This window comes from Eublepharis macularius, chromosome 16 (genome assembly GCF_028583425.1).
Source record: "Eublepharis macularius isolate TG4126 chromosome 16, MPM_Emac_v1.0, whole genome shotgun sequence".
NCBI classification, from domain to species: Eukaryota; Metazoa; Chordata; class Lepidosauria; order Squamata; family Eublepharidae; genus Eublepharis; species Eublepharis macularius.
Window position 1 is genome coordinate 44,658,986 of NC_072805.1, and position 144,179 is coordinate 44,803,164.

At 44.9% G+C, this 144,179-nt stretch overlaps 2 protein-coding genes across 3 annotated transcripts; one reads left to right on the forward strand and one right to left on the reverse strand.

Annotated features, from left to right (window-relative positions):
* Positions 1-2,272: 2,272 nt before the first annotated feature.
* On the forward strand, positions 2,273-23,831 carry LOC129343983 (hepatocyte nuclear factor 4-beta-like). The gene is made up of 10 exons (XM_055000431.1): positions 2,273-2,514; positions 7,348-7,513; positions 10,547-10,641; positions 15,947-16,053; positions 16,943-17,098; positions 17,786-17,873; positions 19,279-19,431; positions 20,147-20,383; positions 20,690-20,809; positions 22,600-23,831. Exons 1-10 carry the CDS (start codon positions 2,397-2,399, stop codon positions 22,734-22,736), a joined length of 1,377 nt encoding a protein of 458 aa, XP_054856406.1. The 5' UTR covers positions 2,273-2,396; the 3' UTR covers positions 22,737-23,831.
* A 1,073-nt stretch (positions 23,832-24,904) lies between these two features.
* ZDHHC7 (zinc finger DHHC-type palmitoyltransferase 7) lies at positions 24,905-55,040 on the reverse strand. 2 transcript variants are annotated; one of them, XM_055000738.1, is made up of 9 exons: positions 54,840-55,040; positions 45,821-45,902; positions 44,848-44,950; positions 37,095-37,417; positions 34,746-34,870; positions 32,038-32,134; positions 30,801-30,882; positions 29,776-29,906; positions 24,905-28,487 (listed from the first exon to the last, which is right to left on the reverse strand). In XM_055000738.1, the coding sequence occupies exons 4-9, from the start codon at positions 37,398-37,400 to the stop codon at positions 28,311-28,313; spliced, it is 918 nt and encodes a 305-aa protein (XP_054856713.1). In that variant the 5' UTR covers positions 37,401-37,417; positions 44,848-44,950; positions 45,821-45,902; positions 54,840-55,040; the 3' UTR covers positions 24,905-28,310. The 2 variants fall into 2 exon arrangements, with proteins under 2 accessions (XP_054856713.1, XP_054856712.1); XM_055000737.1 differs by lacking the exon at positions 44,848-44,950.
* Positions 55,041-144,179: the final 89,139 nt, after the last annotated feature.

Below are 144,179 nucleotides of genomic sequence, written 5' to 3' on the forward strand. Positions count from 1 at the left end.
GTGATTTATTCTTGCAAGAATCCTGTAAAGTGGGTTAGACTTGTAGGTTAGGTGGAGAGAAAGTGACTGTCGGTCATCCACTGAGTTTTGAGACTGAGTGGCCATTGGAAACCAAGTCTCAGGGATCCTGGTTCAATACTCAAACCATTACCCCACCCAGAGCATAACAACAGTCCAGTGCATCAGACCAGAAGGAGAGGGAGAGCAGAGGGCAACATCTAGTCCAACATGCTGTTTTCTACAGTAGCCGACCAGATGTTCATGAGAAGATCGCCAGAGGTGGGCTGGCCCTTTAACTTATTCAGAAAATTCCTGATGGGCCATTGCCCTGGAGAGCCCTTGACAGCTAAGGCTGAACCATGCGGCCTCACTGCACTGGGGGTTCTGCCAAAGGAGCACCATTTGCCCAGGGACCAACAAGGGCAATATTTCCAAGATGCAGAGGCATGCTCCAGGTCTTCAGTCCTGCTAGAATTGCCAGGTCCCCTTACCCTCCTGGCAGGAACGGGGGACTCAGCACTCACCTTTTTTTCTCCTCTTCACAATGTGCTTTACATGCACTTGCTCCCAGGCCTGTGAAATGATGTCACTTCCTGGAAGTGATGTCATTGCAGAAACCCAGGAGCGCTCATGCACTTTGCACAGGGCCGATTTGAGCCCCAAACAGGCCTGATTCAGCCCCCAGGTGAAGTGCAGGAGTGCTCCCGGGGCTGTGTGATGATGTCACTTCCAGGAGTCACATCATCATGCTGCCCAGGAGCATGCCCTGGAGGCCTGTTCCCCCGCCCCCACCGGGGGAACTGCAACCCTAAGTCCTGCAATTCTTCTGTAAGAAACCCATCTGCATCTTTGTCACAGCCCATGTCAGAGATGAGTGGGCCTTGAAGAGCTGCTAGTACTGCAGAGACTCCTTAGTTGAGCTTTCCCCAGGGCTGTTCTAACATCCTGCCTGCCCCTGCAGCACACAAACCTGATACAGGAAATAGCCATTTTCTGCTGTTCCCTTCCAGGAACAGGGATTCAGTGTGACAGATGTAATTGATGGGCCTCTCCTAAATGAATTCATCTAATCCTTTCTTAAACTATCTAAGCCAGTGTCCACTGCCATATCGTGGAGCGGCAAATACCACAAGTTATGGATTGCACGATGCTAGAATAATGCAACGGAATGCTGCCTGTTGCCCACCGATTTCCTGTTTATTTTTGTCCTGGTACCCAGAAAGTTTAGCAAGCTTGAGTGATTCTGATTTCCAGTATTATGGGAGAAGGGGAAGGTTTTGGGGGACCTTTCCAAGACCAGCCATATAAGCATATAAAGCAGTTAAGTTATGGAACACGACCAGCAATGGCCAAGGTATTCGCATAACTTGAGAACTTTCCCACAACAGTTTCAAAACCAGGCTTTTCAATGAAAATAGAAGTTGGCTTGCCAGCCTCCAGGTAATGGCGAGAGATCTCCTGGAATTACAACTGATCTTGAGGATCCACAGAGATTAGTTCCCCTGGAGAAAATTGCTGCTTTGAAGACTGGACTCTCTCCCCAACCCAAAACCTGCGCTCTCCAGGCTTCTCGCAAATCTCCAAGAATTTCCCAACTTAGACTTGGCAATCCTAAAGCCATGTTGTCCAAGCAGAAACCCATCCTTTGTGGGGTATTAAATTCTGAAGAATCAATGATGGCCTTTATACCGGCTGATACAGAGCTGGATTTATAAGCAAACTACACTTAAGAGCCTCACATTATAAGGGTTTTCTATATACAAAACAAATTACTAAACTTTACTAAATTACCATTTTCTCGGTAATGCTATTGGGCCTTTTGACATAGTGTAGAGATTTAGTACATCTTAATCCAGCCCTTTGCAAGCCCCAGATGTTGTCGTTTCATTCATATAGCTGAAAAATGTCATTTTTGAGCTCAAAATGATGTCATCCTCAACCACGCGTGATTTATTTTAGACGTGGTCATGAAAAATGCAGCAGAGAAAGAGATGTGGTGAGGATATGATGCCGTTAAATGCTTTGTGCCTGGTGAAAACAGCCAGCTTGGAACATCTCTGGGCCTGCCCTTTTCAAAATGTTTACTCAAGGATTGCCATAAAGCATACACTATTGAACTGTGGATGCAACCCAAGTTGATTTAGACCAGGCCTTATCTGCATCAATATAATCATGAGCCCGGGCATAAGACTCAGAAGGGACAAGAGAGAGAGTAATAAAGACTGGGCCATTCCTACCTCCCAACCTTCCGTTAGTGTTGGGAGGGGAGTAGCAGAGGGGGGGGGGATTAGGTAATGATTTGTCATCCTGAAAGCTTGGGTTAGTTGAACGGGAAACCCAGCCTGTGATTGACAGCAAGGTTGTGGGGGCCTTGCCTCTCTCTGTTGACAGTAATAATGAAGCTTTGTCAATCTCTAATGGACATGGAAATGCCAGATTACGCCGAGTCTCTCGACTCTTCGTACACCATGCTGGAGTTCGAAAACCTCCGGGTGCTGCCCACAAACTCATCAGGTGAGGAGGTTTCTGTGTTCCCTCTCCAGTCAACCTCTGTTACCTTTGTTCGAAAGTTGCCCTTTTGGGTGGACAAGGAGGAGTTGGGTCGAAGGGTGGAAAGGTGTCATGATTTGTGCCGGTGAACTCTCGGACTTCTTTGGAAACTGAAATTTATTGGGGTTTTTAATATGATAGCTGAGGGCTATTGGAGATAAGGTGCTTCTGTTGAAGAGCTTACTGTCTTATGGCTCCAAATCTGACAAATGGAATTTGCTCAGAAAGTCTGTGTATCTCTCTCCCGACGTCGCCATTATTGTTTTGACATCTCAACGCAACCAATTATTTATCTACATTAACAACTATTTTATATCACGCTGGGAGGGGTCTATATGAAATATTTTGCATTCTGTACTGTTGTCAATTCACGGTTCTTCATGACCGGTGATTAGAATGGGATAGATATTTCAGTTCTTTGAAACCTACTCCTTATGGGGAATCAAATCAGCAGCTTGGACTTAAAATCTCCTCCACTCTTTCCCATCTCCTTTCCTTTCCCCCATTCTTAAAGCTTCTTTCCCTGGAACAAGTGGCTGGTCGGATTTTCTTATTCTTGTTCACCTGTGACGTAACGAAAAATTGGAAACCTTGAAAAATAAAGAGATGCTGTTTTTGTGAAGACGACAAGTAAGACTGGCTGGAGGTCAAGGAAGATGAGATACCTTCACCATAAGGGTTCTTTTGAGGAACAATTTAATTTTAGAGTGTATATTTTGATCCTCTGCATTGCTACTATTTCTGGGCAGGAAAAAAAAAGATGGCCACCTGCTTTCAGTCAGCAGTTCACCTGTTGCTCTGATTTTCCCCCAATGCAAAATTTTGAAGCGGATTTGCTAGGTTGCCGCTTTAGTGAAATACACCACAAACTGAGGAACAAAGGCAAAAAAGAATTTTGATAAGATAAATGATTTTCTCAGAATGCTTCTTTCGTCTCCTTTTCCTGTGAACATGTGAAGCAAGTAGGAGGATAATATTTTTTTTTAAAAAAATGGCTTCTTTCATGATTTTAAAATAACCTGGTCAAATTTTATTTATTTAAAAATTTCATACTGCAGAAAGAACATGCTCCATTTTCCAAAAGGTGAAGGCTATCTCAGGTTGGCGTTGATCTATTTGCTGACTCGTTAATAAGTAAACCAGCTTGCTCAGGAACGAGCTGTTTTGAAATGAGCTTGTTTGTCTTGGGTAAGCAGCATCCTCTTCAAAAAATCGCCAAAACAGCTTCGAACAACCCTCCCATCAAAACTCAACCAAAGCTTCCAAACCTGGACATGGTCCCTTAGCAAAGAGCTTTACAGAACATTACAATAGAGAAGCGGCCACCATTTTATAGCATCTAAGGGTAGGACGGAAGAGGAATTGGCTCAGACTAAGGGATGAGCGAGGAAATTGAGAAGGACGTCAGATCTTTGGGTTGGGAGCTAAGCAGGGTCGGCCTTGGTTAGTAATTGAATGGAAGACGTCAAAACAAGACCAGGATTGCAGAGGCAGGCAATGGCAAACCACCTGTTAGTCTCTTGCCGTGAAAACCCTACCAGGGGCCAGCGTAAGTCACCTATGACTTGATGGCATGCTCAGCCACCAGTAACTCCACTAGATATAGCCTCGCTCTTCCAAGGATGAAGTCTTCCATCTCTTCCACAAGGCAGCCCTTCAGGCAGTTCCTTCAGCTTTTTCTTCATAGACCTCATATGTCCAGCCATCTTTGCTGTCTAAATCCCCTCAAAGTGATACCTTCCTCGCCTTCTTTAGCATTTATTGAATATTTAAGGTGTTCGTTAGGGTTTTTTTAACGGAAAATGGAACCACAGAAGAGTAAAATCTTACTCAAAAGATTCATATTCTGCCTTTTTGTCATGTGACAGTTTTACTTTTAGAGGTTTTTGTATTTTCTGATTTTTATTCTGTTTGGCATTCCAACTGGTTTCCCCTCAGAGAAGTGCTATACAAATGTCTTTCATAAATAAAATTAAATGATAGTTTGGTTTAAGCTGGGGGGGGGCGTTAAAAATCCAAAACATCAGACAAAAGTGGGTCAGACAATAAGAAATACCTATCAGGGGAGAAAAATGCAGCCTCACAAATATATATTTTTTTAAATCCTGCCATCTGTAACAGTAGGGTTGCCAGCTACAACTTGGGAAATTCCTGGAGATCGGGGGGGGGGGGGGAGTGAAACCTGGAGAAACCTGGAAAAAGTGGGGTTTGGGGAGGGAAAATACCTTGGCATGGCATAATTCCATAGAGTCCACCCCCCAAAGTAGCCATTTTCTCCAGGTGAACTGATCTCTGTGGCCTGGAGACCAGTTGTAATTCCGGGAGATCTCCAGCCACGACCTGGAGGCTGGAAACCCTATGTATCAGTCATCAATCAACAATAAAATTCACAGATTCAGGCAGGGAGGAAAAACATCATATTCTTTTTGGAATAGAATTGTTTCTACAAGTTTTTAGAAGGCCAGTTGGGAGTGGAAGTGTTGAAGTGATGAGACACGTGTACATTCTTCGAAGGAAGTTCACTTTGATATAAAGTTAAGAAACACCCAGCCATCTCCAACTGTGGCGCACTGCCGAGGGAATGAGGAAAATTGCCTTTATATATTTCTCAAAGGCCTACACAAAGCATTTCTGAGGTATAGTTGGGAAGCATACGACAGACTTTATGAAAGGAACATAAACTACATACAAGTGTTTTCAATTGCTAAGAAGAGGGTATTGACAAAAGGAGTGGGATACTTGCATTGCTAACCATCGGCCATGTCACAGTCCTATAGCAGTCGATGACATTTTCACCCTCTCCAAATTTCTGGCTGAAGGAACCAGCTCTTCTTCCTCAGCCACCAATACTGTAGTTTGAAGGCTAGGAAAACGCGATAGGCAAGGAAACAACGAAGGCAGACTTTTGGATTTCATCTCGCACAAGGAATAAGCAACCTGTGCATTTGTTTCTTGATAAGGATATGCACAATTAAGATAAAATCCTGTAACGATCTTACTTACACAACCAACAAAGGTATTGTTTTGCACAACATTGAACAGACAAAACTCACTGCCTCGGAATGTTGTGACAACGTCTAGCTAAGGCAGCTATCAGCAGGGCTTTTTTTCTGGGAAAAGAGGTGGTGGAACTCAGTGGGTTGCCCTCGGAGAAAATGGTCACATGGCTGGTGGCCCCACCCCCTGATCTCCGCCCCTCTGTCTGGAGATCAGGGGGTGGAGCCACCAGCCATGTGACCATTTTCAAGAGGTTCTGGAACTCCGTTCCACCGCGTTCCCGCTGAAAAAAAGCCGTGGCTATTAGACTGACCATGGAAGAGAGATTGCAAAAAGTGCTCTATCTCTGTCCTTTCCTTTCCAAAACAACCCTGGTTAACCTGAAGAATACTCTCAAACAGCCTGGGCATGTTTATTTTCCCCTCTGGCACAATCTCAGTTGCCGTCTTGGGCTTCTTCTGCATCATGTGCCCTGAGCTTAACACCTGCCTTGTTCCTTATTTCTTCATATTTGCCTTTTTACAGTATTGGCTGAAGGGTTGCATTAATTGGTTTTGCTTTGCCAAATGGCTCATCAACAGACTTTCACTGATGAGAACATTCAGAATATTTCCCCCGACCCTAAAAGTTCACTGTGACCCTTTGCAAAGCTTCAGTCGTGTCCCCAGCTGCAGTGGTTGCCTGATTGAGCAAGTTGAACAATTAGACCTTATTTTAAAAGCTGAACAGCAAGTAAATCTAGATGTCGAAGCAGGGGCAGTAAAAATAGTTCTGCCCCCTCTCCTTCGTCTCTTCCTCCATGCTTTGGGCACATGGCAAGAATTGGGACCCGGGATTTTCCATATGCAAAAATTCTCCTCTACTACTGAGCCACACCCTGTCCTTGTTCTCTGATGGCACTGTGTACCCCTTAAACAATAACAACAACAACAGTAGGACATCTGCGTTTAAAATAATTGTGCAACCTTCCATAAGAAGCAGCAAAGCCCATGGTGTGTTAACTATCAATTACACGTTTTCACATTGCAATGCGAGGCATTGTATATATTAAAGAACAACAATAGACGCACTTCCTCAAAGCATGATGGAGTTGGAAGGATAAATTTATATCCCCTGAAGTCAGGTTGTAAATTCTGAAGCTACACATGGTGCATTCATTCCAGCCAAAACACATGCAGATTTTGGGCCAAGAGGGTAATATTTCTGCCAGAGGATTCTGGTCACATATATCTCAGAGATGCTCCCAGTGAGAAAATCTAGGAAACCCTACACAAAGCCCATGCTGCAACAAACACCCAGGCACTGCTGTATTACACTGAGCAAAATACAAAAGTGAAATCTATCAATAATAACAACAACACTCGATTTATATACCACCCTTCAGGACAACTTAAAGCCCGCTCAGAGCGGTTTACAAAGGATGTTGTTATCCCCACAACAATCACCCTGTGAGGTGGGTGGGGCTGAGAGAGCTCTGAGAGAGCTGTGACTGACCCAAGATCACCCAGCTGGCCTCAAGAGGAGGAGTGGGGAATCAAACCAGATTCTCCAGATTAGAGTCCTTCCGCTCTTAACCATTACACCAAACTGGCTGTCCAGTTAACTTGAGAGGTCAATTGAAGAGATCAAGAGAATGTCTTAAATTAGGGAAAACATTCTTAATCATGTAGAGTGTAAGAGCTTTCTCACATGCATGGTGGAAGTCCCACCACCCGTTACTTTAGCTGGCTTTGTTCCCTGCCATCTTTCCAATATCCTTGCACTCTCACGAGCCTGACCAACTCCATATTGTTTTTGCAGAAGGCATTGCTTCCGAGTCACCTAGCTTGCTCGGGAATGGGATTAGCTCGCTGTGTGCCATCTGTGGAGACCGTGCCACCGGGAAACATTACGGCGCTTCCAGCTGTGACGGTTGCAAAGGATTCTTCCGAAGGAGTGTCCGTAAGAATCACGTCTATTCATGCAGGTGACTGGCACTTGAATGGGATTCTGGAGATTTCCCAGCTTGGTCAGGCATAGACATTAAATTAATTTATTTTATGTATGTCATTTATAGCCCTCCTTTCTCATTGAGGCTCAAGGTGAGCACAGTCAATTTCAAGGACTTTTCAAAACACAATGCAATAGGCAACAGACTTGCATTTTCTGTTAGGGTGGTTTAATTGTGACTTAACAAAGATTGAAAATGCACGAAAGAGTTTCTTGGTCTTTCTTCCCCATGCAGGGCTCATTTTGAGGGGGGACGTGCAGGAACGCAGTTCCAGCAGTTCCCCAAAGAGGTCACATGTCAGGTGGCCCTACCCATCTGACTCTTGGCCATTTTGGGCTCGTTTCAGCTTGGATTGGGGCCGAAACGGCCTGGATTGGTCCTCTGATGGGTGGTGGATCACTGTCCCACTCAGCAGCAGCCTGAACCTGACCATTTTGGGCCCCTTTTCAGCCATTTTCAGCCCCTTTTTGCCATTTTGGGCCCAATTTTGGCCTTGAATGGCCAGGATTGGGTCCAAAACAGCCAGGATAGATGATGTCAGGGGGTGCAGCATATGCAAATCAGTTATGCTAATGAACCACTTCCAGTGATGGCAAGGGCTGTGGCATATGCTAATGAGTTATGCTAATGAATTATGCTAATGAGTTCCTCTTGCACTTTTCTACGAAATGACCCCTGCCCCCATGTAATTGCGTCCATCTGGGGCTGTGACAGTGGAAGACTCTCTATATAATCAATCATGTTAAACACCATCCTTCGGGTTGCGGAAGTTACTGGAGGTTGGAAAACGGAGGTAGGCGGGCTGTGATCCTAAGACAATCCTATGACTTCAGTCATGAGCTAAAATGACTTCGCTTGATTTGTGCTTCTCTCTATTCAGGGATGGATTTACACCCAAGCTATGTAAGTTACCGATGATGAAACCTTTGGATACGGTAGTGATAAAAAATGCAATCAAGTCATAGCTGACTGATGGCGAACCCTGCTGGGGTTTTCAAGCCAAGAGATAACAGAAGTAGTTTGCCATTGCCTGCCTCTGTATATGTGGTCTTCCTTGGAAGGTCTCCCATCCAATTGCTAACCAAGGTCAGCCCTAGCTTAGCTTCCAAGCTCTTACAAGACCAGGCTTGCCTGGGCTATCCAGGCCAGATTATGAGTGGTGTCTAAATTTTTTTAAAAATAACTGAAGTACCAATGAGGTGCATGTGAAATGTTACGAGGGCCTCTTAAATCTGACACAAAGAACCACAGTATGTCTTAATCTGTACCTGTTTATACTGCCATAGAGAAATCCCTCCCATTTTTGCAATTTTTCAATATGTGCTGAGAACAAACTTCTGTTTTTCCAAATGACAACACAACTCAGGATAACAGCATAGCCCCTCATAAAAAAAAGGATCATATTGGTAGGATGCTGCTGAATTTCACACATACTCCTTTTTAACTTGAAAATCCCTGCTTCAACCACATTCCCCCTTGTGCAAATCAAACTCATGGATCTTTATTTTTGCACTGTTTTCTGTTCGCTCGTGTTGATCTTTTCATGCAAAAATTTACACAATGTTGGTTTTCTTGTCTCGTTCAGTGTACCTGCTGTATAATGCCAAAATCATGCAAAAGAAAAAAGAAACAAATATGAAATACTAGCAATGAAAACAGGCAAAATGAAATTGTTCACAATGTACAAAAACGAAGACACAAAATAGGACATATTTGTACCTCCACCCTGCCCAGCCAAGCGTATCCCGCAATAGCATAGACAAAAGAGGCCTAGGGCTGTGAAGAAAAGGTAAAGAAGAATAAGAGCCAAGCTACAAGTGACGCCTTACACAGGTTGGACACTTGTCAGCTTCCCTCAAGTTTTGATGGGAAATGTAGGCGCCCTGGTTTTACAGCTTGGCTCTCCATTACAGCTACAAGACCAGGATGCCTACGTTTCCCATCAAAACTTGAGGGAAGCTGACAAGTGTCCAACCTGTGTAAGACGTCACTTGTAGTTTGGCTCGATAGCAGGAACAGGCAGGAAACTGAAAGGGGGTGGAGTGCAGCAAATGAATATGAATATTCAGCCAGATATTTATTTGGCAACCTGTTTATGGTACTTTTGAAATAAATGAGATGTCAGTGCTATCCTAATTTAATGAGGACAGTGGTTCTCAAATTTTGGATCCGGACCCAAAAGGGTATATGACTCTCTCACAAATTGGTTGTGATGCAAGAAGGGAGAAGGTAGAATCAGGGGAGGTGGGAAAGAGAGCTCTCTCTCGGGGGCCTGATGGCACAGCTGGATTTGCCGCTACGAGATACTGATGAAGTCCAGCCTGCTCCTCAGACTCATGCGATATATTTATAAACGTTAAACTTGGAAATTATACGATATCCTTGTTCAGGGTTAACTAGAGTTGCCAACTCCATCTTGGGAAATTCCTAGAGATGTTGTGGGTGGACTCTGGTGAGGGTGGGTTTTGGAGAGGAGGGGCTTCAGAGGAGATAATGCCCTAGAGTCCACCTTTCAAAGCAGCCATTTCCTCCAGAGGAACTGATCTATGTTATCTGGAGATCAGCTGTAATTCTGGGAGATCTCCAGGTTCCACCTGGAGCGTGGCAACCCTAGGGTTAATGGATGTGAGATTCCTTCATTTTTCTGTTGGAGAGGAGAGGGGAAAGTAGCAAGGAATCGCCTTGCAAGCACTATGACAAGCTGAGAAGTGAAGGTCGAGCTACAAGGGACGAATGACACTTGCCTGGCAAGTGAACAGACTCACGTGTATTCCTCCCTGTTCACTCACCCTCCACTTGATCGTGATCAAATATAGCGCAAGTGAATGGCAAGTGAACAGAGAGGAACACACGTGAGTCTGTTCACTTGCCAGGCAAGTGTCATTCGTCACTTCTAGCTCGACCCTCAGTCTTGCTTCAGGAAAGTTAAGGAGCGCTGTGTCAAGACGAATAAGGAAGCCTGGAATAATTTGGGGAAGTTTCTAAAGCTTCACCTCTGTCCTTTTCCAGGTTCAGCAGGCAGTGTGTGATAGACAAGGACAAAAGGAATCAGTGTAGATACTGTCGGCTAAAGAAATGCTTCCGGGCAGGAATGAAGAAAGAAGGTAGGCGACGTCTCCCCATTATCTATCTCCCTGCACCAGAATTCCCCTGCGTGTACTCTGATATCGGCCTTGTAACTGGGAGCGGGCCAGTGGCACTGGGTGAGCCTGCGAATGAGTCATGTTGAAATGCCACATCGGCAGATTCCTTGGCAGCTCCTTTTATGAGGGCAGTGCTGAATCACGGCTAGGCAGAGCAGCCTCATTTCTGCTCAGGAATTTTAGGCCAGGGAAAGGGATTCAACAATCAGACCCGGCAGAAGACTGGGATGGGGATGGCGACGTGCAACTAACATCCAAAAAAAGATGATGCACTTGGGAACACAAACATTGATTCTTCCCCACTCTCATGTTGAACAAACGTCTTAGGACTGTGGCCCTTGTCATACTCATCACTTATGAACTGTTAACAGTTTATCTAGGGATGTCACGGAATCGAGTGCTGAAAGGGTCAGCTTAGGAGCAGAAAGACCCGGGTTCCAGTCTTACGCCTTAGAGCCAAGCTACAAGTGATGAATGACACAGGTTGGACACTTGTCAGCTTCCCTCAAGTTTTGATGGGAAGTGTAGGCATCCTGGTCTTGCAGCTTGGCTCTCCGACTGCTGTCCAATGGACTTTTCAACAGTCACTTGTCCAACATTCCGTCAAGCTGCCTACATTTCCCATCAAAACTTGAGGGAAGCTGGCAAGTGTCCAATCTGTGTCAGGCATCACTTGTAGCTTGGCTCTCAGTTACAAAGCTCAGAAGGAGCTAAGGCACAAAAGAAGATAGATCCACTTTCACCATCTAGGCTGCATTTCGGTTGAGAAACATCACCTCAGAGATGCCACCACACAGTGGGAAACATCACCACAGTGTGGCATCATGATTTGGGTGTGGGACTAAAAAGACTTGGGTTCGAATCCTCATTCAAACGTTTATTTATCTATTTACAATATTTGTAGTTCACCTTTCTCACTGAGGGCCAAGCTACAAGTGACGAATGACACTTGAACGGCAAGTGGATTGAGTGGAGTGCAAGTGAACAGGGAGAAATACACTTGCCATTCAAGTGTCATTCGTCACTTGTAGCTTCGCCCTTCAACTCAAGGCAGATTACACAGTTTGAATTACTACAGTCACTTTCAAGGACATTTCAATAGACAGTATAACAGGTTCTATAAATGCAAAGATTTAAAACCAGCAGAAATCTACTACAGAGTTGAAGAAATGCTGAAACAGCATAACCAGTGTTAAGATTGACACACTGAACAACATTAAACAACATAGGACTACCCAGTACGATCATTAGGGTGTAGAATTACCAGTCCCCAACCCCAATTTCCCACCTGAGGAATTAAGAGGGAAAAAATGGCTCCTGTACAGTGACACTCTAGGAATTTCCCCTAGTCTCTATGGTAAAGATCATAGAGGCTAGGGAATGCTGCTTAGAGCAGGATCCAGGGGTGCCACTATATCCTCCTCAAACTCCATCCTTCCCATACACCACCCTTCAAATCTCCTTCCACCTGCCAAGTCAATGTTGGAACCCTTCACGGATCTCACTGGTGACCTTGGTTCACTTACACAGTTTCAGCTTAACCTAACTCAGGATAAAATGGAAGCAAGGAGAACCCATGAATGCCACTTAGAGCTCCCAGGAGAAAATAAAAATGTGATTGATTTTGGTTCTGTCCTGCTTACGGATATGACTCCAGACCACACATAGTCAAGAACCTCTGAGCCAGAAGAAGATGAAAGATTGTCAAAACTCTGAAAATCGCCATGGTTGGAAGAGACATGTTGCTGAAGTCAGGCTGGTCTGAATATGAGAAGTACCCAGATATGGGGATTTCCTAGGGACCCCAGGTATCTTCCCTTCTGCTCCACAATTGGAGAAAGCTGGGACATGAATAAAAAATGAAAGCCCTGATCTGACCCCAACAGATCTGTTCACAGGAGCCAAGCCACACCACACAAAGCACCCACCCCTGCCTCCACTGGCCAGTCAGAACGAAGGGACGATTTCTTCCCCCTGTAAAATATTGCTTGTAAATGACTGTTGACAAAAGACTGGATGCATGCGACTAACCAACGTTTGGGGAAGTTACTGATTTGCTGCCGATGACGCAGATGTAGCATCTACTGCAGCCCTTATTGATTTTTCTCTCCATCCCCCACCACTTGGGCCAGAAAAAGGACACGCATTTTGGGGAAATGAAATCGTTGGTTGCTTTCTTGCTGTTGCACTACCCAGCGGGACAGCAAACACAGGCCTGTTTATCCAAGAGTTTTGAGACGGATGGTGCTTTGAGGTCTTCCCGGATTGTACCGTGGGTGCTTGACACTTTCAAACAGACCCTGGACCTGCCTCAAGTTTCTTTCCCCACCCATAGCAACACGACTGCTCTCATTTTCCATGTGCTTGTAATAACTGGGTCTCAAAAGCAGAAGAAGTCAAGTCCATTTCTCTCCCAGAAACCTCAATGGAAAAGAGCAAGAGTCCAGTAGCACCTATAAGACTTAACAAAATTAGTGTAAGGGTAGGAGTTTTCATGAGCCCCCACAACTCACTTCTTCAGTATCTGAATTTTTAGAAGAAGTGAGCTATAACTCACAAAATCTTACACCCTACCACAAATTTAAGCTATTTGCTTAACTTCAGTGCTGTGGAAAGACAGCCTCGCTTGTTCTTTGCCTCCTCTTCCCAGTCTAAATCACTTGCAGATATGGGCCCAAAAGTTCTAGGACAGCGTTCTTGTCTATAGTTGTAGGTTGTCATTGAGTGTGTCATTTCTCCCTTTGCTGCTAGCTCTTTCCACACTCCACCAACCTCAACCACCTAATTTGAGAAAAGTTCTGCCAGTCATTAGCTAATTGGCAATGAGCATGTGGGACAATGGAAAGAAGTTCTGCTCGCTCCTTCCTTCCTTCCCCAGTCTTGCTTTCATTCATTTTCCTTCCTTCCTTCTTTCCCCTGCTTTAATTCATTTTCCTTCCTTCTCTCCCTCCCTTCTTCCTTTCTTCCCCACTCCTGCTTTCATTCATTTCCCTTCCTTCCTTCCACACTCCTACGTTCATTCATTTTCCTTCCTTCTCTCTCTCCCTTCTTCCTTCCTTCCTTCCTTCCTTCCCCACTCCTGCTTTCATTCGTTTTCCTTTCTTCCTTCCCTCCCCACATTTCTATCCCACCCCTTTCTCTACAATGGTTAAAAAGTTGCCTCAACCCTGCAAGGTGGATTAGGCTGTAAAGAAAGTAAATGGCATCTTATGAGCCGAGTGTGAATTTGAACCCAAGACTCCTCTAGTCCAAGCACACCACTCCAGACTGGTGCTCTGATTGTTCCTAACTTCTAAGAAATAATATATCCAATCAATATAGTTTACAAGAAATTGCCCAGGTGGAAAGGGGGGAGAGCAAGTGCAATTCACTACCTATTTATAACTTAATTTCAGTGCAGGTAAAATATTAACTCTCGTGGGTGTGTGAGGGCATTTTTCCAAGGTATCTTCGGTGATAATGCTGAAATCATCCAGAGAATGCCACACTGTGCTATCCAGTCACACTTGAGAGCTGTTATCAGCAGAAATGAGAAAACGCTGAAATACATGCTATAAAATTTGTTGGGAGAAATTCACACAAGATAAACCAGGAACCGTTTTTTTTCCCCTTCTCACTCAGAAGTGTGTTAATCTGATGGCAGGATTAAGAAAACCGAAACTTATGGGCTGGTATTCATTTGGGCTCTGTGGAGCAGGGGTGGATGGTAGGACGTTTTGGAGATCTTCCGTTCATGGGGTCGCTGTAGTTAGGAGGTGACTTGACAGCACATAACACACTTTGTAGGGATAAAAAAATCAACTTTTTCTTGATTTGCTTGAACTTCTGGGCTCATTTCAGTTTTTAAAACTAGCTCATTAAACATTTTCTTTTCTGTGGGCCAAGCTACAAGTGACGAATGACACTTGAATGGCAAGTGGATTGAGTGGAAGGCAAGTGAACAGGGAGAAATACACTTGCCGTTCAAGTGTCATTCGTCACTTGTAGCTTGGCCCTGAGTCTTCCAGTGTATACACAATTATTTAAATTGCTACCTCTCTTTGACGAGGCATCCTCCAGCCTACAAACACTTATGCCCCTGTTTACTGTATATTTTCACATGTGGCCATGTTGGTCTGTAGTAGAACAACACAATTTGAGTCCAGTGGCACCTTAGAAACCAACAAGATTTTCAGAGGATGAACTTTCGAGAGTCACAGCTTCCTTCTTCCTGCCTTTTGTTTATTATATATGTATTTGAAGTGGCATGAAGACTGGGCCATGAACAAAAATCTTCTTCTCTAACAGCAAAACAACAACAACAACAACAACAACAACAACAACAACAACAACAACATTCGATTTATATACTGCCCTTCAGAACAACTTAATGCCCACTCAGAGTGGTTTACAAACTATGTCATTGTTATCCCCACAACAAAACACCCTGTGAAGTGACTGGGGCTGAGAGAGCGCCGAGAAGCTGTGACTGACCCAAGGTCACCCAGTTGGCTTCAAGCGGAAGAGTGGGGAATCAAACCCGGCTCTCCAGATTAGAGTCCCGCACTCTTAACCACTACAACAAATTGCCTCTCCTACACCAAACTGAAGTTTAGCGCTTGAGTCTCACGATGCCAGTGCAGCCAAGAGCAACTAGCAAACTTTATTCAGAAAAGAAGTTCCACTAGGCATGCTTTAAAAATTGTGTGAGCATCTGAGTGTGTATGGGAGACCCAGATGCACACAAGGAGATACTAATCGGAAGGCCCCGAGTTCAGTCTACGGCATTTCCACTTCAGGTCTTTGGAAGCATGTGTTGAAGGACCCGTCAAAGTCTGTGGTGAGCCACAGCCTGTTCAGATAAACAATACTGAAGTCGCTGAACCATGTTTGTGGGTATAGAGATGACACAGGAACAATCCCCTCATGGTTCCATTTCTTGGACAGGGAAGTTCAGATGACGCTTTGGAGAAGGGGATTCCCAATGTGGTGGCGCCTAGAAATGTTTTAAATAATAATAATAAAATATGCCTCCCTAAAGCTTTGTTTGAACCCTAATTAGGGCTTCCAGGTCTACAAAATTACGCTTTGTGAACCCAGCAGTTTTGCTTAACTCGATCCGCTTCAGGTTTCCAGCTTCTCAGAGTTCTTAGCATTTGACCTGGGAGAACGAAAGCTCAGTAGAAACTTATCTAAACCTTGGAAATGGGGGTGAAAGTTAGCCTTGCCCGGCCACCTGAGCCAGCACCTGTTCAACCCATAACTGTCTTCCTGTCTCCCTCACAAGCTGTGCAAAATGAACGTGACAGGATCAGCATCCGCCGAAGCAGTTATGAAGATAATGGGGCTTTGTCCATCGCAGTGTTGACCCAAGCGGAGGCAATGGCTCAGCAGGTGAGAAAATGCTTCACTCTTGCTCTTCTTGAATTACTTAGGATCTACTGTAAACTACGGAGGGCTGCAAAGGTCATTTTCTCATCAAGGGCCTATCCGGTAAGTCCTCAATGTGATGAAGCGCTCCCCCTCCCACACAAAAAAAATTCCCATATATAGAAAGCTAGTGCGTCAGGGAGAAGACAAGGACACAACTTTTCTCCCTCACATGCTAGTTTTCTGTGTACAGGGGACTGAATGGAGAAGCGTTCAAACATGTGAGTCCCCACTTAAACTGTGAGATGGTTCAGCCTAGATACGGATTCCTCTTTCCCCTTCCTGTTTGTGAGAACTAAGCCTAAATGTCTTTTCTGCGCCAGCTAAAATTAACATTCCGAGTAATAACAGAGGGAGGGAAATTCTGTTGTCTTCGGTTTCCAGTTCATCGTGTATGTGTTTTACTGTTGCATACTACTGTGTTATTTTATTGGTTGGCACTATATACTTAACCTTTGGGGTTTTAAGCACAAGTTTGAGTTTCTGGATGAGTGATTAATATTAGGAATTAGTGCTTTGGTTTGAATTGGGTCCAGTAGCCCCTTAAAGACCAACTAGATTTCCAGGGTATGAGCTTTCGAGAGTCAGAGCTCCCCTTATCAGATACTTTGGTTTGTGTTCTGATAGAGAAGAAGTTTTAGTTTACCGTCGATAAAAGAGTTGTGGTCTATTGCCACCTCCTGGTCAAAGGAAACATTTGCTGTTTTGTGAATACCTGTCTTGGGCAGCAAGACAGCTAATTTCAGAAGGAACAGGAGAGAGAGTGAGAAGGTTAGAGGAGGAGAAAAGGGAGATATGTGATGTATTGAGAGAACCGTCTCACTGAAGCACACTCAACTGTTTTTGCTTACAGTATTCGGCTCTCCGCCCGGTGCACAATGCTGATATTGCCCTGAAAAAGATTGCGACGATCAACGATGTGTGTGAGTCAATGAAACAGCAGCTCTTGATCCTTGTCGAATGGGCGAAATACATCCCAGCATTCTGTGAGCTTCCGCTGGATGACCAGGTAAAAAAGGAGACCTTTGTGGAGGCAGGTTTGCAGTTGTCCTCTGGAAGTCAGTGGCGAAAAACGCTAATGTGATTTTATGCTGCATTCATAGGAGCGTGGCACCCCTGTCCAGACTCCTCTCTATTCTGTGCCAGTTGACAGAAGTTTGTCTAGCTCTGGTTGCCTCCCTTTAAAAAGGGCGCAGACAATGTGCAATGGGTTCCGGCTAAACATACCCAGCTGCTAGGACGTGTCTTCCAGATGCATTACCATCTTTACTTCCCTCCTCTGAACTTATTCCAGCGTGTCTACATAATTCTTAAAGTGTGACATCCAGAACTGAGCACAAGGAGTCCAGTTGATCACCCGTCCACCCACCTCTCCAGTCCCCAAAACCGAACAGGAAAGCCTGAATTTCAAAATTCAAGATTTCGGTCACATTTCAAAAATTCAGCAACTTTTTATGATGATGATTTTGAGAACATGTTGAGTTCCAGCATGAGGAGGGAAATAATCTGGTGGAGTCACAAAAGACAATGATAGCAGAACAGTCCAGAAGAAAGTTCTAAATGTCAGTGGGTCATTTCCAAATTCATAACAGAACGGCTGTGAGTCAAACTTAAGGCCTTTTGTGAGTTGCGGGAAAACGGACTGCCGCATCTGATATATAAAACAATTGTTTCTTCTCTCTTTTGTGATGTACAGGTTGCCTTACTAAGAGCCCATGCCGGAGAGCATTTGCTGCTAGGAGTGGCGAAACGTTCTATACCATACACCGATTTTCTTTTATTAGGTAATGTCGTTCATTCCCGTAGCTTGGAGTTCTGCAATAGATTACAGCCACCTATGCCACCTTTCCACCCAAACAGGGCTCCTCATTTTAAAATTATTCTTATTTGCTTTTATAACAGGATCACAGGTCTTGAGTGATCCCCAAAGCTACTTAATCCAACAATGGCAGAATTCAGACATTGCAAACTGCAGTTTGTTTGCAATAAACCTGTTGATCTCAGGTTGGCATTCTTTTTCCCTCCTGAGTTTTTTGAAGAAAATTGTCAACATGAATGTAAACAATGACATAAATACATTGAAACAGATTCATTGGAAAGTATTAAAGCCGTAACGAGAAGCACACAATTAAATACGAAGACACACTAACTCGCTTCCCGAATAGACCCCAAACCATTCCTCTCCTTTACTTCCATTTTTGGAGACCAGCCAGAAAGATTATTTTAACTGGCCTAGGAAGAACTTGGGAGAGTCAGCAGGGGACATAAAGACTAGAGATGGGCATGAACCAAAATTAAGCATGAACCAGGCCGGTTCATGGTTCGTGAACCATGGTTCATCAGATCCCATTTCTGACGAACCACCATGAACTTTAGGATGGTTCATTTGGTTTGTTTTTTCGTTCGTCACTACAGACAGCCTGGTGCCAATCAATCAGTTTCCTAGGCAACAGGGGATGAACTTCCTGCAGACCTTCTGCTGACCCGGAAGTAACCTTCCGCTGACCTGGAAGTGACGATTTTCTGACCTGGGTGTGACATTTTCATGAACCAAATGAACCGGTTTGTGAACTAGGGGCAGGATTGTGAACGTTCGTGGTTCGTGAAATTTGACAAACCACGAACCACATGGTTCCATTTTTTTCTTGTTCATGCCCATTTCTAGTAAAGCCCCCTTCTGCTGATTTTCCACCTGCATTTATTAGAGAATCGGCCACAGTTTAGATATAAAGACAATTCATGTTCTTATAATTCCATAACCAAGCCTAGTGAATGTTGAGCTTATGTAATGGCTCTCTCTGTTTTCCACTGGCGATCCAGTTATGGATTTCTACTTTTGTAGGAAACTGTAAATTTTCACTATGTCCACAATCATGGACTATGGTTTACTCTTTCTCCTGCAAACTGGGATTCTGTGGTTTAATCCTGTTTAGAATCCTGGCTTGTAATGGAGAGCACAAATCATTCATGGTTCAGTAATAATGTCAAACTATATCTTGGCTCAAAATATGGAGGGGTAAAAGGAGTGTATGAATGCAAGCAGGGAGTCCAAACAAAGACAGCTTCCCATATTGTCTGCTGTCCAATGTAACCCTAAAAGCTCAAGCAGAAGTCAGCCCAATGTTTTTTGTTTTAAAAAAGGGCCAAATTCCTGGTGCCACACTGAATGTTTGACTTCCTGTTCTCCAGGAAATGACTTCATCATCCCAATGCAGTGCCCGGAGCTAGAAATTGCTCGAGTGGCCATTCGAATCCTGGATGAGCTGGTGAAACCCTTGCGAGAAATTCAGATTGATGAGAATGAATATGCATGCCTCAAAGCTATTATATTCTTTGACCCAGGTATGGTTCCTTGATGGATCTTGGCAGAACTATCATTGGTGATAATTGGCAGAACTACCTCTGGTGATGGGAAATTTAAATGCTTAGGGTCGACAGCTGCTTTTTGGACCTCGTATATCTGAAACTCCCTCTTAGGAGTTGCCTGTTGTCTCTTCTCTTCTGTCAACTCCCTCTTCAAAACCAAACCAGTTCTTTTGTCCAAAACTCTCATCCAAAAACATAACCAAGTTCAAGTACCTGCAAATTTGTGCATGTTTATATAGGAACATATTCATCAGCTTAATGTCAGGCCTGACCACTGGTATACTTTGCTCAATATTGTCTACTCCAACAGGCAGTGGTTTTAAGTAGAGATGCCAAAGTTTAGACCCTTCTTAGGCTCTACCACTGAGCCACAGCTTGTCTCATATTCACCTCTTCCTACCCTGGTCTCTCTCCCCCTTCTTTCTGTTGTCTGCTGTGCAGTGTAAGATCTTTGGAGGCAGGGACTTATATTCAACTGGCATGTACACTGATGGTACAGTATCTAAGAATGCATAATGGTAGAACATTAGGCCTGAATTTCTATGCAGTAAGTTCAAGTCCTTAGTACTGATCAAGTCTATGCAACTCTACCATGGCAGAATGCTTAGCAGCACTTCCACCAATAAATGGCTTGTGTGAATACATGGCGTGGAAGCAAAACTGACCATGGCACCTTGTCTTTTCCTCCCAGATTGCAAAGGCCTGAGTGAGCCTGGGAAGGTAAAGAACATGCGCTTTCAAGTGCAAGTGAACATGGAAGATTACATCAACGACCGGCAGTACGATTCGCGGGGGCGATTCAGCGACATCCTTCTCCTTCTGCCTCCGCTCCAAAGCATCACCTGGCAGATGATCGAACAGGTCCAGTTTGTCAAGTTGTTTGGAATGGCAAGGATCGACAGCTTGCTGCAAGAAATGCTTCTAGGAGGTACACGACTAGCGTGTGTGTATGTGTGTGTCTTTCTTCACTTGTCTGTCTTGGAAAAACATAAGCAATGATGCTCTGGGTTAAAGCCAGAAAACAAGATCAGTTTGTTCTAGTTTTGCACATACATCACACTGCAGACCAGGCAGTTGGCAGGGAGAGAGAGGAAAATGAATTCTGAAGGCTCGACTGTACTATCTCATTAAAAAGAATAAAATGTAAATATAGTGGGGGTCAAAGCAATGTTTGAGCTTGGATTTTGTGCATGAACGTTGGCCAAATGTCTTGGTTTTATCTCCTTTCTGGCAGGAACTACCATGGACGTGCCACAGTACCAATCGGGGCCTTCTAGCCTTAACGTCGAGCCACTTCCAGGTCATATCGTGTTGCCCAGCAACATCGGCTCTGTAATTCACACCATCTCAGTCTGTGGGTATCCAATCTCGCTCCACTTCACTCTGGGAATTAGTCAAAATGTGGTCCAATAGAGCGCTTAAGCTTGACTATGAATATTTGGGTTTCGAGTTTGCACTGGAAAATAACAGCCTCCCCCCACCCCAAGTTATAAAAATTGCAAAGTGCTGGGAAGATTTGAATTTTGAAATATACCAGAGGTTTGAAGGGGTATGTGTATTGAATGATGGTTCACTTCCGACACCTGAAAAGCAAATACATATTTTTTGACTATTATAATTGAACTATTAGAAATAGAAGGAGTATGACATTTCTTTTTATCATAGGGACACTGATAGTGCACCCATCCCACTTCTGCCCATACTATCTCAGGGGGAAAAGTATTTTTTGGATCTGATATAATTTTTTTTTAAAATCCAAAGTTACTAGGGAACAATTTATGCAAAAGCTTGAATGAATTACATACTCTGTACAATGTCATGGATGGGGGGCTGGTGGGGGAGCCAATCATTAAGGGCTTTAAAGGTCAACACCTTGAATTGGAAGTAAAGTCAATGTAAGTGCAGCGGACGTGCCTTCCCACTCCACTTATGAGTTGGGTACAGTATTCTGTACCAACTACCATTTTGCAGTGGTGTGCAGTGGTAGAGTTACCCAACTAGGGGTGGTCTCCTTGTGAGTTGGGGGGATTAGCATGCAAGGAGAGGGGGTAACTAGCAAGATCTCCACCAATGTATACCAGGATTGTTCCCTTAGAGGACTCTCTGAATACCCAAGCAGGTGTGAACCAGAAAAGGTTGTTATTAAAGGTTTCAAGGCATGGATCCTCACAGATCCTCTGGATTTTTACTTGGGGTCACCCAAAACTCACCATACAATCCCAACTCCAACACGGGGCTTTCAAGGCAAGAGAGGAGAAGGTGGTTTGCCAGTTTGGTGTAGCGGTTCAGAGTGGCAGGACTCTAATCTGGAGAGCCAGGTTTGATTCCCCACTCCTCTGCTTGAAGCCAGCTGGGTGACCTTGGGGCAGTCACAGCTCTTTCAGAGCTCTCTCAGCCCCACCCACCTCACAGGGTGATTGTCGTGAGGATAATAACGACACACTTTGAAAGCCAGTCTGAGTGGGCATTAAGTTAACCCGAAGGGTGGTATAGACGTAGAATGTTATTTCCTTTCCCATCTGTACTACACCAAAGGAGAAAATGTGGGACTTGGCTGTTGCCTGCCGAATTAACCATTTTGTTTCTTCACCAAAATTTGCGTAGGGAGGTGTAAAGTCCAAGTCCAGCCCAGAATCCTTTCAATGGGAACAGAAGTCATCTATCACAATCCTGATATAAAATCCTCTTTTCAACCGCTACAGACAAACACAGCTCCCCATCCACATATTAAAAAAGCCGCATTCTCCTTGTGACTTTGTAACGAGGAGTGTTTCTCCATTGGCCCTAGGGAAGGCCAAAATACCAGCCATTAAGTCATGAGCGCATAGCATGTGGGTAGGGCTTTTTTTCTGGGAAAAGAGGTGGTGGAACTCAGTGGGTTGCCCTTGGGGGAAAATGGTCACATGGCTGGTGGCCCCGCCCCCTGATCTCCAGACAGAGGGGAGCTGAGATTGCCCTCCGTGCTGTTCCAGAAGCTTCTCTGTTTGGCGATCAGGGGGCGGGGCCACCAGCCATGTGACCATTTTCAAGAGGTTCCGGAACTCCGTTCCACCATGTTCCAGCTGAAAAAAAGCCCTGCATCTGGGGAAGAAAACTGGTCCACAAACCACAGAATGTGTCTTATTTTTCCCTCTTCTTTCACAGCTTCTCCTGAAACATCACTTCCTTCTCCTTCCACCAGTACCGGAAGTGAAGATTACAAGCTAGGCCCAAGTCACAGCTCGGAGGTAGCTACACCACTTTTGCCACAGGCAGTTATACCCAAACAGGAGATTCTATAAAGCAGCAAGTCACAGAAATCAACCACAAAAATACAAGTTTCTGTCCTGGAAATCCAACTAACCTAGCTCCCCTCCATTGGCAACTCAACCATTGCCTACCACAACCAGATTTTGGCCTCCTTCTTTGCCATCCAAGAAAATGGTGGCATTCAGTGAATACCCGAGGACTTATCTGTCAGCCTTTTAAAAAGTGTTTTATGTTGTTAGTGGTTTCCCTCCATCACAATTGTGTGACGTATAGGGCAGGTTCTTCCTCTACCATCGTCTCGTTCAAGCTGCTCGATTCTCTATTCATGGAGCTTAAAAATGGAAGTGCCCTCTGCAACGAGAGTCAACTTTCCTTGTGATTTGTTCAAGTCTGCCAAACTTTGCCCTTGTACGGACAGGGCTTGGGACTCTCATAAGACCCAAGGAACTAAAAGCAACAACAACAACAGAAAGGAATAGATAGTGTGTTATAAATTGGCACCCTCCTGTCCACTGTATTGCTCAACCCCTCAGACAGAAATAGCCCAGGGAGAAACCACAGATATTCCAACAAATGAGAAAGTTGTATATACCTCTAGGCTGCACCTCACAAGAGCTTGATGCAACTATCAACACATCGTAAGACCGAGCTCTCAACGTTCGGGTGGGCTTCCTTTGTTGTACACTAAAACATTCTATGTACCTCCTGTTGCACATACAGAAAGAGACCCACTGACATTATTAGCATAACAGGCCTGTGCCATTTCTGAGCTATTTGTAGATAATTACCGAGAACGCTGTACATCAAAGATTGGCAGTATGCGGCCCATTTTCTGTTAAACGTTCAAGTACACTCCCATCTGCTGTGCAGTTGTCGAAACAGAATACAAGACTGCTTTGAAGATAACCCAAAACAGAGTAAAGGGGTGGTGGTGGTTCTGCACAGATTTAAAAGAACAGGATTTATATGCATCCACTGTTAATACTTGCAATTCATTGAATGGTTTCTCTCTCTTTTCAAATTACAGCTAGGACTGACCAAGGTTTGTATCACAATTTTTAAAGCAGTCAGTCTTTGGTACACAAGGTGTTTGCAGTGAATAAATTCATAAGGCATGTTAGACTAAATATTGGATTAATGTCTTAATATTTCCACCGCTTCCTAGTGGCTGGTTGCAACTGATCAGGATGGGGGAAATCAATTATGCATGGTGTGAATGCCACGTTATTAAACAGACTTGGAGTTACATGTTTTACACGCACGCATCATAAGCCCTGGCAACCACTGAGAGCTAAGCTACACGAGATGCCCGACACATGTTCTTTACATGTTGGGTTCCTGCAAGTTTACCTGGGAAGTGTGGTCGGGCCCTGCCCCCAAGCTCCTGGAGGAAAACCAGAGCAGAGTGGATTTTTGCAAGAGACAGAGTGCCCCTTGCAAAAATCCACTCTGCTCGGGTTTTCCTCTGGGAGCTGGGGGGCATATCAGAACAGATCCACCTGAAGTGGATCCCTGTCTCCTGCGCTGCATGCCTTTTGCACTCACAGCTGCCCAGCCCACTGTGGGTCTCTCAGGGGGTGCACACAGAGTGAGCTGCCCTCTCCAGCAGCCTCAGAAAGGAGAAAAGCGACTTGAGGTCCCTGAGCTTGGAGCTCTGTGGGAAAGGATGGTTGAGACTAGCAGTTGCAGTGGCAGCCTCAGCAGCTTCTTCGACCGCTGTTAGCTGCCATCTGCAGCCTCTGGCTCCCCTTGCTGACTCTTTCCCTCCTGTCATTTTGGCCCTGCTGCTCCTGCTCTGACACCCCCCTCCCCCTGAGTGTCTTACAAAACTCTGCTCTGCTTGGGTTTTCCTCCGGGAGTTAGGGGGCGGGGATCGACTACACTTCCCAGGTAAACTTACAGGAACCCAACACATGACGAGCACGTGCCGGCATCTCGTGTAGCCACTGCCTACCTAAGAACAGCCAACATTCAGGAGCCTTCCAACACCAGTTTGCTCTGCCTGCACAACAAACTGAAACGGGTCCTTGAAGTAAGGAGGATTCAAGCATACAGGTAGATGGACAAATGTCTTAAGGTTCTCCTTTGGTTTGCAAAGGGTGGTTGGAGCTGAGTCTGGGGGTCAGGATTTGGTGTCCCCCCACAACCTCATGCAACTATGCAGGCCAGGGAGAGAAAGTTAAGCATCCAACACAAAGACTTCAATTAGTCACTTTATTTTACATTTTAAAAAAAATTTACAACAGAACAAGGGATTCAAAAGCCAAGAAACTCCATGTTCATACAGACCATTCACACACACACGCGCATCAGCTAAGTCACGTACAGGTTGGAGAGCTTCCAAAGGGAATTTGCTGAATTCCAGCAGTATAGCCTGTCAAACAGCATATAAACAAATGATCCGGGCAGCTGTAATCAATTCCCAAAGGAGATGAAGGTGCCCAATAGGATATACAGCAGGGTCTTCTTGAGCGTTCTGCAGTTTTCACCCTTCTTTATAAACCATATAAAATTTCCTCCCTCCACCCGTGATGCCTGTTTAGAAGTTCCCTCAATAATATGTGCACAGACTTAAAACAAAAAAAATACATAAATAAGAAAAAAAAACCCCTGCAGCATCTTTGTTTCTGGGCTGAGAGGGTACTGACTGACAAGACCCATTTAAGCACTGTTTGGATCTTTTGTGGCATGTTCCATCTGCTTAGGTCATTTCTAGCTTGTTGGGAAAGACAGGCTATGGAGCTTTAACAGCAAGTATATTTGTGACCTGGTTCAGCCTCTATGCAACAGAGGTACAAGCCACTCCTCTCCACCATGCACATCACAGAAACAAATGCTCCCCCATCCAGGTCATATTCCTGCTTTCCGAAAATAGGAGAATTGCATAAATCTGTCCATACAGGCAACTGTGTTGAGGGTGCATGCCCTTTATACCCACATGACGTGCATACTGGAGAGGAGCAGTCCATGCCCATGTGTTTACCAAGCAAAGGAGACTGACGGCAGCATAAATCAAGACTCTTGCCTCATGTGGGACCGGTCTTGTCTCCTTCTCCCCCTATGCTATTCTGCACACTTCAGGTTTAATCCTAACGTGCCAAATTGGGAAGCTCCCCTGAGGACACATCTTGGGACACTGTGCCCATCCCAATTCAAGCCAATAGCACAGCAAGGTGGCCAGATCGCCAGCACTCCCTCCCCCGACTCGGAGTTGGCAACCCTCCATGCGAAACCTCAGCAGCCCCCCCCCCAAAGAACACAACAAATAGAATGGGCCAAGATGCTATGAAACGGGGTACAATGACGAGCAAATAAGCCACAAGGGATTTATGGTTAATACTGCAGGTGGACCACCAACTCATGGGCTGGAATCCAAACAAGCATGTACGGGCTGGGGCGGGGGGCTGCTGGGGCAGTGGTGGTGACTTTGCTTGCAACACTCAGGGCAGAAGAGGCAAGCCATATGCTGAAAAACTGCTTGACTCATCAGCGATGGGAAGCACTGGGGCAAAAAGTGGTAAACAATGCTTCAGCAATGCATGGCGTGCTGAGAAACACACACACACACACACAGAAACACACACCCATGCATGCACACAAACATCTTTTTTTGGACTCCAGCCATGGGACAGAAGATCCTTCAGCACTGTGGTGCCACTAGCAAAGCAAAAGACCAACCCTGATAGGTTTAAGGCAAGTTTTACAACAGGAAGGGGTTTTTTTTTCCTTTTAATCTTCCCCCCTCCCCTTACAAGCACTCAAACTCCAATTTCAAACTGAGTCTTCTATTTCGATCCTTGGGTGGCAGTCATTTAAAGAATGGGAACAGGGCCATTTTAGGACTCTTATCTAGCTTACGCTCTCCTCTGGCTCTGTTCCTTTCCTTGATGATTTAAGAACACATTCAAACTTAGTGCCTTTTTCCTCTCTGCAAAGGGCAGCCAAGGCTGTTTATATGCAACTCACCTTAGAATCAGCTTTCCTGTCATTCCTTTAGGGGTTTGGGGGGGGGTGTATGTATATGTGGAGGGTTTTAAAATCTTCCACACACAGATTTTTCCACCCTTGGAGTCAGGTTAGCATTGAACGCTTTGTTTCTAATGATGCCTCCTGCCTCTCTCAGTGGTAACATTAAGCAAATGCAGCGATACTAACTGCTACACAACACTATCAGGGGGCACCTTGCCACAAAGATCACACAGGAAATCACAATTCTAGACACACCACAAGCTCAACCCTTAAACATCCCCTTGCCTTTGTGGGAACTCTGATGTACACTGGATACTCTCTCATGTGCAAGGGCCCACCAGCACCCGCAAAAAGCTGAGAAGCGTCGCTCATGAATCCCCTTCCGCATGCAGAGGTGCTGGCGCTGCTGCTGAAGGGAACGTGAAATCTTGCACATGCGTGAGCTAGGCGCGCGTAGCAATGTGCACCTGTGAAGCTTAGAACGGGAGCCACACGAGGTGAGCAATTATGACTCTCCAGAACCAGAAAAGCTAGTTTCTAAACAGCACGTTTCACTCTGGGCAGCAGCCAACTTGTTTAAAGAGCTGTCCCACTTCAGAGTCTTGCAGGTCACACCGTAAAACTGAAATACGAAACCTATTTATTTTGTCTGGAGTGGCAACTTCACCAGTCCAACCCTGAAGTACGGGCAGCTTTTCATGCAAACACAGTAGAGGGATTTGTGAAAAAAAAAGGGTAACGAAATTGGAAGTGGTTGGTTTCACATCAAGAGCCTTTCAAATCAACAGAAAGACTCTGGCCACAGCAGCCCCCCATTTACTTTGCAAGCTGACAAAGCCCTCCTTCAGTGCACCCAAGGGGCAGAAATGGATCCTTTTCATTATCAGGATGTGCAAATCGGCACAAACGTTGGAGGGCAGACGACAGCCTTGCAGTGGGATTGCTGCGTGTTTTAAACATTTAAAATTAAATCCCCCAAACAATTCGACCCATGGTGAGCCTTGGGAAATTCTGAGGTGTTTGTGGCCCCTCAGACAGTCTGGCAAAGCAGCTGCAGATACAGGACTTTGGGGAGAGGTTTACGTACAGGAATATGGCTCGGTGGACTCAAAAAACAGAACAGAGAAGTTACATTATGGGACTGAGCTTTGCCTGAAAACTCTTGGGATGAAAAGAAGGACTGCGTTTGACCAATGGTTTCAGGCATTTATACCTTATACATCGTGACAGACACCTTCACCTCAGTGCACAGTCTTATAAAAACAGCAGAGGTAAACTCATAAAAAAATGCGTATCAAACTAAAAGGGGTTCAACAAAAAAAACGCATAATTAGTTCTGTAAAATAATAAGTTACAGTAGTAAGACGATATTTTGGCTTCTCCGGTGTGACCGTCCATCTTACTTGGGGTTTTTGTTTTTGCTTCCTGCTCAAAAGCCACACGGGGGAGCATCCGGCTGACGCTTCTGTGAGTTCATGAGATGTTGGTGATTATAAACGTATAAAATTCTGCTTGCTACAAGCAAAATGTCTCACTTGTGTGTTCAGTGACAGCAGCCTTCTTTTCCTGGCCCAGAATAAATACGATATACTACTCTTTTGTGCATTGTCAGTTCCAGCATGATTTTGAGGACAGGCTCAGACAGAAAATTCTGGACCTCCTTTCTTGGCTCTCAGTATCAGCCGCTTGATCCGAAATCCTGCAAAAGGGTTGATCCACAGCAGGGAAGGTTGGCCCCCAAAGACAGATTTCATCCCTTCCCAGCGTAGCCTCCGTTCCCATGTGGGCTTCTCGCTCTTCAGCCTTTCAATTTCCTACAAACAGATTATATATATATATATATTGATTAACTATAAATGACATTTACACACACACATCATTTATAGTATCAATCAAAGACCAGGCAAGTAACAGCATACAATCTAATTAAAACATACAGTCAGGGTAAACTGCATTGTTAACGGATCTATCCATCTAAAAAACATTGAATTTCCAGGATCCAAATTCTTAAACATTTAAAACTTTAAAATTAATAAAATATTTAAATATTTCCCCCTATAAAATCCTTCTGGAGCCGTATGGCCTGCACAGCAAATTTTGCCACCTTTAAGGTGGTTTCTTGGTCGCTATCGGCTAAAAGCTTATCTAAACAAAATCTATCATTTCTTCCCAGGAACTGATTGAGAGTCAGAGTTATATAGGCAGCTCTGATATTTTGGTAAAGTTTACACTCAAAAAGGACATGTCCCTTTGTTTCCATCTTCCCAGCCCCAAATACACACACTCGTTCCTCATATGGTTGCTTTGTGTATTTACCCTCTATGACCGCTGATGGTAACATATCCATTCTAAGAAGGGTAACTGCTCTCCTGTAGTCAGCTTTATCCAAATTTTGAAAATATGGCATCATTGTCACTTTGTTTAAATTTTCTATTCCCAAAAGATAACCTTTAACCTGACTCAGGTCATGTTGTCTTTCAATGTCCAAAATTCTTTGTTTAAGAAAAAGTTTAACAGAGCTGTGTTCCACATCCAGCAAAAACTGTTTAGAGAGACCATAGTAATCCAATTTAAGCTCCGTTTCCTTAATCCAATATGGTATACTAGAATCTCTCACTATCAGGCTAGCTAAATCAGAAAGTTTAGTCATTAATTTAAACCAATAAAGGATGACAGCGATCCAGACGAATGAACAGATAGATAGATAGATAGATAGATAGATAGATAGATAGATAGATAGATAGATAGATAGATAGATAGATAGATAGATAGATAGATAGATAGATAGATAGATAGATAGATAGATAATTTAAAAAGGGAAGTTGAGAGATGGCACTGGGTCCAACAGGTGCAGGGCGTGGGGAGCTGGAGATGGGAGTGCAAGAAACCCAGGGTTAAGTGCACAGACAAGTAACTTGCCAGATGTTGCCAAAACTAGGGCTGTATCCAGACCTCCTAGACAAACGAGAATTTATCTGTCATGGGCACCAACCTGGTTTGTTGCTGCACTTACGTGCTCTCTCCCACCCTACCTTGAGTTTGTGAAATCTCAACAGAACCAAAATTTGGAGCCCAATAGCAAGCACGGTATTCAGGCCTTACCGTTTCGTCGTTGCATATTGAGTGGATCTGGGTGCCAAACATCACTGCGGTGAATGTAAGAAACAGAAAACCCTCAAGGCACAAGAAAATCAGAAGTATCACAGTCACGGGTGGGGAGAAATCACTGCACTCTGGAAAAAAAAATTCAAAATACGTTGCAAGAACCACATTGTGAAGAGGACATGGACAATTCTAGAATTTAGGGACAATCTACACATTATCTATTTAAGTGGATTTTAACCTGCTACTCTCTAGTGGCAGAGTCAAGGCAAGCTTTGCTTTAAAACATTACCCAAATGATAAAAGAGGAATATCAAGGCCACCAATAAACATTAACAGTATACAATCATACTATCAAGTGTGTGCAAATCCCCCAAGCAATTTAGCCATCTCTTTGGGGGGCGGGGGGAGGGTAACCAATTCTGCTCTGCACAGCCTTCAGAATCTCAGCAGAATCAGTGCTTTTCTGACATGCTCAGGAAAATGTGGGAGCCACCACAGAAAAGGCCCACAAAACAGCAGCAGCTATTTTTAACATGCCTAGAGGAGTGATTGGTGTATAAAGTTGGGTTGCCACAGGAGAAGCAAAGTTGCAGCCCAGCTGCATACTGTGAGAGGTGGTTTTTGGAGGTGTGGGGGCCCTTGGCCATGAAAGGTTTTAAAAGGTAAAGAGAGAGAACCTTGAATGGAAATTGTGACATGGAAACAATTTTCTTGCCTGCATCACTTCTATGCAAAGTCCACACAAAGCGCTCTACTTTATTTGGGAAGGAGGAGGGAATCTAAGCAAATGAAAGCTTTCAGTACTTTTTGTGTGTGCGCATTTTAACTTTTTTAGTACTATAAACTGCCAGGAGTTTTTAGAAGGAGGGAAGGGATATCAGCAGAATGAACAAACAAGCCTAGCTAGAAGGCAAGGTCTGAAAGCACGCAGCTTGGACTCAGCGGCCTCTTCCTTCACTAGGCAGCAACCCTTCCTCTTAGCAGTTCAGGGCTTCTCAGAAGCAACTCTGGGTGCCGCTTACCAGTCCACTGTCCTCTGACACAGGAAAAGAACTGAAACCCACACAGGATGAGAGCATGAGCAGAAATCAGAGCTATGTACATCTGGAAGCAAGAGAAACATCCCACAGTCAGTTACCAGGCACGCCTGTGTCACAGACAGAACTGAGAAACCATCTCTTCCCAGTCTCTCTCACACATCATAGCCAGAATCCCAAAGGGCACAAGCAGACTACTTGATTTTTAAAAATCTTTTACGGCAGCTGACTACTGTCCTGCATTGCAAAGTGTGTTTAGAAATCCTCTCCGGTCCGTAAGAATGCAAGAGCAGGCCTGCTCGATCGGTGCACGGGTCCCCATAGTCCAGCGTGCTATTTCCAAGTATGCCTAACCAGACGCTTCCGGGAAGTCTGCAAGCCAGGCGCAAAGGCTTCTGCTGTCATTTGCCCCAGCCCTAGCAAGGGGCCTCAGAGGTGCGCTGCTTTTCAACCCGGAACTTCCGTTTAGCAATCGTGCATTACAGACATGAACAGGCCTATCCTCTATCAAGTTGTATAATCCTCCTCTATAACCATTCAGGGCAATGGCCATCACCACGCCTTGGATGAAAAAATCAAAAGGGTGAGGAGAGGGAAAGCAGCTTTGTGAAGACCACCAAACCGGGCAGATCTCGGCCAACCTGCACCAAACCGGGCAGATCTCGGCCAACCTGCACCAAACCAGGCAGATCTCAGCCAACTGGCTTCAACCCGACCCTTGAAGTCCAGCCACAGCAAAGCATCTTTGCCATGCTGCTTTTTTCCTTTTTCTCGCACACCTTCAAGGATATAAATGGTACACGAGAGGTTTCCTGGTATTGTACCTTAATACCAAGAATGAGCCATAGGCTGTGGTTACTTTCTATTCTCTGTTGAACTGACAACAGTTCGTGTATCCCGATTGGCAAGTTTTATCCTGGCATTGGTTTAGCTAGAGGCAGTTTTCAATCTGGGGAGAGCCAGTTTGGTCTGGTGGTTAAGAGCAGCAGGACTCTAATCTGGAGAACCGGGTTTTATTCCCCACTCCTCCTCTTGAAGCCAGCTGGGTGACCTTGGGTCTGTCACAGCTCTCTCAGCCTCACCCACCTCACAGGGTGTTTCGTTGTGGGGATAATAACAACATACTTTGGAAACCACTCTGAGTGGGTGTTAAGTCATCCTGAAGGGTGGTATATAAATCAAATGTTATTATTAATTATTATTATTATAATTCCCTACTCACGGTAAAGAGCACAAAAAACCTCTGGTTTCTTTCACCGACACAGTTGTTGACCCAAGGGCAGTGGTGATCCATCTTCCGGATGCATCGCTTGCAAATACTAGTGGAGGAAAAGGAACAAAAAGTTATGCTACCTGGACTGGGGTGTTTTGCTCTTGGTGGCACAAAAGAAGAGCAAGTCTGCCATCATGCGTGTTGCACATTTATTGGTTTCTTAAAAATATTTACACCCCCACCCCAATGGTCAAAACATGTATCTTCCAAAAGCAGAATGGAGAAGGAAAACAGATTTTGAAACTGAAGGAGTTCTTGTGATGATACAGAACATTGACCTGGCTGCTCAAACATTAACATTTGAAAATGAATGTAAGCTGCAGATAGCCCGATATGCAATACAGGATGTGAGCAAATGTATTTCCTGCAGGTACATGTGAATAAATATGTTACTTTCCCTTAAATACCAAAGTCAGGCCATAAGGTTAAGGGAAGAGGGCAGGTTTCAAACGGTGGTGCTGGAAGACTGATGCTCGGCTCCTTGGCCCCTGGCTTACGGGGTCTCACGAGGTTCCATCTTGTCTGCCATGCTTTTTAACATCTGCATGAAACCTGGGGGGAGTCCATTTGGAGTTTTGAGCTGGGTTGTCACCAATATGCAAATGATAGCCGGAATTCTGGCAGAAACGCAGACTAGCTTCACCAAACCCGTGTGTGCGTGTGTGTTGCCCTCAAGTGAGAGTTGACTTATGGCGACCCCTAGTGAGGTTTTCATGGAAAGAGATTAACAGAGGTGGTTGCCTCGGCAACCCTGGTCTTCTTTGGAGGTCTCCCATCCAATTACTAACCAAGGCAGACCCTGCTTAGCTTCCGAGATCTACAAGATCAGGCTCACCTGGGCTATCCAGGTCAGGGCACCCAACCCATGAAGGACCTTTGATCCACCTAGCCTGGAACTATCTGTATTGACTGGCAAATGCTCTCCAGGGGTTCTCAGGCAAGCAAAGATCTTTCCCACCACCCGCAACCTGGTTCTTTATCTGGAGATGCCAGAGATCGAACCTGGGAGCATCTGTATACCAGGCTCAAGCATCATAGCTATGCTTTGGCCAATGTAAAAGGATCCACGTCGACCAAAACGCGTTTAGGAAGACATGTAGATCCTTCCACTCCCAGCCCCTAACTACTGTGCACAAGGCTGCCTCTGGAATTAGAGCCTTGGCGTTTCCATTTGCCTTTGAATGAATAAATCGGCCTGACATTGAGGTCAAGATGTGGTACGTCTAAGTCCAATGCTTGTGTACTCAGAATCACAGAGTTGGAAGGGGCCATACAGACCGTCTAGTCCAACCCCCTGCCCGATGCAGGATGAGCCTAAAGCATCCCTGACCAATATTCATCCAGCCTCTTCTTGAAAACTGGCTGCCATATTTGGAACCCACATGCTTCTTGGGGCAATCATGTGTGCGCGTGTGTGTCTATAAGGGAGTGTTGCCCCCAGTCCGAACAACAGTAAGTAATGTGATGGATGAAGGAGACGGTATTCTATCAACAGCCTTATCCACCTTGTCTGGAGATAGATCAAGATGGGTCGCCATGTTAGTCTGTCTGTATCAGTAGAAAAGAGCAAGAGTCCAGTAGCACCTATAAGACTAACAAAAATTTGTGGTAGGGTATGAGCTTTTGCGAGCCACAGCTCACTTTTTCAGATACAGCTAGAATGTGAGTCCATCTGTCCTCATATCTTGGAGAGTGGAGTGAAGGGGAGCTCACCACCTCCCTAGGCAGCTGATTCCACCTTTGAACTACTCTGACCATGAAGAAGTTTTTCCAAATATCCAGCCAGTACCTTTCTGCATGCAGAAACAGATAAAAACAGACAAATGCCAACTGGCAGAGGCTCTTAGGTAGAAGAAAATCTTGATTCAGTCCAGGTGGATGCATTGCCTTGAGCGTCGTTATTACCAACGCTGATTTCTCCACACCCACTACCCCTCTGCGTATCATTCGGCTTCTGCGATCACTCCAGAAGAAAATCCTGATATCCTTTGGCTTGGCTCTAGACCTGCCTCCTCCCTCTCACGGCAGCCCACTGATCTCCATGGAATGCTGCTCCCGGGGAACGGGGCCCCTGAAGAACGGGGCGCTGATGTGGGAAGAGGGAATTGGTGGAAAGCGCCAGTTTAATCTGGGTCCAACCCTCTGGCCGGAAACGTCAGGGGCTGGATGTGGGGCCTTCTGCACACACAGCAGATGTTCCCTTTGGTATCAAGGCTCTCTAAGTAAAACTGAAGAGGGGCATTGTGAGCGCAGACGAGCGCCGCTTCGGCTTTCCCAAGTATGAAGTGCTTTGCCATCACAAAGCCTCAGCAAGCTTTTAAGCGTTCGTCTGAGTTTTTGAATTGGAAAAGAGGGGAAAGGGGAGGGTGGGGGCTAGCCAAGCTGAAGCAGCATCAGCTGCACTGACAAGTCAGGCTCCTGGGGGACAGCCTTTAAGGATCATGACCGTCTTCTGCAGACAAAAAAGAACCCGCTTGAATGCCACGGCCTTCTCGTTCATTCTGGGACAAGCTGCACTGAAGGGCAGGCAGCTGGAACCGCTTTGAGAAGGCAGAAAGGAAAGAAAAAAAACACGCATACATCTTCGAGAGAGGACCAGGTGCTGCCTCCCGGGCTCGAGGCAGAAAGCACTCGAAAAACGGCAGCAACTGGGGTACCTGCAGTGGTGGGCGCGCTCCGGTTTGATGCTGCAGCACTTCGGGCATTTGTAGATCACCTCGCCGGGCTTCAGCTGCAGACTCTCCATGTACTCTTTGGTGGCGTTTCCTTTGGGAACAGCCCCCTAAGGCATGTCAGAGGGAAGACAGACAGCGACTCGTCAGTGAGAAGACTCGTACTCGTTTATGTAGTGCCGTCGACGTGCTTGGCACTTTACGGAGTAACCGAAAGGGCAGGGTGGCCTGCCTTGAGAAGCAAACCACAGACGTTTTGAAAAAAGGGGGGGGAAGAGGTGGGGAGGAGATTGCATGAACATAAGGCGAGGATGGGGGGGGGTGTCACACAAAAAGGTTATGTTTAGAGGAGGGAGACATGGGTTAGGGATTAAGAGGTGACTCACAGGCATAAAAATCAGCAAAGAAAAGCAGAGGCATTTGAAGGGACAAAGGACATGCAGGCTGCACATCCAGGGCAACAAAGACTACTGGGGGGGATGTGCTAGAGTCTGATCAGCAAGGCCACAAAAAGACTTCGAAGGGAAGGACTAGGAGGCTTGGAAGGACAAGAATGCATGGATAGGAATCTGCTGTATTTCTAAGAGTCACAAACTACAGTTTGCTCTGCCACTCTCTCCCTCAGCAATTAAAGCTCCAAGGTGCATTTTCAGACAAACACTTTTGCAGCATTTTGTAACAGAATCATAGAATCATAGGGTTGGAAGGGACCTCTAGGGTCATCTAGGCCAAACTCCTGCACAATGCAGGAAATTCACAACCACCTCCGCCCCGACTGCCCCTGTGACTCCCGCTCCATGCCCCGAAGATGAGTCACCACCAAACGGGACTCCTCTAGGTAAACCCAAACGGCAAACCACAAACTGTAATTCCCCCAGAGGTTCAAACAAACAGCCTATATACTTATTCACAATTATTTAAGTTTTTATATTTATGTGTTAAAGTGCAACAGTGCATAAAGTGTTAATGGTGCATACATTCGCATATAGCTATCATCACTAACTGAATAAATATCAATAAATAGATCTCCAATAAATCCAACTGGTGGAGAGTCCTTAGGTTGTTCAATGAACAGAAGAGGGTAAAACACCTCCAGGTGTAATGATATTGCTGATTTGGGAAATTCCAAAAGCAGGGTGGGGACGGAGATGGAGACATCTGTACTGGGATAAAAAAAAGAAATGTAGATCCTTAGCAATTTGCTTAAGAATATATATTGTGCCTATGAGCTGGGAATGAAAATATAGAATAGCTTTGGCTGGCTCCTACCAAGCCTCACAATGGAGAGGCGTCTTGGAAGTCCAACCGTAACGTTGCACTCCGCTGGTTCAGTCTTTGGCAGCTGAAATGGTGACCCCAAACCAGAAGAACACACACGCTGTGTGCACAGTTAAGCTGGTTTCTTATTTTCCAGCACACAGCCTTGGTGTGCATGTAAATTGGGTCTCTTGAGAGCCCGCTGCCAAGTTGGCAATATAACGGAAAAGAAAGCTTTGAACAAAAAAACACTACATTCACAAAACTGAGCGGCAGGCTCGAGGACCGAGGAGGAATCTTGCCCTAAGTTAGAAACAGTGGAAAAATTAAACTGACAAGCCACGGATAAGCCAAGCAGAGCAGCCATCAGAAGTGGATGCTGTAGACCTGCCCTCCTTTTCATTTCTAACCTGACTTTTTTGCTGAGCCACTCCCATGACCTTCTGTTGGTGGAGGTGAATATGTGAATATACAAACGAGGCTGCTGTATAATAAACAGAACCTTTGGACCTTCCAATCTAATAATACCCAATCTGATTGGCAGCAAGTCTCATCAAACCTCTAGGTAACTGCTTCCACTGCTGTCACTATTAGGACGTTTCTCTTGATGTTTAGGTAAAATTTTCAGGAAAAGTTTCTTAATGTTAAGAGCCATCTTTCTCAGCACCTGCCCACCCAAGGGCCAGTTTATTGGTGATGCCGAGAATTGAAACCGAGCTCTTCAACACTGCAAATCACGCACTCTTCCACTGAACTATGGGACCTTCTGAACTATGGACCCTTCCACCGAACTATGGACACTGTCACAAGCAGTGTAAGAATGCTGGTGAAAAGAGTAAGGTAGAAAGAAAAGGTGTCACAAGCAAATAAGAGAGACACTCGAACAACGAACAATACATAGATATGTGCAATTTTCGTTCCATCTCCTTTACCTGCCTAGTTTTTTTTTCCAAAACCAGATTGGTGTTTGTATCACTACAGAACGGCTAAATCGTTCTGCCTACAGAGAATTCACTGGTCTGCTACGGTTCAAGGTGCAAAAGATTACAGTAAACTGCTGCAAGATCCTATACTCACAGGATCAGTTAGCATTGTTCTTAGGTGAGAGGACAGCGCTAGCACCGCCAAGCAGTTGAAGAGAACCCCGTTGACGAGGGAGTACCAAAAGTCTTTGGAAGGCAGCAGCATGACAAACGTCACTACAAAATCTGCATAGACGACGAGGAGCCACGTCATAACTGCGCAGACCATCCCGCAACCGTCGCGGATGAACCAAACTCTGTCGGCCACGTCAGCCTCCGAGGACGACGAATCGTAGCTGTCATTTTCGGCAAGCAGCGGGTGGTGCTCAACGTCACGGAACCTGTGCCCAGATGACTGCATGATTTTCTAGACGGGCCCTGGAGAGAAATAACAAGAGGGCCATCAGGCACTAAGGCACTTTGACAGCAGATGCCACTTTTTGTTACGGTGGGATGCCAAGTGGCTCTCTTTGCAGAGGTTGTGTTTTTGTGATGACCTTTTCAAGGAGCAGGACCTTAACCTAAGACTTTGGACTTCTAACTGCAGCGGCCCTGGCAGCTTCCCTCCTCCCTTCCCCTCCTTCTCTCTCACACACATACACTCGCTGTTGTCATCAGAACATGTGTGCAGCTTGCCCAGTGGCGCACAATTCAAATCGGTCTGAAGGCCACCTGCATATTTTTAAGACATCACAGCAATAACCTTGAGAAAGAAGAGCGCACATTATTCAGAGAGAATATAATGGCATGAGGAGAGAAAAAGGCGGAAGTGCCTTAGGGAGAGAAGGAAACACAAACTATTGGTCTGTGGGGGGTGGGGGGCGGTGATTTTAACAAACAAAACACCAAATTAAAACGGTAACAAAGGCTGCTTTCACACACACTTGAATATTGAGCTTTTATTGTACTGTAGCAATAATTTGCAACTCTGTTATCCTGTGCGAACAAGCTAATCCAGTTGCTAATCCGGTTGATATAGAACAAGGGTGCTGTTATAGCCAGTGATGCGAGGATACAGACAAATGCTCCCCCTACATTAAAAAAACTCCCCCTGCAAACAGAAAACTATCACACCATACAGAAAGATTTCAACCAAACTCTGTGCCAACCGAGCTGTTTTCCTATGAGTGGGCAAGTTATCATAGGGCAGCGTTCAAAAATGTCTTTCTGCCTCCCACCTGAACTCTGAAGTGGGGTTATCTGTTCTAACACTCTTGTTTCTATCACCACATCCTGCAGGATAGGGTGCCCAAGACTTCTTCCCATTTTTAGGACCCTCAAGCTTGGGAAGGGTTCTCCCCCACCCTCAAAGAAAAGCTAAAATACTTTAGTGTAGGGTCAGAAGTGAGTTCAAGCTGCTGTCACACAGCAGCAGACACTGAACTATGCATGAGGAGCGCCCCCCCCCCCCCCAGTATGCATCTCACCTCTGCCATGAACTAACCAGGGGGGTTACTTGCTCTCAGCCACACGTTTGCAAGAAGGAAATGCTAAACACGTTTGCAAGAAGGAAATGCTAAATATTATTACATTCAGACTGAAAGTGTACTTCTGCGTGGCTGAAGAGAAGAGAACGCAGTTGGATTCCATATGGTGCTGGCAAGCACGGCGGCTAACGCACACGCAGCCAAAAAAATGGTCTCAATTTACACAATGACTCAGCAGAAAACGGCCCAAAGGCTCAAGACTCAGCAGTAGCAAAATCTCTGCAAGGGGTCATGCTCAGTGATTTCAGCCATCAATTTAATCTCGGGAACAGATGTGCTCACATTTGGTCTTTCAAAAGCGCAGTGCTTGGCGGAGCTGGTTCTCTCTTCCCCGCCTTATGGAGTAAGATCGTTTTTCATGAGAGCTGCTAACAGTGAAACATGGGCTTAATGCTAGTTCTCAGGCTGGACTGACTTAAATCAAAGCGACCGGTGGTTTAAACCACTGAAAACAACCACCTCAACAACAAGACCGATTGATGCCAAGCTTCCTTTTCTGATATTTACTTCCTGAACAATGGACTAACTGGTGGCTATAACAATCACAGGGCACTGTTGTCACTAAACAGAGCACAGTCCGAAAACCGTTGGCTCTGCAGCCCGCACGGCTTTTGTGCTGCAGAATTCAATTTGCTTAGAGAAGGTCCCTTCAGACATCATGTGAAACCATCCTTTATCTGAACTTTGGCCAGGTTGTTAAACCAGGGTCAGCCCACAGACAAGCACTCAAATCCTGGCTTGCACTGACAGATGGGTGATTTCATGGCTTTCTCTCTACAGCCTGAGAGGGCATCAGAGGGAAACAAACCACAGCCTGCATTTCTACATCACTCCAAAATCAAGACTAATACAGTTAATCCAGGCTTAAGCCCACTGAAACCACTTCCAGAAGCCAGCCGCATCAAATCCTGGCTTGATACACCTTAACTAACCGTACTTACTTGAGTGGCCTGAATTCAGAGATACACACAGTTACTTTAATTAAACCACGGTTTTCATGGATGTCTGAACTGAGCCACAGACTACTATATGGTTTCTCTTCCCACTACCGAGGCAAAAGCTACCCTCTTAAGCACCCCTGAACATAAGAGAACTTACTTCCAAGAACCAAGACTCAGACCACTGAACTGTAAATTTTCCAGAAACATTTATTAGGTCAACAAAGAGCTTTCCCTTGAGACAGAAAGTCAGTCTCTCTCTGCACAAAACGCCTCGGCACATGTTCCTCAAAGGTTGGGAGATGCAATGTTAGCTGGGAAGCGTAGTTTAAAACAACAGAGTCTGGGAAGATCACTCCTCAGAGGGTTTGCTAATTTCATCTTCGCCTCCCAAAAGGCTCTGTCAATTTCACCTCCCTGTCTCTGTCTTTTTAATTTCCCTTTTCCGGCTAACATTGCATCTCCCGACACATGTTCTTCATGTGACACATGTCTCATGCAGAGAGACTCTAAGCGTCCATTCTGTTTGGTTGGTTAAAGTTCCCAATATTCCTAATTTGAGAACTGAATGCACTGCAGAGCTCAGGTAGCTGGGTAGTGTAAAAGAGATAGCAATGAGATCATTCTGCCAGGCTCAACAGATGACCCTGGCACCTCCCAGGATCCTAGCATCTCTGATGGCTTGCCAGTCCCTGGGTCCAGCTGGGATGTCCATCATAATAGCCCTGTGTGGTAACACTGAAACCAGTAGGCTTAGACTGGTGTGACTCACATGTGACTCTCCTGATACTGCGGCATTCATAACACATAATAAAAGTCAGTCATGAATTTCCATGAGCACATAATGCTGCCGTATATCAAGGCTGGCCACTGGTACATCATGCTGAGTGTCGTCTTATTCTGACTGACAGCAACCTTTCTGAAACTCAGGCAAAGAACAGTCATTCCCTATACTGGTTACCTGTGACTGGAGATCCCAAGGATTCAGTCTATATGTGCAAACTTCACATGCTCTACCACTGAGTCACACAGCTCTTCCCTTAATATTCTCCCCTTGGCTCTGATAGCAGTCCTCCCTAGCTTACACTTTTGGGGAGCACTTATGGATATGGAATAGCCTAAGTCCCCTCCTTGTGTGTTTTAAACGTGGCAAAACTGCCTGGCTAGGTAGGAATCAGTTGCCAGATGCTGGACGGGAAATGGAAAAATACGAGAACGCAAGGCTTGAGGTAAGACTGGCTTTTCAGCCTTCCACACCCTGGAGATGTGCAGAGATCTAAACAATCGAGGTACTTGAGAAAAAAACCCAATTCAGTCATAGCACACCCTGCTGTTCTCCTTTCCTCCTCTTTCCTATTCATGGCTAATCAGGGCTCCAATAGCCGCTCCCATTCAGCCATCACAGGTCGTCAGTCATCGCTGATAACTACAGTTTCGCCCAGGGGAACTTAATCAAAGTTCCTTCGTCTCACCCCAGAGACAATAATTAAGTTATTGTTTTTGGGCAGAAGACGTTATCCTGCCCCAGGGTACATTCCACAGTAAAACTGGACTACTCTAGCACCAGTCAGTATGTGTGCATTTCCTTGGATCCATGTGCTTACAACCCTCAGAGCCCATCTGAGCCTTCCTGCTTAAAGTGCTGGTCGCTCGAGCTGCTTTCCTCCTCAGACAACTCTGCTCTTCTGGATGGTAAATATTGCCCATTCCCTGAAACTCTATCCAACCTCCTCACTGTTTTTCCTAGGAACTCTGTATGTGTGTGGTGTACGTTCTTGTTTGATTGCTTGCTTCCTCTTTAATAAAACCCCTTTCATTTGAAACTCCCATCTAGTCATTTTGAGATTCCTCTTAGGGGAGGGACCTGGTATACATTGGTGGAGAAGATCTCACAGTTACCCCCCTCACTGCCTCTCCTTGGTCACAGATCCAGAGGAGTTAGCAGTGTTAGTCTGTAGTAGCAAAATAGTAAAGAGTCCAGTAGCGCCTTTAAGACTAACCAACTTTATTGTAGCATAAGCTTTCGAGAGCCACAACTCTCTTCATTAAATGCATCTGACAAAGAGAGCTGTGGCTCTCGAAAGCTTATGCCACAATAAAGTTGGTTAGTCTTAACGGTGCAACTGGACTCTTTACTATTTTGCCTCTCCTTGCACACTAATTCCCCAAACTCATGAGGAGACCATCCCTACTGGGTAACAGATCTCCATCTCTCTTTTACATATGTCTCAATAAGTTTGATAGCTGTTGTTCACATATCAATTTTAAAAGTCAGCTACTATAAGCTTTAACATGTGTGCATGTATTAAATTGAGATTCTCTCCTAGACAGGCCAGGTAATTTTACAAGTAAGAGATTGTAGTTGTAACATTTTTTAAAAAAATTCAATTTCTAATGTTTATAGATCCAGCTAGCTCCACTTCTGCAGATGGCAGAACACTGCTTCCCCCAGCAAATTACATTTTTTGCTTTGCCGGCAGGATCACTGAATTACCTTCCAAGCCTTTTGTGGTGCTACAATGGGCTCCTTGCATATGGCCTCATTAAAATCAAACTGCAGGGGGCGAAGTGAGTCTCCAACTATCTATGTAAGATTATTGAACATCAAAGAATTGTAAGCAGTTTGCAGCCAGATCCCAAAAGTGCCAGGAAAAGCGTGAAACCCTAGACGCACACTCAGTCCTGAAATCACTATCGATTCTGTCCTGTGAAGGGCCTGAAAGCGCTTCATTGATCTGGCAACATCCGAGCAGATGACTCAGTGGCCCTCGCCCAAACGGTAACCTCCCTCCCTGCAGCTGGCAATGTTTAATGCCCGTTTAAACATGGCAGTGCGTTAAAGGCTTTCCGTACGATATTGGCCATGGCCAATATCACCAGATGAAGATTTTGGGCACTCAGGCCAAAATTTGCCCAACTCTGAGTTACAGCTTTCCTAGGCACACCACACAGAGAGGGGGGGAAACACATTCTGCAAATCTCACCAGCCCTGTGGGAGACAGCAAGAACAAACCCTTTATAAAAAAAATGTGATGTGCACCAACAGGAGCCTAAAACGTATTGAGCTAGAAAAGAAGCACTTAGGATAAAGCCTCGTGTTCTCTTGTACCATTATGTTTAGTTCACGCAAACACACATGCTTAGGACTGTTAGACATCCGAACAAAAGGCTGCTCTCTGCAGCATCTCATTTTATTGCATCTGTATGCGCAAAGTTTTATTTGCAAAATTAACATTAATCCACAAACTTGAGTCATCGTCACAGCGTTATTAAGCCACAGCAAGGCAAAATCGCACTTATCCACTGAGCAATCATCTTCACTGCGTGAACAGCAACGATGTAATAGCCAGGGTAAGAAACACAAGTCATTCTCTGCAAGCAGTTCACAGCGTAATCTGCTGGGCAGCTCTCCATAGCAAACATCAAGCTCTATGTTTTTTCCCCAAAAGCAATGGAAGGCCAATTGGTAGAACAAAACAGGGTGGGAAAGCGTTGTGTCAATGAGTAAGTATAACACGCTAGATGTCAGGAAAGACCTACAAACATTATCCGGGGTGGGGGTGGGGGTAGGGAATCCAACCAAGCACTATTCATTGGAGGCATACAGCTCACACAAAAGCGTCACTTCCAAACCACAACTCTGTCAGTCAGAGCACTACAGTCCCTTGTGGCTCCATAAAATTACAAGCCCATTTGTGTTAAGAGTCTTCATGCAGCAACCCCCTTGTGGGTGGTTCCATATGAGGTGATAGATCCGAGAGCTGTGGATAATGAACAACAATGTTTAACGTATAAAGAAATAACTAAGATTGAAGTATCTAAACTTAGAATAAAGACGCAAGAGGAACTATCACCTAACTATGATTGGTTTCAGTATAGACAGATTAGAGACTTATACAACTCAGACTTTGCAAAAGGGGGCATACGAACAGAGAACTCGGAACTAGAGCAGACCCTTCTTAAAGAAGACAAGAAAAGAATATCCAAGGTATACCAAGTATTGCTGAAATGGTATACTGAGGATGAGATAGTTAAAACACAGATGGTGAAATGGGCTATAAATTTCAATAAAGAAATAACAATGGAGGCATGGGAATACTTGTGGAAAACTACAATGAAGACAACGACATGTATCAATATTAAAGAGAACATTTTCAAAATGATCTATCGTTGGTACATGACACCAAAGAAGATTGCGCTAGGGAATTTGAATACTTCTAATAAATGCTGGAAATGTAAGAAACATGAGGGCTCCCTCTATCATATGTGGTGGTCGTGTGAGGTAGCTAGGCAGTTCTGGGGGGAAATAATAAGAGAAATGAGTGAAATTTTACAGTTTCAAATAAATAAGAACCCAGAACTCCTGCTGCTAAACTTGGGAATGGAGGGAATTCCAGCCCATCATAGGACGTTGATTTTTTATATGACTGCAGCAGCTAGACTTTTGTATGCGCAGAAATGGAAAGTACAAGAAGTACCAACTATTGAAGATTGGATCTACAAATTGCTGTATATGGCTGAAATGGACAAGATGACAAGAAAACTGAGAGATCTGGACTCAGGGCAGTTCAACACAGACTGGGAGAAGCTGAAACAATACCTGGAGAAGAAATGGGAGGTGGGAGGAAAACTGTGGCAGTTTGAGAACTACTGAAATATAATAAAAGTATAAAAGAGAGGGGTGACTTTACCGGGGGAGGAAGAGAAATGTGAATTTATAAGCAGTTAGATTAATTGATATATATAGATATGTATAGGTTAACTGATAGAGAATAATTAATGATAAGGTTTAAACATGAGGATTGACTAACTAACAATATTTTCTTTCTTTGACAAGATTTATATGCACCAAACTGAATGTATAGAAGAGTTAAATTGATTGAGTATCTGAGGAGTTATATAGAATTACCATAAAAAGTTGAAATGAGTAATATATAGAGAATAAATCAAATTGTTTGATTTAAATGTGGGAAATTTTTATGGTTTATATATTTTTATAGGTTTATATAGAATTATTCAAAACTGGAAAATGGGATAAATTGTTTATCTAAAGACGTATAGTTTGGGTGTATAATAATTAAAGGAGTTAATGATGCACTGCTTAATATAATGGAGAATGTATATCTGTTTTAGACAGAGGAATTTAATAGAAGTAAGGGAAAAGGGACAGGGGGTGGGAAAGCTGTTGGAAGTCAACAAAAGGGGGGGAAAGGGAGGGGGTTGGAAACGAAAAATTAGGGGAAAATTGATTGTAATGTAAAAATAAAAATGTTCTAACCCAATAAAAAATTTTTCAAAAAAAAAAGAGTCTTCATGCAGCAAAGGGCAAAACCCAAGATGTACTTAAGCATTTGTGTAGTGCCTCCAAACGTTCAAAACACACCATGTGTTTGCTGCGATCTTCACAACAGCCCCAGAAGGTAGACCAGCATCTTCAGATGGGTGAAGGGCTGAAAGGGAGATGCTTGGTAAGGCCACCTAGTGAGCTGACAGAGGAGGCGGGATTCAAAGTAGGAACTTCCTGGCACATCATGCCATTTCTCAGGCTCTAAGATGTCTACAACACAAACCATACAGGCAGGTTTTCGTAATCCGCTTCACACAAATTAGAGATCACAAGACCGGGGTGGGGGCTGGGGGTTAGGGATTTGAGAGAGGTGCTGTTCATTCTGGGTGCGTGCACGTGAACATGCACATGCCCAAGAAAGAGAACACAAAAGAGGCAGAGCCTTAGCTGCCATGATGCAGCAGCCGCAGTCTGAAAGTGTTCTCAGCACAAACAGCTCAACTCACCACAATTCAACAGAGATGTACAGAAAGACTGCTTTGGGCGGGGGGGGGGGGGGGAGAGTCAACATCCCATGAATTATACAAAACTTCCAATGAATGCCAACTATACTTTTATCTGCCTGAGCTGCATGCCATTTTAAAATGAAACGAACAAACCAACAAACCAACAACCCACAAACAGCCGCAACATGGCAGTTGCTTAAAGCGCAACCGAGCTGTCATTTCTGTGCAACGGCCTTGCTGGGTGAATCTGGCAGTGTTCTCTGGACTGCTGTTTTGTGATGGCATGGAAGCAACTGCCAGTTCATGCGCCAAGTGGCGGCATGCAAATCGCTTGCGGTACAGAAGGGAGTCTCCGCGACGGCATACTAAGGAGTTCTGCTGCGGCTTGTTCAGGGGCGCCCCGCCTTTGCCTGCAGATTTGTTCACATAATTCTGAAGGAAGCTCGCCTTGAGTCAGACTCACCATTTGAGGTGCAAAGGTATCTAAATGTTTGTTTTTTTATCTCTGACCCACCCTGTGCCCTCGGGGATCGGCTCAGTCGAGAATTCAAACCGACACATACCTGACAAAGATTGTGAGCGTCACTCTGACATCCTGCCGTTCCTTTGGCTTTCTAAGGTGCACGTAGTCATATCTGATGTAACCTGCATGGACAGAATAAAGCCACACATTAGCCACGACTGTAGGAGATAATGACGAGCCAGTCATCGTCTGGGATGGAAGCACCGCCATCTGCAGAACTCGAAAACATGTGCTGATTTTGCGAGGACTTCAGTGCCTGCCTCTGATTCATTGATCAAATTCAAAAGTGTATATAATCCCCCCTCTGCACCTCTAGGAACATAAAAGTGGGGCCTCTTCATTTTCCTGAACGGAGATTGCTCTTAATGCTAAGCATTATTTGCCACCAGCTGTTTCAGGAAATCTGAGGCTCAAACCATTTGTCCTTCCCATCTGTTGGCCGGCTGTTGCCCCCCTTTTCTCCATATTCCTCTCCCACCCACTGGCTTCACATTTGGGAAACACAAATGTCAGTGGCTAGGATCCATCTCGCCTCCTAGCTAGCTGTGTCTGCAAAAGAGGGCTTTGTGGTTGCGTTTCCTGAACAGTAGCACATCAATGAGAGACAGCTAGAGTAGGGATCCCCAACCTTGTTGACGTAACAGGCACTTTTGGGATCATGTGAAAGGGCGGGGGGGCCACCACAAATCAGCTGCCGCAGGGGCAGAGCTGGCTCTTTGCACTGGTACATTCCAGTTTCCCAAAGGGGAGGGTTTGCTCTCTGCATGGCCGCATGAAGAGGTCTCCAAGCTCTGAGGAAGTGAGCTATGGCTCACAAAAGCTCATGCCAGAACAGATGTTGTTAGTCTCTAAGCTGTCCCTGGACTTCCACTTTATTTTCCAAGCCCAAAGACTTGGAAAGACCATCATGACAGCCGATCTGAGAGTGCGTGGCTGTGACTAGTCTGCCAGGCCTCAGCATAACACTTTGCTAATCAGCTAGCTGGCTGAGAACAGCCCAAACACCCCTGTTTTTTCCTGCTCCATCCAGAACCCTTTGTGCTTTACGTATATATAAGACTCAAGAAGCATGTGCATAGATCCAGACTTAGCCATGTTAGTCTGTAGTTGCTAAATAGTAAAGAGTCCAGTAGCACCTTTAAGACTAACCAACTTTATTGTAGCGTAAGCTTTTGAGAACCACAGCTCTCTTCGTAACGAAGAGAGCTATGATTCTTGAAAGCTTACGCTACAATAAAGTTAGTTAGTCTTAATGGTGCTACTGGACTCTTTATTAAGAAGCATATGGGTGCTCTGAAATACAAAGGCAGGTACCACACTGGGGAATGGAGGCTACAGAAACAAAAAGTTCAACTTGCGACACTGGATGGAGCCTGCAGATGTGTGGGGCCATCTGGCTGCGACAGCTGTCATTCCATTCATCACCAGAGTTTATTCGGCTGATCTGGCTGGCCAGGCGGGTGTCCCCTTCCTCCCTCACCTCTCCATGTGCGTCCCTCCCAAAGCTGCACGCTCGGTGGAAGAGGACGACCATCCCAGATAGAAGGAGTGTACTGTTCTTCAGTCAAGGGATGGAGCCTGTTGTTTGCGAGGGGAGGATGCTAAAATACTATGAAGTGTACATGACTCCCACACATTAAACGAGATTCAAAGAACTGCTGAGTGGAAGGAAAACAGCGAGCCATGTTACTTTGCAAACCATGACAATAGATAAATTCTACAAGAGGCAGTTCTCTCTCTTCCACATTTTCCTCGTGTGCAAGCAGAACGCTACCTGTGAATTCCCTTTCACTTCTCTCACACAACACTGTAGCACAAAACAAGACTTTCCACGAGTGGAAAAAACCTTCTCCAAGCAGAATCCAACGCTCTGTGACAACGCAAGCTAGTATACCTGCATCTCTAATGTATTTACTTGCTTTTTCTTTCTGGCTTTATTCCTTTTATGTTAGCCATTGAAGCTCGCTACTAAATATTCCTCAAACAGGCTCAGTAACTGTCTCCTCCCACTGTTCCACTTCAAATCGCATGCAGCAGATACTTGTTTACTCCAAGTTCCCTAGTAAGTGAGCGAAGCATTGGAAAGAGACTAGCAGCTCTACTGCATGTCTTTTTGCCAGAACACAGATCAAGAAAAGTGAATCAGCACCTGAACGATAACATTCACTGAAAAATAAATGCTACTTTGGCTCTTTCTCCCACCCAGAAATTTTGCACACTCGTACATGCAATACGCAAGCACCTAGGGGGAACGGAACGAGCACAAATAACAACTAGTTATATAACATTGCTTAAGGGAGGAGTGTAGCAAAAGAGCTGGTTTCAACGCAAAACTCTGCACAAATTAGACCCGATGCAGACATAACGGAAGGGAGAAGCGCAGCACACACAGAACCATATACAACTAAGGGTTCTCATCCTAAACAGACTTCAATGGGCTTAGGCGGGCAGACCTTCACTTAGGACTGCGCAGTCCAACGCTAACTGTCAAGACTAGCTTGAACCATATGGAAAGAACGCAGCATCTAAATGAACAGCCAAATGAACGGTTTGTTTTCTTTGCCTTGGTTAAATGTTTGTCCAAGTATCAAAAGCAGGGTATGTTTTAAAACCATGGGTTTGAGATAACTAGTGTTAAGTATTACACCTGCGTCAAACTAAGGAGTAAACCAGATTTTCCAGTCTCTCTCCCTCGCTGGTTGCGAAGAGCCAAGCAAATCTTTCTGGAGGCTCTGGTATTCATTATCTTCCCGGTGCATCGCATTTCTTCTTATGTAGTACCATTTACTGTTTGCTTAATGTGTCGTCTTTTAATACATGAGCTGTGTTCAAACTTCTACTTAGTTTCAGATTTCTTCAATTCCAGTCCTGTTCTACCGTTTATTAGATGTTTCATACCTTTGAATGCATTGACCGAACACTGTGGAATCCTCCTTGGCTCTCAGTGAGAAAGGTGAACTATAAATAACGTAAATAAATTAACAAAACAATTCTACATGCTTCAGCGCACGTTTGGGACCTTAACCAGAGCTGGCAACGAACCAGGGTTACGGGATAACCACCATTAAACACTACGTCCTCACTGAACCTTTATGTCAAATAATCAACTTCTGATCGTTACAAGAACTGTGCGACTCATAGCAGAGGAAGAACGCTACATCCTACGGGGATTCTCACGAACATTACCATTTTTAGCACCTCCAGAGACGTGGTAAAGGATTCTGTGATCTCAGACATAACCGGAAAAATTTCATCATGGCCATCGCGTTTGGGCAGAAAAAACCTCCGAATGTGAGCATCACTGGCATTTCCAGCACAAGCAAGGCTGACATACACAGCTACGGTTCTTCCTTTTAAAAATATATATACACTCATTAACAACTGTCCCAGCTAAGTAGCGAGTCAGCATCTCTTCTCACGTAGCCTATTCCTGAAAAGGCTCTCCTGTGGCAAAGCAGCAGCAGCTGCACCCGGCCCCATCTACCTCTGAGCGCCCAATTAACCCCCCTTGATTGTTTTATTCCACGTACGCTGCTCTCAAGGTCACAGTTGCTCTACGACAGCTAGGGATGGATTTTCTGCAACTGAATAGCCCCGGCAATCCTGAAGGCACATCTCAAAAAAGTGTATGCTTTTTTTTTTTTTTAGAGGACTAGCTGCGCTTCATGGGAAGCTAGAGCCCGCTTTCTGTATCTCCTTTGCAGCTTGTGTGTGCAACATGCTTTGTTCTGGCATAAACACACCCCTTCCAACAAAAGGGGCGGGGGGGGGGGAGACCACTTGCTAATCAATCTTTTTGAAGAAACCTTTGCTACTCACAAGTAAAGAAGTTGTAAAGTTCTAGCTGTGAGGAAGAAAAGATCTGTGCAGTTCAGCACACACATCCCGATGGTGCCCCACCCGCTGTGTGATGTCATCACATCATGGAAGATGGGCAAGTCACAAGGGCCTGTCAGAAGCCCACAGCCCCAATGACTTGCGACATCAGGTACCAACCACACTGTGTGAAACAATGATGTCAAAGAGCTGGCCAGCATCTATATCCAGGTGGAGGGGTAGGGAAGAGAGCAGACCTGCTTGTTCAACAAGGGGCAGGGTTACGGTCATAATAATTCGACAGTTGTGCACCAACATCCCAAGAAAAACTTGAAGGGTACAATGAGCAAAGATCAGATATAATCAGAGAATCATAGAGTTGGAAGGGATCTCCAGGGTCATTTGGTTCAAAACCTCCAGAATGCAAGAAATTCACAACTACCTCCCCCCACACCCCTAGTGACCCCTGCTCCGTGCCCAGAAGATGGCAAAACACCATCAGGATCCCTAACCAAATTGGCCTGGGAAAAATTGCTTCCTGACCCCAAAGTGGTGATCCTGGGCATGTAAGAAGGAGCAATGAAAAGTAAGCCCTGATGTAGCCCTTCCTGCCCTCCCTCTCATGATCTGCCCAGGTTCACAGAATCAGCACTGCTGTCAGATGGCCATCTAGCCTCTGCTTAAAACCCTACAAAGAAGGAGACCACACCACCTCCCGAGGAAGCCTGTTCCACTGAGGGACTGCTCTAATACGAAACAATGGTTTGAGTAAGCTAACTATAGTAGGATCATCCCAACGCAGGCTATATTGTAATCTACAGTTAGTTGGGGTCCATCAAACCAGGATTTGAAACTGTGATCCAAAGTTAGTTTATTAAACACCTTTGATCTTAACTGTGGTTTTGCGAGGTGTACATTTCAGGCATCCTGGATTCTCAGGCACTGCCCACATGTACTCCCTCACTAAAGCAAAAGCAATGAAATCGACATTTGTCAAGCCAAACCATCACTGGACTGCTAAACCAGTCATTGAAATCATCCTGAGTTATTCATCAGCCAGCTTCCCTGAAGGTTTACCGAGTTCTGGCTCTGGTCAGGACAATACAAGATGCCAGTTTTCTTCCATGATACACAAAAAGATAAACAATCACAGATTTAGTAACTAGTGACAGTTCAAGGTATTTTCTTCTGCCATGTCATCATTAGTAAGCAAACCGCAGAAGCATCAAGGGGGCAAAGGAATGAAGGAACATCCAGCGACACAGCCTACTGTCCTTGCTTGGAATTAATCGAGTCTCCTGTTTTGCAGTTTATAGTTTTAATGTGGCTCAGGAGAGAGAGAGAGAGAGAAAGAGAGAGATTAGAGTGACAGACTAAGAGTCTGTCTAAGAAACATCTGGCATGTGAAGAATATGTGTCAGGAGATGCAATGTTAGCTGGGAAGGGCAGTTTTAAAAGACAGAGCCTGCAGCAGGGCAAAGGCTTTGCTAGACACTGGAGGTGTGTGAAGGGGCTGTGAAATGCCAGAAGAGAAACTTCAGCCCATTACAACCTCTCCAGGTCCAAGCTCGGCTCAGAAAGGCAGCTCCAACCCATTTCCACTCCTCCTTGCCCTCTGATTGCAGCCCCATAAAGTTTTAGACTGGAGAGGTGAAATTGACAGAGCCTTTCCTGGAGCGAAGATAAAATTAACAAACCCTCTAAGGAGCAACCTCCACCAGCTCAGTCTTTTTAAACTATGCTTCCTGGCTAACCTTACGTCTCCCTACACTTGACGAACATGCGCCGAGGAGTCTCATGCATAGAGTGACTCCAAAATCCAGGGGAATCTCTACTCTGCCACGGACGTTCACTGAGTGATCTCGGGCCAGTCCCACGCTCTCAGCCTAGCCTACCTCCCAGAACGTCTGTACTGAGGTTAAAACGGAGAAGAACGACGCTGTAAGCTGCTCTGGGCCCCCACTGTGGTGAAAAGCGGAGTATAAATATCTAAATAAATAATCTCAAATACTAGGGGTTTGGGGGGGGGGCAAGATTGCCCTAAACACTTGGGGGAGAGAATAACTGGAGATCTCAGTGATAAAGGAGTACACGCGTCCTAAGAAGAAGATCCAAGTTTTAAGAGAAGTACTGCAAATCACAGTAGATGGAGAAACGGTCTGACTCATCCTGAAGCAGTTTCACAAGTCGGCTTTCTTAAAACGGAGACTAATGAATTAAATCAATGACAATGTACTTTTGTCTCTCTACTGGAGAGAGAGGAGCCAACAAAAGCATCAATTCCTGGATCAGCATTGGGTTCCCCCCCCACACACAAAAAACAAGGTGGATGTAAATGAAATGATTTTTTAGCAGAGACACATCAGGCCAAAAAGCTAACTGTCCCACATGCCGCACTGATTAAACCCCGCGCTCTTCCAAACTGAGTCCTAGGAACACAGAGAATGCACAGCTAAGACTTCCCCTTCTCATAATCACCGCAATGCCTGAAAAAAATGTCATTGGTGCCCTCTGGGAATCAGCAAAAACAAAAAAATGTTCTAGCTCTGCATATTAGTATCTCCACACCAGAAGCGCAAAGCTCAGCCTTAGGATAAAATGGTACTGGAGTACAAAATCTGAGTACAAAGTTAGCAAAAAGATTGGAAAATTGTGTTCTAGGGACAAAAATCACGTTCTACACATTTTCAGAGGTCGGCTGTGCAGACTGCATGCGGAATACTCCTTCAAGGCAATAAAATAAAATTTTCTGCACACAGAAACCTAGTATTGCAAGTAGTAGACTAGGCTAGAATCCTTCTTTCTGACTTGCTGGTTTTTTTATAACGTCAGGGAAGATTTTTTGCAAGTGGGAATGTTTATTCTTGTCAGTTTCCACTGCAGCATGGACAGGAACCGTTCGAAAACTGGTTACCACCTCTGTAAAAGTAAGCACGCAGGACACGGTGCAGCCTTGGAATATTTATATTTACCTGAAGGCTGCAATCCCAGGTATGTGTTACTTGGGAGTGTTTATTTATTTGCTTCAGGTATATCCCACCTTTCTCTCCAATGGGGACCCAAAGCAGCTTACCTTGTTCTCCTCTCTTTTTTATCCTCACAACCACCCTGCGAAGCAGGTTAGGCTGAGGAAGTGTGACCGGCTCGACGCCACACTGCCAGCTTCCTGACAGAGCGGGGATTCGAACCCGGGTCTCCCAGATTCTAGTACGATAGTCTAACCGCTACACCATACTAGCTCCCAAATGAGAAAACCGAATTGTAGCCTGAAGGACCTACAGTCAAAGTAAACACACGTTGATCAAGATGACGAAAAGAGGGTGAAGAAGGGAAAACAGCTGAAGCGAAGGCGGGTTGGTGGGAGCCTAGGAAACCACAGCTTGAGCCTGGCTGTGTTCATTCATTAGGAAGCCCCACTATGTTCAATGAAGCTTACTCCCAAGCAGGGCTTTTTTCTGGGAAAAGAGGTGGTGGAACTCAGTGGGTTGCCAGCACAGGGGGCAACTCTTGGCGGGAGGTGGGGCCCCTGGTATCACGTGAGCAAAGGGCACGCATGCTCCCAGGGCCAATGACGTCGCTTTGGGTCAGCTGGAACAAGGGGGAAATTTTTTAAAGTTTAAATCGCCCTCGGGGATTTAATGGTCACATGGCTGGTAGCCCCACCCCCTGATCTCCAGACAGAGGGGAGTTGAGATTGTCCTCCGCGCCGCTCCAGCAGTGCAGAGGGCAATCTCAACTCCCCTCTGTCTGGAGATCAGGGGGTGGGGCCACCAGCCATGTGACCCTTTTCAAGAGGTTCCAGAACTCTGTACCACCGCATTCCAGATGAAAAGAAAGCCCTGCTCCCAAGTAAGTAAAAACAAAAAGGCTTGCAGCATCTTAAAACCTAGCAGATTTTTCTTTTTTTTTAGATGCTAGCAAAGTAACGTGCTTGCCACTCTGGAATCCAGCCCAAGTAAATACGCCTAGGAATGCAGCCAGAGGAGTGGGAAGTAGATGGGAAAGGAAGAAATGGAGGGGAAGGGGGGGGGAGACAGAAGACTGTGAATGGGGAAAGAGAAAGAAGGCAGTTGAATAGGTTGCCAACCTCTACCTGGGGCCTGGAGATCTCCTAGAATTACAACGGATCTTCAGGTCATACATATCAGTCCCCATGGAGAAAATGGCTGCTTTGGAGGAGGGACTATACGACATTATAACCTGCTGAGCTCCACCCACCCAACCCTGCCCTCCCCAGGCTCCACTCCCAAAATCTACAGGTATCCCCCAAAGCAGAACTGGCAACCCTACAGGTGAAGGGAGGTGCATCGAACACCAGAAGGGGAAGACCTACAAGCAGGGAGGGCACCAGAGAAGGGGAGGGGGAACAGCAACCAGCCACTGCTTCATTGCATTGCACTTTTTCTGGGAGGCAAAGGGAGAGAGTCAAGTCAGAAGCCCCCTAGGGCTGCCAACCTCCAGGTAGGGTCTGGTGGTCTCACAGAATTACAGCCAATCTCCAGGAAACAGAGATCAGTTACTCTAGAGAAAATGGCTGCTTCAGAGGATAGACTCGATCGTATTATACCCTGCTGAGGTCCCTTTCCTCCCTCCTGAGGCTCCACCTTTAAAGTCTCCAGGAATTTCCCAATCTGGAGCTGGCAACTCTAGGCCCTAGGGAGAGGAGGGGCAAGCAGGCAGTTCCAAATAAGTCAGGGGGCTTTAAGGCAGGGAAAGTGGTCTGAGGTACAGAGAGGGAGCAGGGATCACAGGCTTAAGTACGGTTGCCAGCTCCAGGTTGGAAAAATCCTGGATATTTGGGGGGGGGGAGCCTGGAGAGGGGAGAGTGTGGGGCAGGGAGGGGCCTCAATAGGGTATCAGTTATTATTCATTTCATTTTTGTGCTTTATAGTCCGCCTTTCTCACTGAGACTCAAGGCGGATTACACAGGGTTTGATTAGTACAGTTGATATCCAGGACATAGAGCTGAAGAAATGCTGAAACATAATGCCATAGGTGCCACCCTCCAAAGCAGCCATTTTCTCCAGGGGAACTGATTTGTGCAGCCTGCAGAGGAATTGGAATTCCGGGAGATCTCCAGGCCAACCTGGATGTTAGCAAGGCAAGGAGGGGCAACTAGGAAGAGCTGCGCGCGCAGCGTCCTGCTGGGGAATCCCAGGGCTAGACCCAAGGGGCGGGGTTTTCGAACCGAGGGCAGGGGCTTACCGCTGGAGGGCGTGGCCTCCCCTCCCTCAGGGACTCACCGTTGCTTCTTCCCCTTCAGGGCTCTCCGGGCGGCGCTGACCTTGCCGGCAACGGTCGGGGACGAGGTCGACAAGGGGGCATGCCGGGGCCGGGCCCATTCCCAGGCCGAGGCGGCGGGAGGGGAGTCCTCTCCGGGCCCCGCCGAAGGCCGTGTGAGGAACTGCCGTGGAGCGGCTAAGCGAGAGCTCGAGAGCGCAGCCTTCGGTACTGCGCATGCGCCTGGGGCGAGGCGGGGCCGGCCACCTGCGCATGCGTGTTGACCGCCGCTTCTTCCAAACGGCTTTTATAAGCGCGAGAGAATGCCAAGCGACTCGCCTGGGTTTTGTGAAGCGGCTAAGCCGGAGTCCAGCGGCCCTGACGGCATTTAATACGTCCTGAAATGGAATCTTTTTTCCGGCACAGAGCCCAGAAATGGAGCGGTTCTTTGAATTCCTCGCGAGAAGTGCTTGCCCCGCAAATGGCGGCAGCCTAGCAGAAACCGGAAGTAATGGGCTGCACTTCAGCGAAAATCCGGAATTCATATGCCGTTGCTGGGGTGCTAACTCTAAGATTCTGTTTGCCTTGGCAGCCGGCTGCGGGTGGCGCATGCGCACTACAATGGGGTGGCCCTCCCTTTTTTCTCGCAAGAAGCCGGGCTGGGCAGAGTAATGCAGTTTCGTGTTTTGATTGATGACGTTAATAAGGTCGTTATGCATAATTATTATTTTTACTTATAGTCCTGCCTTAATCACGGGACCTCTGCAAGCACCCACCCTTTTCGGTTTCCTCAATTCATACATTTATTTAGAATTCTCCTTTCTCACTAAGTCTCAAGGCGGATAAAACAGTGCAAGTTAATGCAGACAACACCTAGGACGTTCAGTGAAAAATACAACAGCGTACGGATTGCAGAGAGTTGAAAACGAGCGTAAATGCAACAAAGCAATCCAAAGAAGAGTCACGCCAGTCTAAGCCCATTGAAGTCAATGGGTTTATACTGGCGTAACTCTGTTTAGGATTGCACTAGTTTCGTGGGGGGGAGGGGTCGTGTTGGTCTGCAGTGGAAGATCCAATCGCACTTTAAACCAGCTAGATTTCCAAGGTATGAGCTTTTAGGGGGTCAAAGCTCCCTTGTAAATAGTTTTATGACGTCTTGGCTTTTTTAAATTCATTATTATTTTCAATTTGTAGTCCTGCCTTTCTCACTGGGATTAAAAATACAATTTTTAAAAAAATCCATCCGGAAATACATTACCAAAGATAAATAATGCAGTTGCAACGTTTCAGTCTTGCTGCAAATGTTCGTAATACGGTTGGTCTGGGATTGCAGAATGGGGTGAGAGAAATCGCCTCGAGTCTTTGTGAGAAAGGCAGATTATAAATAACGTAAGTAACTAAAACATATGGAAATATGTTTGTGTAATGCGGGAATCAATGTATGGAAACCTTGCTGCGTCCAGCCGCTTTGTGCAGATTACATGAAAAACGAAATGGAATATAAATTTCCCAAAATACTGTATGAAAAGCGCCAATTCTCCAGGTAAAATCGCTAAGCTACCGGGATACGTATCTGGAAATAAAGGTAAAAAATAATGGCAAGAGAATAATACTGGAGTTTCAATGCAAAAAGACTCGCAGAAACACAGGCCAAGTAAGGTCTACTTGGAAGTAAGCCCTACTCTGTTAAGGGAGAAGCATTCACAGCCTTCACCTGTTTCCTTGTTCTGTTTGGGTACAACTGAGCGGTTTGTATTCAACCGCCAGGGGGAGCCTTTAATCTGCAAAGCCATCTCGTTGCAAAGGCGGATTTATATTCGGTCCTTTCCTTGCAATAGCGGTGGTTCTTGTTCATTTAGGTTGGACCGCAGGACACCACAAGAACGGCATGTTTGAATACTCCCCCTCACAATCACCTTCTTGTATGCGGAAATCTAGCACCTCAGGGAGAAGGCCCAAGTTTCAGAGTAAAACAGGGCAATGTCTGCAGCGTCATCATTGCCTGTTGCTTTGGTACTTCTGAAGGTAGAGGCAGCTTTACACGCTATATTTACATATAAAAGGTGTCCGCTGTTTTTGCATTCCTTGTCCAGATGTCAGGGGGAATTCCTCATGGGTGTTAAACTGAAATGACTGTTAAAAGTTACCGTTTTCTTCATGGACTGCAAAGGAAGAAATTGCTGAATTAGAATTCATTAGTGTACTCAAGACAATATATTTCCAGGGATTAATAGGGAGCTGGTAGTCCTAACTCGCCATGGGAGAGATCATAAACAGGTCTACTCAGAAGTATGTCCCTTTCTATCCAGTGGAGTTTCCTCCTGGGAAAGTGTGTTTAGGATTGCAGCTTATAGGTGCTGATATTGACCACATCCTACCCTTTACAGATGTTAATTACTTCCGCAGTACCTCCATAACTTCCTGTCCTACTTTCACATTTAATCATGCACTCAATTTTACATTTTGCATATCTAACAACAGCTGGGAGTCTCTCATACACATTCTTGGTGAACTAATTACATTGGATCTGATTTTTAACTGATTTTGTAATATTTCCCCACCTTCTCCTTTGGGTTATTTATAGGCAGGCAGGCAGATGATTGATTGACCTGTCTGGAATTGCCACCTGTGCTAAAAAGGGACCTGGAGGTTGTATGCAAGGGGAAGGCAGAATAAGGAAGAATTATTGTATCAGCCACCGTCATATTTCTAGGATGGATCAGTTATTTATTACCTGACTTCTCACAACATTTGTGAAGCGGAGTGGTTTGCGTTGGATGGAGCACAGCTGTATGACTCAGCTGGGACCCAGATGTTCCCAAATATTCTTGCATCTGTTGCTTTAGAATTGGACTTCCCTCGCCAGTCTAGAAAATAGAAATATACAGAGATCTAAAATCTTATCACCTCGCTTTCTTTCCCTACACCCAAACGGTGAATAAAAATATACGAGTCGGTGATCTTCCACTTTTCTGCCTTTGTAACATTAATGAACTCTGAGATACAGAGGCAAGGGTTTCTTTAGTTAGGAAATGTAAATGCTGCCTCTCCTAAGGCTTGTTCACATGATGAACAACATGGGTAATTGTCTAAAGGTGTTGAACGTCCAAGGAGGGTGGGTGGAGACGGGACAATGCCTATAAGATGGGACAATCTAACCAATCCTCTTCTTGGCGGCATTTTCCAATTTGGGAGCGTAGGTGACCACCTGGGATGGTGCATTTTTAGAGCCAGAGGTGGGGACTAATCGAGGTGGGTGCTCAGCATCAGCTGTGGGTCAGTATTCGTCCCCTGTTTTTGCAACGGCATCATGCAAAAACATTCCTGGGGGGCAGAGAAGAGCATTTCAGGAATGAGGAATTTGATGGTACTTTGCAAGTTGACTAAATCCTCCCTCTCTGTGCCAGCTTGGAGGAGCTTGCTCTCCTGGGTCATCACGCAAGCCCTTGCCTCTTTCCCCCCCCCTCCTCAGTACAGCCCATTCACTGGGTTGATGCCTATGAAGATTTGGGGGTATGGCCTGGGAACTGGCTTTTAGGAGGGGATAGACCTCAGGAGGTTATAATGCCACAGAGCCCACCCTCTAAAGCCATCATTTTCTCCAGTGGAACTGATCTCAGTCATCTGGAGATCAGTTGTAATTCTGGGAGGTCTCCAGCCACCACCTGGAGGTTGGCAACTCATCGGAGAACACTTTCAGGGGCTAGATTTTTTTAATCTTCACAACAGCCCTGTGAAGTTTGGCTATGAACTGTTCAGGAATAGACAGGGCTGTCTTTTTTTCAAATCCCATTCCAAGAAAACCCAGTCCTGCAACCTAAACAATTTATTCAAACTAATGTAATGCACATTTGATTCAAGAAACCACTTCCGAGATACGTTTTTTTTTTCTGATTGAAATGTCTTAATAGCTTTGCCCTAGTTTTGTATTTTTGATGATACGGGGTGCCCTCTAGTGGCCGCAAGCAACTCTCATTCGCTCAAAAGTGAAAGGGGTGTGCTGCACTAACTAGATGTTAAGATGCAAGGAGCTGTGCCTCTCTTTGTTTTTCTCATAACATCAGACCTGCTGTGGTGTCAGTCCACTGCTGCTATTCCACCCTTTATAGCACAGCCAACTTCACAACCTGCAGTATTCTGAGAGAAGAAGAGGAATACGCGCACAGCCATGACGGTTCCATGTTTCTTGTAATGTCTAGTTCGGTCCTAAGACAAAATTAGAAGAATCCAAGAAGTGGCTTGAAGGTTTAGACTAAATGCCCTGTAATTCTGGCCAGTCCTCCAGTTGTCCCTGGGACTCAAGTCAGGGGCATGAAGTATTTGACAATTGGAATCCATTGCCTGTCGGAAGAAGAATCATCTTAGCCCTTGTGAGCTAAGGTCTCTCGGGCTAACCTACCTCACAGGGCTGTTGTGAAGATAAAATGAACAAAAGGAGAATGATGGAAGATTCTTTTGGGGATAAAACAGGGTATAAATAAAGTTAATCCCAGTGAGGAAGGTGGACTATAAATGACATAAATATAAATAAATAAAAAGCAATCAATTACTCAGTCGATAATCCCTTTATTTGTTTTGGAATAGATGTGAATCTATTAGTTTTCTCCTTTATTGGATTTATCTTGCAAAGTTTTCTTTTAAAATAACAAAGTTCTAACCATTGCAAAGAGCAAGGAGTGTTTTGCCATCAGAGGTTAGCAAGGAGGCGCTCGGTGACTTCTCATCTAGGAATTATATTCTGTGTGGCATATTTAGCGTTTTTAGTGTATTAGCATGGATCAGTGCAGCTGAAGTTCATTCTAATACAGCAGTAAAATTTCACGATGTACATGAATTACATTGTGAAGAGGAGAATCGCCTAAATCTGCCATGAGGCTTTGAAGCTGTCAAGCTTTCTTACCAGCGCAGTTATCCCTTGAGGGCCGTTCATGTGATGGATATTTAAATCCAGTTGTAAATAATAGCAGAAAAGGGAAAGGCGATTTGCTTGGTATTACAAGAGGATTTTCAGAGTTCACATTGTTGACTATGTTTTTCCTTTGGTTAAGGGAGAGATTAAATTTTGACAGTCGCTGGGCAGATCTTCTCAAGGACTAACCTCCAAGTTGCCCTTATTTGGAGACTTTTAAGATACCTGCACATCAAACCCTATTGGGTTTCGTATGTTGGCCCCAGAAACCTAATTAAAGGATTCCATGTTTGGGTTGTTAGCAGAGTCTATTGTTTAGTAGTGGAAGCGTGATTATAGGTGGTTGTGAGCTGGTTCTGCTGGCTGGTGTGGGTGCAGGAGAGAAAATAACAAAGTATACACTTGCTTATACTTAGAAAGGAAATAAGAGGTCTTTATTGTAGGAACGGTGAAGACACAGTCCAAAGGAACTTATAAAAGTAAATCACTATTTCCAAATCTTTTAACTTCCTTTGGATTGTGTCTTCACCAGTTGGACTTTAAAAATTGTACTTTATAGGATTATTGCATCCAGTTGTGGTTCTAGCTAGTGTATTTATTGTTGATAAGGACCTGTGTAATAATTTGTGTTTATAGTATTTATGATATTTATTGTTCTTTGATTGCACTTTCAGCTCTTTGCACTTTTCATATAAGAAAGTAATATATAAAAATAAAACAGAAAAAATAATAAATCAAATAATATATATTCCAGCATTAGATATAGTAATATTGTGTTCTACCCTCTGGCAGGTTGTTCCTTTGCTTTACTTGTTGTTCTGCAAAATTGGTCTACTACAGTTTTCTTTTGGATGTTGAAAGAATGGACGGTCATACCACAGAGAGCTCTATTCTGATTTGGGAACGAGAAAACACACTCGGGAAAAGGGACTTTGGCACATAAGACATCTCAGCAGGCTTGACAGGGAAAGCATAGGAGTTCCATGTGAGGAGAAGAGATGAGGCTCAGCGGAAGAGCATGCAAAAGGTCTCAGGTTCAATCCCCCAGCACCTCCGGTTAAAAGGACCGGGTAGGAGGTTATGTAGAAGACCTCCGCCTGAGACCCTGGAAAGCCACAGCCAGTCTGAGAAGGCAATACTGACTGCGATAGACCTAGACCGGTGGTCTTATTCAGGCTGTTTCCACTTATGTTGAATAATACCCGTTCAATGCACTTTAGCAATCCTTTGGAAATGGATTTTTTGTTTCACACACAAAAACCCAGTTCCAAATGATCACTAAAGAGCATTGAAAGTGCATTATCTAATGTGTGTGGAAACGGCCTCCGTGTAAGGCATCTGACGAAGAGAACTTGATTCTCGAAAGCTTATGCTACAATAAAATTGGTTAGTCTTAAAGGTGCTACTGGACTCTTTTTGATTATGCTACCACAGACTAACACGGCTAACTCCTCTGCGTGTAAGGAAGCTTTCTGTATGTATCGCTCATTATTCTCCCATTATGCCTCCTTATGCAGTGGTTTCTTATCCTGCCAGAAGATGGCACTGTTTCATAGAAGTAGGAGAATCTGGCTGGCCATGAAGCCCAAAGTCCAGTTATGATGACTCCTGAGTCCTGCCAGAAGCAACCGAGGCGACGATTGTCCCAGCCCTGCCTTAAAGGCCAAGAAAACAGATTCCTCCACAGCCTTCCCGGGAAGCCCAAATCATTTTGCACTACTCTAATGGGAGTTTTGCCTAATGTTCGACTTAAACTAATTTTCTGATCAAAAGATAATGCTTCTTGTACTGTTCTCACAAGACTGTGTGTGGAAAAAAATCCATTTCCCTTCCTTATCTCTGCAACCATGGCAAGTAGGCTGAATTTTGTCAGCACGGGTAGGGACGGGTAGGGATTTTCCTGCTTCCAGGCTTCCGTTGCCCCCAATCTCTCTCCTCACTGCATTTCATTCATTCTTATTGAATTGGAAGAATTTCTAAAGTGCATCCTGCAGTCGGTGCGTGGACAGCAGCTTTTCAGTTTAGCTTACCCCCTCTCACAAATTTCCAATTCTTATATGTGCATTGATAAAGCACGGTCAAAAATAAATCTCGATGTAAGCACATGATTGCTGCACGGTCCCCCCCCCTCCCCCCGTAACATTGCAGTGCTGTGTTCCTGTGTATTCATAAAATGCTGCACACAGAAAAATCTTGATAGGCTACAATAAAGTTTGCTAGTCTTAAAGGTGCTACTGGACTCTTTACTATTTTGCAGCAACAGACTAACATGGCTAGCCCATCAAAATGCAATCCCATCAAAACAATGTGACAAACAAAGAATTCCAATGGTTGTTGTGGGTTTTCCGGGCTGTATTGCCGTGGTCTTGGCATTGTAGTTCCTGACGTTTCGCCAGCAGCTGTGGCTGGCATCTTCCCAGCTGCTGGCGAAACGTCAGGAACTACAATGCCAAGACCACGGCAATACAGCCCGGAAAACCCACAACAACCATCGGTCTCCGGCCGTGAAAGCCTTCGACAATACAAAGAATTCCAAACTGCAGCAAATCATACATGCATCATGATTTGTACAAAAATCGAAAGGGGGGGGGAATCTGCCATAGTACAAAGGATTGTTAGTATCATGGCCCAATGCCTGCTGATCATGTTAAGTATAATTTACTCAATTCAGCTATCATAGATCCAGAGGAGTTAGCCATGTTAGTCTGTTGCTGCAGAATAGTAAAGAGTCCAGTAGCACCTTTAGGACTAACAAACTTTACTGTAGCATAAGTTTTCAAGAACTGTGGGAGACAGCTGTGGCTCTCGAAAGCTTATGCTTCAATTCAGCTACAGTGTGATGCTTGGGCTGTGCCATACTATGAGCAATAGTCTGCAAAAGTTGTCCCATCGTTCATACTGGGTGATAAGAGCGAGAACACACAAACAAGCTGGAACCCACAGAGGTAAGTCCATTTCGGAGGATCCCTATTGCCTTTTTCCTGTTATTGGTTTTGGGATCTGTTCAAGGGCTTGGTTTTCAACTTTGCCTTTCTCCACCCTCTCCTTCCACATTCTGCTGAGATCTTTGCAGCCTCTGATCGCAGGAGCCATGTCGCTCTGTATTCAGCTTCCACTGTTAACATATTTTCAATGGACTTTTGCCTTTGAAACGATCTGTTCCTCTTTGAACAGATAGTGTTGGGCTTTACTGTGTCTTGGGCTTTGCTCAAAGGCCGTCCCTTGCTGTGAAGAGATGAGAGCATAAATCACATATTTATTTGAATTGGGGGTGGAGCAACATTTTGAATTGGAATTTCTGTTGCCGGCCTTAAAGAAGCGGCGTTTGTTTGGATAATTGCGATAAACCCCAAGACTCCGGTGTATGCTTTGCACTCCGGGATCTCTTCTATGTGATCCCAACCTGTAAAAATAAAACAGGGAAAAAATCCAATCACTCTGTTTTGCTCCTCTGGGCAATGGCTTGGGCCACTTAAGAACAAGGGGAAAGCCAGAACTCATGAACAAAGACCCACAGGTAGAGAAGAGGAAGCCAAGTTACGGCCCAGGTGGGGCCATCTGATTTTTTCTTCTGACACTTCTTTCTTTGAAAATCCCATTCGTTTCCAAGATGATTCACATGATATTTTCATTGGATCAGTTCCATTGAGGGGGTAGGGGAGCCACCTTCTCTGTTGCCTGTGAAACTTGTGCTGCTCTTGTGGGCATTTTAAGAACAAAGGAAGATAAAAGCCTTCCTGGACTGATTCAAAAGCCCATGTAGCTTTTCATTCCATTTCCAGCAGTGATCGGCCACATGTTTTCTAGAATATTTTTATCCTGCCTTTCCTCCAAAGAGCTTACAGTAGCACACGCTGTTCTCCTTTCTTCACTTTATCCTCTCAACAACCTTGTGAGGTAGGCTCAACTAAGCAAGTGTGATTGGATGGTGGCCACCCAGCAAAGTTCATTTCACACTGTGGATTTGAACCTAAGTCGATTTGAACCTAAGTGCCGTGTTAGTCTGTAGTGGCAAAATAGAAACGAGTCCAGTAGCACCTTTAAGACTAACCAACTTTACTGTAGCATAAGCTTTCGAGAATCACAGTTCTCTTTGTCAGATGCATCTGACGAAGAGAACTGTGTTCTCAAAAGCTTATGCTGCAGTAAAGTTGGTTAGTCTTAAAGCTGCTTGCATCTGACGGAGAGAACTGTGGTTCTCGAAAGCTTATGCTACAGTAAAGTTGGTTAGTCTTAAAGGTGCTACTGGACTCTTTTCTATTTAAGAATGACTTAAAGTTCTCCTTTGCACGGCTCTAGTTTTCTTCTGGCTCAGGGGGAGGAGAAAGGCAGAGCTTAAATGAGGACCAGAATGCTGTAAGTTAGCATATCAGATGGTTCAGAGCTGTAATGCTGACTAGGTAACCATAGGCCAGTCACACAATCTCCACCTATCCTACCTCACAGGGTTGTGAGGAAAGAAAGAAATGAGGAAGGGAGAACCACAGATACAGAACTCAAGACGTTAATCTGAAAATGGACTCAGGTTCAATTGATTCATAACCATTCTCCCTCTTAACAATTTAAATTACCTTTTCCATCATTGTCATTAGCAATAGGTATTTTCCAATAGCTTATTCCCAGAACGGTTACCGTTAATTGTATGTGTTTATTGTGATGGTCACCAATAATCAAGTTAATTTAAAAAAAGATAATGTCCCTAAAGGTTAATCAAACCTACAGGAAAGAAAAGTCGCAGAGATGTTTGATAGTGAATCTTTAGAGACCGACATTAACATCTCTGTGGTGCACAAAGAAGAATGCTATTGCTACCTCTCTGTCTTTCCAAAGATGGCATGACATAGGATTTCAAAATTATGCAAGGTAGAGAGGGAGATCTGAGATCTTCTCTCACCAACTTAAAAGTCAGGATCACCCCTGAAATTGATCATGATCACCAGCTGAGCACAGGAAAAAGGAGCTAGTAGGTTGGATCCGTCCAAAGTTTTCATTTAATCTCACCCAATTCCTCTTCTTACTACACCATTCCACGTGGCCTTGGTGTATGCAGGCCCCGTTATCCTCCAGCCTAACTAGTTTGGTGCTCAAACTGGGCCAATCTTTCTTTTTTCACTAGCAGAGAAGCTGGATGGATCCAATCCAATGGGTTGTACCCTGCCGCTCTACTCAGTTGAGCAAAGAGCCTTTTCCTCGCTGAAGTGCCACTTACTCTCGTGAAAAAAGCACTTTCCCTTAAGGAAGGCATGGCAATTAACTGAATGGAATGGTAGGATTAAACCCAGAGATGGGATACAACTAGAGATGGGCATGAATCAGGAAAATTCTGAACTGTGAGGTTCGTGGTTCATCGCGTTTCATGAACCACAAACTTTCACAAACTTGCCCCAGTTCATTTGGTTTGTGAAAACATCACTTCTGGGTCAGTAGAAGGTCTGCAGAGAGCCCATCCCCCCCCCCCCATTGCCTAGGAACTGATTGATCGGTGCCAGGCTGTCTTCGGTGATGAACCAAAATATGAACCAAATGAACCGGGCTAAAATTCATCATGGTTCGTGAGAAATGAGCTCCCACGAACCAGCCTGGTTCGTGACAAACTTCGGTTCATATTTCGGTTCGTGCCTGCCTCTAGATACAGGCTGTTCTTTTCCACTACTCCAGGCAGTAATGATTGCTGCTAGCTCTGGATCAGTCATTGTTGGTCAGAAATTTCTGGTATTGCGTTCTGCCTTGACATTTCTATGTTGAATATCTTATATATCTTAGAAGGTAGAATAGACAACCAGTTTTGGCTGTGCCAGTAAGAACTGCAGTCGTGCGTGGCACTCGCCCTTTTTTCTCTCTCTGTGGTCACGCCCTTATTATTCTTTGCCCCTATATGGTCAGTGAAATATCCCTGCTCTGTTGGGGGGGGAAAAACTTTTCCCACTACAGTTTTGGATTATGGCCACCCTCGAGTCCAAATATGGATCTGGCAGCTGAGAACTGATTTCTCCCTTGCCGTGTTCGCCTTCCCCTGTTCCCCAAGCCTTAGCGTTTTCTCACTTTGCGGTTAAAAAATCTCCCACGGAATAGGGTCCGTCCTTTTACAGTTTAATGATTTATCATCCAATAGTTGGGTTCTCAGATTCAAGAGCCCGTCTTTCCTGATCACAGTTATTTCTGTTTCTTTTAAAACAAAAACCTGTTGTTTTGTTGGGACACCTGCGAATTCATGTTGCAACCAGCCAGTTATTTTATTTGCTTTGCGATAGGCACGTCCGACATATTTTTCAATTTAATTTTGGTTGCCAATTCCGCCCCCCCCACCCCCTTCTCTCTAATGCCACAAATGCAACAGCGAAACCAGCAAGAGATTTTCCTGTTGTTGAGCCGTGGGCCTAATCAGAGGGAAACAACCTATCCTCCTCTTATGCTTTTTGAAGCAGATAAGATAGGCAAGGTTATTAATCACAAATTTCAATGGGCCCGCTGGGGATTTGAAGCTGGGACTGGCCAGTCCCAGGTTTGTATAAAACTTGTCAACATGATTTGGGCTCAGGTCTGGAGAGACCCTTAAAAAGACACTGTGCATCTGGTGCTCGATAAAGTGCCGTTGGCTTATGGTGATATCATTAAGACTTTAAAAAAAGAGTTTCATAAACCTTCCAACAACGCAGAACTTTTTTTACAATCTGCTGCTTGTGAGGACAGGAATTTCACGGGCTGTAGGATACAAAGAGTAGGGAGGAATAATTCTCGCCCTCTCTCTTGGTTGCCAACATCCAGGTGAGGCCTGGAGATCTCTCGGTGCAGGAGAATGCACTTCACCCGTACTTAGAGGTACTTTTTGTTTTGATGGGTTTGGGGGATCACCTTGCAGAGAATTATTTTCTGTGCTTCAAGGAACTGGAGAGGCAAACAGACGGTTTAATAAACTGTTGGACTGGAATGTTCAAATTCACACCCAGGGCTCACGCATCTTATTCTGTCCGTGGGTTTGCAGAACTTCAGTTTTCCTCTGGGATACTAATACTACCTACTAACTAAATACTAGGAATACTAAGTTGTAATAACAAAATGTATTTTAAATGGGGGAGGGAAGTTGGATTTTTGAAGGATACGTATTTTCACCTTCAAAATGCCAACAGCAGAATGGGAGAATGGTTTCAGTTACTGGAAATGAGTGGAGGTTAAACCTCTTCTGTCTTCCCCACTTGACGCTGAAGGAGTTCCTGATTTACATTTTATAATTGGAGTGAAGTGTGGTCTCTGGTTCCTCTTTCTGAGCCCGGTTTGGGCCAGTCACTCTCTCTCCACGTAACCTACCTTAGAGGACTGTTGTGTGGATAAAACAGGGAAGGGAGAACCACGCATGCCTACTTGAGTTCCTCTTGGGAAGGGTTGGGGGGATAAAAATGCAGGAATCAGTGGGAAAATGCAGTTCTCCTACACAGGGCTGTGCATTTATATCTCTTGCTTTCCCCTTAACCAGACGCAAGTAGCCAACTCATCACGTTGCCCTCCTCCAGCAGCCCGATAAATCTGCTGCTGCCATTGCCTAGGCCCATTCGGGGCCTCTCCCAGAGGAGGGGAGGTGAACCGGGGGAGTGAGAAGGCATTTGAGATGCCTGGAAAGCTAGAAGATTTTTTCCCACCATTATACGCAGCTCTGCTCTCAATCCCGGCTCTGCAGCGGCTGCTGTACTGGGGAAGGGTGACGTCAGATGTCTACAATGCGCCAGCTGTAATGTGAAAGCCTGCAGACGCAATCCAGAGTCGTGTCGCATGCAGGAGCGAGTTTGGATTTCTCCTCCCTGCTGTCTGGACCCCCCAATCTCCCATTTCAAGGCTGCAGCTCTCTTGCGTCGCTCAAACTCTCAATCCTTTATGCCAATGCCTTGGGCCAAATTGTCCCATCCGACTGGTAAAGGTTATTTGTGTGAAAATAACATTTGCATATGTCCAGAGGAGTGAGCCATGTTAGTCTGTAGTTGCAAAAAAAGAGTCCAGTAGCACCTTTAAGACTAACCAACTTTACTGTAGCGTAAGCTTTCGAGAACCACAGCTCTCTTCGTCAGATGTGCCTGATGAAGAGAGCTGTGGCTCTTGAAAGCTGATGATGCATCTGACGAAGAGAACTGTGGTTCTTGAAAGTTTATGCTACAATAAAGTCGGTTAGTCTTAAAGGTGCTACTGGACTCTTTACTAATTTGCATATGTACAACTGATGTGCGTTGTGTGCATGAATGTTGAACAAAAGCACACAGGACCTGCAGACACGGTATAAACCATATCTACAGGACCCAGAGTGAAAAATGGAGATCTGGACACCGTTAACAAAACTGTGCTTAACAGTAACACTTACTCAACTCAATGAAAGAAGAAATATAACTACCCACCCACCCCCATGAACATTCCGTGCATATAAATATCTAGTATGTAAGGAAGAAGACTAGGTGCACACACCTAGGTGCACACATTGTCTTGGTCTTCTAGAGTGAATGCAGTGCATAGCTTATCTATGGTGTCATTCTCAGAGGCAGCAAAAGAGCTGGTACACCTGTATCTTAAGATTTGGGGCTGTGGGTTGAAGTTTACAAGACTGACTTCTCGACAACGAGCACTTAGTCTTCTTCCTTACACACTAGATATCTATATGCATGGAATTTTCATGGGGGTGGGTGGGTAGTTACATTCGATCATGTGAGTTTTCTGCCTTCAATCTGCAATGTTATTTATTTCTTTACTTGTTTGTTTATTTATTTATGTTTTTTGATTTCTATTCCGCCCTCCCCGCACCAGCAGGCTCAGGGCGGATTACATTCTTTATTATAGCCTGGACACATATTTTCCATCTATGAGTACTAGAATTTGGGGGGGGGGCACGATCCATTTTCCAATCGCTACTCTGTTATGAAGCTGTCAGTATCACCACTTAACCTACCTTTGCAAGGCTACTGTGAGAACAAAATAAGAGGGGAAACTGAACTTTTTGATGTGGCCAAAAATATAATAGGTACATATCTAGCTAATCCATGAGGTAGAAACCCTAAAATGCTCTTTCCTTTAGTTTACAAAAGGTTCCATCTATTTTGGCAATGCCAAATTCTTCCTTTTAACGAATAATTTACAACCTCCAGAAACGGTTTGCACAGACCGCCCAAGCTTCGATTTCATGCTGTGTGTGTTTTATTTTTTAAAAAATTTATATTAGCTAACAGATTGGAATCATTACCCTCCAGGTGAAGTGTTAATGTGCTTGGTCTTTGCTTGCCAGTTGTCTCGGCCCTGGTGAGAAATTTATATGCCAACTGCCCTGAGTTTTGCAGCCAAATTGTGGCCTTTCCGTTCTGCCTTGGCCTAGTCCTCTGCATTGCCGTACGCTTGCTCCTGAGCAAGGGTTAACTCTCTTTTCCACCCCAATCCGATTTTCCTGTGCGTGTTTAACATCAGTTTTTGCAGTAGGTGGAGAGACTCCAGTACAACAAAGAGGGTTTTGCGAGATGTGTGCCCACAGTTGGAATGCTGCGCCTTGAAGTCACAGCCACAATAAAATGCCTCTTCTGGTGCGCTCGATTCACTCAGAAGGTGCCTGCGCTCTGTGTTGTCGGCACAGCTGAGGAAACACATTAAACTTCTGAAGAGTTGGGGGGGAAATTGATCTGCGGTTTGGTTTCAAACCTTGGAACCATTTGGATGTGTGTTTTGCTTTGTTTCGTTTTTTAAAAAGTCACTTGGTTGGGGAGCCCAAAGAGATTCCTTTGGGCACTTTGAAGGCAAGCAAAATGATGAAGGATTTGGAGCACCTTCTCTAGGAGGGAAAGCGAAAGCATGTGGGGTTTTTTCTTCTTTCATTCTGAAGCAAAGACAAGTAAAGGAAGAGGTGATGGAGGTTTATAAAATTCTGAAAGAGGAGTTAGAGAAAACCAGTTTCTTTCTGTGATTCACGGTTCTGAAACTCAGAGGCTGCAGTCCTAAAGACACTCGCAGATCACAAAATACAATAAATACAATAAAAACATGATAGCATGGGCTAAAACTAGGGTTGCCAGCCTCCAGGGGGTAGCTGGAAATCTCCTGGAATTACAACTGATCTTCAGGTAACAAAGACCAGTTCCCCTGGAGAAAATGGCTGCTCTGAAGGGTGAACACTTTATACCCCTCTGAGGCCCCTCCTCTCCCCAAACCCTGCCCTCTCTAGGCTCCACCCCCCAAATCTCCAGGAATTTCCTAGCCTGGATCTGGCAACCCTAACTAAAAAATCAACCAGTAAATTCATTTAAAACAGTCACACACATATTGCACAATTCATCAGGCATTAAACAGATCTGGGGGGCATGGGGGTCAGCTACCGGATGAAAAAACAATCTGAGGGGACAAGCCCCCCCCCCCCCAGACGTTGGGAGTAAGCACTGTTAAATAACATGGGACTTAAATCTGAGTAGACCTCTCTAAGAGCAGAACCACAAGTGACAAAAGGCACAGATTGGACACTTGTCAGCTTCCCTCAAGTTTTGATGGGAAATGTAGGCAGCTTGGCGGAATGTTGGACAAGTGACAGTTGAAAAGTCCATTGGACAGCAGTCGGAGAGCCAAGCTGCAAGACCAGGACGCCTACATTTCCCACAAAAACTTGAGGGAAGCTGACAAGAGTCCAACCTGTGTCAGGCGTCGCTTGTGGTTCTGCTCCTAGGATTGCTTCCATAGTCACCTAACAGCCTAACAAAGTCGATGGAGAGAAAGCACACGATGCGAGGATTAACTTTGTTGGGATTTTAGCAAGTGTTTTCGTTTCAGTCATGAAAGAGTTAAACTGTTTGTGTTACTTAGTAAACTTATTTACATGTAACCATTTAGGCCTGGAATAAGGATCCCCACCAAAGAAAGGGGAGTTACTAGTCTTAATGAAGTAGAATTAGCATTTGGGCAACCTGTTTATTGGGGGGGGGGGGGAGTGTCAATTAAGTGATGCTATATACTGAAGTATTATTGCTCTTTATTTTACTGTTACTCAGAGCTAAGCTACAAGTAACACCTGACACAGGTTGGACACTTGTCAGCTTCCCTCAAGTTTTGATGGGAAATGTAGGCGTCCTGGGCCGTTTCCAGATGGCTTACCTGAACCCGGAACGTCGCGCCACGTTGCGGGGAAAACGCGATATTTCGCGTTTTCCCCGCAATGTGGCGTGATGTTCCGGGTGCAGGTAAGCCATCTGGAAACAACCAAGGTCTTGCAGCTTGGCTCTCCATTTAATTGAAGTTTACAGAAACCCCCCCCACACACACACCCAGCGGAGGGGAAGGGGGGTGCCCGGCGAGAGCTCGACGCCTGCACTCCCCTCCCGACTGCATGTTCTTCCTCCCATAGACTGCTGCTCTGTAAACTTCAATTAAATGGCGAGCCAAGCTGCAAGACCAGGATACCTACATTTCCCATCAAAACTTGAGGGAAGCTGACAAGTGTCCAACCTGTGTCAGGTGTCACTTGTAGTTTGGCTCTCAGAGTCCCTCACGGTCTCTCTTTTCTAGCAAGATGTAATCAGTCTAGCAATCTATTATTTTCTTCCAATGTAACCCTAGTTTTATCCTCTACGTAGTAAAGTATTCTTACAGAGCTATACTGGAGCGTGTGTCTGTTCTCGTTAATTCCAATGCACAATCTCTGTCTTAAACTCTGCTAATTAGGTATCAATTGCCTACAGAATTCCCTGCCACAAGAAACGCCCAGATTACATGGCTTTCTAAAGGGTAGCCCTGATAGCTAAACAGAACCATGAGATCCAAAGGCAGCACCCCTCTGAACACCAAATACCAGGGAGGGGTTGTTGCCTTCACGCCCTGCTTTGGATGTTGGTGGCTTTTCTATTAAAAGCCTCTCTTTCTAATGGGAAACTTGACGGCAGAGCGCCTATCAGCAAGACAGCCAAATGGAGCCACCCACAGGCAAGGCCAAGGTTTCTATGAACAGTGCGGATCTACCCAGGTAATTTTTGTTAAAAAAAAGAAAAAGACCACCTCCCCAAGAAATACTTGGTCCAGTAAGGCCTGAGCATGTTCTAGAATGCCGAGCTGAGCATTAGACAAAAAGAGGCATAATGGAGCGCTTGGCCTGCTCACGTTGAAAAGAACCAGTTTTTTCCGAGACTTGAGTTCCCAGTTATTTATTCCTTCTGCAGTTCCTTGCTTGCCCCCAGCTTGTTATTCCTTGTACACCGCAGATTCTTTTTGCTTCTGTTTTCTGAAATTAGACGAAGAACCACTCTTGGAAATTCGTGTTAAATATATCTGCTTAGTTTTATCTTGGCAGGGATTCAACTCTGGAATGTTTTGGACCAGACTAGCCCCGTCGCATCCCAGATTTGTTCTTTACCATCGTAGTGCGTTTGACCAGCTTTGTTTCAACATTCAGTGGACTCTTCCGTGTGTGATTCTGGATTTCTAGGATTTAAACTTCTATAATTTGGCTTTAAAAATAACTGCGGAGGAAAGGTGAGGACTGGAGAAGAGGATTTAAACTCTTCCCCACATTGTTCCCCTGAGAAAATCCCCCCACCACGACCACCCCGGCTACTGTAAGAGCCAATAAGGAAATGAAAATACCCAAATGATTCATTATGACATTATTTGACATTTTATTTTACTTTATTTGCTCAATTTATTCTCTTCCTTTCTCTGCAGTGGAGACCCAAGTTGACTCACACCATTCTTCTCCGTTGTATTCTCACAACAATCCTGTGAGGTAGGTTAGCCTGAGAGGGTGTGATTGGCTCAAGGTCAACCAGTGAGTTTCCACGGCAGAGCGGGGATTCGAACCCGGGTCTACCAGATCCTAGTCCCACACTGCACCAAATGAGTTCTCATTATTTAGCCCTTGTTTTAACCTGGATCCAGACTGTACCTCTTTAGACTGGTGGCTCATATGATAGAAAACTTCTCCATACAAAACAAACAAAATTCCCAAGACTTTCCCTGAGATGCTAGTCTTCTACATGAATGGATTTGTGATTGGCATGGCAGTGTTCTATCATGTGAGACAGTGGTCCAGCCTCCAGTGGTCCAGCCAATCACAGATCCACCCTCAATAGGAACCAAGCTTTCGTCTTGGTAAGAACTAGGTGGACATCTACTAATAAACAACACAGCAATGCCAGGGGTTCAAGTCTCCACCTTCTGTCCCATTTTGCCCACATCTTTTTTATTTTTCAGAATGTTTTCCTAGCAACGGGAGCAGAGGTTTGGAATGGTATGGAAATGACTTTGGCTGTAGTCTATGCGCACGCAGACCACATGTTGCTTCCTCCATCTCTGTGGCCTTTTTCTCATCAGATGGGGTTGGTAACGGGAGACCTGCCAGGGAATACATTTCGAGAAGCGTTGAAGGAAGAGATTTGATGACAGTTGCCCTCCCCCTCAGGGTTTTTTTTTTTTTTTGCACAATGAATCTTAAAACACACACCGAGCGAATGCTCCGTGTCTGCATAGCCATCCAGGAGCAATGTGCTAATGTGGTTAGTTGGGGGCACGCTCCTTTGGCCCTCCCTACAGCATGAAGCAGCAGAGAAGCCACCCATGTTGGATTTAAAAAAAAAATGGATTCACTGGAGCCAGAGGGGCAGGGTGGAGAATGATCTTTGGTCTGTTGGAAGGCAGGCAGAAGAGGGAAGAAATACGCTGCAGGATGGGTCAGTGTCTTGTGATGCGGATGGACATGTAACTGTGTGTGAGCTTGTGCACGCACACACACAAATACACATTCTGAAGTGGAAACACTCGTTCACGTTCACTCTGAATACGTAGATCATCTTTTTGACTGTCTATCCTAGAGGATGTATAATTCTATACCCCTGTGATCCACAGTTGGTACATAGCGGTCCACCACGTGACTGTCCCGAGACTTCAGGTCGGTCTCATTAGGATTTTATTTGGGATCCGGTTATTTTTTTTTAAAAAAGAGAAAGGGAGATGTAGAAAGACGAGGGAGTGGGAAACAGATGTGGGGAAAGAGAGGTGAAACAGGCTCAAGGAGGTGCCATGGAGCGAACGCTGGACTCCAGCTGCAGAGACCAAGTCTTAGCACCCATCTCGGCCATGATAACTAATGTGACACGAGTGGGTCAAGCGAGGGCTTGGGAGGCCCCTAGTTCAAGTCCCCACTCAGCCATGAGACATGAGCTAATCACTCTCAGCCAAACCTACCTCACAGGATTGTTGCGAAGACAAAATGGAGGGAGGAGAGTCAGCTGCCATCTCAGCCTAACCTACCTCACAGGAAGAAAAAAGAAAGAGAATAGTACATTCTGTGCTACTGCCCTGAGTTCTTTCCAGAAAGAGGGCAAGTTTCCGTTAGACAAAGGTTGAAAATAGATTTCCAGGCAGAGTTCGAAATCTACCACCAAAACCCCTCCTGCGCTTTTAGATTTGAAGTGTATGGTAAATCAAAAGAAGCCCTTCAGAACTCCGTGTGTGTACCTTTTATTGAGTGGGGCACCAGCAAGGACTAAGCGGGAACTGGGAAGGCCTACAAACTAGGGCTGTCAGGTTGATTTATATATGCCAACAGCTCTGACTCCAAATCTCTCACCAAAGCAAAGCCCTTTTGGCCTTCCAAATTCTCTTTGTCCAGAAGGGAGCGTGGCAAGGGTGAGAAGGAAGAGACCGGACCTTTCCCCAAGTTTTCTCCTTCCCTCTCCTTCCCTGGCAATCAGAGATGCTGGTTGGGAAACCAAAACCCTCATTGTAAGGGTCTTTGTTTTCAAAATCCTTCACAGATGACTCACTTCATACGTAACATCCAGAGATTATTGCGGAGTTTTATTTGCTGGCTTTGGGTGGCTGTTTAGGCTGAAATCACACATGCGTTTTAATACCCTTTAATTACTACTAAAGAATTCTCCTGTGTACTGCCACCCCTCACAAGTGTATTGTTTCCCCCACTTCAAGGGTTATCAAACCCACCCACCCAGCTAGCGTAGGAGAAGACATTCCCCACCTGCTTATCCTGCCCATATTATTTTGCCAGTAGGCTCTGATGAAATCTTATAGACCAGGGTTCCCCAATGTGGGGGCCTGGTGCCCTCTGGTACTTCCCCTGACACATGCTGAACTTTTCAGAAAGTTGGCAGTGCAATTGTAACCTATATACAACCGAAGGACCCCAAGGTCCAAGGAGACCTGTTACAAAAACAATTTTTAAATTTTAATAATGAAAGTGCAAGTGCAATTGGTGCAGAAGTTTAGAAAGAGACTCTCAATTTCGTCCTGCTCCATAGATATTTACAAAAATTCAAAACCAATGCTTAACAATTCAATCTCACAATTACAATATAATAGTCCATAAGATCTAATCAGGTAATTGCTAAGTTCATTTATCACAAAGTCCAAGGTTTAATCCGTTGTTTCTTCCTTTTGCAGGCAAAAGCCGTTGACTGAAGCCCTGGTAAGACTGGGCTTGTTGTTACTGACTGCATTCAGATGAAAGGGGCCGATTCCGCACGGCTTACCTGAAGCTGGGACATTGCGGAACATGCTGGAAAAAACGCGGAAGATCATGTTTTCTCACGTGAGAAAACACAATCTTCCGCGTTTTTCCCAGCATGTTTCGCAACATCCTGGCTTCAGGTAAGCCGTGCGGAATCGGCCAGGGTTTTCCACGGCTACAATAGCAGCTGCCCACAGCCAATGGATAATAGGGAAGACCCGTAAGTAGCCTGGCTTGTGGTTCCATTCCCACTTCAGAATCACCATTTTATCCCCCCTTCTCTTTCTCCCATCCTCCCACTCTGGATTTTTCTTCATTTCTTTTTATTTCCCAGTCTCTCTCTCCCTTCCTGCTCCTCCTTGGCCTTTGCTTCATTTCTTTTTATTCCCCTTCTGCAATTTTTTTGGCAAAGCCAACTGGGTGACCTTAGGTCAGTCACAGCTCTGTCAGAGCTCTCTCAGCCCTTCCCACCTTACAGGGTGATTGTTGTGAGGATAATAATAACATATTTTGTAAACCGCTCTGAGTGGGTGTTAAGTTGTCCTGAAGGGTGGTATATAAAACAAATGTTGTTGTTGATGCTCAACAACTGTTCAAGAGCACACCACCACTTCAACCCTTGGAATACACTCCCAGAGATGGATAGACTTCACTCCCATGAAGATACCTTATACTGAGTCAGACCTATTAATCCATCTACCTTGGTATTGTCTGCTCTGACCGGCAGCAGGTCTCTACAATCTCCCACCTCACCTATTTCCTGATCTTTTTAACTGGAGAAACAGGATTGTCCCTGGGACCTTTTGCATGCACAACAGATGCTGAAAATTGGGCATGCTGATTGTGCTTGCAAAAAAGTACATTCTTTTGTCTTGTTGTTTACTTAGGGCTGATTACCCATTGGTTTGCTTGCTGGGCAAGCCTGTATTTTATTGTAAACTGCCCTGAGCTATTGGAAGGCCGGGATCGAATTATTTTAAAACAAACAAACAAAAGCTATTTAAAAATCGCCTGTCATCCTGTCACATCACTCAAATGTACGCTCAATAGGGCTTTCCCAAGCTTTCATATGAGATCAATAAACCACGTTCCGGGTCGGAGCTGTGGCTCAGTGGCAGAGCATCTCCTTGGCTGGCATGCAGACGGTCCTAGGTTCAGTCGCCGGCATCTCCAGTTAAAAGGACCAGGTAGGAGGTGGTGTGAAAGGCCTCCGCCTGAGACTCTGGAGAGCTGACACTGGTTTGATACGTTACATGCCATCAAATAACTTCTGACTTATGGCGACCCTATGAATGAAAGACCTCGAAAACGTCCTGTTGTTAGCAGCCTTGCTCAGTTCTTGCAAACTGGTGGACGTGGCCTCATGTATTGAGTCAAGGCGTCTCAATTTGGGTCTTCCTCTTTTCCTACTGCCTTCCACTTTTCCTGGCTTTATTGTCTTTTCCAGCGAGTCTTGTTTTCTTATGAAGTGACCAAAGTACAGTAGCTTCAGTTTTGTCATTTTAGTTTCTAGGGAGAATTCAGGCTTGTGTTTATTTCTCCTATCACATTGTTTATGGAAATGTCCTTGATATCGACTGTACTAATCTCACATTGTGTAATCCGCCTTGAGTCTCTGAGAAAGGTGAACTATAAATGACATAAATAAAATAAATAAATAAAAGATACATACCAAAATGTGGGGCAAAAAGACTCAATCAAATGCATCAATTGGAAAGAAATATAGTAGAATTACAGAATATGGTTCTACAACGGGTCCTGTATAAACATTGAAAGTAGCGTGTATGGAGGGGGAATCAAATCTTTATCAGGAGCTATCTAAATCCTTCAGCTCCTGGTAAGTAAGGAAGCCCCATTTTTCAATATGGTTCGTATCTCCCTTGACTCGCGCTTGGCGAGGCCTGCTGGCTCTGTATTATTCCAGGTGGCTAGGTGTTGGAATTAATTGCAGGGCTTTTTTTCTGTGTGGCTTTGACAATTGCAGTAATTTTCCTATCAGCATCTGACATGTTACATTCTCACAGGGTGGGCAAGAAAGGGGGCTAGCTAGCCCTGTGGGTTTTCAGCTTCTGAACCTTTTCTAATTATCTCCAATCAACATGCCCTTCTGCAGATAGCAAACCTTTGGCAAAGAAGGTGATGAGTGAGAAGAAGGGGGGGGGGGAAACAGCAGTCCAGAGAAAGAAAACGGGCTGCGGGGGAAGGCCGAGAAGATCGACACAGAGTTTAGATTTGTGAAAAGGGAGTTCCTTTTCCTTCGCATGCCAACATCTGCATAGCACATTTGCAAAATCCCCTCTTTTTTCCCTTTAAAAAAAGTCCACCAGCAGGCCTGCGTGTCGGAGACAAGGGACCAAACATCACAGAAAACTTGAAGATGGATGGATGGACAGATGGTTACAGTATATACAACTTTTCTGGGGATTTGTCTTTAGTAAATCCATAAACTTTGACAGGCTGATAGTTGGCGATTGTGAGCAGGGCTTTTCACACTCTGCTTTGCTTCTGGGCACAGTTCAAAGTGTTGGCTTTGACCAACCTAAATGGTCCTTCTCCAGGTTTCTTGTTCTTTGGGGGTTACCAAGGACAACTTTCTCCAGTGTTTTGCCCCAGCTATGGAACCTGCGTGGTCTGAAGCCAATTTATTATGTGAACATATGGGGCTGTCTTATACTGCTTCAGATGTCTGTAGGTGTGACTGTCCATATTGGCTGGCCAGCATAGCTCTTCCAAGCTCTCAGGAGGAAGTCTTCCATATCTCCTGTTACCTGATTGTTTCAACAGGAGATGCTGGATATTGAACCTGGAACTTTCCACATTCAAAGCCGGGACTCAACCGCTGCTCCACAATGCCTTCCCAACTTTGAGGCACCAGGGGAAAGTTGGTTTCGTTCTTCCCGAGCCTAGAACAATATTTGCAGTAATTTCCCCTTGCCAGGTCTTATTGCCTCGGTATTACAGTTCAATCCTATGTCGAATCAGTCCAGTCTTAGAGCCAAAACACACGTTAAGAAATACCTAGGTTCAGCACGTGTTCTCTTACCTCAAGGTTTGCCGGGATCTGTAGGCATCCTGGAAGCTTAAAGTTTAGCATTTACAGAGCGCCTGTATTTTAAGCTTTAAGCTTCCAGGACGCCTTTAAGCTTCCAGGACGCCTACAGATCCTTTAAGCTTCCAGGACTTTAAGCTTCCAGGACCCCTACAGATCTTTAAGCTTCCAGGACGCCTACAAATCCCGGCAAACCTTGAGGTAAGAGAACACGTGCTGAACCTAGGTATTTCTTAACGTGTGTTTTGGCTCTAAGCCCACTGATTTCAGTGGGCTTAGATCAGTCACATTATGAGAAGATAAGATTCTCTGGAAAAGTCAATAATGCTAGGAAAAGTAGAAGTCAGTAGGAAAAGAGGAAGACCTAAAATAAGATGGCTTGACTCAATAAAAGAAGCCACGTCCTCCAGTTTGCAGGATCTGAGCAAGTCTGTTAATGATAGGATGTTTTGGAAGTCGTTCGTTCATAGGGTCGCCATAGGTTGGAGGTGACTTGATGGCACATAACACACACACAGATTGGAGTAACTCAGCACGGGATTGCTGTTTGCTAGTTTGGTTTGTCGCTTATGTTTCAAGCATACTTCAGTTGTGAAATTATTTCATTGTTGTCTGTGGGTTTTTTTAAAAAAAATTCTAAGACGCTTCAGAGGCAATGTGCAGAAAGCGGGATATAAATTTCTTAAATAAAATTTAAAGGGCCGTTTTGTAATTCCAAATGCAAACTGAGGGCCAAGCTACAAGTGACGAATGACACTTGAACGGCAAGTGTATTTCTCCCTGTTCACTTGCCCTCCACTCAATCCACTTGCCGTTCAAGTGTCATTCGTCACTTGTAGCTTAGCCCTGAGTTCATGCATTAATTGCATACAGTCCCTTTGTGTCTCATCTGTCCTGCAGGAGCTATAGTTGGTTTACATGGGCTCTTAGCAGGGTTTGTTTGAAGCCTTTCCCCACACTGAACAGGCAGCAAGTCCAACAACCTCCATCTCTGATCCATGAGCAACTCGCATGTTAAACTTTTTTTATAGGAAGGAAGGAAGGAAGGAAAATTGACCTAGAAAGAGAGAATCACTTTCTATTTCTTTTCCCCCCCTTCTTATTTTCTTAATTTTTAAGAAACCACCTTACTCCTTATCATAACTAAGTTGAGTCTCACAGAACCTGTGTAAGCTTGCACACCAAAACTCTAACTATTGTTTGAAGCATGGGAAAATAAAGTATAACAGAGATTGCCTGATTTGAATTGCCACTTCTGTCAAACTCCGTGATGGAGTGCAGACCTGAACTGTATGGATTCTAATGAAGCTACTTCTTATGGAACCAAGGTGTGTTCACTGCAGATGGGCTTGAGGGATCTACCTGCCAGGGACTGACAGTGACACCTGAAGAACATCCCTGGAGACTTTGGAGAAAGAGGTGTGGTTCCCCCTTCCCGCTGCCATCTTATTAGTCAATGTTGATAGTCCCCATTGTCGAGTCAGTTCTGCTATGCCCAGGAGAGAAAGCAAAAAAATATACAGTTGGCACGTCCCAAAGGCAAGCTCGTCACAATGGCCTCCAAATCTGAAGTCTGCTCTTTGGGGGTTGGATTGATGCCGTCATCCACATTAAACGCATTGCTAACAGTGTGCTTCTCCCAAGACCGTCTTCTCAGTTTCTGTGGCCTGCTCTGTTATCTGAGCACTGCGCCCTCGTCCATAAGTTCACCTTGGAGAAAGAAGGTGAAAGGAGAAAGAAACACCAGGCCTATCGCCACCACCATCTTCATTTGTTTTCTCTTCTAATTGGATCTGGAAAGGCTAAGCTCTCAGTAGGGCCGTTTCCAGATGGCTTATCTGAAGCCACTCCATGCCGCAATGTTGTGGATCGTGCCAGGGAAAACGCTGTATTTCGCGTTTTCCCCGGCACGATCCACAGCATTGCGGCATGGAGCGGCTTCAGGTAAGCCATCTGGAAACGGCCATGGATGAGAGTTCCTTACCGAAGGAAATGTGCCCACACTGCAACCAGAAGGTGGTGCTGTTATATGTGACATGAGGCCATATTTATGTAACATAGAAGCCAAGATTTGGCAAGCACCCTTTCAGAGGTCCGTTGTTTGAAGCAGATAAGTCTGTGAAGGACATGTTCTCATTAGGAAGGAAGAACATGCCTTAATTTGTTTCTTTGCGATATGCTTATATTTTTGTGTCTTCTCTCTATTTTGCGCAGTTGGCTCTAGAGTTTAGTTTGCTTTGTGCGCATAGTTTGTATGGGCCTGTAATTTATTTATTTATTTATTTACAGCCTGCCTTTCTCATTGAGACCCAAGGTGGACTACAAATAAATATAATCAACAACTAAGACATTCATTGAGCAAACTACAATAATGGACAACAGGACATTCAGTGAGCGGATAACAATGGGAGATGATAGCAGAAAATTTGAAACAAGCACAGAGCCAAGGACAGAAATGAAATCTTTCAGAAACAAGATGTAATTAGTTAATATGGCATCTTTAGCAACATGAAAACTCTTTAGGAGGAGCATAACTACATCAACAGGCAGTACTAGCAACAGATATCATTTATACATCTAATATGAAATGAAATCATGCCCTCAAGTCACAGCTGACGTATGGCAACCTCTGGTGGGTTTTTCATGCTCAAGAGACTAACAGAGGTGGTTTGCCATTGCCTGCCTCTGCAACCCTGGTCTTCGTTGGAGATCTCCCATCCCATTACTAACCAAGGCCGACCCTGCTTATCTTCAGATCTATCTATATAGTGTATTATGACACACAAGTAACACTGAACAATATCTGCATTTTATGGGTGCGTGCATTTCTTGAGTCCAAAGTGGGACGCTTTTTTTCATTTTAAGTATTTTTACCTTATCTCCCTGTAATTTGTACACGGGGCAGCTTCCGATTATCAAAAATATGCATGTAATGACCACAGTTTTAAAGATCGGTAACATTCAGGGCTTTTTTTCAGCTGGAACGTGGTGGAATGGAGTTCCAGCACCTCTTGAAAATGGTCACATGGCCCGTGGCCCCGCCCCCTGATCTCCAGACAGAGGGGAGTTTAGATTGCCCTCCACGCCTCTTGAAAAAAAGCCCTGACTATAAGACTAACAAATATAAGACTACCACAGATTTTGTTAGTCTTATAGGTGCTACTGGACTCTAGTCTACTCATATGATAGTATGGTTACAAGCTCCAGAATGCAAAATATCTCGGCAGCAAGACGTTGTTCCTTGGAAGGAGTGATGAATTTGCATCATTACTCCTCCTTACAAAATGGGAACTGGTTTTCTGAGGGTCTGCAATCTTCCCAGTCAAGCTCCTCAGTGGGCACCACCAACTGAGCAAATGTTAGGGCTGTTAAGCGGCTTTACTTTCCCCCTCCGACCTCCAGCCGAGTTTCTTGTTTTGTTTTCCATTCTGTGTCAGGGAGGCTCAACATTTGGCAGGGTGAAAGGTGTGAATCAGAAGGCAGCCCTCCAGATTGCCCAGAGCCCAGCTGCAAACCCCTTTCCATCTTTGCCAAATTGGGTGAAGGGCACACAACATCATCTCCAGCTGAAGTGCCACAGTTCTAAGGTCAGTGGCCATTTTGCTGAATCTGAAATTGGTAAGAGGACAGTAATTTGTCTTCCAGACTCCAGGAGGAACTTTATAATGTCCTCGGCTGGGTTTCAAAGCCTTCTTACCAATTCAGAATCTTTCAGGAGGTGAATAAATGAATGAAGAACTTCCAGATGGGACAAGATGAATTGGCAACCCTCCCCCCCCCCCCTTAAACATCCTTGTGGCATTTTGCAGCACTGGGCTGTTTGTTGCAAGTATTATCTTGCTCTTACTACACTGATTTCTACTTTGCAATGTTTAGGACATATCTTGACGGATACTCTTTTTTTCATTGTTTGAATTTTTGAGATCCTAGTCCTATCGCATCATTTTTCAGGTGATTCATGATATTTGACGGCATTCTCTCACATTGTGCAATCAGCCCTGAGTCGCAGTGCAGAAGGTGGACAATAAATGAAGTGAATAAATAGTTTCAGTCCAGGAAAGTTTGTAAGTGCCAGATGACATAGGATGCCTAGCTGAATGCAATTTTCCTATGACATATTTTGGAGGTTGGAAGTTATTGAAATGCATCAATGCACACACACACACCCCGCCTGTTCGTGGGGAGGGCGGGATATAAATCAAATAAAACATAAACAAACATTAACAATCAACAAAGACCCACGAGCACAAATGTTTTTCCATTTTCTGCAAAAAATTGACCAATAGAGTTCAGTTTCTCCTCTAGCTTTTCTGCTAAAAATGCCCTCTCCTTTGCTTCCCTCACTGTCTAGTGCAGCCTTTGAAAGTGCACAGATAAATGATGGATGACAGATTGATTGAGGGGGCAGAATGATAATGGGATTATGCATCACATAATAGCTTGACCCTCAGATACTCATGGGTATACATTTGTCCTTTGTAGGTTTGCCAATCTCCAGGTGCTGGCTGGAGATCTCCGAGAATTACAATTGATCTCCAGATCATAAAGATCAGTTCCCCTGGAGAAAAGGGCTGCTTCAGAGGATGGACTCTAGGCCATTATACTCTGTTGAAGTCCTTCTTCTCCCCAAACTCCACCCTCTCCAGGCCATGCCCTCCACCCCAAATCTCCAGGAATTTCCCAACCTAAAGCTAGCAACCCTGGCTATTCCTCCTCACCCTTGATGACCTCAGTTCTTGGATTTTATGGTCCTTGAGGGCAGAGGCCTTTTGAAGTTTTGTTTAGAGAATTTTTAATGCTAAAGACATTTGGTACAGAAGTTCAGTATGAAACGTTACTGATTTGGGTTTAGGGTTGACTTTTGCCTCATAAGTAGAGATGGGCACAAACTGGGAAAAACCCGAACCATGTGGTTCGTGGTTCGTCAAATTTCACGAACCACGAACCACGAGCTTTCATGAACCTGCCCCTGGTTCTCGAACTGGTTCGTTTGGTTCGTGAAAAAGCCACATCCAGGTCAGAAAATAACTACTTCTGGGTCAGCAGAAGGTCACTTCCGGGCCAGGAGAAGTTCACTTCTGGGTCAGCAGAAGGTCTGCTGGAAGTCTATCCCCTCTTGCCTAGGAAACTGATTGATTGGCACCAGGCTGCCTGCAGTGACGAACCAAAAAAAAACCCAAATGAACCAGCCTAAAAGTTCGTGATGGTTCATCAGAAATGGGATCCGATGAACCGTGGTTCACGACCACAAACCGGCCTGGTTCATGCTCAATTTTGGTTCATATTTCAGTTCATGCCCATCTCTACTCATAAGTACAGGGAAACTCGAATGCATACATCTCAAAATAGTGCCCCATATCTTGAGAACATTTGCCTTTTCTTTTAGGAGTTCCTGTGACTGCAAAAAGAGGTCTCGAATGCCAGGAGCAACTTAAAAGCAAAACAAAGCCCACCCAGTTCTGCCCTCTCTTGCATTTGCTTCTGCTAACATTGCTTTTCTTTTCAAAACAGCATCTAGAGCAACCTGGGTCTGACAGCCCAGAGAAAACTTGGAATCTCTCCGCTGAGGAACCCTCCTAGTCACACAACTGAATGGATTTCTCTGCTTGTAGGACATTGCATGCAGAAGGTCTAAATTATTCCTGCAAACTGGAATCAGTTTCAGTGACTCATCTCTGTCTTTCTCTCTTTCCTCCGAAGCTTATTTTGGGGGCTCTGGAAAGGTCAAAGAAGCTACAGGTCAAGAACAGTCACCGACATTCCCTTATATTTTGCATTTTCCAAAACGGAAAGGAATGTGTTCCTTGCTCGATAAAGTGTGGTGGTTTGCATTCTTGCCTGCTCACTTTTTATCTCAGTTACTCCTTTCTTTCATTTCCCCCCGCCCCCATTCCTTTTTGGACCCTTCTTGGTCCCTTTCATTCCAGGAATTAATCCTCCTAAAGAACGGCTGTACTGCTGTTTGCCTTCTGTATTTATTACCATTCTCTAGCTCTGGCTCTACTGAAAATAAATAAAGGGCAAGGGGGGAAGTTAGATCAGCTCCCGTGGAAATTTCTGGCTGCTCTTTCCAAGTTCGGGGCACTCGGGATTTGAGCCGTCCAGTCTCTCCATCAGCAACCGTTTATTTCCAAAAGGCCAGTCCTGTTATTGACTGTGGTCTGTGGATGTCCTGTTGGGTTTACAGAAGTCTGGCTTCTCAACAAGTTTTTTTTTTCCCCCTGAAGATCATCTCAGTGACTTGGAATCCCCTTGGCTGAACTCGGTGCATGAAGAAGGGCCTCTTTACACTCAGTCAGGGCAATTCTAATACTAACCAATTATACACTGATGGACTTATCAGTGTCCAGTTCTGGCACTTAATGCTCAGGATTAAGTTACAGGGATCATAAGTGAGATACTTTGGAGAATGGTGCTTTGTAATTTATATGGCTCAAGTGTCCTCCATTTGAACCTCATTTTTTAAAGAGCTCCTCCATCTTTCACGGCCTCTTGTCAGACTCCTGATTTTTTCACTGCGCATCTGAAATTGTGTCCAGCGGCTGCCCGAGAGTCTTGCCCTACCTGCCAAAATCACGGTGACTCTCCTCCTAACATCTCAGCATCTCCTGTGTAGAAGCTGATTGAACAAAAAAATTCAACTCTTCTGATTTCCATTTTTTGTGTGTGAAAACAACACCTATACTAATATGCATCAATAATCTGCCCCTAATATATTTGAATATATGAAGTTTTTGCAAAGCAATCCCTTTTACCAAAAATGGTTATTGTTTTGATTTGGCTAATGGAGTGTATATTTGTGTTAAATGATGGTTTTATACATTATCTTCATTGGTAGGTAGTTCATAATAGTTTAATTGATGTTTCAGATATTTATGATCTGATAGGTAATTTTTAGCTTTATTAATCATATCGATTAATGACTGTTATGTTTGTTTATCTGAATTTAATATATCTGTATTTTACAGGTTAAATTTTTTTTTAAAAAAATAGTAATATGCCTCTTCACTGTTTTTTTAGCTCTCGTATATTTTCATAGTGAATGGTTTTAGCTATCCTTTTCCTATCTGGAACCTCCTGCTTGTTTCCTACGTTTTTAAAATACAGGTCATATGCAAAGTATGTGGTAGTGAATAGTATGTCATTTATGCATACAACATAGTGTCGCACTCAGGGCTTTTTTTCAGCTGGAATGCAGTGGAATGGAGTTCCGGAACCTCTTGAAAATGGTCACATGGCTGGTGGCCCCGCCCCTTGATCTCCAGACAGAGGGGAGTTGAGATTGCCCTCCACGGTCACATGGCTGGTGGCCCTGCCTCCTGATCTCCAGACAGAGGGGAGTTGAGATTGCCCTCTGCGCTGCTCCGGCGGCATGGAGGGCAATCTCAACTCCCCTCTGTCTGGAGATCAGGGGGCGGGGCCACCGGCCATATGACCATTTTCTCCGAGGGCAACCCACTGAGTTCTACCACCTCTTTTCCCAGAAGAAAAGCCCTGGTCGCACTGATTTATCAATGCACAAATAATATTGGAAAATGCATATATTTTATGCGGGGGGAATCGGTGCACAAAATGGCATGAGAATAAAGACGTGTTAGATTTGCACAAAAAGAAGCAAAATTGAAATAGTGATATTGTGAAATCTGAAGTCATCAGTAAATATACTGATTCTCCACCCAGTAACCTAAGTATGGGTTCTATTGGGTATTGTTATCATTGTTGTTGTTCTTAGCAATTTGTACCTCACCCTTTTGATCAAAGCAAGCAATCAAAGTGTTTCAATAAAATAGCTGAACAAAATTTTAAACAAAAATAACAGAAATTAAAAACTAAGAAATATTACAAGAAACGCGTATCGTGAAAACAATGTATACGCATGAGACAACAATCCTGCATTCAAAATTGCCATTAGGCGCAGGTGTGCACATGTAACACACACACACAAATGTATGTGTGCACACGTAACAAACACACACACACACACACAATCACCCCCCAAAATATTGCAACAGCAATCTGAAACCTTTATCCTCCAAAAACCTCCTTTGCAATGAAGATACCCGTTAATTTAATAGCATCTCCAAAAAAATTACTCCTGGATCAGTTACACCAGAAAGCAAACAGAGAAGGGAGTATTAGGTATACTTTGAATCGGTGAAAGTTACATAACCGGGGGTGGGGGGGCTGCTGAAGAGTCCCTAGTACAACTTCCTGTCAATCTCCCCTCTGATAAAGCAGGCTCCTGAAACAAAATCCCACCTGTTTCAAGGGGGGGATGCAAAGCCCAAGATTCATGAATATAAAATAGTCAATAATAATAAAATAGTAACGAGTCCAGTAGCACCTTTAAGACTAACCAACTTTATTGTAGCATAATCCCTCAAAAACCACAGGTCTCCTCATCAGGAGAGCAAACTATATATCACTTTCATAATGTAAACTATTTTTAACAACCAAGTATTAACAGACCATATTGAAGGTAAGCAGTGACATCTCACAATGTTTCCTACATGATTTCCTCCCTCTCCCCAGGGCCCAACAACCGGCTCCTGACAGACGGTATTGAAAGTCAATGTTGCTTAACAGTATAGACCAAATAGTTAAATCAGTTCTCTTTTTCTCTTTTTTTGCAGGTATAAAGATACTTGACGTGGAATATCCCGCATCAAGTGTAGACTGTGGTCCAATAGGAAAAATGACCACCAGGCCTGCCAGCTATTTGTTCAGCCTGTTTCAGCGTTCTTCTTCATGGGCTATAGAATATGCTTTAAAAGATGTTCGTTTTCTATTGTTCATACAAAAGTTCTTGTGCCACGCTGGTTGAAGGCTAACAGTCTGGAGCCTCCCATTGGACAGTCAGAACGTGATTGGGAGTTCTAGAATGACAATAACTGCCATAAAGAGGTGAACAGCGCATCAGTTTTTAGGCTCTGTAGAAGGACATTTGATTGGCGCCTTTGTGTGAAGTAGATTCTGCAAAGAGGCATATATGCTTCAGAGCACAAGGCAGGTCAGGTTCACCGATAGTTCAAAGCACGCTGCAACTTGTTTCGCCCTCTCAAATAGAACATTGGCAGGATATCCAAAATGTATCAAAACGTTTGCTGACGAATTAATTCCTCTGCACAATTGAATAATTGAGGATTAAAGCAGTGTCTACATTGGTAACATTATTTCTTCTGGGAGGAGATTAATTTGTTGCTAAAGCCGATCTTAGATTTCCTTTGATGTTTCTTAACATGCAGGGAAGCCCGCAAACAGCTCAGCTCTCTCCTTGACCTGGGAAGAATCTTTTCTCCTTCTTCTTGTTTTCTAACAGATGGGTGGGTTGTAGAGACCTGAGAAGACTTCTGCAGGCAGGATGGTGTACTTTAACAGCACTATGTGATACTGTTTTTCAAACTGGGAATGGGCGATCCTTTCTCTTAGAGGTTCCCCCCAAAGAAGATTATCAATGGCTGGCATTAAAGGGATAGAACACATCCCCTGTGAAGAAAGGTTAAAGCGCTTGGGGCTCTTTAGCTTGGAGAAACGACGAGTGAGGGGTGACATGATAGAGGTTTACAAGATTATGCATGGGATAGAGAAGGCAGAGAAAGAAGTATTTTTCTCCTTTTCTCACAATAAATCATAGGCACTTAATGAAATTGCTGAGCAGTCAGGTTAGAACGGATAAAAGAAAGTACTTCTTCATCCAAAGAGTGATTAACACATGGAATTCGCTGCCACAGGAGGTGGTGGCAGCTTCAAGCATAGACAGCTTCAAGAGGGGACTGGATAAACATACGGAGCAGACGCCCATCAGTGGCTATTAGCCACAAGGTATAGATGGAACTCTGTCTAGGGCAGTGATGCTCTGTATACTTGTTGTTTGGGGAGGAGCAATCAGTGGGAGTGCTCCTAGTGTCCCTTCCCCACTGGCAGACCTCCTGAGGACACCTGTTTTTTTGGCCACTGTGTGACACAGAGTGTTGGACTGGATGGGCCATTGGCCTGATCTAACATGGCTTCTCTTATGTTCTTATGGCAAGTTGACAGCCCTTGGCAGTCTCCTATGATGTGTATGGAACATTCTGGGGCAACATGCTGTGGTGGTTAGACCAGCATCAGGAAGACTTGGGTTAAAAGCTCACTGGATGACTTCAGCCCATTCTCTCCCTTTCAGTCTAACCTAGGGTTGTGAGCTCCGGGTTGGGAAATTTCTGGAGATCTTTGTGGGTGGAGCCTGGGGAGGGAGGAGTTCGAGGATGGGAGGGATCTCAGGGGGTATAATGCCATAGAGTCCACCTTCCAAAGCAGACATCTGATGAAGAGAGCTGTGGTTCTCGAAAGCTTAAGCTACAATAAAGTTGGTTAGTCTTAAAGGTGCTACTGAACGGTTTTCTTTTTTGCAACTACAGACTAACACGGCTAACTCCAGATAGCTTCTTGGGGAAGCACAAAGAAGAGCTCCAAACCTGTTGCTCATAGGGGGTTGACGTGCTCCTAGCTCTCAGCAACCTGGGATGGGACGGTCATTGTCTCTTGGCTCTGCACTGTTATTTGCCAGGTCTGAGCATGCAGGGCTGTGGCTCATCCCTACGCAGTGATGCAGCGATCAGTGCACCTTGCTTCGATCAACCAAAGACCTTAATCTGGTCCAAGAACTCTTCCCCGTAAATAACTGGAGTGTACTTTCAGCCAGAAGTTTCTTAGAAGGTACTATCCGCTTCTGGCGAAGAGAGCTTTGACTCGCAAGAGCTTATGCCCTGAAAATCTTGTTGGTATTTCAGGTGCCGCTGGACTCGACTCTTGCTGCCCTCCACTTCCTGTAACCCGAAAAGCTGCCTCAAGTACAATCCTCGCCCCTCGCAAGTCATATATATTCATTTTGAAAGTGTAAATCGATAACCAAGGTTGCATTCCTTCCCCATCCAAGAAAGACAATCATCCCACACAAAGGCTATTTGAAGTTTGTGGAAATAAATGCAGATTAATCCATCTGAGGTATAAACAGAAGAAAAATGTGTAGTCTGGCGATATAAACAGGAAGTCCGGACGGTCTCGCTTTTTAATATTTGCTTATTGCTTTTGTGAATAAAAGATGAATGGAAGCTATGGGTCATGGGCTGAAAATATCTTCATGGGCTTTAATATCATACAGTAAACAAACGTCAGTCATGAAATGCCCCCCCTTCAACTCCCCACCAAGAGAAAATAGTTCCCTTATTTGGACAAAGACATATTTGATATGAAGAACAATAGCCTTTGAATTACTTTGGCACCAAGAAAAAGATTGGATGAATTTTATTTTCCTTAAAGTTGAACTTTCGGGAACACATGACCAGAACCACAGGTTCTGATGTGCAAATGCTGAGCACTGTTTTTTGAAAATTAAATTGTTCCTTCTAGTAATAGACAGAGCTTTTTAAGTTGTCCGTCAGAGGAGCTGTTGGCCTTTGGCTGCATAACCCTAATTCCCCCCTCCCATTTGTCACATCAAGATTCAAAGGAAGGCGTTTGGACCACCTACGTGAAGCAAATTGTGGAGGGTCTTCTCTAAGCTTGATCTGATAGGCTTTTTCTTTCACCTCTCTGCTTTCGGTAGTTGGCACGGTCCTTTCTTTCATGCTCTCATTTGGATTTCTCTGGAGAGGGTTTGGTGCTAAACAGAGGCTGTTTTCCTTCCTTCCCAAGACCTGGTGCTCCAACCTTCCACTCAAAGGGCAGAGAGCATTTTGCACAAGTCCTGGCTGCCCACTCCTCAAAGACAAAACCACAACACACCAGTTTCCATTTCTGCAAAGGGGAACGCGATTAGAGTCCTTAAAACAGGCAGGTGGGAGAATTTAATGGACCTCAGTGATGCTCCTCTACAGGCCGACCTCTGCAAGGTCAAGTTGAAGAGTGCTTTAGTGCCCTCTAGGGAACTTGTAAAGCAACACCTGGAAAGCCCACCTGGTATCAGCAGGAACTATGTATTATCTGTTGCTTGAAGTATGATCCTACTTGGTAGTTCTATGCAGGACTTTTTTCAGCTGGAACGTGGTGGAACGGAGTTCCGGCACCTCTTGAAAATGGTCACATGGCTGGTGGCCCCGCCCCCTGATCTCCAGACAGAGGGGAGTTTAGATTGCCTTCTGCGCCGTGGCATGGAGGGCAATCTCAACTCCCCTCTGTCTGGAGATCAGGCGACGGGGCCACCAGCCATGTGACCATTTTCTCCGAGGGCAACCCACTGAGTTCCACCACCTCCTTTCCCAGAAAAAAAGCCCTGGTTCTATGTCTGTTTAGTATGTCAGTCTTAGAGTTGCTTTATACTTTATCTCAGCATTTCTTCAACTCTTTATTGGATTCCTGCTGGTTCTAAATCTTTACAAAATTGTGTTTATATACCCTGTCCTTGAAATGTCCTTGAAATTGACTGTATTGATTCACACTATATAATCCGCCTTGAGTCTCAGTGAGATAGGTGGACTCTAAATAATGTAAATAAATGAATAAAAACAGAGAGGACTGCTGATGCTCTTTTCTTCAACAGAAGCTGCCCAGGAAAGGATTACCAATGGATTTAGTGCTAACATATTAGGTTCAAAAAGAAAGCAAAAACATGGGGTGTATAGTTTCTTAGGAGGAGGTGGCAGCGTCCAGCCCTACTGACATTCTCCTTTCTGTCATACTGAGGCGGGAAGAGGCCTCTCCTTCATTGATGAGGTATTCTTTCTCTCACATCCAGAAGGTAAGACACATTTTTCTCTCACATCTCACTTCCTTCTTTTTAAAAATATACTTCATTCTTTCACATTCAGTCCGTTCTTAGATGAAATATTGCCCCTTCTCTCACACACAGGAGGGAAGAGGCATTCCTGTTTTAGAAAAGGCATTCCCCTTTCACATCCAGAAGGGAAGACACATTTCCTTCTTTTAAAAAATATACTTCATTCTTTTACATCCAGTCCGTTCTTAGATGAAATATTGCCCCTTCTCTCACACACAGGAGGGAAGAGGCATTCCTGTTTTAGAAAAGGCATTCCCCTTTCACATCCAGAAGGGAAGACACATTTCCTTCTTTTAAAAAATATACTTCATTCTTTCACATTCAGTCCGTTCTTAGATGAAATATTTCCCCTTCTCTCACACACAGGAGGGAAGAGGCATTCCTGTTTTAGAAAAGGCATTCCCCTTTCACATCCAGAAGGGAAGACACATTTCCTTCTTTTAAAAAATATACTTCATTCTTTCACATTCAGTCCGTTCTTAGATGAAATATTGTCCCTTCTCTCACACTCAGGAGGGAAGAGGCATTCCTGTTTTAGAAAAGGCATTCCCCTTTCACATCCAGAAGGGAAGACACATTTCCTTCTTTTAAAAAATATACTTCATTCTTTTACATCCAGTCCGTTCTTAGATGAAATATTGCCCCTTCTCTCACACTCAGGAGGGAAGAGGCATTCCTGTTTTAGAAAAGGCATTCCCCTTTCACATCCAGAAGGGAAGACACATTTCCTTCTTTTTAAAAATATACTTCATTCTTTTACATCCAGTCCGTTCTTAGATGAAATATTGCCCCTTCTCTCACACTCAGGAGGGAAGAGGCATTCCTGTTTTAGAAAAGGCATTCCCCTTTCACATCCAGAAGGGAAGACACATTTCCTTCTTTTTAAAAATGTACTTCATTCTTTCACATTCAGTCCGTTCTTAGATGAAATATTTCCCCTTCTCTCACACACAGGAGGGAAGAGGCATTCCTGTTTTAGAAAAGACATTCCCCTTTCACATCCAGAAGGGAAGACATATTTCCTTCTTTTAAAAAATATACTTTATTCTTTTACATCCAGTCCGTTCTTAGATGAAATATTTCCCCTTCTCTCACACTCAGGAGGGAAGAGGCATTCCCTTCTTAGAAAAGGCGTTCTCTTCACATCCAGGAAGAAAGAAGAGGTATTTTGAAGAGGTATTCCCCCCCACACACACACACACGCACACAAGAGGGAAAAGGCATGAACATTTTTAAAAAGAGTTTTCACCCTTCTCTCATCTCCAGGAGAGGAGAAACAATCCCTTCTTAAGAAGACATATACCCTCATTTTCTCTCACACAGAGAGAATGCCATTTGAAGAAGGTGCTTGCTGTCTGCAGTTTTTATTAGCATTCCCTTCTCTCACACCCAGGAGGGAACATTTCTTTCCTAGATTAGATATTCCCTCTTTCCCATAATTAATCAGGGACCACATTTTAGTCAATAGAAATCTTTTAAATGGGTTAATTTAACTGATTAATCAATGTAACATTGCAACCCTAATAATTGCAGGTTCCGTTTAAATGCAGGAAATGGCTAACTCTTTGAAGAACATATTCCATTCCTAAGGTCCTGTGATTCCATATATATGTACATAAACACACCCTCGACTGAGCCTTTTAATCACAATCCTTGTAAAATGTCATTCCTACACAGCCCTATTTTATAGGCGGCTCTATAACTTTCTCCTGTTATTGCTAACATTATTGTTACCACAAGCTGGATACACATCCACATGGATTCTTGTTAGGGCAAGAAATGGAAAGCTTGCAAAAGTCAAATTATATGCATGCTATGTGTTATATAGATACAGAAGAAAGTTTTTTAAAGAGAATTTAAAAAGAGAGCAATTGAGAAACGGTGAAGTCAGCTAAGGAATGTTGTGGTTCTGTGACTCCCAAGGAGCAACTTTCCTAATTGAAAAATAAAGCCAACAAATTACTCTGTCTTAAAATCTGCAAGATTTCTCTTCTCTCATGCAATATAGCAGTGCTGCCTTGATACACTGAGATTATGGTTGCTCATTTGAGGTTGGAAAATTCATGGAGATTTGGGGGTGGAGCCTTGGAAGGGCGGGGCTTAGGAAAGAGATGGGCCTCAGTGAGGCGTAATCCATTCTCCAAAACACCCATCTTTCTCCAGGAGAACTGATCTCTATTGTCTAGATATCAATTGTGATTCTTGGAGATCACCAGACACCACCGGGAGGTTACGCAAAACCAAAAGGACCAGAGTCCACCTCGAGCACTCTCACTACAACTTAGGAGTCATGTATTCTTTTTCTAATTAATAAAATGCTATGTGCCAATGTTATTACATACAGTCTAACTTACTCAAACTTGTAACATAAGAGGCGCACCCCACTCAACAAGGACGCCATTAATCCTGTGTTAACACTGTCACAGAAATCCTGAAGCTGAGTACAATGAATAAAAACGTAGTGCTGATTCTCTCATATCCATACAAAATGTGCAAACATGCTGCTGCTCCCGATAATAATACAAATGGAGGAAATATAAATAAAGTCTGGAAAAGACCGTTCTTTTTTAAGGAGTCCAATCCAAAGCGCTCACGTGCATCAACGGTAAGTAGTAGTGTTTGGAATATAAAGACTGTCTTATATGGTGTTCCTTTTTGATTCCTCTGTATCTGATCCCACAGGTATCTGATCCTACAGGATGCCTGGCTCTTCTGCTTTTGTTCCTCCAGTCCCCTGCGCAGCGGAAAAAATTATCAGGGTAACACTCCTGACAGGTTGCTAGCTTCGTTCCTGTTTCATCAATCCTTTTTTCAAGGAGATTGCCCATATTCCAAAATTCATTTCAAAACTATGAGCATTCAGTATCTAGCAAGGTATTCCCTATGGTTTTCTTCCAGTGCAGAGTAAGAAAGACAAAACTGGCGGACTTTAATATATTCTTGGTGGGCTGTTCAGGTTAGAGTTGCCAATGGACCAGATGAACACCCAGCTTGACTGTTTTGTATAATTTTTGATCCAGAAGCCAGAAAAGCCGGGTGTACTGCTGGTTTATTTTCTCTCTACCCCCAGCACATCTTGAGTGGATGTGCTCCATTTATGGTGGACGCTTCTCCCTGGACTTCCCCACAGTGGCTAATCTGTGTCCTGCACCATCTCATAACCCCCAGTTGTTCCTTCTGGCTCTGGCTAGTCTATTTTTATCCAGCTCTTCTTCCAACAAGCTCTGGGAAGCATATATGGTTCTTCCTTGCCATCTTTTCCTACCAACAACCCTGTGAGGTAGGTGAGAATGAAAGGGAATGCCTGACCTTTGGTTACCCGGTAAGTTTAATGGCAGAATGTGCCCCAGAGGACACTCCGATCTGGAGATAAACAGCTATTAATGGTCCCTGGCCCCAGGGAGGCCCGTCTAGCATCAACCAGAGCCAGGGCCTTTTTGGTACTGGCTCCAACCTGGTGGAACCCTCTGTCAAATGAGACCAGGGCCTGGCAGGATTTGTTATCCTTCCGCCGGGCCTGTAAGATGGAGCTGTTCCACCAGGCGTGTGGTGGATGCTGGGTAGGGCCCCCACCGGCCGAATAGAAATAGAATGGGACCCTCCCTATTAGAGCATCCACCTCCAAAACCTCTCCCTTTAAGAAATGTGTCAGAGACGGTTGGATGAAGGAATCAATTACGTACTCTGTGCTGTTTGAAATTTTCTACCTATAATTTTAAATTTCTTAATGTATTTATTATGATTTCAAATTGAGAAACTGTAAATTTTAACATCTATGAAGGTAATCGTCCCTAAGCCTGCCGATGCGGGGAGGATGGAATAGAAATTGAAATAAATAAATACAATAAATAAAAACAAATGAATGAAACCTGGATCTCCTAAATCTTAGTCCGACACTATTACTTCACTCTGGTTATCAGATCCATTCCAAGACTCCATCCTCAATATGTTCAAAACTCTTCTGATTTGCCAAAGACCATCTCAGGGCTCAGCCCTGTCCAGGATGAATAACAAATTAAATAGGCCTTTTTGAGCCCAAAGAACCTAACAACCAAAACACATTCCTAGAACATACCATAAAACCAACTGCTGTGATAACGCCCAGAATATTTTTTCCTCCTGCAGGTCAGAAGACTCAGAATAAATCTAATTTTGTGCAATTTGTGTTGTGTGAACAGATGTCAAGAGATGGAATATGGGTGATTGCTTAACAAAAATAGAGAAAACTTTGGCTTGTTATTTTTAATTATAGGTTTATGGGATGCAACCATTCAGCTGTTCTGTTTCCATTGTACATATAACCTAAACTTACCCGCAAATCAGCCAAAAGAGATTTTGGCCATATAAAGGTAGCCAGCATGCGATATGAAACCATTTTCTTTTCACTGCGTGGACCACACTTAAAAAAATGCAAGCATGTGTGAGGGGAACAAAACTCCACAAGCAGACACTAAAGAGAGAGAGGGAGAAATCCAAGCAGGTTGCCTTAGTTCCAAATATTTCCGCAGAAAACATTTGGACCTAAAAAAGAAAAAGAAATAGAGAAAAGGGGGGAGGCTCTTGTTGGGTGGGGGGAAACTTGAGCCAATTCTGAAGAAGGCTGTACCCAGCACAGGATGTCTGTCCAGAGGTGTGAAATGGAAGCTAATACCAGCAAGTATTTTGCAAGACGAAATCCCAGCAGCGAAGGACAGCCTTTCTTCCAGCACATTCTTAGCGCCCGCCAGAACCACACACAGCCACCCCCACCCCTGGCAGAGCAGTTCCAAAAATCGGCCTTTGTTGAGTTACTCCACTGGGAACAACCGCTATCCGTTATTCCAATCCCCCAACCCATCTCTGATCAGGCCTTTGCTTATAAGCTTGGCCTCCTCCAGCGGCCCTGGCAAAGATTGCTCTTCTTGGAGAATGAGGTCCAAGCAGTTCTCTTTGATGTTGTCAAGCCATGACTCGCATTAAGCTTCCCTGCCGACTCCTCCGTGCTTTCTCTCCCTGGGACTACAAAGCCACGGGGAAAGGCTGCCTGTTGTCTCAGGCTCCCGGCCAAAATGACCCGGGTCTTTTATTATTACTGTGCAGCACAGACGGTATGTCCGAGGCAAGGCCCAGAGTCTGAATGTTCTGTGAATGCTGGGATGAGGTGCTGACTTCTACCTTTGCCCCACCGACTCGGCGTCCAGTTTTTGCAAACGATCTGCACGGTTCAAAAGCATTAGCAATCGTGGGAACCCACAGCTCTACCAAAGAAAGCGGGATCTCTAACACCCCCATTTTCTCTCTCCTTGCACATTAGATTCAAGATGCCACCACCACATCTGCAACTGAGATATCTGCAGAATCAGAGAGATGACCTTTGACAGCGTGGTTCACAGTAGGGTTGCTAGTCCCCCGTTGAGGGTGGGGGATCACCCGCTCCCACCCTCAAGCCCCCACCCCTACTTACCTGGCCAGTGGGAGGAACACACCTCGCAGGGTGTAGTCCTGGGCGGCGCAGTGTGCTCCCGTGCTCTACAGCAGCCTGTTTCAGACCTGATTTTGGCTGAATCAGGCTGCTGTTAGAGCAAGCACTGGAGCACTCCCATGCTCTGCAGTGGCCAGATTTGGGACGATTTGGGCCCGAATCGGCCCGAATCGGCCCCTTGTGGAGCACGGGAACACTCCCAAGGCGACACATGACCCACATGATGACATCAGTTCCTGGAAGTGCCATCATCATACAGGCTGAGAGCACGCATGCAGTACATGTGTGCAAGAGAAGGACATCAGAAGGTAGGTGCCAGGTCTCCAACCACCCGCCCAGGGGGTAGGGGGACCTGACAACTCTAGTCCATGGTAGTCTTCCATCAGTGTTGTAAATGGGGTCATTCTCTTGGTTTTTACCTTTTGAAATATGGAATTATAAGATGCATAGGATGCCTTCATATTAGGTAAATTACGGTAAGGTACAATTTTTCTGATTGTTTAGGTATATCTTAAAGTATATATTGTTGATTGAATAATTATGCTTTTAAGATTGATTTATCAAGTAAATTTTAAATGTAGGTAATTTACCGAAATATGTAGCTCATTTAATGTTTGTTTTATACAGCTTGTGCCTCGCTGATGTTCAGTCATTTGTAATTTTGAATTGGCATTGCGAACGTGATGGCCTCTGGCTAATAAAGATTGCACTTTGATGCCTAGGATGCCGATATTGGCAGAAAGCTGATCTATTAATAGTTTAATTAAACCAACAAATTGTGGGAGGGCACATGCAATGTTACTCCATGCGGGGGGGAGTGGAGTCAAATGTTAAAACAGCCATAGTGCAAACTGAGATGAGCGGCCAGTTCCCTAGTGCTTCCAAGTCTTTCACTTTACGGCCGTAAGGCAGTAGGGGGAAAATGTGGCAGAAATCGTTATCATTCTGCTAGTGTGACCTCATTTCCAGCAAAAACCTGGAAATGACATCATTACATGAGGTCAATGCAGTGGGATGCTAGAGCCTTGCACCAACGCAATGGTGTCACTTCCGGGTTTGTGTTGGAAGTAACGGCGCACTGTCGGAGTGATGCTAATTTTATATGACCCCCACCCTTGAGCCTCCTAATGGTTGCAAGTGGTCAGTTGGCAACTCTGGTGGCCACTGTGGTGACTGTGGAGCCACATGGGCCAATCACCTTGGATCCAGGCCACGTGACAATGACATGGGTCGGTTTGCCAGAACCAGGGCTAGTTGACAGCATGCTAACGGCAGAAGTAGCCCTCCAACTTTCCCCAAAGGGCAATCCACTCCTGAACCCAGTTAGCTTCTCCCCCATCCCGGTCATCTCGGCAGAGAGACATTACATAGGTAAATCGGCCTTTTCTCAGCCAGCAAAATTACAATCATTGTTTTTTTTATCACCCTATTCCACATCTGATGTTAGTTTGAGACAAGTTTTCAATACTCAGAGAGAGAGAGAGAGAGAGAGAGAGAGAGAGAGAGAGAGAGAGAAGAATTAATTGCTTTTAAAGGGGGACTCTGCCACCCAACAGCACTGTCACATAAAATGTGGATCTGTGAGGTCTAAAAAACAGTAACTTTAAAAAACGAGAGAGCGGTTTAAACAAAACATGCTTTTGAGATGGGGTCATAAAAGTGAGGCATTCCCCAGATCAGATCTGGGGACCACACATCTTGGGAGTTCAGATAGTATCGGAGGCCACTCCAAGCTTCATTCCATGGCTACCACGAAGAGTCCATTAGAAAGCTTTGATATATCTACAGCCAGCTACCTGGGGAGCGTCACTTCCATAACATTTTTAAAGAGAAAGAATTCCTATGTGGATGAAAGAATCGCTATATTAATTGTTAGAAAATGAGCGGGAGCTGTAGGTGGCCAGCGTCCAACGTTTTCCTGGAGGGATGTGTGGGAAGTATGCCTTAACCCCAAACTGCCTGGAGTCTAAACTGGATGCTGGATCCAAGGTATTGGGAAATAATTCTTGGCTAGTTTCCATGATGGACTAATTAGACAAAGCCATCTGACTAGGCGGGAGGGGGGACACAGTGCTTACCTTTTTGCTGCTCCCATCATGATCTTCACATGCCTCAGTGCCTGCACAATGATGTCACCTCCAGGAAGTGACATCATCGCTCAGGTGCGGGGGCATGCACGTGCTTCACAGAGGGCCAATTTGGGCCCCAAACAGTCCCAATTCGGCCTGTTTGGGGCTCAAATTGGTCCACTGCGATGTGTGGGAACGCTCTCGCAATGACGTCGCTCTTGGGAAGTGATGCCGTTACACAGCCTAGGGAGCTCACCTGGGAGGCCCATTCCCACACCTTCCCCCCCCCCAGCCAGGTAAGTGGCGGGGGGCAGAAGATGACAGCAGGGGATCCCCTGCCCCCACTGGGGGAATGAGATCCCTACATCTGACCCTTGAAGTGTTGACTGAGATAAACAACAGCACCTCACTTTTCCATACACCTGGCTCCTTCAAGTTGAGATTTCTTTCTCTTAGGATTGTTAGACACTGCTGGCATCCTGCTGAAAGATATTCATGGGTGGGAACAATCTTGTTGGCATCAGACGGGGCAAATCCCACAGCATTGCCCAAATGTGATGACATCACTTCCAGTTTTGTACCCGAAGTGAGAGTTCACATCGCTGTGACACTGAAGAGCCCCTCCATTTCCCCCTACTGGGGAACAAGGGCCTATGCTGGGAGCCCTACCTCTATGTGTGGACCACTCCCCCTACCTTCTCTTGGATCATTTAATAATGATTTAGCAGCGAAGCAATGCCTCTGCAACCTTTGCAAAGTGGAACTTCACCTGCTGGCAACACCCAGTTTCTCTCCAATTGAGCAATCCGTACGCTTGCATTGCTGCTTTATTTGCAATTTTAAAACAAGCAATATTTTGAGTGTCTTTTCATCTACGCAGTTCAGGAGCGCTCACCAGCGCATACACAGCTGGCTGGTCGCCTCTGTTGGCATGTGCTGAGAACTTACCGGAATGCTGGGGTCGGTGGAAAATGTAGTTTGCTTGGCCTTCTGATTCAATCTGAGAGGCCGCAGAGGCTACATTTCTTATCAGCCCTGTCAGGAAGTCATGTCGGGAAAGGTTGGGAAACTTAATCGACAGGAGAGATTGGCCTCAGTTAGAGCGCAGAAGTTCCCTATATGTGCACGAAAGCATGTAAGAGCATTTTGTAAATGCAACACTTCCAAATCGACAGTTTGACGAAGAAAATGCGAGCTGTTTCGAGCAGAGCACAGCAGTGTTCACCCAGCATTAGATTTCAATGCTTACATTTAAAAGATTGGTTTACAGAAGGCATCCCACTCGGTGTACTTCTACACAGGTTCGTAATATCATTTCTTGTGAAAATACTGGAGTTCTTTGAAATGCTTTGGACAACATCCTCAGATGATTTAGAGTCCTCAAAATGTTTGCCTTGGAATCAACCCTTATTTCTAATTCACCGGTCTTCAGCAGTTTGTCAGAATATGTGGTGACCTGCCAATTTTCACACCTTAACCAAAGATTTATTCCCAATAAAAGTCACAGAGAAAGAAAATATCCTTATATACATAGCCATTCACTTCTTCTACCCACGGGAAATCTTTTAATGTTCAAATTATTCCTTCCCTTCTCAGGCCCATATTTGCAAAACTGATGTTCGCTTCTCCAAACACCTCCGTGCAAAACTCAGTTATGAGGAGAAAGAGAGAAAGACTTTCATAACCCCTCCACTTGCCTGACCCATGCTTACACAGTTGTGCAAAAATCCAGAGACCCAATATCCAGGGACAGTTAAATCACAGGTCTTCGTGACTGGCATTTGGGCAGACTTCAGCAGACTTAGATCGTTTAACTCTGCTTAGGATGGCACAATAGGGTTACCAGTTTTGGGTTGGGAAATTCCTGGAGATTAGTGGGTGGAGCCTAGAGTTGCACAGGTCCCTTGAGTCCCCTGGTGGGGGACTGGGAACCTGGCAACCTGGCACTCACCCTCCGCGGTCTCTGGTGTCCCTTCTCTCGTGCGTGCATAGTGCGCGTGTGCTCCCGGCGTGCGTGATGATGTCACTTCTGGGAAGTGACGTCGTCATGCAGTTCAAAGGGCAGCCCGCTGTGCACTTCCACACTTGCCAAAGGGCTGAATCTCCCCCCCCCCATGGGCCCAATTCAGCCTGAAACGGGCCCATTGCAGGGTGCAGGGGCATGCCACGCTGCTGGGGGCGCTCCCGAGGGATGCGCCCCCACTGGCCAGGTAAGTGGGGTCAAGAGGAGGAGGTGGGAACATGGGATCCCCCACCCTGGGCAAGGGATTGGCAGCCCTAGTGGAGCCTGGAGAGGGTGGATTTTGTGGAGGGGAGGGACCTCAGTGGGGTATAATGCTATAGAGTTCCCTCTCCAATCAGCCATTTTATCCAAGGAAACTGATCTCTGTAGCCAAGAGATGAGTTGTAATTCTGGGAGGTCTCTAGCTCCCACCTGAAGGTTGCCAAACCTATAATTAAAAAGGTTTCTCCACCTTTTCCTAAGGGTCAGACCCGCTTGCCATCTCCTCTAATATTGCATCTACATACCTTGAGCATTAAATTAACTCTGCCTCTGCAGTTGCTCCTTGCCAAGCTTCCTTAGAGCTTTGCATTCAGGAACAATACAATCTTCCTCTTTCTACTGAAACTAGCTGTGCAGAATGCTGATTGGCTGTCCCTTATGAAATCCTGCAGTCACTGCCCTCCCCTCTCCCAAATTCCTGGGCAGAATGCTGATTGGATAGGCCTCATGGCAATCACGAAACACTCCGCCTCCACCTAGAATGGTGTTTAAGGTTAGGTTTGTTGCAAGAAAAAACAAACCTGAATTGGCTTATTTAGAAAAAGTTAGAAAGGGGTGCTGAACAAATAAACCAGGTGAGCATACCAGGAGACTGATTTAAAAAAAAAAATGCTCAAGGCCTCTCCTAAAATCTGCACTGATTTCAAAACCAGGCCAATGGAGAATGAAGGAAGATGGGAATTTTTCCCGAAGAAGAAAAAACACATTGATTTCTTAGGGAAAAGCATCTGTAGAATCTCTGATTCCCTTTGTCCCTATCCCCCCCTCCAGTCTCAGTTTGCATCATCCCTTCTTCCAAGGAGTTCCAGATGACAAAGTCTATTGCTGTCTGTTATCCCCACCACAACAACCCTTTGGTGTGGATTGGGCAGGGACAGAATCACGTATCTAAAACCATTCTTCTTCAATGAGCTTCTCGGATGAGCGTTAGGCTGGCCAGGCCTCCTCAACCTCCTGGTAGGGGATTGGGGCCTTGCACTTACCTGCAGGGGGGGGGGGGTGCTGTGGAGGGCAGGAGCACTCCTGCGCAGCACTCCACATCTGGGCTGAAACAGGTGCATTTGGGGCCGCTGTGGAGGGCAGGAGTGCTCCTGTGCTCTGCAGAGGTCCCGATCCAGGCCTGATCCGGGCTAAAATGGGCCCGATCCAGGAGCCTGTAGGGCACGGGAGCGGGCAGCGCTGCAGGAGAGCGTCCACAGAAGGTGCGCTCCCCCCACTGGCCAGGTAAGCGGGGGCAGGGGGGGCGGGAGATCCCCCACCCCCGGCAGGGGTCTGGCATCCCTAAGGAGTGTAGCTGTAAACCCCTGATTGCTCACCTGACACTCTGACCACTATTGCACACTGGCAGTGCAATTCAAAGCAGTCGTCATTGTGCCTAGATGGGTGTCGCTCAGTATGACTCTTCTTCTCCTAACTGCACCCGGCTGTCATTCACTAAAGGAAGGGCTACTGCATCAAAGACTATGATTTATAGCCAGGCTGAGCCATTTGGGACCCCTCTTTTATATAGCAGATGTCTTAGGGTCCCTCTTCTTTACTTCAGATCAATGCGCTGTGGATGAACCAGGTTGACTGTGGATACTACACACTCGCTCTACAATACTGCAGAGAATGAATGAGAATTTGAAGGCTGGGCTTGGTTACCTGATAGAGCACAGGGTGGGGGCTGGAAATCTCCTGAAATTACAACTGATCTCCAGCCAACAGAGAGCAGGAACCTTGGAGAACATGGCTGCTTTGGAAAGTGGACTCTAGGCATTAACAACAACAACAACAACTAGGGTTGCCAGCCTCCAGGTAGTGGCTGGAGATCTCCCAGAATTACATCAGGTCTCCAGGCCACAGAGATCAGTTCACCTGGAGAAAATGGCTACTTTGGTGGGGGGGGTGGACTCTATGGAATTATGCTATGCCAAGGTCCTTTCCTTCCCCAAACTCCACTTTCTCCAGGGCCGTTTCCAGATGGCGTACCTGAAGCCGCTCCACACCGCAATGTTGTGGATCGTGCCGGGGAAAACGCAAAATATCGCATTTTCTCACGTGAGAAAACGCAATATTTCGCGTTTTCCCTGGCACGATCCACAACATTGCGCATGGAGCGGCTTCAGGTAAGCCATCTGGAAACGGCCCAGGTTTCACCCCCTAGATCTCCAGGAATTTCCCAACTTGGAGCTGGCAACCCTAACAACAACATTCGATTTATATACCACCCTTCAGGACAACTTAATGCCACACTCAGAGCGGTTTACAAAGTATGTTATTATTATCTTCCCAACAATTACCTTGCAAGGTGGGCGGGGTTGAGAGAGCTCTGAGAGAGTTGTGACTCAGCCAAGGTCACCCAGCTGGCTTCAAGCGGAGGAGTGGGGAGTCAAACCTGGTTGTCCACATTAGAGTCCTGCCGCTCTTAACCACTACATCAAACTGGCTCTGCTGAGGTCTCTCCCCTCCCCAAACCCCATCCTCTCCAGGCTTCACCCCCAAATCTCCAGGTATTTCCCAAACGTGATTCGGCAAACCTAGTTCAAGATAGATACTGGCCGGCTGACAATCCTGTCAGGATGTCAGGCGAGGCCTAAGGATTTTTCTGGACCTCGTACAAACTCATAACATGACTCCCTTTGCCTGAATCCATTACGTAGTACAACCTCACCTCCTCAGTCATGAAAGAAAACTTTCTACTTTATTACTGAAACGTCCTATGTAGAATATCTCATGGTAACTCTTGCCCTCCACCCACCGTGCTTGATTCCTGTTGCCAGTTCCACCTTCCCAGATGTGCTGCTCTCCTTCGCAAGCCATTCTCATCATCACTAATTTCAGTTTTGTGTTCCTAGGCTCATTTCCAGTGGAAAAAATGTTGCCGTTTTCAGCTCCAGCTTTTGATCTGGGGCAAATGAGGCCGAAATGAAGAGAATTAGGTAAATTACTTAAGGGAACATTTTTGCCCTTAACGGTCCCATTTGATGTCTAAAATGTATTGTTGGTAAATAACAGCAAAGCCAGAAAGCTGATTCCTGTCGATCACCCAAGAGAGGTGATTGATTTAGCAATATGCCCGCCTTGTAGCGTTATGGGATGCCTTTATTTTCTTTATGAACTAACCCAAGGCTGCTCTTTTACAGGTTCATTACTGAGTTCTTGGCCTCGTCTTTTATTGGGCTTTAATTCTCTGCTTTGCTTTTTTGATCCAAGATGCTCGGCTATCGTCTGCTGCCGTTTTAAGAGGAAACCAGACTGCTTGTTGGAGTTAATGGATCTTTGATGCTGGTGGGTTATCTATTTCATTGGGAAATGTTTTTAAAGATTAGTGCAAGCTGCCTTGGGCATGCAAAAAAAAAATCACAGAGAGCGTAGATTATAATATTTTAAAATAATTAACTAAACATCAAAGCGGGCTTTTCGCAAGCATTGGAGACCTCAGTCACACAAGCCAGGATAAAAAGGAGGGTGGTCAGCCATTGGAAGAATGTATTCATCACCTGATTCTTAAACAATAAATTTAAACATATATGCATGCTAACAAAGCCTTAGCAGAGATGTCTTTTTAACATATTGGGTTGGATGCTGTGGGGCTGGATTCAATGGGACCCTTGCTATCAAAGAAGGTTACATTTACGGACGGTAACCTTTGGTATGTGAAATGTGTTTTGCACTCACAAAGGTCATGGGAACAGTCTTTTGCGCATGGTTTGTAGCCTCCTGTTTGTGGAAGGTGGTGGTGGAGAGTGCTGGCAAGTCATAGCTGACTTATGGCGACCCCTGGTGGGGTTTTCATGGCAAGAGACTAACAGTGGTGGCTTGTCACTGCCAGCCTCTGCAACCCTGGTCTTCGTTGGAGGTTACTAACCAAGGCTGACCTTGCTTAGCTTCTGAGGTCTGATAAGATCAGGCTCTCCAGGGCTATCTAGGTCAGGACTTATAGAAGGTAAACTTTACTTTTTAGAAAGAGCCTTCTAGTCGAAAAAGCCTTCTAGTCCTCAAAGAAGGAGGATTTCAAAGAAGGAGGACTTTGCTTGAGGAAAAGAACTTTCCACTTGGGGAGGGAGTCTTCTACTCATGGAAGATGTTCTTCAGCTTATCCAGTGGGGGCTGTTTGTGGCTTGGTGGTAGAGCATCTGCTTTGAATGCAGAAAGCACAAAGTCCCAGCATCTGCAGACAGTAGACAATAGTGATTTTGATAGACCACTGATCTGACGTAGTAGATGGTAGCTTCATATGTCCTTCCAAGGAGTCTTCCATTCGGGGAAGGTAACCTACCCCACTTTCTTTGAGTAGAAGTAAACTTCTTTATCCCAGACCCATGGTTTTCATCCAACCCATTGATGGAAGTACAATATCCTAAAGTTTAATAAAGAAACGGTATTGCATTGTGAGAAGAATGCAGCCAGAGAGACACTTCTGTGCACAACTGTCTGCTCCCATGTGTTCCTGTATGATGAGTGAGATCTGTAATGCAGGCCCTGCTCAGAGGTTCTCCCCCATTCCAGTAACTGAAACCCAGAAATTATACACAGGGGTCTCATTTTAACAACAACAACATTCGATTTATATACCGCCCTTCAGGACAACTTAATGCCACACTCAGAGAGGTTTACAAAGTGTGTTATTATTATCCCCATGACAATCACCCTGCAAGTTGGGTGAGACTGAGAGAGCTCAGAGAAGCTGTGACTGCCCCAAGTTCACCCAGATGGCTTCAAGCGGAGAAATGGGGAATCAGACCTGGCTCTCCAGATTAGAGTTCTGCCGCTCTTAACTACTACACCAACCTCATCTCCTCCACTTGTTTGTTCAGTGCTCTCTCCTACATCCTGAGGCACTGAGTCCCACACGTGAATTGTGCCCTGTGTAATAGCCTTCTTTCTGTGTTTGCTGACAAGTAAAAGCCCTAGTTAAAAAGCAAATATTGATAATGGGATGACATTTAAAAAAGGTTTTCCAAAACTTATGAAAGACACGGGCTCAAAGATATTTCAAACTAGGGCTGCCAGTCCTCTGGTGGAAGTTAGCGATCTCCCACTCCCAGCCTCTGTCCCCCCTGACCCCCTCCCACTAACCTGGCCCTGGGGAAAGGGCCTGTGGGCCAAGCTACACATGACAAATGACACTTGAACAGCAAGTGTATTTCTCCCTGTTCACTTGCCCTCCACTCAATCCACTTGCCGTTCAAGTGTCATTCGTCATGTGTAGCTTGGCCCTGAGAGGCAAGAAAACTCCTGGACCAGTGTGCAGCAGGCGTGCTCCCTGGGCTTGATGACATCATTTCCAGGAGTTATGTCATCGTTCCCGTTGAAGTTATGTCATCCTGCTATGACAAGGACTGTCAAAAGATGCGTTCCAGGTCCCCCACCCTCCCACCGGGAGGGTAACGAGACCTAACAAAGCTATTTCAAATGCAATTCCATAGTTGTTCCTTTAGAAAGTCCGGATGGACTTTCTAGCCGGGCTTCCTAAAGACGCATCCATTGAATTGCGCCATAGTCATGGCTGATGATAAAGAATCGTTCTTGAGAGCTCTGTGGAGGACTCTATAAAGCAGGCCGGAGACAGCAGCGGAACCGAGCGATGCCTGAAGGAGCAGGCTGTGCATCAAAATGTCCTTGGCACTTTATAAGGCTGGTGCAAAAGCGTTTTCATTAGCCCCCCCCCCCCAGTGCAGGGACTCCTGCCAAATAAACCCCTGTGCTTTTATGAGCGCTGACTTTCCATGGAGGGTGGAGAGCCCTCCAGAACAGGCCTGGCTCCTTCTCAATCTTTGCACCTTATAAAGCCTTGGCGTGACCCGGCATGAGCCGCGCGCACAAAGCCCCTTCAGCATCTTGGGTAATGAAGAGTAAATAAGCGAGCAAATCTTTCCCCTGCTTTGCAGCTTTCGGGCTGTGTCCAAAGAAATAAAACAAGGAACTTACCAGCATTCTTTTAATCCTCAGCACCCGCCCGGCCTCTTTATGGGGTGTTACATTGAGCCAGCGTAAATCCAACCCCTGGTAATAGGGTCACTGTTTTCTCAGCAGGTGTTGGGTGGATACAATGGAAGGATCTATTTTTTCAAGGAAGGCCAAAGCAGAGAGCCCTGTGGCTCTGACAAGGCTAAGTTCTCAACTTTGGCCTCTGTCTCCATGACTTTGGATATCTTAACAACCCCCTTCTTCCCCCCCCCCCCCTTTCAGCAACCCAACTTAATCTTTGATTTGAAGTGCAGCAAAGGAAAGGTAGCTTGGTTAGAAAGGTGAGGCATGAATAAAGTAAGAAAAGTAAGAAATGCTACGCAAGACATCTGACACATGAAGAACACGTGTCGGGAGAGGCAATGGTAGCTGGGAAGGGTAGTTTAAAAAGACAGAACCAATGGCAGAGCAAAGGCTTTGCTATACACTGGAGCTGTGTGAAGGGGCTGTGAAATGCCAGAAGAGAAACTTCAGCCTATTAGAACCTCTCCAGGTCCAAGCCCGGCTCTGGAAGGCAGCTCCAGCCCATTTCCATTCTGCGCAGTCCTCTGGTTGTGATCCCACATGGACTGGAGAGGTGAAATTGACAGAGACTTCGGAGAGGCAAAGATGAAATTAACAAACCCTCTGAGGAACAATCTCTGCCAGCTCTGTCTTTTAAAACTACACTTCCCAGCTAACATCCCTATACTTGATGAACACGCGCAGAGGTGTCTCGTGTAGAGATTCTTCCTTTGCTCCTTTTTCCGTCTTCTTCTCGGTATATGAAATATATTCCTATCCCACTTTTCTCCTAAGATTCAAAGTGGCTTATGTAAGGTAAATGCACGAGTCACACACTTGAAATTAGGGTTGCCAACTCTGGACTGGGAAATTCCTGGAGATGGGGAGGAGGGCGTCGAGCATGGAAATGGCAGAGTTTGGGAAAGGTGAGAACTCAGCAAGGATGCGATGCCATGGAGAACGCCCACCAAAACAACTACTCCTTCCAGGGGAACTAATTTCTGTAGGCTCGAGATCAGTTGTAATTCTGGGAGAGTGCTAGTTCCCACCTGGAAGTTGGCGTCATGTAAAAACATATAAACCACCCCCTTGGGGTTATTAATGCACCCAACAAAAAACTCACAACCACATCATAAAAAAAACATGCAACAGACACAGCTCAAACCACACTTGTGGTATTAAAAGGCCCCAGGAAAGCATTCAGACTGGGCCATTAAAATGTCCCGGGAACAGCGAGTTGGTTTGGAACCATCCTGCAGCAATACGGGAGAAAGCAAGAGGCGAGACCTCCTCTGTCATTGCTGCTGGCAGTCACCAAAGCCCCCCCCCCCAGTGCTGCCAGGGTCCCTGAGACTTGGCAAGCTTCATGTGCGCTGCCAGTGGGCCTCACGAGGAACTTTTCTGGTAAATTAAAGAACGAATCCAGACCTGCACAGAAGCATTTGTTCCATCCCTATGGGACAAATACATACCCTTAGGACCAGGGCTTTTTCACTGGGAAAAGAGGTGGTGGAACTCAGTGGGTTGCCAGCACAGGCGGCAACTCCAGGTGGGAGGCGGTGCCCCTGGTACCACATGCACATGCGCAAAGTGCGTGCATGCTCCTAGGACCACACTATGATGTCACTTTGGGTCAGCTGAAACAAGGGTTTTTTTTTAAAGTTTATATCACTCTTGGCAAAAATGGTCACATGGTCGGTGGCCCTGCCCCCTGATCTCCAAACAGAGGGGAGTTTAGATTGCCCTCCGCGCTGCCGAGGGGAGGGCAATCTAAACTCCCCTCTGTCTGGAGATCAGGGGGCGGGGCCACCGGCCATGTGACCATTTTCAAGAGGTGCTGGAACTCTGTTCCACCACGTTCCAGCTGAAAAAAAGCCCTGCTTAGGACAATTTTGCATCTTCTTGATCTCCTTTTGGAATATCAGGGAACCAAAATGGAAAAGGGTCAATTGACTAAAATAAACTGCTTGGTAATATCATTAAGAGCAAGTTTTTTTCAATCATACCTGCAATCAAACCACCTTGCTTTCTTCCACTGGGGGGAAAATATTCAAATATGGCCTCTTTGATCACTTGTTTTATTGTTTTGAAAATGGAAAAAAAGTTTGCCCTACACTTTGCTCTGCAAAGGATTAACTTCTTCCCAATAGTCCAGTAGCACCTTCAAGACTAATCAACTTTATTGTAGCAAAAGCTTTCGAGAACCACAGCACTCTTCGTCAGATGCATCTGATGATGAGAGCTGTGGTTCTCGAAAGCTTATGCTACAATAAAGTTGGTTAGTCTTAAAGGTGCTACTGGACTCTTTTCTATTTTGCAATGGCTAACTTCCCAGTGTGACAGCAATCCTCGGGTCCTTTTTGCACTGGATTTGCTTTCCATTAGAGGGCAGCAGACCCAGATTTTTCCTGACAAATCAAACACGGTAAGCGAAATTGAATCGGATTGGAATATGGGTAATTCAATATTTCCTGATCAGCACGCTAGTCCTAAAGGGCCAGCTTCGTTCCACTTGACATGAAATCCAGCCTGCAGTCCCATTAAATCCCTTTAATTGGTTTACTTCTCATAAATGCACGCTTGATTTTGCATCGCTTCAGGGACTGGGCACCATCCGGGAAGGCAAGGAAATGCTACAGAAGTGGGCACTGGCAGCCACGCCGACCCCCTTCTGTGTCCTGGAAAAGGCCTCAAAATGTAGGACATCTTAACAACAACAACATTTGATTTATATCCTGCCCTTCAGGACAACTTAACGCCCACTCAGAGTGGTTTACAAAGTATGTTGTTATTATCTCCACAACCATCATCCTATGAGGTGGGTGGGGCTGAGAGAGCTCTAAAAGAGCTGTGACTGACCCAAGGTCACCCAGCCGGCATCAAGCGGAGGAGTGGGGAATCAAACCTGGTTCTCCAGATTAGAATCCTGCCACTCTTAGCCACTACTCCAAACTGGCTTTGCTGTGTGATAAGTCCGAGGCTGTTGAAGTGGTGTGTAGGGTCAGGTTGATTCCCACGAGTCACAGTTTAAATGGGCAGCACGCCAGAAAACTTTCTGCCCCATTTTGGCTCAAAACAAAACTAAAAATTGGGATATCTTAGGGGGAGTGGCTAGCACTTACTGACTGCTACCTCCATTGAACTGTGGCTTTGAGGTTCAGCGTATAGGTTGGATGCAGAGCAATAATCCTCACATGGACATTGGGCCAAGCTACACATGACGAATGACACTTGCCTGGCAAGTGGATTGAGTGGAGGGCAAGTGAACAGGGAGAAATACACTTGCCGTTCAAGTGTCATTCGTCATGTGTAGCTTGGCCCAATGTCACCCAATGCAAGTGTCAGTTTCCTCCTTCCCTGACCTGTTGTTGATGCTCATTGCACAGCAGGGCAGCACATTGTGTGGATAAACAGGGAGCAAATTGGTCAGTCAGCCAGTGTTATAAATAAACACTGTGTTTTTTGAAAGCGCCTTTCTGTTTTGTGTTTGTTTGGGTCTGTTTCGTCCCTAGATTGTGCACATTTCAGCACAGTGCTGTGGGAGTGAGAACGCCCTGCATCATTTAATTACTTGACCCAACGATCCACAGCCCTGGGAGAAAGCTGATTTCACCTTTTTTGCAGAAGTGATGGGCAAGGCAAAAGGAAGCAGAACTGGACCGGCACATCAGCTGTGCATGCACAGGGTAGTCTGGCAGATGGGAGGGAGATCTGAGATAGAGGCCGTTTCCACACACGTTAAATAATCCACTTTCAATACGCTTTAGTGCACATTTGTAACTGATTTTCCATGTGTGGAACAAAAAATCCACTTCTAAAGGATAACTAAAGTGCATCGAAAGTGCATTATTCAATGTGTGTGGAAACGGCCTCAGTTCACGGGTGGCCCTGGCTGTCGTGCACAGCATGTTTACGTCTTGATCTTGCTTGCTGTGAGATTCACAGCATCCCTAATAAACAGTGTGCCGTACATCCTTAAAAAGGGATGTGGACGTTGAATTGTCATTCCTGTAAATTCTTGGACGTGTGAGTTCATGCAAGACCATCAGAAAAAGCCTTGATGGATCAAACCAAAGGTCTGTGTAGCACGCTCCTCAGAGGGTTTGTTAATTTTTTCTTCGCCTCCCGAAGGCTCTAAAAGTTTCACCCCCCTTCTAGGAGGTGAAGAAGAAATAAACCCTCTGAGGAGTGATCTTTGCTGGCTCTGTAGAGAGAGGAAATTGAGAAAGCCTTCCAATCTCTTTTAAAACTCAACTTCCAAGCTAACATTGTGACTCCCTTCGTCTCTTGTAGCTTAGCTCTCAAGTGAAGATCTTTTACATCACCTGCTGTCTGCTCCTTTTAATGGAGACACTGAGGATTGAACTTGGGACCTTCTGCATGCCAAGATAATGCTCTTCCACCGAGAGCTAAACTACATGAGACAAATTACACGAGGACGCTCAAGTGAATGGAGATACACTGTTAGCTGGGAAACGTAGTTTGAATTCCACCTCTCTCTACAGAACCAGCAAAGATTGCTCCTCAGAGGGTTTGTTAATAATTGATAGAGCCTTCGGGCAGGCAAAGAGGAAATTAACAAACCCTCTGAGGAGTGATCTTTGCCGGCTCTGTAGAGAGAGGTGGAATTCAAACTATGCTTCCCAGCTAACATTATGTTTCCCTTCACCTGAGAGATTTTGTGTAATTCGTGTCGTGTAGTTTAGCTCTGAGCTACAGCCCTTCCCCAGGGTGCCTCCTTCTCTCATTGCCCCCAGCACTGACAATGAGAAGGTTACTGCCTCTGAATATGGCGGCTCCATTTAGTCATTGTGACAACTTGCCACTCATGGACCTATCTCCAGTGGATGCCAGTTCACACATTGTAGATTACACAGGCTGAGTCTGGGGTCCCTACCCTAAACAACAGTCTGATGTGAGTTGGGGGTTCTCATTGATTGCTGCATCAGGGTGGCCAAATCAAATTGGGACCACGGCAGGCAGAGAGAAGGGGCTTCACCCTTTCTTTCTGTGCTGTTTTCCCAATCTGAAACAGTCCATGTCCTGTCGGCATCACTGCACCTCCCCTGGGACCCTTTCAGATCAGGAAAATGTTGCCGGGGGGAGGCTGAAATCCTTTGTCCCCTCACACACAACATCGGTTGTTCTATGTAGTCACATCGACTGTTTGCCAATTGGGGTAAAAGGGCCAAAGGTAGGGGGAAATTTCCTCAGGGGCCCAGGAGGGAGGATTCCTTTTATTTATGGTAATCTGGGTGAACCCAAATTTGGGCCTGCGGGTTTATTATTTTACACAGGGAATTCTCAGATTGCAACAGCAAAGAATATCTGGAAAGTGAAGATTTCCTGCCAGCAGCTCAAAGATCTCTCCTTTTGTTTTCTGTTGTTCTAAGGAGTAACAAATTAATTCATAGCGGAGGGCCCTTGAATGTGTTTTTTTGAGCCTTATCTCTGCCTGAGAAGAAAAATATTTGGATCGCTGCGTGTTCTCTTGTTTTAATCCAAGACAAGAACTTTGATGGAGGCAATTTGGATGACTGCGCTTTGAATTATGGACAGGGCAGGAACTTCATTAACATATAGATTTAATAACACACACACACACACACACACACCGCGTGCGCTTTAGACTATCGCTCCATTTTCCTCCCCCTGAAAGTGTAGCAGGACTAAGCATGTTCTCATGAGAGACCTCCACAGGTTGTTTGAAAATTTCGGCTTCTCTCCCCACCAAGTCGTTTTCTGCAGCCAGTTTCCTGACTTTGCTGACAGAGCTGTCTGGATAGGCCCCGGCTCACATTCCAAGAAGTCTTCTCTCCAAGTCAGATTTGCTGGGCCCAATTTCAAACAAACACAGACGGACCACCGCAATCCAGAGCTCAACGTGGGACTGGCACTCCAGGCGTTGAAGATAGGAGGCATAAATCACTGGAGGCCAGTTCAGACACACACGTGGGCGTCCAGAGACTTGCCAGTTCACTCGGCTGGACAATGGAAGTTGATCAAAAAGGGATTGCTAAAAATTACAGGTCCTTTTTTCTCCTGCTAGGGCTATTGGGGAAAAACAAGAGGGGGCTGCAGTTACTTCTAAGGAATAGTGGTTGCCAACCTCCAGGTGGGGCAGTGGAAAGATACAAGATCTTCCATGGAGGAAGCTGCTGATCTTTAATAGATCCAGAGGAGTCAGCCGTGTTAGTCTGTAGTAGCAAAATACGAGTTGGACACTGGTTCATTTATATTTACTTTGCAGGTTCATTCTATGTAAACTCTCATTACAAGTATATGATTACTGTATTAAGTAATATGTACAAATTGATTTTTTGTTTTGAATCTTGCATGTGGAGTTACAAGTAAATGTTTACTGTATAAAGCAAGCTTTTGTATTTTGTGAATAGTAGTCTTAACAACCCCCGTGGGTTTCCCTTTATATTGTTAGCAACAACGGGGGTGGCCCCTCCTTTTTTGTTGTGTGTTAGTCTGTAGTAGCAAAATAGAAAAGAGTCCAGTAGCACCTTTAAGACTGACCAACTTTACTGTATTGGTATGTTTTAATTTAATTTATGCTACCTTGTTTTTTTTTATATTTATTGTATTTATTATATATGATCTGCTCTGAGGCTGCTTGCTTGAATAAATAAATAATAAATAAATAAATGTCAGGTGGAATCCAAATGGTTGTAAAATAGTAAAGAGTCCAGTAGCACCTTTAAGACTAACCAGCTTTATTGTAGCATAAACTTTCGAGAACCACAGCTCTCTTTCTCAGATGCATGGAGGACATGAAGAAACTGACCAGAGATATGTAGGTGGTGAGGGAAGGGGGGGGCGGGTGCAGGGAGTGAGCCTTTTGGTTCTCGAAAGCTTATGCTACAATAACGTTGGTTAATCTTAAAGGTGCTACTGGACTCTTTACTATTTTGCAACTACAGACTAACACAGCTAACTCCTCTGGATCATATGGTTGTAGTTAGCTAGATGTGAATGTCACCAATGCACTTAGCATTTCATGTGTGTTAAGCTATCAACTCTGGTAAAAGAGGGAAAGGATACTCCAAAGTACTGGATCTGCGGAAAGGGGTTTGCTGTCCTCCGAACGAGACCTGTTGAACTAGCTATGGCAAATTCCTTCTGGAAACAACCAGAGAAGCTGTGGCAGTCTGCAGCAAGAATGGGTTGGTTCCCATGTCAAGAATGGGGAGACGGATGAAGCAACCACATTCCAATGCGACAGCATCATGAAAATGACAGCGATAGTGTTTGGCATTCTCTTCTTCCCTGGCAATTTCCCTTTTGTGGAAGCGCCTTTCTTAGTTCCTTATCCCTTCATTTTGATCTTGTGTCACTGCAGTCCTTCACATTTTTCAGTTCCTACTGAGTCCAGACTGCCTCTTGAAAAATAAGATTGGCGGGGGGTGGGAGGGAACCTGAGGCTAAAGCTAGGAGATTTGGAAACAGTGGCTTGAGAATTTGTGGAGGGGACAAAAGCTCAGTAGAAACATGATGGCATATAGTCTGCCCGCAAGCTGCCACATCCTCCAGTTTGGTGCCAGTTTGATGTAGTGGTTAAGAGCGCAGGACTCTAATCTGGAGAGCCGGGTTTGATTCCCCACTCCTCCGCTTGAAGCCAGCTGGGTGACCTTGGGTCAGTCCCTGTTCTCTCAGAGCTCCCTCAGCCCCACCCACCTCACAGGGTGTTTTGTTGTGGGGATAATAATGACATACTTTGTAAACCGCTCTGAGTGGGCATTAAGTTGTCCTGAAGGGCAGTATATAAATCGATGATGATGATGATGATGATGATGATGATGATGATGATGATGATGATGATGATGATGATTATAGTTGAGGTTGAAGGTTGAGAACCCTATTACAGGGCGAAGCTACAAGTGACGAATGACACTTGAACGGCAAGTGTATTTCTCCCTGTTCACTTGCTCTCCACTCAATCCACTTGCCGTTCAAGTGTCATTCGTCACTTGTAGCTTGGCCCTTAGTTTAGTTTAATTTATTCGGTGTTTAACCCACCCTCCCCACAAGTGGGCTCAGGACGGGGTACAACAGTCATAAAATACAATTGCATAACAAATTTTACAATAAAATTTAGCAATAAAAATCATCCATATACAAAAGCCTCCGATGGTTGGCTACACATTCCTGCCCCCAGCATACAAAGAGGAGACAGACAGACAGACGAGCTGTACTCGAATACCAGAGACGGGTGGGAGGCTCAATGATGGCCCTGACGCTGGCCTCAACCGTAAGCCTGGTGGAACATCTCCGTCTTGCAGGCCTGCCGAAATGATACAAGATCCTGGCGGGCCCAAGTGTCCTCAGACAGAGAGTTCCACCAGGTTGGGGCCAGGACCGAAAAGGCCCTGGCCCTGGTCGAGGCCAGGGACCCTATGTACCAGAGCCATTGACTGAGGGCCAAGCTACACATGACGAATGACACTTGAACGGCAAGTGTATTTCTCCCTGTTCACTTGCCCTCCACTCAATCCACTTGCCGTTCAAGTGTCATTCGTCATGTGTAGCTTGGCCCTGAGATAATTGACTCTTCAGACTGGACAGAAACAGTTGCAAGCTGCCATGACCTGTCCCCGTAGAACGAGTGGCTACTGCACCTGTCAAAATTTGCTTGAGATTCAACAGCTATGGAAGCCATCCAGGCATGAGGCTGCCTTGCATCGGATTGATGAAGTCGAGGTATGTAAATCTGCCAGTTGATCATGCTTGTGTGGAAGTAAGCAGGAAAAGACTGTACCGGCTTATCTGTATTTGTTCGGGCATTCATCCGGCCAGATCTGCCCCTCCTTCCCATCATCTCCTCTCTGCCCTTCCCCCTTTGCTTTTTTCATCCTTCTGTACCCTGCCTTCCCCAGTATCACATCACAGTTGCCCTGTGTGTGTGTGTTTGTGTGTGTTTAAATGCTCTTTGCAAATGATAATAGGATTCTGCTCCAGACATTGTTCTTGCACCTGCTTTTTCTAATGGATGTTCCATGCCGTTTGTTTCAAAGTTTCTTTGCAATTGTCTCTTCAGCAATCCTTTGGATGCTGCTAGCACCCAATTCTGTAGTTTGTCCTCCTCTATGTCACAGGAAAATGGGCACATTTTCAGTCCACAAAGGAAGCAGATTGTGGCTGAAAAACCAAAACAAGGTACTGGTCCACAAAGCATCCATTGCAAACGGGCACAACTACAATGACAAGTGACACTTCAGTGAGGAAGCCCGTTCTGTGGCAGCTGTAATCAACCAAACAAATTTATTCCATCAATTACCCAAATCTAATACTTACAGTTTACAAAAACGAGGTCAGCCATAATGACCATAAACAAGACAGTATCCATGTATATAATTTAACTAAAATTTAAATTCAGTACACGTGATCACCTGGCGAATTTTGCAAGCTGCCGCAAAAAATTTTGCACAGCAGATCGGAATTTGAAGGTTAACCCCCTCTAAAGACATCCTTAATGTATCATAGTTGGAACATCCGGGAACCCTTCTAAGCAATGGAAAAATATGTTGTAAATGAATTTCCTGGTAAAAACAACAATAACGCGAAATATGTTCAATTGTTTCCACCTTGCTTGGTGCCACAGGGGCCTGTTTGTGAGCTGTAAATGCTCGCAGGTCTTGAGAAGTTCCATCAGCTTTTGTAGGTTGCCCATCTCTCTCTTGAAGGATTTGGCCTCTGAACCCATCTCCTTCCTTCCTTAACATGCAAGCAGTATTATCCATCTAGGGCATTTTTACCCTAACCTTCCTTCCAATGTATTGTCGAAGGCTTTCACGGCCGGAGAACGATGGTTGTTGTGGGTTTTCCGGGCTGTATTGCCGTGGTCTTGGCATTGTAGTTCCTGACGTTTCGCCAGCAGCTGTGGCTGGCATCTTCAGAGGTGTAGCACCAAAAGACAGAGATCTCTCAGTGTCACAGTGTGGAAAAGATGTCGGCAGGTCATTTATATCTACTCAGGAGGGGTGGGGTTGAGCTGAGTCATCCTGTAAGAGCTTCCCAGGGTGTGGAATGCTAATGGAGGGAGGCTTCACTGTATCCTGAGGAGGTTCTTTTGCATATGGATTGGTACTTGATGTGCTAATCTTCTCTGCAGGGCTATTGTCGGGTATAGAGTGTTTTGGTAGCCTTGTGTTTTTCAGAACTGGAAACCATGCTCTGTTCATTCTTAAGGTTTCTTCTTTCCTGTTGAAGTTTTGCTTATGCTTGTGAATTTCAATGGCTTCCCTGTGCAGTCTGACAAAGTAGTTGGAAGTGTTGTCCAGTATTTTGGTGTCCTGGAATAAGATACTGTGCCCTGTTTGAGTTAGGCTATGTTCAGCCAGGAACTACAATGCCAAGACCATGGCAATACAGCCCGGAAAACCCACAACAATCATCTTCCTTCCAATGCCTAGGGCTATTAGATACATGGGTAATTAATGTGGTATCTCAGGGCCAAGCTACAAGTGACGAATGACACTTGAACAGCAAGTGTATTTCTCCCTGTTCACTTGCCCTCCACTCAATCCACTTGCCAGGCAAGTGTCTTTCGTCATGTGTAGCTTGGCTCTAAGGATCTAGATTTGAATACATTGCTCAGAACTCCAAATTTCATGCTCTACCAGCCTCCAATACACTGTCTATCCTTTTCTAATGAATATAAACGTCATTTGGGTATAAATTTAACCTTTGGTGCCCCCACCAATGTGTGCGATGTGTGTGCGATGATACAAATGGTCAGCCGTCCGTCCGTCCCTTGTCTTTCCAGCCCTGAAAGGAAACCAGTCCTTCATTTCCTGGTTTAAGAGGTTATCTGGGTGGTGCAGGGTTATGTACTGAAGTTCATCTCACATTTGAGGAGAGACAGACCAGAGACTCCTTCTGAAGAAGGAAATCTTAAAGTTTAGGAAGTTCCACATTTCCTGCCCATAGCTCATAAAGATAGGAGCTGTTCCGCGGAAGAGCCAGATAGGAGGGAACGAGGCAGGAAATGGAGTAGGTAGTTCTTTGGCTTAAACAAGAGGTGTGACCTAATCAAAGCAGAGCACATTTTGGTCTTGTTCGTTTCAGCAGGAGGCGCACTCACAACCCAACCCTATGCTCATTTATACAGACTTGCATCAGGTTAATCATGCGTAGGATTTCAGCCAAGACCATTCTGATGCATGCACCTAAATCAGCGGGTAGTTTAAGGCCGTTATAAGGAAGAACTTCACCCTAGATGTGTTGATGGCCATCGGATTAAATGGCCTTTAAAAGAATTAGATAAATCCCTTTTTTTAGCGCAGTCTCTGTTCATCCATTTACTTCCCCAAAAGCACAATCTTGAAAGAAAGAAAAGCACAGAGGACAGAACCAGGACAATCTGGTACTAGGGGGAATGGAAAGCTTTGGTACCAAGCTTTGGTACCAAAATGTTTTTATGCAGATAAACCTTATAAAAATATCTCTTCCCCCTCGCCAGCCAAGATACAATTGCACAGGACTGCAAGCCAGGCAATCGTTGCTTGTTGTATGGTTAAGTGATCTTGACAGGCCAAGTTGTTTGAGCGCAAGTCACATTTATGCTTTCCAGTAGGATTGAAATCTGGGAGGCTTTTCAACATGCATTCTTGAGTCCAGGATTTCACCCCCCCTCCTTCCTCTTACTCTGAAAGAATGCCAGCATCTGGGCTGTGCTTCACGACAGTCTGAAAAAGCTGCCCATGTTCCATTTTCCGCACCTCCTTTTATACAGGCTGAACACACACAAACGATTCTTTCCAAAAGTCCCAACTGCGGTTTGAATGTGTTTGTTTTTTTGCACCTTGGTGTGAATCAACTTGCAATTTTTCAGGGGCTCCTGTCCCATTGATTGGAAAGCAACGAAGATTATTTGACTTCTCCTCTTTGCCAAATGCTTCTCTATTGAGCGATTGCTCAATCAGAGAACGCAACGGACATGAAAATCTCTGCATTATGTTCGACATGTCATTATGGGGCATCTTTTCACGCAGCTACACTGCTGAAAATGTCGTCACGCCTGACATAAGCTACACATTTTGTTTCTCTGCTAATGGAGGTGGCAAGACGCATTGCTTGGCTGCAAATGAATACAGGTGTCCAACGAATGATAATGCCCCTGTCAATCAATACCCTAGCAATGAGAAAGAATAGCCTCTTTGGGCTTTAAGAGGACAGCCTCTTTCATTGGCATGACAGAGGAAATTCCCAAATATTTCTATTCAGCAATGAGGATCTTGACATAACAAATAGTGATGACTTGGGTGCGGGTGAAAGAATTTAAGGAACTGACTGTTGGTTGTGGCCCAAAGGAACCTTAATGAGAAGCATTAATGGCAATAACTAATATTGAGTTTATTTCCCCTGATGTTTTTGCCATCATCTTCATAACACTGAAATGTATTTTTTCCGTCAACACAAATGTATGAGAGAGAGAGAGAGAGAGAGAGAGAGAGAGAGAGAGAGAGAGAGAGAGAGAGAGAGAGAGAGAGAGAGAGAGAGAGAGAGAGAATGACCAACTAACTGATTTTGGCAAATCGCTGCAAAATCACACATCTTGAATTGAGCCGAGCCAAGCTGGAAAAATACTCTTTCAAAAAATCTTGCGCATTTTTGTCAGCTATGAAAAATGGATTTAAGATGCTCCTGTTTTTGTGAATCCCTTACAGCCCTGCATGTACAAAACAAAACAATTAGGGAAGAGAGTGACCTGAAACGTCCCCTCCCAAAACAAAGTTATCCAAACAAGCAAACCCGCCAGAGAAATAATTATGGATACTATGTACACTTCTTTGGCTAAGCCTCCAGATAGAAATATCTCTTATTCTCCATGTGGTGAAGAAAAGCAATAATTCATCCCTTCATCCAGTGGCTCTCTAGGCTCAGGACTTTACGTTTCGAGGTAGGTGAAGGTTCCATTTCCTGGCTGCACTAAACAAGCCAGTTTGGTATAGTGGTTAAGAGCAGCAGGACTCTCATCTGGTGAGCCAGGTTTGATTCCCCACTCCTCCGCTTGAAGCCAGCTGGGTGGCCTTGGGTTAGTCACAGCTTTTTCAAAGCTCTCTCAGCCCCACCCGCCTCACAGGGTGATCGTCGTGAAGATAATAATAGCACACTTTGTAAACCACTCTGAGTGGGCATTAAGTTGTCCTGAAGGGCGGTATATAAACTGATTGTTGTTGTTCTTGTCATTGTGTCCCATGGCCTCAGACCAGGGCTGTGCCCCAGCAGAGAAAGCAGGCCCCTGGATCATCCTCCTTGGGTTCGCCATGTACCCATCTGCCCTTGTAGCCCGCCTCTTTGCCTTTGACCTCTGTAGCCTTATTTCTAGGCTCTCCCAGCCTCTCCACCAGGTCGGCTGCCTTCAGCATCTTTTCCTCCCATCCATGTGGGAGGGCTACACCTTGTGGTCTGTCCTTCCCCTGCGTTCTACCACACTCCAGCCCCAATTGGCTGCTGCTGCCCCCGTTGATCTCAGTGGGCTCCGCCCTCTCATTGATAGCTCCATGCCCCACCCAGCCTGGCAGTCCTCATTTCCAGATGAGCTGCCTTGAGCACGGGAACACCATATGAACCAATGATGCCACCCAGGCTGGCTGCATCACCACACAAGTTATTCTAGTTCAGTGTATTGTAGAGGGATAAAGACAGCCGTCTGTCTATCTAGTCTACTTTTACACCAACAACCCTTCAAGGTGGCAGATGTGGCTCTCCCCATTTTATCCTCATAACAGTTCTGTGTGGTAGGACAAGCTGAGAGTATGGTGTCTGGCCCATGGTCCTCCAGTGAGCTAATCGTGGCAAAAATTAGTTGCGTGAGAAACACTGCTCAGTTCAGAAAGAGAATTAAAGACATCTGCTCAAGGAGTTTCCTGCTTCCTTCTTTGGGGGCTGACAGGAGGCTGGAGCCAAAGAGTGCAAGGAAGTTCACAACCTCCATCGAACCTTCATTCCGAGACAGGACAACGTTATTGCTTAGTTGCTACGATGGATTCCAATTCTGTTGGCCTACAGGAAAAAATCCAAAAGGGTTAAGCAGAGCGCTGAAGAGCTGTCTCTGGACCATGGAACAGTAGATGCCCCAGTCTGGCTTCTCAGATGTCATCCCGTATTGGTTGCACCATTTAAAATGTCTCTTTCTAGCTATTAAGTCTGGAATCATTGTGTATTTTTCTTTTTAAAAAATGAGTTCAAAGAAGGGTGATACAGGTGAACACAACACTTTTAAGTGGAGACGGTTCACACATTGAGTTGGCAACAAAGCATTCCTTTGCACGTGTGAACCAGGGGGCCACCTCTCACCATATATACCCCGGAGGTTGCTTCAATCAGCCGGTAAAAATCTGCTGGTGGCCCCTGGCTCCAGGGAGGCTTCCTTGATCTCAACCAGAGCCAGGACCATTTTGGTCCTAGCTCCAACCTGGTGGAACTCTCTGAGCCAAGCTACAAGTGACGAATGACACTTGAACAGCAAGTGGATTGAGTGGAGAGCAAGTGAACAGGGAGAAATACACTTGCTGTTCAAGTGTCATTCGTCACTTGTAGCTTGGCCCTCTGTCTAGGGAAACACGGGCCCAGTAATAATATAATAATAATGTTTCGATTTATATGCCGCCCTTCAGGACAACTTAATGCCCACTCAGAGTGGTTTATGAAGTATGTTATTATTATCCCCACAACAATAATCCCCCTGTGTGGTGGGTGGGGCTGAGAGAGCGTCAGAGAGCGTGACTAGCCCAAGGTCACTCAGCTGGCTTCAAGTGGAGGAGTGGGGAATCAAACCCGGCTCTCCAGATTAGAGTCCCGTGCTCTTAACCACTACACCAAAGATATACTATCTTTTCACTGGGCCTGTAAGACAGGAATGTTCCACTAGGCATATGACTGAGGTTGAGTTTGGGGTAAGCCTTTCTACCAGTCTCCTGTTGGGGGGGGGTTAGTGTAACCCCCTCCTCAGTTTCCATCAGTGAGACTGCTGCTGGTTTCACCGCCTTCCACCCATAGAAATGTTTACTGGGGCTGGGTAAATTGGGATCGTCATCCAGAGTTATTTTATGATTGAACTATATGTTATTTATGACTTTAATGTAAATTTTAATGTAACTTATAATATTGTTGTATCTGCCCTGAGCCCGTTTGTGGAGAGAGCGGACTAAAAGTTGAATAAATCAATCAAATTAATCAACTCAAGCTTTCCAGACTTCATGTTGGGGAAACAGGATTCTACTATGAAAATTGAAATGACTTTCACACACACCACAAAAGGACTCCTTTATCCCTCCAACAGGTATACCTGGAAGCTCATTTGGTTCACTTAGGCTGAGAGAGGAGAAGCTGTGCTCTGGAAAAGCCAGAGGTAGGCGGAGAGGTGTCCTTTTATGATTTCATCCGGAACACTAAAGCACCTGAGGTGAGGCCTGTTTATTGACAAAAATGGGAGCCTTATGCCAATTTTGCTTTCTACTGGAAGCGTCACACATTGAGTTTGTGTGTTTTTATGCAGAAAACACAACAGATAAAAGGAGATGGTTGGGGCAAAGGACACAAGGTGTAAGTGCGTGAAAGGATGAAGTTCAATTTCACTTCCAGGCACTGTATTTTATTGCCAGGAAAATATTTTCTCAGCTGCTTTTGCGCAAAGGTGGTGATGAGTGGCTGGTAACGCCATGTAACGCCATGTGCTTTAGCCACGGGAGAGTTCACGGCTCTTCTCTGGCACGTACTTCCTTTTGAGAGGTGAGAGTCTGAATGGTCAACCAATGCAGGGCTTTAGCCACCAAGGTCAGCCACCAAGGTTTCCTTCAAGAAAAGTGGCATCTATTCTCCTCTGTGGTAAATAACCATAACTGCGCCCTGTTCACACCAGTAGAAATAATAACCTTAGCAGCAGCAGTGGAACTAAGGAATCATTCTCTTCCTATAGCCATCTCTGTTAGAAGGTCACGGAACGCTTGTGTAGCTTCTCCTTGGCCGTTTCCACACGACTTACCGGCCTCCGGAGCATTGCACAAAACACGTGGAAGATAGCGTCTTCTCGCGTGAAATCACACCAGGAAGACGCGATGTCGCGCAAAACTCCCAGATGATAGCGTCTTCCTGGCGCAATTTCACACAAGAAGACACTGTCTTCCGCGTATTTTGCGCAATGCTCCGAAGGCTGGTAAGTCGTGTGGAAGTGGCCCTTGTATGGGTTCTATGGGGCTTAGGAAGCAAACTTTCACACAAATTTAAGGAAAAAATCTTTTAACAATTAATACAATACAACTTTTTTCTTTAACTAAAGTCATAAGTGCAACCATACAGAAACTTATAACCAACAGTGTCTTTGAAAAGGTAAACAGTTGGAATCAGACAAGTGATAGGGTCCTTTTTCGCTATCCTTCCAATGCGAAACAACTGTAGCCCAGACTTCTGTCCTCTTCTTGGGGAATTACAGCCCTGCAAAAATAATATAATCCCAATAACACCATCCAAACACAATGCACAAACACCACTTTAAGTCCTATTACTCACATACAACATTTCATTATCTTATTCAAGGTGATAAGAGCATATTAATGATTATTCAGCTCCAGCAACCAGCTTGTTCCTCGGCTGCCTGGCTCTAGCTACTGACTCTGCCCTACCGGGCTAAACCAATTACCTCTCCAGGCCACAGAGGTCAGTTCCTCTGGAGAAAATGGCTGCTTTGGAGGGCGGAGTCTATTGCTGAGGCTCCTCCCCTAGCAGGGTGGCCCAAGGAAAAAGAAACTGTTGTGAAAATAAAGCCCTGCAAATGTATTTCTTAGGAGAGAGGAACAAAGCTGAAATATGGATATTTGAATCAAGACAGCCGGCTTTCAGCTTTCTCCACAGAGAACACTTTGCCCGTTGCTGGGTTCCCCTTCAGTCCAGCTAATATTTTGTGGTGAAGCCCTCGAGAGGTAATTTGCATCCATTTTGAAACCCTTCATTTTTCCTTTATCTGAAGCACGAATGAAAAAAGAAAACCTTTCCTGTCCCTTCTCTAGGGAACATAAGGCCATTTCCTCCACCTCCTAGTTACTATCTGACCGCCAATCCATATGACCAGTTGACCTCTAAGACACTTATTTCCAGGAGCTGATTTACATGAACCATCTGCCTTTTTCATGGTGCTATGGCCAAGGGACGCAGCTTGTCCGAGGACATGAAGGGGGTCTGGCTGCCCAGGCAACCATTCAAGCCCTTTCCAAGGGAAGTTGCAATCAGACCTTTAGCTCCAGCTTCAGACTTCCTGTTCCTGGAAGAATTATCATCTTGTTGCCTCTGCCCCAAAGGGTTTCCTTTTGGGTCTGCTAAGAAAGATCTTTCATCCTGTATAATTATTGCCTCATCCTATTGCTGCTACATGAATTTCTCAGGGGGCAACAGTTCAAAAACATGGGGGCTCCAAGGGTCTTCAGCTTTAACTTTACCCAGGAAAGGGACACCTATTTGAAAACAAAGCAACGTTATTCTGAGTTGAATGATTTGGAAATCATGAACTGGTATTTTGGAAGCCACCCCCCGGGGGTCAAATCAGGACAAGGAACGTCTAGGATATTTTGCACATTTTTTTCCCTACCCTTTCTCCAAGGAACTCTAGAATTTAGGATTAAGCAATCAACTAATTGAACCCGAAGGGCTGCCATATAGATAGAGTTGCTAAACTCCATGTGGAAGTGGTGGAGAGTGCCCTCAAGTCACAGTTGTTTTACAGTGACCCCTGGTGGAGTATTTCATGACAAGAGACTAACAGAGGTGGTTTGCCATTGCCTGCCTCTGCAACCCTGGTCTTCATTGGAGGTCTCCCATTCAATTATTAACCAAGGCTGACCCTGCTTAGCTTCTGAGATCTGATGAGATGAGGCACACCATTTAATCTCCCAGAATTACAACTCATCTCCAGACTACAGAGATCAGTTTGACTGGGAAAAAATGGTTACTTTGGAGGGTGGGCTCTATGGCACTCTACCCCACTGAGATCCCTCCCCAGGCTCCACCTCCATATCTCCAGGTATTTCCAACCCAAAGTTGGCAACTCTACATATAGAAGACGTCAAGGACTTGTTGTCTGCTGCTCAAGGAAGGAAGACTAAAGCTAATGATGACCTTAATAAGTTACAAGAGGGCCAATTTCAGTTAAACCGTAGGAGAAACTTCTCCTACAGTAGTTTGGCAATGGAACCACTGCCTTGGTTAGGAGAACTCTCCCTCATAAAAGATCTTGTAGCAGAGACTGAACAGCCATTTGTCGGAGATGCTTTCTCGTTTCCTGCACAGGACAGCCGACGGTCCCTTCCAACTCTAGTATTCTGTTGATTGGCAGCTGGCATCAGAGCACACCAAATGACGTATTTCTCCACACAGTATCTTATGGAACTCACTGCCCCCACCTGCAAATATGACATAGATACATAACGTGAAAATGTAACACAGGATTGGTCTTACTGGTTCTTAGCCCTCAAAAATAAGAACGGGATTTCCATATTTATCTTGAGTTCACCATTAGAGATGGGCACGAATCAGGAAAATGGTGATTTGTTGCAGTTCGTGGTTCGTTGCATTTCATGAACCACGAACTGACATGAAATTGCCCAGTTCATGAAATGGTTCATTTGGTTCGTGAATACGTCACTTCTGGGGCAGCAGAAGGTCTGCAGAAAGCCCATCCCTCTGCTGCCAGGAAATTGGCACCAGGCTGTCTGCAGTGACAAACTGAAAAACTAACCAAACAAATCGGCCTAAAAATTGTCACTGTTCGTCAGAAATCCCCTCCAACGAACTGCTGGTTTGCAAACCAAAAAAATGACCTGGTTTGTGATGAACATTGGTTCGCATTTTGGTTTGGGCCTACCTCTAGTCACCATCTTCTTTCCTTCCTTCCTTTTTGGATCACTGGTCCTAGATAATCACTTGTCATGAGGTTGCTGTCAAGGGAAATGGTCTTCAAGGCGCCTGAGGATGGGATCTGGCTCCATGGCCAAGCATATTTTATGATTGCAAGAAGGCTTACAATTAGTCCTTTGCATCTCCACTTAAGGGATTTCCATACAAACTGTTGGGAAAGAGCTGCTGCCAATCAGACTAGACATTAATAATGATCTCAATAGGCCAAAGTTCCGGCTCAATATAACTTCACGATTCAAAAAGCAACCTTACAATCACAGCCTTGGACCAACAGAAAGCCACGGCACTGTTCATCGTGTCTGGTGGGGACCTGCAGCGCTGATGACCAGTATCCTGAATAGTGGCCTTAAACTCTTCACTCTTTTCTCCAGTCCTTTATTATGATCTCAGTTCCAGGACTGTCAATATTTCATCCTGAGTTAAGACTTTGAAGTTTCAGAACACAACCAAAGCACAGATGGGGAGGCTTTTCTTGCTGGCCACTCTGTGTAACTCAGCAGAGGCTGTTTTCATTTATGATCTTAACCAAATGATGCTATTGGCCTATATTTAGCCAGCATGAACTTCTTATGGGAGCCCATAAATTAATATAAGTTGTTAAGCTGTGCCGCATTAGACTTCTCCATCTTTCATCCATCGTTTCCTCTTGGGGAAGCTCAAATTACCACCTTCAATCTCACAGAGGTCTTTTTTCCAGTTCAGTTCAGATTGGCTAGTGACTCTGTTTTTGTTTTTTGCTCTCACCAGACGCACACTGGTAAGCGTGCACGATGAGTTTTGCGGAGTTCCGGTGTTAGCGATGGAGTCTGACAAAAGCATCTCTTCTGTTGTTTCTTCATACCACAGTAAGGTAACAGGCCAGTTATGGCCACCAGCAGGAGCTTTATAAGAAAAGAGAGGTGTAAAAGATTGCATCACATTAAGAAATTTTTGAACTGTATTTGATTGTGAACTTGCGGCCGATAATTTCAGATTGCTTGTATCTTTAAATTATAATGCAATTCTAGTTACTTGGAATGTCATTTATAGTTTACTAGTTTTGTATATTTATTAGTATTTATATAAGCACGAAGTCACTTTAGCAATTTATACTAATTAATTGTTCATACTGTTGTTATATTTACTCCGCCGGCTGTGGGCATCTACTTTTTGTACAGTGTATCTTTACGGGAGGAGCTTCTCCGTCGTTTGCGGCATGAATCTGGTAGCAGCATAATTGCATTGGGAGACACTCTAGGATTCCTTGGAAATTCTATGGACTACAGTAGAAGTGATAGCACAACATTAGAGAGATGCCAATCCTCCCTATTTTTCCCTGCTGTCCCACCAAGTAGTGGTGGGGAAGGGAGGCTGTGGGTAGGAGGTCTCCCACCAGAATAGGAACTCTGACCACCCTCTGTAAAAAGGTAGTTGACTTGTAGCACTCACTGCTATGAGTTATGGTGATGGACTCAAGCTTAGGTGAATCTTAAAGAGGAGTGGACAAATTGATGGAGGAAAGGTAGCTGTTAGCTACAATAGCTGACTGCAGCCTCTGCCTTAGATGCCAGTTGCCAGTGAGCCCAGCTTGTGGACTTTTCTTGTCACACGTCACACGCAGTGATGTCATCATGCAGTCCGGGTGCGCATGCGCGTTCTGCGTGCGCGCGTGTGCATGGAGGCAGCAACAGCCATGAAGCTGCTCTCGGCCTCAGGCACCAGAAACTGGCACCGGCCCTGTGTAGACCTCCCAGTCCACCCCTGAATGTTGGACTAGATGGACAACTGGTTTGCTACAAGGGTACTCTTACGTTCTTATCCTCCTTTTTCCTGTATGCAAATTGGGATCCAATTTTGACTTGTTACAAGGACAAACTAAGGCATTGTAAAGTATGTATGAATGACACTCAGTCCAAAATCATTTGTTTCAACCCACTGTCCCACGCTGGCATCAAACTGTACTTAAATCTTGCTATAACCTGGAAGATGAAAGTCAGTCCGTACAGCATGCCCTTTTTTATGGTCTCAAGACCAGAAGCCAACCCTATGAGTCTGCCCTTTGCCTACTCTCTCACAAAGCAGAGAGGTAAAGGTTTGCCCAGTCTTCTCTTCTTTATGGGAGAATCCATGCAGCACAAAATGCTGTTTTCTTAATCATGAAGTTTTACTTTCAAATTTACGACCTGGGTGATCTGCCGTCCATGCTGTCATTTCCCCCATGTAGTTAAACAGTGGGATCTCTCACTCACAGCCTAACATACAGTCTTGGCTTCTCTCAAGGAAAAAGGTGAACGGGGAAGAACCCCTCCCCCCAAGATTTATCTCTGGCTGCAGAGCCAAAATTACGTTTGCTCCGAGTTCAAAAGATGGCGGAAAAATTATTTGAAACCATTTCTCCTATTAATAACAGCCGTCAATCTGTGCAAATTAATCTGTCAGCTTCTTTTGGTCTGGGCTATCTCAATGCCCTTTCATCCCTCCGTTCGTGGCTGGTGGCCCTCAAAAATGTGTTCACTCCATATTTTTCCCTCCTTGATGGCTTTTGCAGGAAAAGCAATTAGATTATTAAAAACTTTAATTGCTTTCCTGTATATAATTTCCAACAGCAAACAGCTCTATTGGGGTCTGAGAAAGAAAGATCTCGTTTCCATCTCTGAAATGTATTGCCTCCGCGGCGATCTAGTTCCCACCATTAGAAAAAAAAAGGCGCTTCGTTTATGTGCATATGAGTAAATCCATTTTATTCTTTCCTCGGTGATGTCAATTGATTTTTAGGGGTTTTTAAAACAAGATTCTGGCTACAGACCTGCACTTGAATTTAACAACTGCTGAGGAAAACAGTGGATTAAAGAGTGATAAATAGGATCTCTTCACTTAACAGATGGGTTCTCCCTTAGTTCAAAAGAGCAGAAGAAAAGTTGAGCAGAAGAAAAGTTATGAGGAAAACAAAGATAGAACAATGGTACATTCCCTTCAGATTGATTTCCTGTCCATGAATGGAGAGAGAGGCTGGGCAGCAACAGGGCTCATTTTGAGGGGGAAAGTTCAGCAACGCAGTTCCGGCAGTTCCCCAAAGAGGTCACATGTCAGGTGGCCCTGCCCACCTGACTCTCAGCCATTTTGGGCCCATTTTGGCCTGGATTGGGGCCGAAACAGCCCAGATCAGGCCTCTGATGGGTGGTAGATCACTCTCCTGCTCAGCAGCAGCCCGATCCTGACCATTTTGGGCCCCTTTTTGGCCATTTTCAGCCCCTTTTTGCCATTTGGGGCCCAATTTCGGCCCTGAATGGCCAAGATTGGGTTCAAAACAGCCAGGATAGGTAATGTCTGGGGGTGTGGCATATGCAAATCAGTTATAGTAATGACACAGTTCTGGCGCTGGTAAGGGGCGTGGCATATGCTAATGAGTTATGCTAATGAGTGATGCTAATGAGTTCCTCCAGTCTTTTTCTACGAAATGACCCCTGGGCAGCAATGAATTCTCTTGTGTGAAATGAGGGGAGGGATTCTAATGTTCAGATCTTGGGCATTTGTGAGTACAGTTCTGTCATTCATAGACTTTATCAAAAGAACCAGGATCCAGGGCCAGGCTAAGCAGATGCATAGGTAAGGTTATGCAAATAGGCCTGGCTCGGCTCACTGAATGGTACAGCAGAACATAAGCGGGTTGCAATACAGAGAGGGAGCCAAACCTGATCTAGTCTCCATGCTGGGGTGAATGGGGAAACCAATAATTAGGTGCAATGCAATGCTTACCAGCCTCCAGGTATGACCTGGAGATCTCCTGGAATGCCAGCTGATCTCCAGACAACAGAGATCAATCCCCCTGGAAAAAATGGCTGCCTTGGAGGCAGGACTCTCTGGTGTTATACCTCTCTGGCATTATACTCAGCAGTTGGTAAATTCAAGTGCTGGTCTGTAGCCAGAATCTCGTTAAGAAAAACCCTAAAAATTATATCCCTCCCCTCTCCAAACCCCACCCTTGCAAATTCCCTGGCTCCACCCTCCAAATTTCGAGGAATTCCCCGATCCAGAGTTAGTAACCCTAATCTGTGTATAGCAATTCCTGATCTAGTGGAGGGAATTAGACTCCCATTGTGCTGTGCAAAAGACACATGTGGGATATCTGCTTTGTCCTTGGCATGTAAAGGAAGCGGCAATCTATTTTCCTTCAAGCTTTCGGCAAGGGGGCCACAATAGCCTTGGTGTGCCGCTGTGAGATCTTCCAATGTCCTTTCCTCCCTGATTTTACCAAGCCTTGTTTTAACCTGGAACAATGTCACCCATTCTTAAAGCTTTTTATTTTTATTTATTTTTACATTTCAAATGCTTCCATAACCCTGCTTGCTTCTTCAGAGCTTGGTACTGTTTGGTGGCTGTTATTAGACCAGCCCATCATAATTTCCATTCTGCCCCTGTCTTTTTGGAAAGGGTTTCTGGGAATGGCGCCCGAGACCAAGGGATGCCAGTTTCTATTTGAAGAAGTGAGAAGCAGGACAGCAGCAGCAGGATTCTCCACACACATCTTCTGTACACCCTGATGCTTCTCTCCAGACTATTTGGTGGAGCAGCCACAAATTTCCAGACCATTCAAAATGGCCCGTTTTGCAAACCAAAATGGGCCAGTGGGGTTCTCTCTCCTTTGTGTGCAGCACATATATATATTACTTTTTTCCTTGCAGAAGCCAAGGAAGTGTGACATGCTTTAATTTGGAAAATGCAACTCCACCAAGCAAGGGTAGGATTCATTTCGGTCTGGTTAGCGTGTGTTTTTACAGCAATCCCCAGGAGGAAAAATAAAAACAAGCAAAAGCCATGAACAGAGAATTGTACATTCATTTGTAAATATCCTCCGAACATACGGAAGCCCAAAGGAAAAACTGGTGAATTTTTGTAGACTCAGTTCAATGCCAGAAAAGTAAGGAATCCAAATGAAACCACACAGATGCAATACCAAAGGCCAGGCTGTAGAAACTGCCTTATGGATTAGCAAGGGATGTTCGAAGCCCTTCCTTTGCCGATTTCATACTGTTTCCATCCGAAAAATCCCCAAGTGTGAATTGCATGCACGGTGCCTTATTTCTGCACCATATTTTCCCCTTGTGTCATTTTTTTTTCCAGCTGGTTGTGAGTAAATCAGCATTTTACACACTACTTGTGTGTGTAATGCTTTTAAGTTGCAGCCGATTTATGGCAACCCCTGCTACATACATTTTATACATATGTCTCTTGCAAGATTAGGATTTGGGAATGGTTTTCCTCTATAGGTTTTCCTCTAGTGGTCTCTTAGAGCCAAGCTACAAGTGACACCTGACACAGGTTGGACACTTGTCAGCTTCCCTCAAGATGTGATGGGAAATGTAGGCGTCTTGGTCTTACAGCTTGGCTCTCCATTTAATTGAAGTTTACAGAACCCCCCCCCCCCACACACACACACTCAGTGGAGGGGAAGGGGGGTGCCCGGTGAGAGTCCAGTGCCTGCACTCCCCTCCTGATCACATGTTCTCCCTCCCATAGACTGCCGCTCTGTAAACTTCAATTAAATGGAGAGCCAAGCTGCAAGACCAGGACGCTTACATTTCCCATCAAAACTTGAGGGAAGCTGACAAGTGTCCAACCTGTGTCAGGTGTCACTTGTAGCTTGGCTCTTAGATAGGCCTCAAGTGTCAGGAAATGTTTTTGTCCAAGGACCTATCAGTGCTGGAAGAGATGGCAACAATCCCTTCGTCCTAGCTGAAGGAGGGTGCAGGTATGTGTGTGTGTGTAAATAGACAGTGGAAATACAATTCCAGGAGAGATTCTAGGGCTGCCATTTTCTAGGTAGTGGCTGGAGATCTCCAAGATTCAGGCCTGGGCAGGGCTTTTTTTCTGGGAAAAGAGGTGGTGGAACTCAGGGCCACACAATGACTTCACTTTGGATCAGCTGGAAGTAGGGGGAGTTTTTTAAAGTTTAAATCACCCTCCGTGAAAATGGTCACATGGCTGGTGGCCCCGCCCCCTGATCTCCAGACAGGGGGGAGTTTAGATTGCCCTCCGTGCCAGTGACAATCTAAACTCCCCTCTGTCTGGAGATCAGGGGGCGGGGCCACCAACCATGTGACCATATTCAAGAGGTGCTGGAACTCCGTTCCACCGTGTTCCAGCTGAAAAAAAGCCCTGGGCCTGGGCTATGCAGATAAAGAGGTAAGGTTACTCAAATAGGCCTGGCTCTGCTCATATCGGCTCTCACTAAACAGTATCGCAAAACATGAGTGCAATACACAGAGGGAGCCAAACCTGATCTACAGTCTCCATGTTGGGGTGAGTAAAGCAAACCAATAAAACACTTGGGTGCAATACAGAGGTTGCCAGCCTCCAGTTGGGACCTGGAGATCTCCTGAAACTATTACTAATCTCCAGGCTAGAAAGATCAGTTCCCCTGGAGAAAATGGTTGCTTTGGAAGATGGACTCTCTGGCATTATATCCCGTTGAGGTCCCTCCCCTCTAAAAACTCTCCTTCTCTAGATTTCACCCCTAAAATCTCCAGGAATTTCCCAACTTGGAGCAAGCAGCCCTAGGAAAAAGAGAGGGTTGGATCTGCTGGAGATGTCTGGGCATGAATTTCTTCCTTCTCACTGCAAGTCTTTCTCTCTGGGAATATGGTGTGAGGCATCAGATCTTCTGCCCTGCTGGTGTACTTTTAAGCCACCTGCCATCTGCAACATTTATAAATAAAACAAACACTACAAAAGCACCACAAGTCACTTCTCTTTCTTCCAAAGGGAACCAGCCCAGATAAATGCCAGTCCCTGGAATTTCTCATCACTCCGAGAAGTTGGACATGCCGAACAGTCTAAATGGCACCATATCAAACGTATAGGAAGACCATCCATCATACACATATTTAACACAAATGAATCTATAAAAAACAACAGTGAAAGGTGGAGAAGAGAAGCTGTTGACAAAAACAGAAACAAATCTTAAAAGGACTGGAATGGGGAACATTCATTCGTGCCTTCTTGTCCGTTCTTGAGGAAAGCGTTGAATGTGACCTGGCAAAAGCCTCGGACCATATGGAACAGCTGGAGTGGGCCGGAATGGGGAAATGTAAAGTTGCTTGTCAGTGTGCTGGGTTCATTCAAGGGTAAAACTATCCCTTGTTTTTTTTTTAAAAAAAAAATCTGTATATTTCATAATTTTGGGGTGCCACAGCTGTTTTGCTCCGATGGCTTCCATTGCCTATGCACTTCAAAGTCTTCGTGATTAAGGATTTGAAAAAAGCAAAGAGTGGAATTCGGCACAAGAACCCAACATTTTTGGATCAGGGTTCAAACTGCTTTAACTCCATTTGTTTGTTGTTGTTTGCATAAGCAAATTCAACCTATTGTCAGATGCTTTTGGTGGCGTGGTCTCTTGGCATGTAAGGAACTATTTGACCGATCCTTTCAATACTACAGAAATGCATGGAAATGACATGCCAAACCCACACAAATGATGTCCTCACATGCATGTATGAATCAAAGTAGGATTATCAATCAACTGAGGCTATTTACAACTGCCTGGAACTCCTTTTCCAATCTTTCATTTGGTTCAGACTTTCTACGCCAAGAACGGCTTGCCTTCCAGTCTTGCAAATGTCTTCTTGTGTGTTTTAAAAAGTCTCTCTACATGAGACATTTGACACGTGAAGAACATGTGTCTTAGCCAGGAAGGTAGTTTAAAAAGACAACCAGCAGCAGGGCAAAGGCTTTGCTATACACTGGAGCTGTGTGAAGGGGCTGAGAAATGCCAGAAGGGAAACTTCAGCCCATTAGAACCTCTCCAGGTCCAAGCCCAGCTCTAGAAGGCAGCTCCAGCCCATTTCTATTTCTCGCTGCCCTCTGGTTGCGATTCCACACAGTTTTAGACTGGAGAGGTGAAACCAACAAAGCCTTCCTGGAGGCGAAGATGAAATTAACAAACCCTCTGAGGAGTGATCTCTGCCGGCTCTGTCTTTTTAAACTAGTTTCCTGGCTAACATTGGGTCTCCCTACACTTGACAAACACATGCCAAGGCATCTCATGTAGAGAAGCTCTTACAAACCAAGGCTGTGTACTAAGGATCTCTTTAATGTTTATAGTGTAACTTAGTGTGTGCCATGTAGCCCTAAATCTGTCCCCTTGTTGAATAAGTACCTTTGGGGATTATAATCTCCCTCATCCAGTATGGAACTCATGTGTTATTGGGGTCAGAGTGTCAGACTAGGATCTGGGAGGATTGAGTTCAAATCTCTGCTGTGCCATGAAGGTGGTTGGGCGGCCTTGGGCCGGTCACACACTCTCAGCCTAACCTACCTCACAGGTTTGTGATGGGGGGGGGGGATAGAAAGGGGAGGGAGGCATTGTGGTCTTCTTGGAGGAAGAGTGGAATCAAGATTTGCAACAATATCAGAACCCAGCAAGGGCTAAGTAATCCACTAGAAATTGGCCAGTGACGCAGAACTGCTATTTTCAATGCCTTGCTTGTGGATATTTGGCTGGCCACTGTTGGCAACAGGGTACTGGGCTAGATGGATTATTGATCTAATCCCCAGAGGCTCTTCTATATGCACAAGTCCACCAGTAGATCACAGTCTACTTTTTTCCCCATCTAGTCTAATCACAGGTGTTGAGTGTGACTTGTTTACATCCGTAGCATCTATTTTTCTCATTGCAGGAGTAAACCTCAGCCAGCCAATGCTGGGCAAACGTGGGGTGGAAAAATGATTCACAATAGGAAATGAACTAGCTGAAGCCAGAAAAGAGGAAGGTGCTCGGTCCCTGGTGCGCTTGGGTCTTCAGTCTAGTATTTCAAAGCTCCCCTTGCTTTGAAATTATTAGACCACCAAAAAAGTGACAGCCTGCCAAAAGTGACTGTAAAAGGTAATAATTGTTAATAACTTGGCATTAGCTTGCTCATTGGAGCAGCGCGGGTTTGGCAGCCAGTAAAGACAACATTGTAAGTAAATAACAGAGCCAAACGTCTGGCGTGTAATATTGTTAACCACATCATAACTAAATATTAAATTGGAGGTTGCAATTCAGTTTACAGTATAAATAAGGATCACTGCAGCTGCTTTTTTTAAAAAAAAAAATAAGAATGTGAGTCAGCCCGAGAACTTGTTATTTATAGCAAGGGGAGGGGGCGTGCGCAGGAATGCTTTGGAGTGTTCAAAGATGCTTCGCTGACCTCACATTAAACCTTATTTTTCAAAACTCAGAAATTTAATTACGGTTCAAAACAGGCTTTAATTGGGGATTCAAGGCTGCCAGATATTTAAAGATCCATGACACCCTTTTATGGCCCTGCTATAGGATTTTCCAAAGCTGCGTTCTGTAAAGGTTTGATGGACCAACCCAAAGCTGAAACCCGAATCCAGGTCATACCTTTTATTCGGACTAACCAAATTTTCAAATTCCCCAGAACTCTTCTTTAGTCTGGATGGTAAAACAAAGCAAAAAAAATGAGAGAGAGGGAGGGAGGGAGAGATGAGGGGAGAGAAAAGCTGAGCTTGCTAAAATGAGCCACAAACTCCCTTTCCTCTTTCTCACGTTTGCCATCTGCCAATCCAAGACACATCCCTCTCTTAGGGAGAGGGGATAAACACACTTTTTCCAGGTCCCTAATGTTTGCCATCACATGTGCGGAATCTTTCCTCCAGAGGATATGTTATCATATAAATGTCTTATTCTGAATCAGATCTCAGAACCTCCCTATTGCCAGCTAAGTCTTTGGCTCTCTCCCTACAGATATTCAGCATCTGAAATCACTCTCCAAGATATAAGGACAGATTGACTCACATTCTAGTTGTATCTGAAGAAGTGAGCTGTGACTCATGAAAACTCATACCCTACCACAAATGTTGTTAGTCTTCTAGGTGCTGCTGGACTCTTGCTCTTTTCTGCTGCTACAGACTAACACAGCTACCCATCCTGATCTAAAACAAAGTGTCTGTCCATCTTGCCAAGAATTTGTCTATCCATCTAGCTACAAAAAACAAGCTTACTGAAATCCAAAGTCTGACACCAACTGTCATCCTGGCTTAAATTGAGACTTGGGATTTCCTTAGTCACTACAATCTGTAATAGTTTCCCAGGACCCATTTTTTTAGAATTTTTAATTGGCTGCTCTTACCAAGTTTTATCAGGCTATAACCTTGTACCAAAAATCAGTTAATTTCCACTTAAACCATTTGCTTATCTGTTCGAACCTCTGACCATTCTTATCATCAATTTCTTGCAACTGCTACTTCTGTTAATTTGTGATGGGATTCACCCCTGACTTTTCTACATCTTCTCTTTCCTTTTCCACCTTACATGAAAGAGTCCTGGTGTAATTCCCATCATGCCTTGGTTTCTTCTCCTCTTCTTCCCCATAAAAATTCCTGGGATAGTTTTTCCTTCGTATATCTGAAGAAGTGGCCCATGACTTACGAATTGTGAAATATATGTTGTTAGCCTTTAAGTCTACTACTAGGTTTTTGTTTTATTTTGCTATGACAGACTAACACGGATTCCCCTTTAAATTCCAAAGAACCCAACCTTTTCTCTCTAGCTGCACCTGCATCGGATGGAGAAAAGGTAAGCCACACCTATAAGTTACCAGACAGTCAAAGCTATCAACATTGACTTAAGCCTGGGGAAGGGCCTCTGGAGAAGAGCAAATGTAATCTCCTCCACTTTGCCTGAGCATAACAATGCACATTTATCGACATTCAAATGTAAGCAGTCCAAAACTTCCTATTGAAGTCTTTTTTTGCACAGGGGAATAAAGAATCAGGCACAGGGCTAGGCTGCTCCCTCCGCCAAGAAAGTCTTTTCTTTCAAAGGAAAAGGATCGTTTTCTGCTCTCAGTTCAGATGGGAGAGTCGAGCTTATTCTGGTTTTTGTTTTGATAAGTGGCGCATGCTAAACTGTTTTTCCAAGGCTTGCCAACCAGCATTAAAACATAATGCCATTAAATTTGAGGTCCAACTGGGAGAAGTAATGCAAACTTCATTAATGCTAACCAGGGTTTCCTCTTTCTCTCCAGTTCTGTTTGCTACCCAGATTTTTTTTTTAAGTACTTGCTTAGTCAACAAAGTGGCAGGATTTGGGATGGGGGGAAAAAAGGTGAAAGCAATGCAGGGAACAGCAAGCGGCAAAACAGAAGTTACAAGGGGAGGGGAGGCGGAGAATCTCAAAGCACAGAAAACAAAAAGATTTGCTTCCCTAAAATAGTATCTCTGGCTTTCACTTCACTTTCCCCTGATGTTGCAGTCATTTTTATTGGACTTTAATCACACAATTTGACCCTTAAGGAAGCAATTGAGATTCAGCAGCATTGAGATTCGGACTGTGTCAGCTAAGCGCCAAGAAGGGCATTAAAATTTCCCCAAATCTCTCTTGTTGTCATAAAGAAAAACTTTCTGTCATCTTTGAGTTTCTAGGGCTGCTGTAGGAAGTCCCATTTAAGGCACAAAAAAAAAGGAGGCAAACTAGTTAAGGTTGGTGACTCCAGGTTGGAAAATTCCTGGAGATTTGGGGGTGGAGTCTGGGGAGGGCGGGGTTTAGGGAGGGGAGGGACTGCCACAGGGTATAAGAGTCATGGAGCCCACCCTCCAAAGCAGCCATTTTCTCCAGGGAAATGGATCTTTATGGTCTAGGGATCAGTTGTAATCCCAGAACATCTCCAGAACCAACCTGGAGATTAGCAACCCAAATGATGGTAGAGCCCAGAAGTGATAAATTGGCCTGTACCCCTTCAGTCTGCTGCTGCGGGTTACGGGTATCATATTTAAATTCTCTCATACCCAAATTCTTTGTGTAGAAAAGTTCCCTGGAGACACCTGGACAAGAACCTTTCTGTCCATGCAAGTTTCACGTGGGCGGCACCACTGTGCTGTCACCTAGCCATGTACCCTTCCTCCCACTGCTCGCCTACGTGTCCTTCCACATCAACTAGCCGTTTCACTTTTCTGATGATGAGAACATTTTCAGAAAACTCGTTCTTTCTTTTAACCCAACAAAGACCCCAAGAAGATCGATTCTGGAAACTGGGCTTGGAAGTTGATGTCTTTCCCTGAATTCAGGGTGAGAATAAGGTTTGAAATTGGATTTCCTATCCCCAAATCTGGAAAATGTTTGCTCCGTTATATCAAGCTGGTCCTAAATTCTGAAGACTCCTCCTTGCACAAAAGACATCTGCTATTCTGCATGGATGACAACAACACAACGGTGTGGCTCAGGAATCCCTTGGGGATTGGCAGGGCCGTTCTGTTACTCAATATATCGAGACATCCTTCCTGGAGTGGCTACCCATATCTTCACTGGAAGCTGAGTATGTAGTCGCAGCTTAATGTGGGTGCTGTTTTTGCATCCATGTGCCATGTGCCTTGCTAATCACACATACTATCTTCTTGCACTCTGCTAGTGGCCACATTGAGAAAAACAGAGTGTGAGGATATGGATTGTCTGATATTTTGCTTGCAGCTGGTTTTCAAAGCTGCCCAAGACCAATTTGGACACACAATCTATCCAAGTCCAGCGCCGCTCAGTCTGATTGGCAGTAGCTCTTTTTTATTTATTATTGTTTATTTATAGTCCACCTTTCTCACAGAGATCCAAGGCGAATCACATACTGCAAGTGAATACAATATAATCAATAGCTGGGACATTCACAGAGCAAAAATACAATACGATCAGCAGGACATTCAATGAAAACAGATACAATAGGTTATGGTAATGGAAAATTTGAAAACTAGCATAAAACCGAACTCAGAGATGAAACCATTCTGAATTAAAGCGTAATTAACATGACATTTTAGCAAGACCGAACTACCCAGTTAGGAGCATATCGACATCAGCTGATCGTGCCCAGTAGCCTAGAGTATAGTCCCTATCCCTTACCAAGGTATCTCTTTGAGCTATTTCTTACGACACAGCCCTGTAAACTGGGTGGAAAGCCCTCCTGAATAATTTTCGGTTTTGAGCAGAGAAAGGTCTTCCCCAGGCCTGAGATGCCAGAGTTGAACTTGGGGCTTACTTCATGCACAGCCTGCGATTTGCCGCGGAGCCCTGAACCTTCCTTGCTGTTTGCTTGGCGAGAAGAGAGTTGTGCGCTCTTTCTTCTCTTGTCGGAATCTCATCCCTCCGCATCTCTTCTGGGAAACTGTCTGACTTGGTCTCAAACATTTGCTTGCCTTTGAAGCTCTAACAGAGCACGAAGTTCCCCCTGTTTTGCTGCTACCATTTGCAGTGGGTGTCCCCCCCCCCAAAATCAGGTCACTGTTATTGTTTTTCCAAAGCTTTCCTTGTGCAGCATCAGGTCCACCGAGCCCTCCACACCGTGTCTGCATTTTGATAAGAGGCACCAGAATAGCTTTATCAGTCCAGAGGGAATCTGTATTTTTCTCAGATTTAGCAGGTTCTCTGTGCAGACACTGTCCACCCTTCCCCCCGTTTTGAAAACGTTGAGGGTTTTTTTTTTAATCCAGCTTTTATCGCTACTAAAAAGCTATGAGTCTTGTTTGGCAGGGGCATTTCCGGACCAGAAATCGGCAGTGTGACATATCTTACTTTCCACTAGCCCAGGAGTATAACTCTTTTTTTTCCCCCTTTCTTTTTTCGTAGTAAGAGAACAACGCCTACATGGAAAATTCCTATTTCCTCCTCTAAACAACACGCGCACACACTCACACAGACATACACAACAGGCCTTTCGTCTGCCTCGTTCAACAATTGTGGCAGGTTCCCATCTGAGTTGCACCACGGCCTGGCTCTTGGCACTGTGCCGAAAACCCCCGTCTGTTTTCCAGACAGGAAATATGAATCAAAATAACATGACAGAAAAAAACAGTAATTAGCTTTTGTGTGAGACTGCTAAGGCCTTAATGAGGAACAGGCCTGCAATAAAATTTTTGGCTTTCCTTTCTCGCTCTCTCTGCTTTTGTGTGTCTGAAATGCACATGCTAAAAAATGGCTATTTTCTTGTCAAGTGGGAAGGGCCCCCAATCACCCCCCAAGGTCAAGAGGGGCATCAAAAAGGGATTCCAGTACTGGATGGGTGCCTTCTATGCTGTCACATTACGTTTAGACTCTGTAATAATGCTGTGGCCCTATCAATTTCATCCGGCGCCTACTTTATTTGACTATGCCCGCTTGTGATGAGTAGGGGTGTGCAAGCCAAAAATTTTCGGCTATAGCCGAAAGTAGAAAGCCGAAAGAAGATTCTCTATCGTTAAAGCCGAAAGCCGAAACAAGAATCTCTTTCGGCTTTCGGCTTTCGGGATTCTTTCGGCATTATTTCGGCATTCTTTCGGCTTTTTTCTATGGGAAAATGCCTCCGTCTTCCAGGACGCCTGGAGGAGGCATTTTCCCACCGAATAAGCCCAAAATTGGTGGGGACCTTCCTCTAACCCTTCTCTAACAACCACCCAAGTTTCAGACAGATTGGACTTTGGGGGGCCATGTTATGGCCCCCCAAAGCAGGTCCCCCCATCCTCCCATAAGAAAGCGAAGGAGCAGCATATTGTTAGCATGCTGCTGCTGATCTTTCTTCATTATTTCCTATGGGGAAAAAATGAAGAGGCAGGCTTCCTTTGCCAGGGGTGGCATTTTGCATGCAAAATGCCCCCTTACCCTCAGGGGCCCTTCTCCCACCCCTCCTCCCACCCCCCACCAAGGCTCAGCCTGCTCCCACTTGGGGGGGCCATTTCATGGCCTCCCCAAGTAGGTGCTCTAATCTCTACCACTGAGAGCTGGGGGAGGCTTGTGTTGCCAGGGGTGGCATTTTGCATGCAAAATGCCCCCCAACCCTCTGGGGCCCTTCTCCCACCCCTCCTCCCACCCCCCACCAAGGCTCAGCCTGCTCCCACTCGGGGGGGGGCATTTCATGGCCTCCCCAAGTAGGTGCTCTGCTCTCATCTCTACCACTGACAGCTGGGGGAGGCTTGTCTTGCCAGGGGTGGCATTTTGCATGCAAAATGCCCCCAGCCCTCTGGGGCCCTTCTCCCACCCTTCCTCCCACCCCCCACCAAGGCTCAGACTGCTCCCACTTGGGGGGGGCATTTCATGGCCTCCCCAAGTAGGTCCTCTCAGCCCCTAAAGTCCACCCCTTACAGCCCCACACAAACCCAATTCCCCCCCAGCTGCCACACACAGACCCAAATCCCCACATTAGCCCCTCACAGACCCAAATCCACCCCCCACCTGCCCCACACCCATAACCCCAGGAACAGGCTGGCAAAGGCCAGCCCTCTCCCTTTGTTCCCTATGCTGGGAACTTCTAAACTCTCTTTCCCTGGGCAATTCTGCACAGCCCAGGGGTGCCACAATGGTGGGCACACTTCTGAGTGCCAGCTGGTCCCTGTGAAAGAGCACCTGAACCACAGACACCCTCCCTCAAATTCCCCCACCACCTACAGAGATGGCTGGCCAGCCAGCCCCATTGTTCCCTATGATGGGAACCAACTGCACAACAAAGAATAAAACAAGAACAACACAAAATAAAGTTTTAAAAAAATTATTTTCTCCCTTCCAAAGTACAAGTAGGCAAAGCATTATGACACATTACACCAGCAGTCCCCCACACAGAAAAATTAAAACAAAACTCACTTAACATCAGAGAATCACAAAACACGATTCCTGTCAAAAACACTTTATTTCTTGAACAGCTTTAGGCTACACAGCAGGGGGGGAACACCAAAGGGCATGGAAGCAGTATCTTACACAAAAATAACACAACTCACTTCACATTAAAGAATCACCCCAAAAAATTGCTGTCAAAAGCACTTTATTTCTGTAACTGCTTTAGGTTACACAGTAGGAAGGCACCACAGAGCAGGAAAGCAGTGTACTACACAAAAATAACACAACTCACTTCACATCAGAGAATCACACAAACACAATTGCTGTCAAAAACGGTGAAGTGGGTTGTATTATTTTTTGTAGTACATTGCTATCATGCCCTGTTGTGCCCTCCTACTGTGTAACCTAAAGCTGTTCAAGAAATAAAGTGTTTTTGCCAGGAATTGTGTTTTTTTTTTTTTTTTTTTAAATATTTTTATTAGTATTAAGCAAATTAACATTAACAATAGTATTATAGCCATAACAACAAGAGAAAATGTTCCACATTACATCTGAAGGTAGATTTAACAAATAGATAAATGGAATATTAAAAGAAAATATTCCTTTTTTTTTTTTTGCAGTTTAGTTTCAGTTTATTCAAATTTAACAGCCCATAGGCCATACACTATCACTATAAGTGAAATACTACATGCAACATGTCACAAAGTTGGGTGAATTCTCCTCTTCCTCCTCAGGTTTTCTCTTTCCTTGCAGCCAGCCAGCCAGATAAAAGCATGCTCTTTCCATCTTGCTGAGTAGCATGCCAGTCATTGGCACTGAATTTTTTCCACTCTGGATGGAGGATCCCTTTACCCATGTTTGCTATAAAGTAATTAAAAAAAACAATTTTGAATTACAGATCTAAATGAAGCAGTTCTTCTAAAACAGAAGTCACTTAAAATATTCAGCCATTTCCTAACAGTGAAGAACTTCACCTGATATCATTTACTCTTTTTGTTAAAGTCCCATACAATGAAATGATAGTCACTTTTATTAGCACAAACCAAATATCACAAAATTGTGAGTAAGCTTTTGAGTCCTCTAGAAATCTTCACTAGGCTGTATGTTCAGTGCAAAATACAACAAAAAAAAGAGGTGGATATTCTAGCACCTCCTTTTGTTAGGTTTTTTTCTTTTTTTTATTTTTTTCCTTTTCTTTTTCTTTTTTTTTTTTATTCCCATACCCTTATCCCTCCCGCCCTCCCTTTAGCTACTCATCCTTTCTAGCCAGGGGCACAAGCTTAGGAGCTTCCACCGAACGTCCCGTTGTTGACCCTCCATGACCCATTTTAAATATAAATGCCATTTTTCCTTAATCTTTCCTATTCTTAATTCCCATGACTCATCCTGATTAATTATGGCTATAATGTCTGATTGAATGTATTCAAATAAATAATCCTGCCAGTTTAGTTCCGTCCACTTAGTTTTGTCTTTCCAACCAAATGCTATTACTGCTTTACCGGCTAGCACCATTGCTTTAAATAAGTCCTGTCCTTCTTTTCTGATATCTTTATGACCTAAAGTACTACCTAACATCAATTCTGGGTCTATCTTTGGTCTTATTGCGAAGAACTTATAAAGTTGCTCTGTTACCTTCTCCCAAAAAGCTTTAACTTCTGCACACTCCCACCACATATGGGAGTACCATCCTTTCCCGTTTCTGCAGTGCCAACAGTTTGAACTTAGTCTTGAGAACATATTAGCTAATATAGCCGGGGTTCTATACCACTTCGTGTAGAATTTCAATTCCAGCTCTCTGAATTTATGCACTTTTATCTCCTGTATACCTTTTATAATTCTGTCAACCCTTCTATCCGCTAGACTAATTTCTACGCTCCACTTCCCCTGAAGGAGGGTTCTTGTCCGATCTTTATCAGACATCATCCTTCTATATATCTTGCCTGCTAATCCTCTTTTTGTGTTTATCATCACCTTTAATAACTCCTCCATTGGTTCCCCCACCGTCAGAGTCCTATTTTCGATTATCTTTTTAAGTCTATTATGTAAACCTATTAGCTTCAACCAATATTGCCTTCCTATTTCATCATGTAATGTTTGTAATGGTTTAAGTGACTGCCCACATAGTATATCTTGCAATCTAGTGTACCCTTTCTGTTTAAGTAATCTCCACCACTTCTCATCTTCCTCCTCCTCATCCAATGCCTCTAATAATACTTGTTTAGATACTCCCTTTAACCATTTCGGTTGCCATTTCCTCCAAATCATTAATGCTGTTTTTCTCGGTCCCGGTTCTAACATACTGTATTTGTGATTCTCTGATGTTAAGTGAGTTGTGTTATTTTTGTGTAAGATAGTGCTGCCATGCCCTTTGGTGTTCCCCCCTGCTGTGTAACCTAGAGCTGTTCAAGAAATAAAGTGTTTTTGACAGGAATTGTGTTTTTGTGATTCTCTGATGTTAAGTGAGTTGTGTTATTTTTGTGTAAGATAGTGCTGCCATGCCCTTTGGTGTTCCCCCCTGCTGTGTAACCTAAAGCTGTTCAAGAAATAAAGTATTTTTGACAGGAATCGTGTTTTGTGATTCTCTGATGTTAAGTGAGTTTTGTTTTAATTTTTCTGTGTGGGGGACTGCTGGTGTAATGTGTCATAATGCTTTGCCTACTTGTACTTTGGAAGGGAGAAAATATTTTTTTTAAAACTTTATTTTGTGTTGTTCTTGTTTTATTCTTTGTTGTGCAGTTGGTTCCCATCATAGGGAACAATGGGGCTGGCTGGCCAGCCATCTCTGTAGGTGGTGGGGGAATTTGAGGGAGGGTGTCTGTGGTTCAGGTGCTCTTTCACAGGGACCAGCTGGCACTCAGAAGTGTGCCCACCATTGTGGCACCCCTGGGCCGTGCAGAATTGCCCAGGGAAAGAGAGTTTAGAAGTTCCCAGCATAGGGAACAAAGGGAGAGGGCTGGCCTTTG

Coding starts and splice junctions, on each gene's coding strand:
- ZDHHC7 (XM_055000737.1), bottom strand. CDS start 37,400: ATGCAGTCATCTGGGCACAGGTTCCGTGACGTTGAGCACCACCCGCTG. Junction 32,135..34,745: donor GAGCGCGCCCACCACTGCAG/GTACCCCAGTTG, acceptor TTCCTCCACTAG/TATTTGCAAGCGATGCATCC. Junction 28,488..29,775: donor CAATATGCAACGACGAAACG/GTAAGGCCTGAA, acceptor ATCTGTTTGTAG/GAAATTGAAAGGCTGAAGAG.
- LOC129343983 (XM_055000431.1), top strand. CDS start 2,397: ATGAAGCTTTGTCAATCTCTAATGGACATGGAAATGCCAGATTACGCC. Junction 17,099..17,785: donor AGCTTCCGCTGGATGACCAG/GTAAAAAAGGAG, acceptor TGTGATGTACAG/GTTGCCTTACTAAGAGCCCA. Junction 17,874..19,278: donor CACCGATTTTCTTTTATTAG/GTAATGTCGTTC, acceptor CCTGTTCTCCAG/GAAATGACTTCATCATCCCA.